This window comes from Podarcis pityusensis (assembly GCF_964106645.2).
Source record: "Podarcis pityusensis genome assembly, chromosome: 10".
Taxonomy (NCBI): domain Eukaryota; kingdom Metazoa; phylum Chordata; class Lepidosauria; order Squamata; family Lacertidae; genus Podarcis; species Podarcis pityusensis.
The window spans coordinates 10,694,492-10,838,670 of NC_138035.1; the positions used below are offsets into that span (position 1 = coordinate 10,694,492).

The 144,179-nt window shown below is 45.5% G+C and overlaps 1 protein-coding gene and 2 long non-coding RNA genes across 13 annotated transcripts; all 3 read left to right on the top strand.

The window, feature by feature from the left end:
- Nucleotides 1–628: 628 nt before the first annotated feature.
- On the top strand, nucleotides 629–76,814 carry GATA3 (GATA binding protein 3). Of its 11 annotated transcripts, none has more exons than XM_081023073.1 (7): nucleotides 629–810; nucleotides 19,673–20,351; nucleotides 29,151–29,690; nucleotides 54,346–54,491; nucleotides 54,583–54,708; nucleotides 68,814–68,935; nucleotides 75,466–76,814. In XM_081023073.1, exons 2-7 carry the CDS (start codon nucleotides 20,111–20,113, stop codon nucleotides 75,740–75,742), a joined length of 1,452 nt encoding a protein of 483 aa, XP_080879199.1. In that variant the 5' UTR covers nucleotides 629–810; nucleotides 19,673–20,110; the 3' UTR covers nucleotides 75,743–76,814. The 11 variants fall into 11 exon arrangements, with proteins under 11 accessions (XP_080879199.1, XP_080879200.1, XP_080879202.1 ...); XM_081023074.1 differs by lacking the exon at nucleotides 629–810 and adding an exon at nucleotides 3,476–3,575; XM_081023076.1 differs by lacking the exon at nucleotides 629–810 and adding an exon at nucleotides 18,594–19,429 and having other exon boundaries at nucleotides 54,349–54,491.
- On the top strand, nucleotides 62,377–68,416 carry LOC308486518. The gene is made up of 2 exons (XR_013991119.1): nucleotides 62,377–64,305; nucleotides 64,497–68,416. It is a non-coding gene; the product is annotated as an uncharacterized lncRNA (long non-coding RNA).
- Nucleotides 76,815–113,118: 36,304 nt separating the features above from the next.
- Nucleotides 113,119–115,935, top strand: LOC308486486. The gene is made up of 3 exons (XR_013991077.1): nucleotides 113,119–113,916; nucleotides 114,293–114,621; nucleotides 115,466–115,935. It is a non-coding gene; the product is annotated as an uncharacterized lncRNA (long non-coding RNA).
- The last annotated feature ends 28,244 nt before the right edge of the window (nucleotides 115,936–144,179 follow it).

The window sequence follows — 144,179 nt, forward strand, 5'->3', positions numbered from 1 at the left end:
CCTTTGGGTGAGGGAACTGTGCTTTTAAAGCAGCGGGGGTGTCTCCGGGTGGATGTTTCCGTGTCAGCTCTCTGCTCCCTAAATGCGCGCATGGTGGCGAGGACTCTCTCTCTCTCCCTCCAGAAAGCGCACCGTGTGCCTTAGATCCAGGTCGACTTTGGTCAATGACAAAAGCTTCCGACGCCAAGCCCCTGTGACGGACCACACGCTTCCCCCTGCTCCTGGCTCTTTTATTTGTTATTCCCCAAAGCCCCCGCGAGCTTTCTTGGCTACTCCTGCCTGTCTTTGTCAATCCTTCAGGCGACAGCGGCAGGCGGGCCCGGGCCGGGTTGATTCCATGACATCACATGCAGCTCCACTCGATTCCCGAAGAAGCCTCCTCCCCTCCCCTCCCCCTCCTCCTCTTCCCACCCCAAACCCCACCTGCGATTCGCGGGGTGGCTGCGTAAAGACCCGCCCGTCCTCTTTTTCTCCCTCCCCTCCCCTCCTGCGTCTCTTTCACTCTTTCTCTGCCCTCTTTCCAACCCGGAAGCGCTCCGCTCTCTCTCTCTCGCACGGTGGTGAGGAAGAGGAGGAGGAGGGAGGAGGGAGGGAGGAGGAGGAGCAGGGAGGTCAGAGAGATTTGGGCTGGGCGCTTGGAGGATGCGGATCACCCAGATCCCTCGATCTCGGCTTGGCAGCAGCTTCGGCGATGCGCGCGGCCCCGACGGCGGCACCGGCAAGAACCGCGGGTGGACTCGGCTGCTTTTCCTGAGCGCACATCTCCAGCAGATCGAGAGAAGATAAATCGCTCTCGGCGCTTGTTCCCAGGTCAGTGCAAAAAAGAGAGAGCCATTCCTTATCTCCCCCTCGGCTTCTCCTCTTTGCGCGGTCTCTGGTTTTCCACGTGGGTCAAGGCGGGGGATCCTGTCGAGAATCTCCTTCACAAGCCTGCACGGAACGGAACGCTCCGTAAATAGTGTTTCTCAGGATGCAGTTGGACGATATATTTCCACCCCTCCAACGTCCTATCTCTCCCCATCCCTCCTTCCCTCTTCGGTGACCTTGGAAGGGGACTTGGGAAGGTGGGTGAGCCGGACTTTCCCCCTGTGAGATCAGATGGCCTCTTGCAGGTTTCTCGACAGCCCTGACTCGGCTTGTGGCTAAGCCTCCGGACTAGGGTGGTGCTGGTCCTAGTGGAGCAGGGAGGGTGCTGGGGGGAGCAAGTCCACGCAAAATATCTGAAATCGCCCCTGGTTCTAAGAGAGAGAGAATGCAAACGGGAGACGGGCCCGCGTTTCGTAGAAAGCCTGCGGAACGCTCAGGAACCCCACATTTCCTTGGGGGTGAAATGATGGCCGGCAGGTATCTGCAAAGGCAGGCGCGATAACTGGGATGCATAATCTTGCGTGACATCCATCGCGCAGCCCAAGGGGATAATTTCGTCCTTGCATCGAAATAAAATCAAATGGATGCCGGGGATTTCTATTTATTTATTAATTTCTATTTGATTTTTTTTTTTAATAGTGTTTATTTAATTGATGCGGGAAAGCTGCTACCCTCCCATGGGCCTTAGGAAGCGGCGAGCAATTTAAAAACACCGATACCTTATTTCAATCAAATAAGGATATACGCTTATTTAACGTCCATAATACCTTCTCTAGCCTATGTCTTCTCATTAGGCTTGGAACATCGAGATAAAGCATCACCCTTCTAATCCGTGAAGATACATATAGAGATTCCATAGAGATGCTTAGGAGATTCCATTGGAGTCTAGCCTAGACCATCGGGGGGAAATGCTCCCTGTCTCTTGTCAATTTCACTTTCAAGGTCCGCCTTTGTCTGCCTCCATCTTTGCAGTCCCGCCAGTTACTTTCCATCTTTCTTTAATCCGCTGTAAAATTTGCAAGCCCCCTTGCTATCCCTTCCACAATTTATTCCTGCGGTGCCCTGCAAATAACGTCTGCGGGTTCGCTCCGATTCAGCTTCCTTCGCTTTGGTTATTCAGTAATTTGGCATCACTAGTTCTCCTTCCTAAAACAATCAGGCAGGCACTCTCAGGATACTGAACACACCTGCATGTATCAACAATTCCGACTGCACCTTCTTCCAGTAGTAAATATGCAATTGGTTGTTTTTGTTTTTTTAATGGGATCGGAGAAATTAAGCGCTGCAACTGTATTAAAATGCTAGCTCGGGGATATAAATATGCGTAGGAATAGAAACATGGAAGCGAGCGAGGGGAACGGATCCACCAAGAAATTACGCCGGAGAAGGAAACTCTCAGTCCCAGCCGCTTTCAAAAGGCGCGTCCTCCTTTGCTTAAGTGCCGTGTGGATCCAGAAACAATCGTCCCTTGGCAGGCGCTGCCCGTATCAAAGGCACCCTTTTCTCCGGAGCCGTTTTAGCCTCTGGATTCTCTTGCGCGAGGTAATAAGGGCAATGTTGCGCTAAGAAAGGAGGGACGGAGCGAGGGACACGAGACCGAGCCACCTTGGGCGTAATGATAACCGCAATTCAATTCGTGGATCTGAAAGGGGAATCTGGAAAGGACCCCTGAAATGTGTCGAGCCGGATTTGCAGAGAGGAGTCTTGTCTGGATACGACAGATCCGAGCTGGGGCGGCGGGAGTGTGGGGCTCGCTGAATTTTTACGAAATTCATTTTGAACAGAGCTCGGATCGTTGGAGAATCTTTGTGTGTGTGTGTTTTGTTCCCTTCGCGAGAAAGGATAAACAAAGAAACCTGCATTTTGTTGGCGTAAAAACGCGCGTGGTGAAGACTTTTATCGTAAGCAAGCGGCAAGCGTATTCTCACACCCGCAATTGACAGATCGCTGTTTGAAAATGGGATGGGTGGGTGGGAGAAGAGAGAGAGAGAGAGAGAGAGAGAGAGAGAGAGGAGATGCCCGTGATGGAGAAACGTTTGCGGGTCCTGGGTGCAACGCATTTGCTAAAGAGCTCCCTTTTCAAAGCGGTAGGTGTGCGCGTGCGAGACAGAACCGGAGTGGTCCTTTCTATATATATTGTTTCTAATTCGAATCCTTCTCGTTGGTTTCGCTGTGGAAATCCACGAGACTAATCTGGAACAAGGGGCTCGCATTGTTGCAGTTCCTCCCCTTAATTCACAGGCTTCCTTAGATCTGTGTGTGAATGGAACAGTTTCTCCTAGCTCTGTCCTGTCCCCTCTCCTTTTTGAAACACCTAGCCTTTTTTATTTTTCTGCTAAGAAAGAAGTGACCCCCACTTCGGCGCGTCCTTGACCGCGGCGCACGCGTGTTTGTTCAACCGAGTACTCACGAGTCTCTTGACCCTCGCGGGTTTTCGGATTGACCCGGATCGTGAGTGTTGCTGACTTCGAAGGAAGTCAATTAAAAAAAATATCAACGGAATTTCCTCCCACGCAAAAGGCAGAGCGGGGAGTGGAGAGGGGGAGGGAGCCATAAGTATTCTGATACTTTCCTTGGAAGTACGCTGACTTCAGCAACCGGCCTTCCAGGTAGGTGTGCTTATGATGCATTTGTGGACTTTTGCGGTCGCTAGATCGGAATTCACCGGCGTACGGCGACAGTTCCAGAGAAAGAGGAGACGGTTCCACGTAGCTGCAGAAGTCCCCCATCTCTGTAGCTTGTTCTCTGGGCATGGATCCGCTTTCCAGGCATCCAGATCACATATTTTTGCCTTTTTTCTCTTTTGGGGGGTGCCTTTTGGCTTAATACACAATGAGCTCCCACCTGGGCATTTGCTTCGCTTCTGAGCGCGCGTCGATCTATGTTGCTTTGGGGCAGAATCTGGCGGTTATGTCTTCCTGCGCAAACCCCACAGAAATGAAGGGGAACGATTTCCCGGAGGGTCGTGCGTTTCTTCGTTGCGATGCACTTCGCTGTGTTGTGGGTGATGTAGAGATTCATGCCAGCTGTGTGTGTGTGTGTGTGTGTGTGTGCGCGCGCGGGGGGGGCACAGAAATTTAAGCTCTCGAGGTTCTATGTAGTGCGAATTACTCTATGTTTCCAACTTAGCCGTTTTCGCTGGGTTATGTGTGGGTGTCTCATTGCTATATTCGTCGATGTTGCTTTGAATCGAGTCAGTTTCTCCTCTGGGCAGCGAGAAGCGGCGCGTCTCCATCGCCCGCGCGCGTGTCACTTTCTCCGGGATTTCTCCAACACTTCGGTGACCCGGTGAGTGTGCGAAAGCACACCTTGCTTAGGCACGCACTTTCGAGAAAAAGATGTGTCTGTGAGCCCGCGTGCTAACCGTTCAGCCACACTTCACGACCCAGTTAAACAGGAGCGAGCGCTCAATGGGGCTTCTAGTTCAGCCGCTGGAATATGTATCCAACGAGTTCTGGAGCAGCAGGGTTACCTGACATTACCCTAGAGAGGCTGTGGATCCGGCGCACAGAGATTTCAATGCAAAGATGACTGTGGCCGCCAATCTACCCCCCCCCCGACCCGTCCTGGGTCACTGGGCCAATTTTTCGCTCTTGAAGGAAAGCCACCACCGTCTGGTTTTTCTTTCCTTTTCACGTAGGCTTTCCAAAGCCGTTGATCCAAATAGCAATCCGAATGATCAGCTCCCTTTTTCCTTCTAGAATTGATGGCGGTAGAAGTGAGCGGGTTCCCCCCCCCCCAAAAAAAAATATTGGCTTCAGATGCCAGAAAAAAATGTGTGTGTGCGTGAATTTGCAGTGGCGCAGTGCCGTGGCTGACTACGGCTGACTTCAAACAAGGGGGCTATTCCAGGACAGTGATCACGGCGGTACCCATCACGCCCCCCACCCCATGCAAGAGGGAAGGTCTTTCCTTTGCTCCTCCTCTCATCGCTCTGTTCAGTTTTCTAAGGAAGCCCCCGAATGAAAAGATAGCGAGAGAGGGAGACCCAGAGGAAAGCAATAGGTCGGCAGTGACCTTTCCAAACAGTACAGTGGACCATCATCCTATAGATGCGAAATTCCTTAAGGTTTTCAAGGAATCATTCTTTAAATTACTGGGCAATCCGCAATTTGGGATTAGTCGATAACAATCAAGCTCAGTACAAACTGGGCTGTTTGGGCAGCAAACAGCAAGTCTATGAAATCACGTTTTGTTTTTAAGTGCTTTGTTAGTTGTAGGTATACTACTGACAAAGGTTTGTTCCCGGCTAATGAACCCAACCAAGAGACTTCATTTAGAGTTTTAAATGGATGCGTGTGCAGACACCTACACCCCTCTGTGTGCATAGGTAGACACACCGAGATATTTCTGAGTTACATTTAGCATGTGTATACTGTAGTGCTTTAGTATTCAAAGTGTTCATCTGCATAAAGAATGAGCAACTTCTGGCCCTGCGGATGTTGTTGGAACGTTTCTAACCAGGTCCAGCTGTCATGGAGCAATGATCAGGGATGATGGTAGTTGTGGTCCAACAAACATCTGGAGGGCCAAAGGTTCTGCAACCCTGAGCTACATCCCCAGAGCAATCTGCACAACAGTCCTCTAGGTGGGCTGGTGCTATCCTGTCCACACTGAGGATAAAAGTGAAGACTGACTTGGTTTACAGGTTTGTTTATTACCTGGGAGATTCATAGCAGGAGCAATATTAGAATCTATGATTTATTGGCTCAGTCTGTCTATCTTCTCTCTTTCTCATCTGTCTGTCTGTCTGTCTCTATCTAAATAGCTTAAACAAGCACACCCACCAGATATTTAGAATAAATTTATTTCAGCCGGCTAACATGGAGACCAGGTATAAGACTAACTTCTCAAGAAGGCCTTGAGCTTCAGCTGAAACCAAGAACCTTGCATCTCATATTGGAGAGAGCTCAGCCTTTCTTCCACATCCATTTCTAGAGAAGAGGCCGATTCAGAAATCAGGAATTCCTTCCTGTCTGTCATCTTTCTGCAGGCCTGGGAAGACCATGTGTCCACTCCACACAAGGTTCATGGGTTCTTATTTACCCTGCACCACCATCAACCCCCACCTCTCCTCTGTTTTTGACATGACAGGTCTGAACAGCAGAGAAACATCAACAAAAAACTTTGAGGGCTTGGTCCTCCCCCTTCCCCCCCAAAACCTCTTAGGCCTGGAAAGGTGCCTAAAAGATTAAGCCAAGATTAATTTCTTTGTTCAGTTACAGAAACTTCTTAGAAACCACAGGCCCTTCATGTACTATTCTAGAGGCCAGAGAATGTCTAGGTGTGTGTGTGGGATGGGGGAATTATTAAAAGGTATCATTTTGATTGACACCATGACACCATTATCTAAGAGCCGACGCATTCATAAACAAATCAATTTCAGGGTTGGGTTCCCGAGCAGGGTCAAAGGGCTGCTCTTAGAGGTACTCAAACCTTGCATTCAAGCAGCCACCGTGTATTCCCCCCCCCCCAATGCATTCCTCTTAGCTCCTTTCAAGCTCATAACAACCAGAAATGCAAGTGCTCCGGATTCACACGTGGCAGCGAGCCCGCGGACACGACTCCCCATCCCACACTCGCGCAGAGCAGGTCTGAAGGAAAGGCGTCAGAATAAAAAAAGAATTCGGGGGTCTTGAGGAGAGTAAAGGTTGAGAGATCTATTGCCTTAAAATCGACGCGGGGAAAGACAGGATCTTTATCTCGCGCCGGTTATATTTCCCAGAACTGCACGTTTCTGAAGACATCTCCGGATTCTTAGACATGTCTGCTCAGAAGCTTGAGCGAATGGGCCCAGGACTGTAGGTTTCAATAGAGAGCCTTTCTGACGAATTTCTTTTTAAACACCTACTGCTAAGTGGGGGGAGCGCGCGAGAGAGGCTGGCAGAGAGAAGCACTATGTGTCGGTGTGTGTGAGAGAGATTTCACCACCTCCTCTCTACGCGCGGTTTGTTCAAGTGCGCGTGCACACCACCGTGTGGACACAAACAAACAAGCAATCAAGCAAGCGCGCAGGGATATTTGTTCTTTTGGGAAGGGGCTCTTATGGAGGGAGGGCAACAAGGTGCCCAAAGTGTGTATCTGTTGACTTGCAAGCTGGTCTGCGTGTTTGCAGGGGGTGGGGAAGGGAAAGGGGCGAGTTGATGTGGTGATGGTTGTCGCTCGCTTAAACCCTCCACCCTCGACGCCGCGCACACTCCATCCACCAGGAAATCTTGTGGGATCTTCCTGGCTCCCAGCGGAGAAAGTGAAACTTAACTAGATCCAAAGCTGAAACTGACTGGATCCTAGGCAGCCTTGCAGTTTGCGCAGGGATGCGCGGGGGCGAAGGGAGATCCCCGTGCAGATTCTAGAAAATTAAAAACCCTTTAAAAAAAAACAACCCCTAAGCGTGGCTTGCGACGAGGTTGTTTTTTACTTTTCGACTCCCCCTATTTCCGCACCGTCTTCTTTCCCTCTCTTGGGAATGTAGAAGGGGGAAGGGTCGCTTCCTGGACTGGTGTAGCCGGTTTGATTCTCCCGTATCTCACTTTTGCTTACTTTTTAAACTGTCCTGAAGGCAGCGGATCTTTTAAGTTCAGAAAAGGATTTTTTTGGGGGGGGGGAATGGTGGGTAGGAAAGAAAAGAAAAGAAAAGAAAAGAAAAGAAAAGAAAAGAAAAGAAAAGAAAAGAAAAGAAAAGAAAAGAAAAGAAAAGAAAAGAAAAGAGAGAATGTATATATTTTCCTTTAGGCCACCTTCCTACTCACCAACCATCTGCCCCCCTTCTCAAATGGGCCTCTCCCCAAATTTTATTCTAGAAGTCAGATTTCTAGAGGTCTGAAAGAGGCCCGGACCCCGCCTCCCCCACGTCTCTCCCGATCTCTCGGGATCTTCAGAGGGAAGCTGGCCACCACGTCGGTGGCGGTGGAGGAAGATCATCCGAATCGACACGATCGGATGCTGAGGCGTTATTTCGCTTCCTCTTCTTCTCCCTGCAATACGCACGAATTTCCAGTTTTTGACCCGTCAGGCTTGGTACTTTCCAGGCTTCCACAGTTGGCAGAGAATGGAGAATCGATGAAGAAAGAAAGAAAGAAAGAACGAAAGAAAGAAAGAAAGAGGGAAAACGTTATAGGAAAAAGCGCCAGAAAACCAATGAGAACGAAGGGCAAGCCAAGTTGAAAGCGATGAAGGGGTTATCCTCTCTCCGCGCTCAGACGGGGGGGGGGGGGCAGCCTTGCAGCCTGAATTAAGCATCTGCAAAGTCCCGTTGAGTTCAGTAGAAGCGCCGTAGCACGTGCTCGAACCGCACTCCTTTGCCATCCCTGAGATACACTGATGCTCTTTTGAAACTTTGCAAAGCTGCTATTTCCTTGATCGCCGGCTCCACCGAGCAGGGCTGGTCTAGGGGTGTCAGCGCCTTCACAGGGCAGACAGGCAGGCAGCAATCCCAGCCAAGCTTACCTGAGAGTAGCCTCCCCTCCCCACTGAATTCAATAGGACTTGCTTCTTTTGCGTTAGGCAGGCACTGTCAGGCTCGCTTGGTGTGACTCCTGCGTTAGGATCGCGCGGCTGAGACGAAGCCCAGGCTTGCAGAGCTCACCAGGGTGCGCGGAAGGGCGACCCCCCTCCCCTTTCGGGTGTTTGGTTTTGATCGACGTTTCGGGCGCTGAACAACCGCTCCCTTTTGTCGCCCCCCCCCGCCCCCCGGACAGGGATTCAGGGCTCGCTTGTTTGGGTTGCTTTTGCAGAGATTGTTGTGTCTCACGTCTGTCTTCGCCAGGGAAGCGTGCGCCGTCCAGCTGCTTTTGGCAAGGAAGAAGCGACGCGCCCTTTTCTCCCGGCCCCCACGCGCAACAAAAGTTGTCCCCGAACCCTCCCACTCCCGGGGAAGCCGAGTTGCTTTGCGATGGGGTGGGGGGTGGGGCCTGGGAGAAGAGAAGCCTTCAGATCTCAGCCCTGGGCCGTGTCCCTTCCATAACCCTCCGATGCCTCGCTCGGGGCTGTTTACACAGCTTTACCTGCGCTGCGCTGCTTTCCCTGTCAAATCCCAGCCCAGTAAACGTAACATAATCCTATTCCAGTCAATTGTATGCGGGCTAAAAGCAGTTCGGCGACGGGATGAAGTGTGTGTGTGTGTGTGTGTGTGTGTGTGTGTGTGTGTGTGTTGCATGTGTGTATGTGTGCTCTCCGAGGGCCCCTCCTTTCTCCCCCAGCAAGGAGACAGGGAAATTCAGACCAGGTGCCAGTAATCTAGAAGGTCACAGAGGAACTCGGAGAGGCCAGGCGGTTTTGCTCTCTGCCAGCTAGTCCCGAGTTCTTTGGGACCCCTTTGCCTATACCTACCCATGCTTGAAGGAAGGACACGTGCTGGGCATGCAGAAGGCCGCAGGTTCAATCCCCGCCCTCTCCACCTACAGGATCCCAAGGGCCAGGGAGGCGACTGCAATATAACATCCCCCTCCCTTTTGAAACCTGTTGTCCGTCAGAATAGATGCTTTACTGTTCCACCTTGGCTCGTGATAAACAGAACCACATTCTTTTGTTAGCTACCTGATCACACTAGATCCGGCCCTTCTTCCCGGGAGTGGGGGGCACGTTTCTTTTTTAACATGCTCAGTGCTAGTTACAGGTCGGTAGCCGTGTTGGTCTGCCGTAGTCGAAACTAAACTAAACTAAACTAAACTAAACTAAACTAAACTAAACTAAACTAAACTAAACTAAACTAAACTAAACTAAGAAACAAATAAAATTCCTTCCAGTAGCACCTTAGAGACCAACTAAGTTATTGGTATGAGCTTTCGTGTGCATGCACACTTCTTCAGATACATGCTCAGTGCTACAGTCCTATACACACTTAACTCGGGAGCAAGTCCCATTGGGCCTGTTGGGACTTTACTTGCGAGGAGACGCGGATAGGATCGCAGTGCGCGCCGCTCGCTTTCTTACTGAGCCATCTTCTTAGCTAATCAGAAGTCAAGCTTATTGAAATCAGTGGGGCTCACCCCTCCCTGGTAAGTGGGGTAGGATTGCAGCGCTACTCACACTGGCTGGTATAAGGATAGACCCCCCCCCATTTAATTCACGAATAAATCACACACACCCCTTAGAGAGTGCTTGCCCCTTAGGAGGTCCACGCACATTGTTTTATCCTGGATTAGTGAATAAGGAATAACCGCTGGTTCCGTATTGATGCATCACTAGTGAGCATGAAGACATTGGATCTGTGTATGAAAGGGAAGGGGCAGAAACTCCGACTTTCCTTAAATTCCTGTATTGCAGGGGGTTGGACTAGATGACCCTTGGGGTCCCAACTCTTACGATCCTATGACTTTTGGCATGGTGGTGAAATGTAAAAGAGAGTTAAGAAAATGTCCCAGGCTAACTGACCTGCATTAAATTAGCCACCCCTGCAGTAGTATTGATTCTGGATCAAGTAATTCGGAGTACACTGGAATGTGTAAACCACCTCCCTCCCTCAGACCTGGAATATCCTCCTCCCACTGAAGTCCGTGTACAACCTATTTATTTGAATGAATCAGCATTACACACCCGGCTCCTGCAGTTGCTGCACCGAGATTCTTAAAAAATAAAATACTGCACATCTTTACCGAAGTTTTCGTGACAAAACTCCCATAAATTTTAATTGTTGAAAACTGCAGAAACGTAGTATGCAGAGCAAGACGGAAATAATTATATATATATTTTTAAACTGACAAGCACGCAACTACCACCCACACAGAACCAAGCAGAGGAAGGCCTTTTATGTTGCTAAACAGTATCTTTAAAATGCCCGGGTATAGTGAAATAAGGGTCTTTTTTCCATTTTTTAAAAGAGGTCTTCGGTTATAGCAAGAACTGGTCGTTTTGCAATCTCAAAAAGTTGATGCAGCTGTTGAGCTAGAAATGTTCATCGATTTTGTTTGATTTTTGTGTAGGTTTTTTTAAATAAAGATTTTAGGGGAAAGATCTCAGGACTATCGAGCGAAATAGGTTCCCCTGTGTGTGTTGTGGTCATCTGTGTAGTTATTGGCTGGGAAAACCGGCTCTCCTCATGGTCTCCAGTGCGGATCTTTTCGGTTTGAAAGCTTTGGCGTGAGAGAACTTTAGGACCTGATCCGCGCAGGACGGAGCAGGAGAGTTCAGTGGAGGTCAGATGTCTGGTAAACGAACGGTACTGTGGCTTGTGGACCTCGTTTTGCTGCAACGACCCGGATGGTTGCTTGTGTTTGAAATTAGAATCAAACTGCATTGAACTCAATGGGACTTGCTTCCAGAAACTGTTTTCTTCAGGATCAGACTATGCGCAAATAAACAGGCACTTCCGTTCGCCTGATTTTGTTGCACTAAAATTTGTTTGCAGTCTCCGAAGCAGATGTGCTTTCTGGGAAGTGAGTTTAATTTGGTTCAGGAGAAAGTTCTTAGGATTAGAGGTTTAGGGAGCGATCCTACGCATCTCTACTCAGAAGAAAGTCCCATTGAGTTAAATTAAGCTTGCTTCCAAGTAATAAGATCGCACCTCCAGAATTTCAGTTTTGATGAACCTACCTTGGCACTATCTGGTGGGTATCTTCCCTACTTGACACGGAATATTTCAGACCAAAACAAACTCTTCCCGCGGAATTAAGGGGATGCGCTAAAATGTTTTTAATTTATTTATTCACGTTCGAATGGCCCCCTCCATTCCTGAACTCTGACCGTGGTCATTACTCCGAAGTAATGAGAATGAGGACTTAAGGTGAGTGAGTTATGGAAGCAAAAGAGATGTCAGAAGCTACCAGCCAAAGCTCACTTTATCTTCACAACCACCATGTGAGGCAGAAGAGCAACTGGCCCAGTTTACCGCAGAGCCTAGGGCGAATCTCAACTCTGCTCGCCTCCTCCAACCACTACACCGCACTGCCCTCTCCACTGAGCAGAATTGCGCTTCGCTTGGGAATGAACAGGACTCTCCATCTGAGAGTCAGTAGGTGAACATGCACCACACGCTTACAGCATTCCCCACCCAAAGAACCCTGGGAACCGTATTTACCCACCACGGAACTACAATTCCCAGCACCCTGAACAAACTACAGTTCCCAGGATGGATTCTTTGGATGGGGGGAAGCCATGTGCTTTAAGTGTTTAGTGCGTCTGTATCCCGAGAGAAGCCGGGAGAGCGTGCGCGACCCTTTTTCACAAACAGTGCCCCATTTATCCTCGCTTTCCCTTCGGGCTCAGCTTCGCCTGGCTTCCCCCGGCTTCTTCTTCTCTGCCAGCTGGAAATTCGGCCTCTCGCTTCTCCTCCCTGCTCCGCCAGCAGGGGCTTTAATTGACAGTTTTGCCCTAATAGGAGCTCATTGTTGGGAGCAATTAGCAAAGCAACCAGTTTGGAGAAGGAGAGGGGGAGACGAGGAGGAGGAGACGGGGATGGGGGAAGAGGGGCGTTTAATTCGATTTGAAGGTGAGGGGCGTGTGCCTGAGATCCCGGCCCGCGCTTGGTCGATCTTTTCCAGCTGAGAACGCGGGGGAAAGCCAAGGCGAGGGGGCTGCTTCGGGGGGGAAAAAGAGGAGTAGAGCGCAGAGAGAGAGGGCCCGTAGCCAAATGTTAATGAAGGATATAGGAACAGCTTTGGCTGGCGACGCAAAGGGAAGGAGAGTGGGAGATTAATTCGCTCCAGAGCGCGCCGTTTAGAATCCGAATTTAGTGAAAGTGCCCAGGATGGACCACTCCGGATCTGCTTTAAGCCGATCTTGGGGGCCCCATCAGAGATCCCAACTTGAATAAAATATTGTGGGGGCCCAGGTAAGCCCTGCCCGCACAACCGATCACATGATACAACGCACAGGCACTATTTGAATCGCAATGCCGATCAACTTGGGGGGAGGGCGGTCCTCTCAAATATTTTATTGTGGGGGCCGAAGCCCCCACGGCCCCTAGGAGTTGGCTCCTATGGGCCCCTTCCCATCTTTCTTTGCGCGTTTGCTCGCAAGTAAGTCCCATTGAGTTGGATAGGACAGGCTCCCACGCCACTCCGCAAAGCGTGTATCCAGATTTGTAGCCTTTCTTGGCGAGGGGGGGGGGACGGACGACCAAACTAAATCCCAACTCATTGGACACTCCTAGGCTTGCTTCGAAGTGCATCCCACGGGCAACGGAATCTCCTCGAAAGCCGAGAGGAGACTGAGATCGTCGCGTTTGCTTTTTAAATCGACCGGTGCAATTTCGGAGGCTCAGGCTACCTAACTCCGTTTGTGTAGGGACCGGCAGGGGAGAGGTTTTGGAGAAGTTGCGGGTGCGTCTTTGTGCAGGAAAAATGCCCCTCGAGAAAAAGGGAATTCCCCTCGGAACTCCGGAAGATTTGGCAAGCTTCGCCTTTCTCTAATGGAAAAAAGGTGCGTCTGTGAGTGATGAATAATCACTCGGAGGCGGCAGTTCTACACGCGCTCCTTTGACAGAAAACCCCACTCCCACCGACCTCGGTGGAACTTACTCCTGAGTAAAAATGCGGATGTCTTTCTGCAAACCGATTTTTGCTCGCATTTGGAGAAGAGCGCGCGACTGCGTCTTCTCCGCGCTTAGGAAAGCGGGATAGGATTCCCAAACAAAACTAAACCTCCATGTGCGCTTATTCCGTAGTAGACTAAGTCAGAAACTTGGTCGGATTGAATCTAGTTTATATATGTTGAGAAGTTTCCCCTGAATAACATTTATGTGGGGAAATTTGGGGCGCCACTTCGCGTTAATTTGGCCTTCTCTACGCTGTATATACCTAGAAAGGTTCGCCTGGGAGTCAGTCTTACTGAATTTAGAGTCTCTCTCTCTCATCTGCAGCGCGCGGGAATTTTCAAACCGTCTTACTCTAGAGGAGTCCCATGGACGTCCGCCCGACTCAAGCCAGATAGAATAAATGCAATTATGCTAATGGCCTGGGAAACGCATTCGGTTTGCCTGGTCAACAGATCTATTCTGCTCCTACCTTTAGCCACCTGGAGGAAAATAAGCCACACTTTTTGCAGCGCACTGCCTTACTCAGAAGTAAACCGTACTGAACTCAACGGGATTTACTTCTACGCAAAGAGTATCTCCTCAATCTGCATCCCTTCGAATGGTGCTCAATGCCCTTGCTCCTGGGCGCCAAAATAAACATCAAATAAATGTATATATGACTGGTGTCGTGCAGGGCTACCGCTTTTAGAGGTCGGAAATGAATACGATGGTCTTGCCAACTTCCCTTCCATTCTCTTGGGTCTCCCAGTGGTCCCCTTCTGAGCACGTGCAGAGTGCCTTATTTATTTATTTCATTTCTCCAAGGAGCTCAAGGTGGCGCAGATACTTCCCCCCGCTGTTATCCCCCCATCAACACTGTGGGGTAGGTTAGGCGGAGAGTGAGCGACTGGTCCAAGGCCACCCAGGGATCTTCGTGGCCGAGTGGGGGATTTGAACCCAGGACCCCCGGGTCCTAGTCCAGCACCCTAATCATTGCACCACCCTGGCTGCCCAGACTGTCACCATTCCGCATGGCACCCCTTACACCGCGGAAGCATAATTGGATTCCTGAACCCCCCTCGATTGAACTCAGTGGGCCTTGTGTGTGTGTAAACACACAAACACTGGGGGGGGGGGGAAGGATTTCCAGGCGGACCTCAGCTACTCTCCAACCTACCCACTTTTCTTTCTAATTGCATCATTTAAAGGACTTCTTCCCAAGCCCATGCCCTTGTAGGATCCAGGATGATCCAAACAGCATTCTGACCCGGTGTGGCGAGGGTAGTGTAACGTCTGTACGAGGAATCCCTCTTACACGTGTATCCAGTGCTGGGAACCATAGCGGGACTGCACTGAGTGGCTCCTTCTATTTCCGCCCTCCCCACCCCGGTCACGCTCCTTTGGCCCCTCCCGGATGGGCACAATGGCCGTGACGTCAGCGCCCAGTGGCGTCGGCCAGGCTGGCCCGGGAAAGGGGCCTTCGGCAGAGCAGCCTCCCAATTACAACCGGTCAATCCAGTTACCAAGAGGGGAGGGAGAAGAGGAGAGATCTGCTCGCAATAAACCCCCCACCTTTACAGCAGCAGGCACGGTCGCTCCAGGTTTCCTCCGTTGCTGCGGTGGCTAAGAGGTTCTGGGTTCGAATCTACACACCCACTGAAGAGCTACTTCCCTTCCGGATAGAGGGCCGAGGGGAAGAGTAGCAATAATAATAATAATAATAATAATGATGATGATGATGATGATGATGTTGTCCCACCTAACAGGGCTGTTAGTTCATTGCTTTTTCCTGCTACGCCTTTTCTGCAGCGCGCGCAGAATGCGCCGCCTCTGATCCTCAAAACAATCTTGCAAGGTAGGCTAGGCTACGCACTATGCATTTAAAACACATAATCTCCCCCCACCAGGAACCCCAGGGGAACTGTAGTTTGCCCTCTCACAGAGCTATAATCCACAGCACCCTTAGCAAACTAGAGTTTCCAGGATTCTTGGAGGGAAGACATATGCTTTAAATGATGCTGAGTACGCGGCCTTGGTCCCAGGCATCCTAAATCTTATTTGGGAGGGAGAAGGCGGCGAATAACAGCACCCCCAAAAAACCCTCCCCTCCCCAGAAGCTGATATTATGCAGAGCTTGGGACCTTCTTCAAACAAAACTATTCTTTACCTGTTTTATCTAATACAAAACCTAGCCTTCTGAATAAGGACACGGGGATGAGCCATTTACATTTTGCCTGGAATACTTTTAAAAGTGACCAAAGCTGAACATTTTTAATCGTCTTACCTTTTTAAAAACGATTACAATTAATATTTTAAGTGTCCCAAGAGAGTGTGCGTTGAAAGATCACTTCGTGCGCCCCTCCAAATACCACGTGGGGATGAACAAAAAACAGGAAAGCAAGCCCTTCGATTAATCAACTTTATATACTTTTCATTTAATCATTTAGTTGGGACAAGATTCCTCTGCGCCTGCAGCTAGGGACTTTTTACTCTTTCTTTCTCTCATTACTCCTGTTTTTAAAAATAATAATAAAAACGCAATCCTAACCATGTCTACGCAGATATGTCCTATTGAATTCAACTGAATTTACTCCCCAGGGGTTAGAATCGCAGCCTAAATCGCGGGAGAGCACTGGGTCAAAATTATTATTTTTTGAAGGAAAGGTGTCTCCCTTCCTCCAGAAAAAAAATAACCCCATCCGCCAACCTTTCTGCGTCAGTTATAGTTAGAGATTCACATGAAATGGTCTGGACAGATTTTTTCCCCACAGTGCAGTTCCGATTCATGCAGGAATCTCGCAACTGTGAATGAGGCAAAAATGTTAAGGCTCTTTTAACTGCCACAAAGAGTTAGCAAAGGAGACACATATATAGAATTGGGCCCTTACTTTCGGAATGGGTAAACAACAACAATAATTCAAGTCGTCTTTAGGCAGGCGGCAAACATGTTTAATGACACTAATCGCAGATTCCTGCTTGCTCTAAAGTTTTTTAAAATTATATTTTAAAGTGGGCATTATTTGTACGTTTCCGGGCTGCGATCTACAAACCATGGGGGGAAATTCTTCTAAGCTTTACTCTGAGTAGACCCATTGAAATTAATCAACACGCCTAAATTCGGTCCATTAATCTCAAACTCTGAGTAAAAGTTAGTTGAATGCCACCCATTGCGATTCTTACTCCGAAGTAAGCCCCACTGTATTCAAGGGGACTCGCTGCTATCAAGGGTGCATAGGATCGTAGCCTCAATCCGGAGTCAATAACTGAGCGTCGGGAAGATTTGGGTCTGCCCTGTCGGCGCCTGAGGATTACTGGTAGCTGCGCTCAAAGAAGGGATCCCCCCCCCTTTTTTTGGTTAGGAAAGTGTTAAATTACGCTCCAAGCAACTCCTAGACATCTCTGATCATCAAAACAGACTGGAGATGCAAATCTGTCAGTGAAGGCAAAAAGAAAAGAAAAGGGAAAATAAATCCTTGAACCCGATCCACAAACCAATTAAGCTGAAACATTAGGACTATCTCCCCGCACACTTAACTTAAAACTGATGTAGTAATAACTTTGGTGGAACTTCCATAGACTTCCAGCGGCGTGGAGGCTACCATCCTCTGCGCATTTACGCACAAGCAAAACACATTAAGTTCAAGTGGGGCTTCCCTCTGTGAGTAAGCACGCTTACTCTCGGCCTACATTAACACTCGTGAAACCAAATGCTTTCGCTTAACTGGGCAGTGGATCCTGCGAAGGGATAGCAGTACAGCATTAGGAGATCTCTCTCTCTCAGTGTGTATCTTATCCACACACACATATTTTTTTACATTAAAAACAACGTCCAGTACAGGGACAATGACCACAATTAACAGAGCTCTCTCTCTCTATATATATTTAAAAATGCAACTATTAGCATTTCAGGAACAAATCCTATACTCGGGTCCCTTGCGCATATTTTAAACACTTGTCTAATTCTTCCCAGCAACAGTTTGACTTCCCCCAATTCAACCCAATTTATTGTATTGCAAGGTATGCGCGAGTGGGAGAAAGGGCGACAAGAGAAGACGGGTGGAGCCGGGGTGGGGGAGCAGCGGAAAGGAAGACGATGCAACTTGTTGCGCTTTCAAAGAGAACAAAAACCCCACCACCACCCTTCAAAATAAATGCTCAGGGCGAAAATAGCTCCTCCGGGTTCTTGAGTTTGAATGAACCACTAGGGGATGCAATGGCTCAATGGAGAGAACGTTGAGAGAGTAGTTAAAAGTTCGAACGCCAGGCGAGCAGCCAATCGCTGACGGCTTTGGCCAGCAGACGGCTCTTGCTGCTTCCTGATTGGCTCTGAGAGTACCCCTTCCTTTCTCCTCCAGCCCCTTTCATTTTCGCAAGCCAAGTGGCCCGTGGAGGAGCTCAGGGGCCGAAGCCTCTCCTACGGCTCAGCCTTCGCCTCTTCGGACCGATGCCGGATTATTATGGGGCAGTTAATGGCTTTGAGAACTGAAGTCCACAAGTCAAATCCACTCCTAACTCCCCCACTTTCAGACTTTCTCCCAGTGGCTCCCTTTCACCTGCAAGCAAGAACCCTAAACTCAGCTCCCTCCGGGGATTACATTGATATTTCCTCAGTTCTGTGCTCCTGAAAGAGGCTCGCCCCTTGCCGTTTCATTCTCGGCAGACCGCGAACGGGGGGAAAAAACACGTGTACTCCTTACTTGCTAAAGTCGAACTCGCCATTCTTTTAAATATTACCCCTCTCCGTTTGCCAAAGCACACCAGGGCTAGCTTGAGCTGATCAACTCTCACACGCACCCGCTTTGTTTTGCGTGTGAACAGCCCACGAAGTACTAAATTCGCCCGTTTTCACTCACTTTCATCTGCTCAGAAATAGAGGCTAACTCGTATCCCAATATAAACAGCCACCCAGTTCAGTGTCCTTACATTATATGGTGCCCAGTCCTTCCTCTGAAAGGATGATCCAATAAAATAAAAATCATTAATAATAATAGAGGGCTGATTCCTCCCCCCCACCCCCCAAATCATCAACTTACAGGAACTCAAACTTGAGATGGTTAAGTCTTTCTCCCTCGCCCTCAAAATGAGTTTATTTCTTTCCGGCTCCGGTACGCGTGGGTGGAGGGGAGGTGTGTTTTCTTTTTGGGGGGGAGGAGGAAGAGGAGGGGAAGGGATCAGCCCTAGTTCGCTTTCTTCCTTCCCCCCCTCCCTGCCCGTCCCCCTGTCCCTCCTCGTTCAGGGACAGACTCCACCCCCTCCCTGCTGATGACACTGGAACCTCCTTAAGTTCTGTCTCGCCGCAGCTGTCTGTGGATACTGAGCCGGCTGGCGCCATCCTGGTTCTTTCAGAAATAATGCCTTCTCTTTAAAAAGAAAAAAAGAAAAAAGAAAAGCAAAAGAGAGAGAGAGAGAGGGAAGGAAGGAAGGAAGGGGGGGAGGGCAGGCGGGCAGGCGAGAGGTGGAGTGAAATGAGGAGGACGATTTGAGCCGATCAAATTTTCCCTGGCTTTTTTCGCACAACTTTTCCGAGGGTGCTTCTGTATTCATTTTTTCTTCCTTTCTTGTTTTCCTTCCTTCCTTCCTTTTCGGGCTCCTCGCACCCCGTAGTTTCTCCTCCCTTTCTCGTTTCTTCAGCATGCTCTTAGAAATAGCATTTTAAAACGTCCGCCAAGTTTTTTCTTTTTTTGGGGGGGGGGCAACGCTTGCTGGTTTTTGAAAGGGGGGAGGAGGAGGAAGAGGAGGAGAGATGCTCCCCGCCGCAAAAAGCAGCCCCCACCGACCAACGCACTCCAAAACAACCTAAAAAAAAAGAGGGGGAAAGGAAGGCGAGAAGAGGGGAAAAGTAATCTCTTCAACAAACCAGAAAATCAATACAAGAATAAAACAAAAGCGAACTTCTCACCGCCGCTTCTGCAGGTGGAATTGGCCAAACAGGAGACTTTGCGGGAATCGGTGTATTTCTTTCTTTCTTTTTAAACCTGAGAGAGAGGCGAGAGGGTAGGACAGCGCGGCAGCGCAGGCTGAGCGCTCAGGGATCCCTGCGGCCAATTTCCCCGCGAGGCTGCGGAGATCGAAAGAGAAAGAAGCGAGATGGTGCCTTCGCTGGGCGGATAGGTGAGTCGCGAAGACTTGTTTGAAAAGGCGGGGGGGGGTGTGAGATAAGAGAGGCACAGGAGGTGGACTTTTGCAGAGATCTCTTTGGCGCTTGGGGAGGGGGGCGCATTTTCTGTGCGTGTAAATGAAAAAATTAATCCAGTGTTTTAAAAGTTTTTTAAACCCAAGTTTTTTCTCTCTCCCCTCTCCTCCTTTCTCTCTTTCTCTCTCTCCTTTTGTCTCCCCCCCCCCCTTCCATTACAGGTGATCGACCCAAGGCAGGCAAGCTCTCTCCGAGAAAAGGAAAACTCCTCTTGCCTCTCGTTGCTTTGCAGGCTCTCCCGGCCCCCCCCTCTCCAGCCACCCCCACCCATTTTGGGGGAGATGGTTATTTAAGCAACACCTTTTCCCTGCACCTAGACACTCTCCAAATCTCTCCCTCTCTCCAGTCCTTCGGGCGACTCACTTTGACGAACTTTTTTGTGTGTGTGTGTTTAATTAATTCAGGTGTTGGCATTTGTAAAAAGTTATTTCCCCAGCTCGTTGTCTCTCCCCCCCCCCGCTCCATTAAAAGAAAAAAGATTATTTTTTTTTGCACTGGTGTGTGTGAGAGAGAGAGAGAGGGGAAGAGAGAGAGGCCAGAAAAAACCTCCTTTGCGACCTACCAACTCAAACCCAGCCGCCACTGATCGTGAGAACAGGATGGAAGTAAGCACGGATCAGCCCCGGTGGGTAAGCCACCACCACCCGGCCGTCCTCAACGGGCAGCACCCGGACTCCCACCACCCCGGACTGGGCCATTCCTACATGGATCCCACGCAGTATCCTCTGGCGGAGGAAGTGGATGTACTTTTTAACATCGACGGGCAAGGCAACCACGTCTCTCCGTATTACAGCAACTCGGTTCGGGCGACGGTGCAGCGCTACCCGCCGGCCCATCACGGTGAGTGCCAGGATCCTAGCAGATCCCGGGGAGGGCGACCGACCCGTTCTCCCCTCCTCTCGCTTGCTTGCTTTCTCTCTCTCTGCCTTCCCTCCAACAACTGCTACATTTTGACAGCCAGCGATGAGCCCCGGAAACTAGACAGAGAAAGCAGGCGCTCTCTCTCTCTTCTCTTTCTGCATGCTTGGTCTTCTAAACTGCTGATTTAATGCAAGCCCCAAAGCCATTAGCAACTGACAAGAGAGAGGATCGTTTCTGGGAAATACCAGGTCTGTGTCTCTCGCTCAGGCTCGGCCTTGTCCTGGTGGAAGAGGATGAGCTCTGGGCCTCTTTGCAAACCAGCCACGCTCACCGCGTGGAAAGTGCTTCTTGCTGCCCCGATCCTGTAGCATGCTTTTAAAAATATTACTCGGGAAGCAAAACTCTCCCCCTTTTTTTTTGGTTCAACGGGATTTTCTTCCCCAATACGCGCGCACTGGGTTACAGGCTGCGGTCGCGCCAGCTTCCCTTGGGATTTCCTTCCTTCCTCCCGTGTAAACGTGTCCTAAGATGTGCCGAATCCCTATTATTTGAGGAGAAACGTCCCAATGGCCTCCGCGGAACCGGCTTGCACACGCAAATCCGATTCGAACTGCAACCCGGTTGCAGCCACTACTAACCTGGGAGCAAGCCCCACTAAAACTCAGCGGCGCTTCCTTCCGAGTAGACATGGCTCGCTTTGCAGCGTCAGGCTGAATGCCGATGCTTGCTTGGGCGGCGGGGACTGAGGCCCACGAAACTGAGCGCGAGGCTTACTTGCGAGTAAATGTTGGCCTAGGGACAGGTTGTAACGTTTGTGGGTTAAAAGCAGCTTGGGAACTGGGTGGTGGATGGGGCCCATTTGGGCAAAAAGCAGGGTCTATCTAGTAGTCACACACTGAAGCACTTTGAAATCCTAATGGATTTCCGCAGGATTCCCACGCTTTTAAGAGGCGCCAGTCCCCTGCTCTTTTACCTAAGAGTAAATCCACTGCACACTTGTTCCCGAGTAAACGTGTCCCTTCTGCTGGGAGGTGGGTGGGTGGCTGGGTGCAGATCTTTGCTCTTTGGAAATATTTGACTAGCTTTTAGATCCTGCCGCTGTTTTAATCCCTCGCCTTCATTATTACATCCGGAACCACGATCCGGAGCAGACGGGCTTCAGTGTAAACAAACAAACAAACAAACAGCCCATCAACTACGTTTACTCGGACGTAAAGTGAGCTGAAGCCGACCTCACTGAGGACTTAAGACCGCATGCAGATAGTTTCAGAAGTTTGTCCTTAACAGAATTTGTGGCTAGTTAGGAACCCACACGGCTCCCCCACTCAGCCGCCCCCCTGCTCACTTTGAAAGCCCCCGCGCGTGTTTTTAAATTTATCCCTTGGCTGTCATTTCTAGTTTTTAATATTACTTGTAATGATGCCGCTGCAAAAGACAACAGGCTCCTTTTGACAGTGATTATGAAAGCACTTGGGAAAGAGAGAGAAGGGGGGAAAAAACTCTTCCCAGTTGGGCGATGAAAAGACAAACTTGAACCGTTCTAAACGAGAACTCTGGGAGGAAAAAAAAAGAGAGAGAGATGTAATGACTTAGCCTCCGGGCTGAGATGTTAGAATTAAAAGCTGTCAGGGAAAATAAGTGATATGATTGTCTCCCTGGGACTTCGTCCCATTAGTATGTATAAATCTGTACTGAATATTCACAGAAGCAATACAATAGCACCTTGTCAGGACCTTGCAAGTCTGACAATGTGGCCTGCCAGTTTTCGGAGTGACACAGAACGCTTCAAACGGGATGGCAACAAAGCACAGGCAGTCAAAAGTTTCTTAAGTTTTTTTTTTAATATACAAATAGAAATATAAATATATTAAAGTAGTGAGAAGCAGTGTAAGAGCCTGTGCCTGTCTACTTAGAAGTAAGGCCTACTGAGTTTGATGGAGCTTACTTCCAAGTCAACACTGCAGTCCGAGCCTCTTACCTATTTCCCCAGGAGCAGGTCCCTTTAATTTCTCAGGGATTGCAGCCTTTAACCGTGTGCTAAACAATCTGCTCCAAGCCAACTAAAAGTATTTAACTTTGGGCTGGGTCGTGCTCATTCCTGTTTGATTTTAGCATTCACCCTGAGGTGCTCCGTGTGGCTCCCAAACTCACCCACTTAGTTTGGTCTTTCTAAAAGGCTTAATTTGCTCTCTCCCTCTCTGTGAAATTTTATTCTAGAATGAATTTTTAAAAGGGTGAAGAAATAATGTAGTAGGCAGGAATGTATCTATGCAGTTAAGGAGAGCACGATAAATTGGTGGGTGAGGAAGAAGAATATTTGTGAATATATATCTCAGAGATATATTCACCCCCCCCAAATAATAAACCCCAAACTTTTCCAGCTGCAGATTTAGCTCTCGCTTTTCAAGCCCTTCTCTGGTTTCCCTCGCCCAAAAATTGGGAAATAAAGTTGGGGGTGGTGGAAGAGAACTAAATTTCCCCAAATGTTTTAAAGAGCAAAAAAGGGCCTCCCCTGCCTCCGGGGAACTGAATGAGCAATATTAATCCCTGATTAGTAATTGCCTTGCCCCGCTGTTAGTCTTTACTAGACATTTCAAAATATCGTTAACCCTTCCCCTCCGAGTTGCAAAACAATCGCTTTGATCTAACGTGAATTTGAGTGACTCTGACGCCGCTTGCCCAAGAGCGTTTTCACACCTGAGGACTAAACTGGGTAAGAAGGAAAATCTCTCTCCATACCCTCAGAAGAGTCTTCATTGTTCCAAAATACCCACGCGATTTAAAAATGGGTCCCTTTTCAAACACACCCTCGCCCCTACCGTCCACAATATGCACGCACGGCAGAATAGCTTACGAGGGCTATTTCGTTTTTCTTGTGAAAGCTGCCTAGTTTATCTCTTCTTGGGCAAACAGATCCAAGCCGCCCACCTCCGCAAACTCAGAGCCAAAGAAATTAGGGGTTTTGCTTGTTGCTGCTTCACCCTTGATTTAATTGGGACTGACTTCCAAAACGAACCTGGGAAGATCGTAGTTCTGGCTGCGTAGCAGGCAGGGGGACGCCAGTGGGTTTAAAAACAAAGATCCTAGCTTAACTTGGGTGGCTGGAGAGTGCTTGCTCCAGAACTTTGATTTCTTCATCCCAAAGTCTGGTTACAAAGCAAGAGTTTAGGTAGTTGTGCTTGCAAAATCTGCAACTATCTATCCGCTCGGAATCGTCTCTGTATATTTGAACTCTCCGAATAATTCACAATATCACTAAACAGCAACAGGAGAAAGCTGGCTTGAAAAGTTGCAGATGCCCCCTCCGTTTACCCATTAGAGTAGACTGCTCAACCCCCCAGTCAATTGCAACTTGGTCAATTAAAATGAAAGGTAAGGTGTTTTTAGATCCTCAACCTGAACTCATTTTTTAAAAGAAGGAATGAATGCCTGTCTGATTTTTCCTCTCTGTGGAAAATGTCCTGGTTACATTTACTTGCAAGGAAGTCCCATGGATTTAAGAGGCACCTTAACATGTGATTAGGATTGGGGAGAGACCCTGTTGAAATCCTAACTTGGGAAACTGTAGAAGTCATTGATTTGAATGGGACCTTCTTGCTTCGGAATACATATAATAAGGATGTCCTCTTTCTCTCTGTGTGAATGCTTTAAGCTTGAGCATGTACATGTTTACTCAGATGTAAGTCCCCTTGAGTTGAAAAGGGCTCCTTTCAAAGGAAGTGTAAAAAGAAGAACCGCCTCAGTTTGGATCATTGGATAGTTTTCTGGTTCAAAAACCAACACAGGCAGACTCAGGAAACTTTTAACCGCTACCATGAGAAATTCTTGTGGAAAAAGTAAAATTTGGAGCTGTCTGACTGACAGAGGTTTCTTTTTTTGGGCCGGGGGGGGGGGGTGAAGAAGAAAGGAAAAGGAAAAACTTGCTCAAATAATTATGCAAAATAATAATATAATTTTTAAAAAAGACATTTTCAGTCAATTTTTGGCATGTGTCGCTGAACGACATACTGGAAAACTGCCTTTCTTGCTTCGATCGCAAACCTATTAAATTGGAATTAATACTTCCAAGTACTTGGATTTAGCATGGTAATTTGTGTGTGGGAGGGAGACTGCCACCCAGTCAGCCACAGGTTGACTTAAAATGTTTCTCATTGGTTTCAACAAGATGCTAGTTGCAATCTGAAAGCTGTAACGTCATATGTGTCTACTTGGGAGTAATCCCCTTTGAGCACAAGGAGGCGACTGTGGAAACACAGGTATTTTGTATTTGCAATCTTACACCAGGCCAGGTTTGCTGGTACCCATGCATGCTTATCTGGGAGTCGGTCTATGTAATTTAGTGGGACTTACTTCTGAGTAAATATGCAGCATTTTGGACTGCATAGGGCTTTCTTGGAAAGGAGGCTGCAAGGTCCGAAACAGGATATTTTAATAATAATCAGGAATTTTAAAAGCCCATTTAAAAATATGTGCAGAGTTTGCTCTCTGAAGATTACTCCACTTTCACTCCCAAGTATGGCACAGGTTTGAAACTTGATTTCTGTGAGGTGCAGGCATGATCCTAAACACATTTCCTCAAATGTAAACCCCCCTGAAGTCCATGGGGCTTGGTCCCAAGTAAAGTGTGATAGGACGGCTGCCTTATCCAGCATTTACTTAGCAGGAACTAAGACTGATTGAGTGGGGGTGTTTTACATCCGAGTAGATCTGCTTAGGATCAGGTTGTTGAAGTCCCAACTCCAGTGCGTTGGGCTAATTTTTCTAGTGAACATGATTTAAGTGCCCTGGGCTCCTTTTGGGGGAGAAGTGCAGGATATAAATTTAATGATTATAATCATATACATAATAAATCTATGGGCAGGCAAAATCAGCGCTTCAAGAGGTAAGGAGCTGAAAGAAGTCTTGCTTAAATCTATCCTTCTGGCCTAACTGGGTGATTATTCCTCCTGCCCGATGCTGTTGCAAAGTTCCCCCTGCTATCTTGCAAAAGGTGGGAGTCCTCGTTATGGGTTTTTGTCAATTTCACGTGGCCTCCTGGTTCAAGAAGCCGTGCAGGATTGATTGGGGAAGGCCCATTAGCAGGGATTGATTTGTCCAAGGGGGGTGAGTGGGGAACATTGCGAAGAGAGAGAAGGAAATCTGAATGGGATCATTCACCAACAAGGAATGATTGTTCTCAGTTACACTTTACCTTAGAGTCCGTGTGAGAGTGTAAACACCGAATTGGGGCCTGTGCGCGTGTTCACAGGCAACTTAGCTCCTGGTACATTTTATCCACGTTCGTGACATTCTTCTAGAGAAGCGTGCGTAAGACCATTGTCTTCTCACCTTCTTAAGAAGCACACAAACACGCAGGTAAACGGAAGGAAGGGCCCTTTCACATGGTACAAACTCTGCCATGTTACCTAGTCCTGTGGTCCTGGGCTTTCTGACCCAGCAGGGCTGCCAACTGATCAGAAAGGAAGTGAGCTGGCTTCCTCTTCTGCCTGGAGCAGAAGGCAGCCCGACATAGTAGGGAGATACGACAGCATTCTCACCTGTTAATGCTTGTGCAACAAAAGCCTGCTGTTAAAGGCACAGCTACAGTGTCCAGTCGAAAAGTTGGCCGCATTACTGAGGAGGGCATCTTTAAGGTCCTTTTCTTACACTGCTACATTTTAGGCATACACTTAAAAAAAGTCAGGTGTGAATAAATCATTAAACACCATTGAAACTTCCACTGAATTAAACCCCAGAATTTTAAGGGGTTGGACTAGATGACCCGAGGGTCCCTTCCAACTCTACAATTTTACGATTCTATTATCAACTTGTATTTAAGATACAGAGGTGAATGTGTTGTGTGTTCATGCCTAGCCTAAGCATTTTTTACTTGGAAGTATTTTAAGCTCCACAGTAATCAGTGTAATGTACTTTCCTGTCGATGTTTAGCCTTAGGATTTAAGTGGGGCTTAGGGTCAGAAACCTACACCCCCCACAAGCCTGAAGATGTAGATGTCAGTCCCATTTATTCCAAAAAGTTGTACTTCCAACTCTTGAATTTGAGATCTGAGTGTTGGAGAGTTTTGTCTTTGGGCCTGACCTAATCCAACACACATTTCCGTGAAAAACAATTACCACTTTGTTGAATTTGATTTCAATTTACACACCATCATAAAATCAGGAATGGATGATAAATCCACCAGTTTGAAATGAAACTGTCTTCTACGTAGATGTCTGTTTCCTTTCCAAATAACAACCTCATCTTGAAACATATTTACTCTAACACACCTGCCTCTATTCTGTTTATTGACTACAACTGAGAATTTGCTTCCAAGTAAGTAGATTAATTTTTAAAACATGGAGAGGGGGAGGAAAACCTCAGACTGCTTTTTAAAAAAATAAAATAAAATCAAGTATTAGGTTTATGTAAATTTCCCACTGTATTTTCAATAATATCAACAAAATATTCTTAAGGCAAAAGATCTGGTATCTGGACCTATTAGATTGTTGTTGGAATATGCTTTGCAACTTGAATGCATCAATTTTATGTAGCAATTCAAACTTTTGCCTCTTGTTTTCTCCCTTCTCTGCTGCTGTCTTTCGCTTCAGTACTGGGGTAACACTCCCTCTGGGATTATGTCGTGTGTGAACCTATTTATGAGAACTAAGGAAGTCCAGGCCTGGGGAGGGAGGGCAAACGCAGCTCTCTAGATCTCTCTAAACCTCTGTTGAGCTCTCCCCAGCCCATATCCCTCACTGGTCCTTACCAGCACCACTTCTGACTCTCCATGAATGCTTTTGACTGCATGGAATGTGGCTCTGAACTCTTGAGAATGCCCTTTTGAGCCTGGATGGAGAGATGTGTCTGTGTCTCAAAACCTCTGGCTTTTGCATGGCCTATTGGACAAAGGCTCTATCCTCTGTAGCCTCGTTCACCAGTGTCATGTGGCCCTCAGAAGTTTGTATTATGAGGGAATGTGGCCCTTCAGTGAAAAAATGTTCCCCTCAACCACTAAACACTGAGAGAGATTATTTAGCGTTCCCCACAGTGATGTGGGGAAAGGTAGAGGAGCGTCTATGGAAATCCACTAGTCCCACCGGCTAATTTTAGCAACATTATCGCCTTCTAAAAATAACAGCCGAAGGGGTTGAGTGCGAACACAGCACAGGACCCAAATGGGTTCTACTCAGAGAAGACCCACTCAGATTAATAGACTTAAGTTAGTCACGTTCATTGATGTTGACGGGCCTATTCTGAGCATGAGTCATGTTGGAGACAAGACACAATCCCCCATCACATTTGCTCCAAAGTAGTCTATCGGAGACCGCCCTGGAGAGAGGCGGCAATTTGATGCACACTTAATTTGTTAAACTTGTTGGAACTTACTTCTGAGTAGCCCTGTCCTGAATTGCAGTGTCAGTTGGGTCGGTACCATCACCATTCCTCTCCACTTTTGATCTCAGACTTCTATCCTGAGCAGGCTATCCCAGCTATAGAGGCAAAAGAGACATTTGCCCAAGGTAGGACAGCAGGATTTCCACGGCTCCTGCTAAGTAAATGCCACCTCCTCTGAACTGGCAGGACGCAGAGGCTTTCAAGAGCTTGGGTGTGATTAGACTTGCGCTCAAAGCATTGGCATTTGGGTTTGAGAAGGTGGGTGGCAACGCTTCTGTTTTGCACATGGTAGCCAATGCTTCCTCCCTGCAAACCTCAAATCTTGAATCGATCGAGGGATTTCCGTTTTGGGTTGCCAGCAGATCTGTACTCAAGGCATTCCTCGACTGGAGCCCTTGGAGAGCACCCCTTTTGCATGCAGAAGGTCCCAGATTCAGTTCCTAGCATTGGCAGCCAGTCCTGGGAATATCCGTGGTCTGAAATCCTGGAGAGCCGCTGCCTATGGAAAATACTGAGCTAACATTAACATCATCATCATCATCATCATCATCAGCAACAACAATTATTTATTATTTGTACCCCGCCCATCTGGCTGGGTTTCCCCAGCCACTCTGGGCGGCTTCCAACAAAGACCAAAAATACACTAAAATGTCACACATTAAAAACTTCCCTGAACAGGGCTGCCTTCAGATGTCTTCTGAATGTCAGGTAGTTGTTTCTCTCTTTGACATCTGATGGGAGGGCGTTCCACAGGGTGGGCGCCACTGCCGAGAAGGCCCACTACCTGGTTCCCTGTAACTTTGCTTCTTGCAATGAGGGAACCACCGGAAGGCCCTCGGCGCTGGACCTCAGCATCCAGGCAGAACGATGGGGTGAACGATGGGGTGGAGACGCTCCTTCAGGTATACTGGGCCGAGGCTTTAAAGGTCAGCACCAACACTTTGAATTGTGCTCGGAAACGTACTGGGAGCCAAACTAGGTCTTTCAAGACAGGTGTTATGTGGTCTTGGCGGCCACCCCCAGTCACCAGTCTAGCTACCGCATTCTGGATTAGTTGTAGTTTCCGGGTCACCTTCAAAGGTAGCCCCACGTAGAGCGTAGTGCAGTAGTCCAAGCGGGAGATAACCAGAGCATGCACCACTCTGGCGAGACAGTCTGCGGGCAGATAGGGTCTCAGCCTGTGTACCAGATGGAGCTGGTAGACAGCCGCCCTGGATACAGAATGGACCTGCGCCTCCATGGACAGCTGTGAGTCCAAAATGACTCCCAGCTAGATGGACTATTGGCCCGACTCTGTTGCAACTGAGCCCATCTGACTCACGGGTCCCTAAGCTGTCCCACCACCCTACCTCCTTTGGGGAGACGTTGGCTAATGGGGATCTGCTTTTGTCTTTCTGTCCTAGCAGGTGGCCAGGTGTGCCGTCCGCCATTGCTGCATGGTTCTCTCCCTTGGCTGGATGGGAGCAAGGCTTTGGGAAGCCACCACAGCACCGCCCCATGGAACCTCAGCCCCTTCTCCAAGACCCCCATCCACCACAGCTCGCCTGGACCTCTCTCCGTCTACCCTCCGGCATCCTCCTCCACTTTGTCTGCGGGCCACTCCAGCCCACACCTCTTCACCTTCCCGCCGACCCCTCCCAAAGATGTCTCCCCGGACCCCTCCATCTCCACCCCAGGCTCCACTGGGTCCAGCCGGCAAGAGGAAAAAGAGTGCATTAAGTACCAGGTGTCTCTGGCTGAAACCATGAAGCTGGAGTCTTCTCATTCCCGAAGCAGCATGGCCTCATTAGGAGGGGCCTCTTCCTCAGCTCATCACCCCATCTCCACTTACCCTTCCTACGTCCCTGAATACGGCTCTGGACTTTTCCCTCCCAGCAGCCTGCTGGGGGGATCGCCGACCGGTTTCGGGTGCAAATCCAGACCAAAAGCACGTTCCAGCACAGGTAGGGTCCTTGACGGATTCTTAAAATGCTTCTGTTTCAGGTTCAGGAAAGACTTTTCTTAATTAAAAAATGAGCACAGGTTAAGGACTGGGAGGAATAATCATATGGGAAGAAGGGGGGTTGTATGGGTTTTCAGCTGCAAATTCAGACCAAAGAGCTTCCAGTACAGGAAAGGTGCTAAATGGATGACCAGTTAGAAGCCAACTCTTGTTTTATTTTTAAAAAGAAGCTGAGGATCGTTATAAGCAGAAAGCAAACTCTGGCACTGCAAAGGTCAACAAAGGGATCAAGCAGATACCACAGAACCTTTCTTCCTAAAACACTGTTGCATTCCGCAACAGTTGCAATATTTTGCTCTTCCTTGAGAAAGATCAGAACAAGCTAAGGTGACTTTCCTTCTGGTCTCCCAGTCAGGGCTTGACCAAAGGTGGGGTGGGTTAGCTTTAACAATGTGACAAGAGCCCCAGGTTCTCCCAGGCTACTCACTATTCACTCTGTCCATTTGCACATGAGAAACTCAATTGATTTTTAATGGGGATCATTTACCAGAAGAGGGAATCTTGAACGTGATTCCAGGAAACTCAGCGGGCCAACTAATTTTTGATATTTGCAGGGCTTATGCACTTTCTCCGTTTTATACACAGAGATATTTGATTTTATATCGGTTCCTCTGGCATTTAGAGAGACAATTCTCTTTGGCTAGGGATCCCAATTTCACCGTTTGCAAAATGGTTAAACCAAACTATGCTGGTTTAACTACATTATGTCAATTTCGACTTCCTTTTCTTCCCCCAGTTGTTATTTTTTCTGAATATAAAGTGGATTGGATTCTCCCCCTCCCACAGCAAAGGGCCGTTAACGCTTACTGAAATGTAGGTCCTATTGATTTCAATAGAACTTACTTCCGAGTAAGTGCACTTGGAATCCTTGCTGAAATTGATTGAAATGCCAGTTTTCTTGGCTTGACATGAGTTGCCCCAGATTTTATAAACCCTATTTTGAGCATGTTTGTTTAGGGAGCTGGTGAAGCAAACTTTGTTGATTTTGACGAAATGTTCGTCTGAGACAAAGTTCTTACAATTGCATTGCTCTGGAGTTGCATGAAATTAATTGGATCCATGTCTGAATAAACATGTTGGATAGGTGATTCAGCTTTCTCCTTATTATCACATGTGCTAAACCTCACTCACTTATACCACCCCACTCCTAGGTTCAGAAAGATTTGTACAAGGTGGTAGTGATTAAAAATGTTTTCCATACTCTACAGGTCAGTCCTTTCCCTTCCTTTTTGATTTTTGCCTCATGGGAGAGAGGAGCAAAGAGTTGAATCAGATCTAAGCTGAAACATCACTTCCAGCCCCACACATTCAACAAGTGGGGCAGTCCTGATGTTCATGGGAGGGGGCTAATCCCAAATTCTCTAGAGCCAAATATAGCATAGGACCAGGGGTCAGCAAACTTTTTCAGCAGGGGGCCCGTCCACTGTCCCTCAGACCTTGTGGGAGGCTGGACTATATTTTGGGGGAAAAATATGAATGAATTCCTATGCCCCACAAATAACCCAGAGATGTGTTTTAAATAAAAGCACACATTCTGCTCATGTAAAAACACCAGGCAGGCCCCACAAATTACCCAGAGATGCGTTTTAAATAAAAGCACACATTCTGCTCATGTAAAAACACCAGGCAGGCCCCACAAATTACCCAGAGATGCGTTTTAAATAAAAGCACACATTCTGCTCATGTAAAAACACCAGGCAGCCCCCACAAATTACCCGGAGATGCATTTAAAATAAAAGGACACATTCTACTCATGTAAAAACACGCTGATTCCTGGACCGTCTGTAGGCCGGATTTAGAAGGCAATTGGACCGGATCCGGCCCCTGGGCCTTTAGTTTGCCTACCCATGGCATAGGACATCACCCCACTCTGATGGGTGATTAAGGATCAATGCACCCATTTAATGCAGAGATTTCACTCCTATCTAATGGACTCCATTTTCACACCTCCACAAATGGCTGTTCAGCCACATATACACACTTTTTGGCTGGGCGTTCCTGCGCTGTGAACATTCAGTGAAACAGATAGGACAGTGAAACTTGAGAGAGAGAATGTGGAATAGATACCGGGGATGGGGAACTTTGAGATGTTGTTAGACTACAACTCCTATTATCCTTGACCATTGGGTATGGTGGCTGGGGCTGACGGGAGCTGGAGTTCAGCAACATCTGGCAAGCCACAAGTTTCCCATCCTTGTTACATTCAATATGCTTGCCAACTTTTTAGCTTGGCTCGGTAGCTGACCCCTTTTAGCTGCAGTAGACATTAGGAGAGGCTCACGTTTATCCACTATTTTGAATGGTGTTAACTGGTTGGCAAAGGCACAAGAGCAAACCAGGCCAGTGTATTTTTCCAGTCAGTTGGCAATCTGTAAGAGTCTGATTATGCATTTGTCCAGCAGCCCTAATCCACTTACGGATTAAAACAGCAATTGCTTTGGCTGTTTTAGCTGAAATTGACATACCAGGTGGAACTTTGACACATGATTCTAAGCCATGGTTTAAGCCATGGATGAACAAACCATAGGTTAACTTGTTTTATTTATTTATTAGATTTATATACCAACCTTTCACCAAAAGATCTCAGGGCGGTTCACACGATAAAAACATGATATAAAAGCACAAATAAACCATGAGTTCTCCCCACAAACAAACCATGGCTTGCTTCTTCAAAGTTTGTTTTGTTTTCCAGCTGCTGCTCCTGCCTCATGCCTTTGCAGTGTGGTGAGAGTGGGGGAGATAAAACAAACCGAAGTTAAGGAAGGCTAGTGGTTTTACATGGAATCCACCATGGTTCAAAAGCCTACAATAAACCATGGCCTCAGATTGTGGTTTCTTACCAGTAAACAAACCATGGTTAAGCTGCTGAGCAGGATTCACGTGTAACACTAAGACATGGTTTAATAAACCGTAAATTAACAAACTCCCATTTAGCATATGTGTAAACCAGGCGGTTTGCTTTTCCTCTGCTGTTTTTTTCCCAAGGACTCTTTTCTTTGTAAGCAGACACGCAAAACCAGAATGCACGATTCATTCATTCCTCTTGCTCCTGTGTAAGCCTCATTCCCAACCTGCTTGCTAAACTTAGAAACTCATTTTAATTCACTTGAAGCTACCTGCTGCTAATTTGAACATTTCTGGAAAGCTGGTTTTTACATGCACAGAGAGAGAATGTGTGTGTGTGTGTGTGTGTGTGTGTGTGTGGTGTTGTTGGGGGACCACAAAAACCTAATGTGTTCCGGAAATGTTATTTATTGGTTCAGTGACTTTCTTATGCAGAGAAAAAAACTGGATAGGACTGTGTTCACTTTCCCCACTCAAAAGTCTCTCTCTGCACTTCCCCCAATTCTTTTCCCAGATCCCAGGAGCGAGTTTATTTTAAGTTGGTTTCTTTTTTTTCTTTCTGTTGGGGGTGGGAGGGGGAGAAGGGGAACTACCTAAGAAAAGAGGGAAGTTTTGTTTAGACTGCCTGATCTGGGTCTGTCTCCAAAATATTTCATAATCCATAGGCTATATAGTGAAAGAAAGCAAATTCGCCCAGGGAGGCAGTAGTGCTCAGCACAATTTATAGAAAGTGTATTTTAGCAGGCCTTTGGGACTTGCTTGCAAGTAAATGGCCATGATCCACAGCAGAATTATATGCAGTTTTTTTTTGGTGCAGTCCTGAGCATCCTTGTTCAGGAGTCAGTTACTCTTTAATAAGTGTGAGTGAGACCTCAGCTTCAAGTCTGTTGATTTTTGTGTGGACATCCTTACGTTGTGCTGTGTTCAGAATCCAGGCCTGCCAACTTTTTAACCACCCTCTGCCATTGTGGTTTCAACAAGAAGCTTGGATCTGCAGCTGCTGGCTGATCACCATGTTTATCTCCCTGCTGTGAAAAGCTAGACCAGTAGATCAAGCTGCTGTTAAGTGCAGAAGAGCAGGACACTTGGCAACACTAACTTCTGTTTTGTGATTCCTCCCCTGCCCTCCATCTTTGTACTAAAATCTTGGAAATATGCACCAAAATCAGTGGGGCTGGTCTCGGAATGAATGCCTTTAGGTTCCAGGCAGTTTGCATATTAAACAAAGATCAAAATAAGTCGCTCCCTCACCTTTCCCCTATTCCTCCCCCCACGTTCTTCCTTTCCTCATTGAGACTCCTGCAAGTAGATGTTGTCCAGTGTGAGTCAGATCAGTTTTCAGGGTTTTTCCAGGGTGACATTTACTCTGACTGTCTGAGCAGGGACTGTCTCTATTTAGCTGATATGTTTTAGCTAATCCAATTATTTTCAGACGGCTGCACGCGACAGTTACATTGTTTATCCAGCGCCAGGAACTTTAATAGAGTCCGGATGCGGTTAACAGTGACAAAAAGAAAGAAAGAAGTAAATGCAGAACTGCCTCTTTCTGTATATGCAAGCAGACTGGGTGTGTGTTTGTATGAGAGAGAGAAAGAAAGAAAGAAAGAAAGAAAGAAAGAAAGAAAGAAAGAAAGAAAGAAAGAAAGCAGAAGAGAATGAAAACTCAGATCTCCTGCCTTTCGGACTTCTAGCAGCAGACCTCTGCACCTTTAACAACTGCCATGTCAGGCAGAAAAGGGAGAGAAGAGGCGTTCTCCACTGCTACTACAATCACAGCCATCATGGGTAATTTCGCAGAACTGTAGCGTTGGAAGGGACCACCATGATCATCTAGTCCAACCCCCTGCAGCGCAGGAGTCTTTTGCCCGACGTGGGGCTCAAACCCACGATGCCAAGATTAAGAGTCGCATGCTCTACCAACTGAGCTATCCATGTCATTGTGGTCCAGGGGAGGGCCATAGAGCACCTGCTTTGCTTGCAGAAGACTCCAGGTTCAATCCCTGGCAGGTAGGGCTGGGAGCATCCTGCCTCCTTGAAATCCCTGGAGAGCTGATCAGTGTAGAAGCCATTGTGCTGGATGAGCTGACGGTCTGATCCAGTATAAGACAGCTGCCTTTCCAGGGTTATTATGGGTAAGGGCCATAGTTCAGGGGTAGAGCATGTTGAAGGTCCCACGTAAGGCTTGAGAGCCACTGCCATTTAGTGCAGATAATACTGAGGCAGCTTCTTATGCTCCTGTGTCCCATGGATGATGTTTCCAGGGCCTACTGAGCTGAGATCCTGGGTGTAATTTCTAACCCACCCTCTTCTAGTCCTTAGGAGACCAGTGAGAAGGTGGGCGAAGGACCACAGGAGTTAGAACGGTCTGGTCTCCCTGTTGTGTTGTACTGAGTGTGCAGGGAATGTGCAGGCTGCACGTGATGGGTTGAGATGGCTCTCTTTTTTATCTTCTCTTTTTTGCCCAGGGACCCACACAGACACGGAGTGGCCTTGGCTGTGAGTCTTCAGTGCTGAACACACTTGGGAAGTAGTGCTATGGGAACCAGTGGGATTTTTTGCCAAGTGGAAGGGTTTAAGATCAGGGTGCTTTGGATGCTACAAATGAGGTGTGTGTGTGTGTGTGTGTGTGTGTGTGTGTGTGTGTGTTGGCTTCCCATTGGCTATTGTTGTAGACTACCCAGGTCTTTTGCTTGCTCCACTGGGTCTTCTTAGGTCCTTGGTGATGGACAAGAAAGATGGTCTTCTTCTTCTTCTTCTTCTTCTTCTTCTTCTTCTTCTTCTTCTTCTTCTTCTTCTTCTTCTTCTTCTTCTCTCTCCTCCTCCTCCTCCTCCTCCTCCTCCTCCTCCTCCTCCTCCTCTCTGCCTAGGGAAGGCCTGTAGCTCCATGGTAGAGCATCCAGGTTGCATGTGAAGGGTTCCAGGTTCGAATTCTTAGCATCATCTCCAGGTAGGGCTAGGAATGTCCCCTATGCAAGACCCCACCAAGCCACTGCCACTCAGTGTGGACCATACTGTGCTAAATGGACTCAAGGCAACTTCCTCTGTTTCCGTGCAGAAGGATGTTAAGATATATGGAACTGCCTTATTATTCTGTATTCTATCACTGGTCCATCTAGCCACCAAACTGCCCACTGAGCAGGCTGAAGGTAGGTTTAGATCTGCAGAGCCAGCTCCAAGTTTGAGTGGGGGCTCATCCTATGTCGGTGGGCTTGCTTCAGTCTGGCGGCGGCGGCGGCAGCAGCAGCTGACAGCTCTGTCTGGGAGCCACGGCGGAAGTTTCCCACAATGCCTCTGATGTAGCAATAGCTTCTTCTTTTTTGATGATGTTAGGAAAGGGTCTTAGCTCAGTAGCAGACCTTGCATGAAGGAGGTTCAGTCCTAGGCATCTCCAGGTAGAGCTTGGAGGGACAATTGTCTGAAATCCTGGAGAGATAGGTCAGTGCTAGTCAGTGCGGAAAATAGAATAATAGAATTGTAGAGTTGGAAGGGTCCATGAGGACCATCTAGTCCAACCCCCTGCAAGGCAGGAATTCTTTTGCCCAATGTGAGACTCGAACCCACAAGCCTGAGATTAAAAATTTCATGCTCTACCGACTGAGCTATCCCAGGAGGAGGGCAAATACTGAGCAAGATGAACCAATGGTCTGACTCTGTGCAGGGCACCTTCCTGTGTCCCTATGTTCTTTCCATCTGTGTCTGAAAAAGCAGGTAGAAATGGCAAGGAGAAACAAAAGTAGGGTGAGGAGGTCAATATTAGCTTCCCCCATCTGTGCAAAGGGCCTTGGCAGATACCTGCATGAAAGGACTGTGAGCTAAGTCTGGGGACTGCAAACAGATTCCCAAGCTGAGAATGAGCTCTGGGGCACCCAATTCCTTAAATTTAAGTGTGTGTCTTTGCACCTGCCTCTGATTCATGGACCTTGGCACTCTAGCGTAAGACACAAAGTAGGTCTTTCAGGTCTTCCCACTCTCAAAATCTCCAGTCCTGCTCCTGGAGATATTTTCACCTTAGAGGGCAGGGCTGAATCTTGTTGAGGTCGCCAACTTTCTCCTTAGTTGGGATTCCTGTGTTTTGAACGCCTAGGCACTTAGCAGCTGAAACTTTTCTGGGCAGTGAGCTAGGGAAGAAGCATCTTCTGTTCAAAAAATTATCTGCCACGACACCCGATTGCTAAAAGCGCAGGAGCTCTGTCAGAAAAGAAGGTGGCAACCCTAGGCATGCAGAGTCTGGACTGCACCTTCTGCAAGACTTTGGAAAAAGCTTGTAGTATGGAATCATACTTATTATTTTTTTAAAGGCCTAGCTCTTTTCCGCCTTCCTTGCAAAAGTTCCCAAACAACCCGAAAGCCAGACATAACATTGTTGTGTTGCAGAGAGCTGGGTTGAGTTTGGATCTCTGGCTGAGTGGAGGTGAAGGTCCAGAGATGGGAAAGGAAGGAGGCCCAGGCGAGATGGTGATGGAGAGGATCAGGAGAGGTGCCCTGCCTTTTTGGTCTCTGCTGTTGTTCTAGCTGTGTTGTGACTTTCTGGTGCTGTGTCTAACACAGACCAGGAAAAGGAACCAAAGAGGAAACTGCAAGCAGGTGACAGACACCTTTCTGGTTGCGGATCAGACAGACTCAGATAGGGCAGCTGGCTTCAAATGATTGCCTTATCATTGCTGTGTCTCTCTAACCGCCATTCCTCCTATCCTCCCGACATCAAAGAGCCCAGGGCTGCTGCTCTTCTGGGGCAATCTGAGAACAAACGCTGACCACATTTTGCATTCTCGAGTGCTTCAGTTATCGTGCGCTTTGTCTGAGTAGTGCTTACAATAACCTTGCAAGGTGGGACCATTGCTTATTGATTTACAGAAAACATTTCTGTGCCGTGGTCTCACTAAATATGAAACATAAAGCACTGTCAAAAATAAAAAACAGGCAAACCCTGCAAATTGTGTTCACCAGAGAAGCCAAAATAAAAATTAAAAAATGGGATGAGTGTAGGCATTAGGCATCAGTTTTAACTTTTATTCAGGAAAAAAAAACAAACCAAAGGAATGACTGCCTGTTTCTTGCTTTAGGGAAGTTCAGGATTAGGGTGAGATTTGAACGGGGGACTTGCTCACAGACCCAGGTCTGCGGCTGTTCCTAAGATAATATACCTGAGACAGCTTGGATGAGCGCTAAGCACCAAATCAGTGCTAAGGCTTTTCATGGTAGTCCGCTGCAATAAGGGGGGAGTGGAGGGGATTCTCATTTAATTACATTTGGACTCTACTTTTCTCTGTGAAGCTCAAGTTCTCAAACCTCCCCAATTATATTCTCACAGCTGCCCTGTGAGGTAGGTTGGGCTGAGCGATAAGTAGTGCTTTGGGGTCACCCAGAGAACTTCATGAGGATTTAAACGTGGTTTCTTCCCCCCAGTCCTAATCTGACTCACACTATAAATCAGGAATTCTGTTGAGGGTCTGTCAGGGGCTACATGGCTGTGGTGGGCTGGGAACCTTCTATCTCTCTCTCCCCCCTGCCACCCCCTTCTCTATTTCTCTCCCGCCCCTTCTGCCACACTCCTTTCTCCTTAATTCGCTCCCACTTAAAACTAGGCCGTGTTTTCTCAGGCTACAGACTGCCCATCCCACGCTAACTACTACACCACACTGTCTCTCAGAGGAAGCATGAGATGAGTTTCCCATATCCGGCAGCTTCCTATATCCAGACCTTTTGAAAGAGACAGGATTGTTTCCCAGAATGCACACGGGGAGCCCTACGGCACCATTCCCGTCCTACTTGTACTCTACCAAATTATTTCCATTTTACAGAGGAAGAACTGAGGCAGAGCAAGCAAGGGAGCCAGGGGTGTGGTGGTGGCGAAGCCATCGTGATTGGAATGTTTGCATTTTGGCCTCATGGCAGTCTGTGTGGACGCGGCGTCTGCTGGCGGTTAGGCGACCTTCTGGCATTTTATTGGGATGTGGAATCTGCCAGAGGTGATGAGTTGTGGTTCAGACTTCTGCTTTTCCCTCTGCCCTGAGTTTCCTGCTTGTGTGTTTAACAGCAGTCTGAAGCGCAGAGGTGCAAAGGAGATGAAGCTTTTGTCGGCCTGGCGAGTGGTAGTGAAAATTGCAAGCTCCATGGGCTAAAACATTTGTGTGTCAGCTTGCACAATGGAGTCTGCTCCATTAGAGCAGACCAGACACTGCTCTCAGTCTGCTTTCACTTTTTTGCCTCCTTCGCTGCAGCCAGTTTGGGGGAGGATGACATTGACCATCAGATTCTTCCTCCTTTGTCTCCATGTTGCCTTTGCAAAACTCAGTGAACAGGAGGATGGGGACAAAAGTACAGTGGTATCTCTGGTTGTGAACGGGATCCGTTCCGGAGGCCCATTCGCAACGTGAAAAGCCCGCAACCTGAAGCGCCATATCTGCACAGGTGCATGGTGCGATTTGGCGCCTGTGCGCATGCGCGAAGCGTGATTTAGCGCTACTGCGCATGCATGAGCGGCGAAACCTGGAAGTAACCCTTTCTGGTACTTCTGGGTCGCCGTGGGATGCAACCTAAAAAAAGTAACGCGAAGCAAATGTAACATGAGGTATGCCTGTAGAATCAGTTGGTTCTGCCACTCATTGGCTCTGGTTTTAACTAGCACAGGGCCTCCTTGTCTTCTGCTTCACGAATCCTGATGGGATTTGGCCTCCACTGGGGCCAAAGAAAGAAGATGTCTAGATGTCTGGGTAGCTATGCACCCTACTTTACAGAGAACAATCCTCCATTAGAAGACAGACCTCGTTTGGATTGAGTCCTCTGTTTTGGAAGGGCTGTCCAGTTGGTTTAAAGAGGGGGCAGCAGGAACTGCCCATCAGCAGTTAGTACTAGGACTAGGCGATATCTGGTTTTCCACATTGTGACATATCTAAACATCGCGATATACCGATGTATCATGATGGCAGAAATAAAGATTGAGCTAAGTAGTGGCATTGGCTGGTTTCACGGTTTTCAGCACATTGTGATTTTTGCATAGTGTGCAGACACACACATCACGATTCGAGATATGTAGCCAGCTCAAAAATTATGAAACTGATATTGCAGCATCCTGGATAGCTCAGTTGGTTAGAACGTGGTGCTGATAATGGGACAGCTGCATATTCTTGCATTTTGGACTAGTTGATCCTCAGGGTCGGCCCCCCCCCCCCAATTCTGTGATTCTGTGATACGGACGTCAAACTGGTTTTGCACAATATATCGATATATCACCCAGCCCTAGTTAGTACCTGGACAGGTGACAGACTACCTGATCTGTGGTTCCATTCTTACCCAACTATCGTGAGACGCATTGTGGTTCGATGATGAGTACACTTGTTGTTTGTTAATGAGCGTCTGCACATATGCAAATCTGTGTCCTGATTTCTCCCGTTTTCAGTGATGCGTTTCCTCTCCCCCCCCCCCGGCAACGTGAGTGACTCCATCTTAGCAGGCTTTTGTTGTCTGGAATGCTGTGGAATGGCGGTATCCTGAAATGAGGAGCACCTATTATATTCAGGGGTTGGGATGGGTTTAATTGTCTGCGGTTGGCAAGCCTTGAAAACGAGAGGTGCCTCTAAAAATATTCTGGTGGTTCCAAGTACAGAAAACTCAGTAGGCCGGTTCTGTTGTTGGTCAGGTTTGAGGGATTATAGAGCTTTGGGTGGAGAGGGTCCCCAGCATTTCCACGTAGGGCTTGGAAGAGTTTGTGCTCTAGAACCCTGGAGAGCCACTGCTGACCTGTGTAGACAATACTGTGCTAGATGAGCCTAATGGTCTTGGTTCCTTGGCCATCCCCCTCTGTTGGAGTTCAGGGCTATATGCAACACCCCATCACCAATGTAGCCTGCTACGATCCTGTTGCCACTGTTTAAATTAGACTATACTGCCTCTCCACTCTGCTTATGTATATTGGGAGGTGGTGGGCAAATTGTTCTCAGCCTCAGGTGGCAAAATGTGTTGGGCTGAACCCAGTTTGTTCTTTGGAACTGCATGGTCTGATTTTTACTCTCAAGGAAACGGGCATCCGTGCATTTGTTTTGACACCTCTGTGTGCGCTAGGAAACCTCAACTCCAGGACAACCCTCCTCTCTTTATGCACCCAGTACTTTTCCATTTCTGAAAAGTAGCTCTGTAGCACTCTGCAAACAGCAGTGGGGAGTTCTGCTGGAGATAGCCAGGGAATCTACACTTCTGTCCCTTAAGTGCAGAACTGTACATTTGTCCCAAACAAATTCCAGGAGGTCCTCTAACCCTCAACATGAGGCCAAAATGCAAACGTTCCAACCACGATGGCTTTGCCACCGCCACACCCGTGGCTCCCTTGCTTGCTGTGCCTCAGTTCTTCCTCTGTAAAATGGGGATAATTTGGTAGAGTACAAGTAGGACGGGAATGATGCAGCAGGGTTGACAGCATGCATTCTGGGAAATCACGCTGTCTCCTTCAAAAGCCCTGGATACAGGGAGCTACTGCAGCTTGGCTCACCTGTCCCCTCCTCTGAGAGACAGTGTGGTGTAATGGCTCGCATGGTGTGGACAGTCTGTAAGCCTGAGGAAACTCAGCCTAGTTTCACGTGTGAGGGAAAGAGGCAGAAAGGAGAGAGATAGAAACTGAGAAGGGGGTGGCAGGAGAAGGGAAGAACGAAGGGGTGGCGGGGGGGGGGAGATGGTGCCACTGCCATTCAGCCCCTGACAGATTCTGATCCAGAGAGTGTGGCCCTCAACAAAAGAACAATTCTGCGCTGCTGATTTAAGAATGTAAGTCAGACTAGGACTGGGGGGACGACTGGGTCTAAGTGACAGCCCTTAAGATATTTGAAGATGGCTCTCAGTCTCCACTTTGCCAGGCTAACCGCACACAGCTCCTTTAAGCGTTCCTCGTAAGGTTTAGTTTCCAGACCCTTGATCAACTTGGTTGCCCTCCTCTGCACACGTTCCAGCTTGTCAACATCCTTCTGTAATTGTGGTGCCCAGAATTGGACACAGTATTCTAAGGCAGAATAGAGTGGGACTATGACTTCCCTTGATCTGGACACTATACTTCTGTTGAGGCAGCCTAGAATAGCTTTAGGTTTTTTTTGCTGCTGCATCACACTGTTGACTCATGTTAAGCTTGTGGTCCACTAAGACCCGTAGATCCTTTTCACATGTACTGCTAGTAAGCCAGGTGTCGCCCACCCTATATTTGTGCATCTGGTCCTTCTTGCCTAAGGGCAGAACTATCCCTCTGTCCCTATTGAAATTCATTTTGTTAGCTTGTGCTTAACCTTGGATTAGAGGGATGGTTTTCTGATTAGAGGATGGTGTCTCCAGCAAATCTGGCTCGAGAAATCAGGTGTGGTTTTATGAATGGTTTCTTGGGCAGAAAGCAAAACAACTGAGGGGCTGGGGATTCCGGGTTCAGTGACCATCTGGCTAAGTAACTGCAGCAGTGATCCTTCAAAACCCAGCTTCCCAAAATTGAACCTGGGCATAGCTGCTGTTTGTGGAAAGACATACCTTCGTTGAACAGGTAGATTAGTCTGTCTGGGAATGATGGTTTACTCAATTGAAAGCACCCACGAATTGACTCATTTGGCTGAATGAGTCCCTTGCCAGCAGGGGCACGTTTGTCATAAGAGGAAACTGAATCACCTGCTAATATTCATAAGTGCTGTTATAACTGGGTGGAGGGCAGGATTGCATCAAAGAAGAGGCAGATCTAGGCTGGATCTAAGGAGGTTGCTTTGCTTCTGTTTATCTAGGTCAAATAAGAGATCAATGTAATAATTAAAACAGGATTGTCGAACATGCAGTTCGATTTCACTTGGAAGCAAGCCTGCCTTACCAGCTTCCTCGCCCAGAATTTATGTCTGCGCCTTTAATTTCTCCAGGATGCTCAGATGGGAAGCATTCATCTACCTTCTTGCCCATGTTTTCCCAGGCTGAGAGAGCACAGTCTTCCTCATCCTTGCAGGGCTTCCCAAACTTGGGCTTCCGCAGCTGTTTTTGGACTACAGTTCCCATCATCCCTGACCACTGGTCCTGCTAGCTAGGGATGATGGGATTTGTAGTCCAAAAACAGCTGGAGACTCAAGTTTGGGAAACACTGGTTAAGAACATAAGATGAGCCTTCTGGATCAGGCCAATGGTTCCTCTAGTTCAGGATCCTGTACTCACAGTGGCCGACCAGATGCCTTTGGGAAACCAGCAAGTTGTACACAATAGCAGGTGTAACTGGAGTTGGTGGTTCTTAGGTAGGGTGCTGTCAACTGAAAAAAGAAAAACTGTCCTTAATCCTGGGTCTTCAAGAGCAACTTCAACTTATTCCTGCATTGCAGGGGGTTGGACTAGATGACCCGTGGGGTCCCTTCCAACTCTACGATTTTATCGTTCTGCAAACTTGCTCTGCCTGCATTCTCAGCATGCTGTAAAAAGCTGGTTTCTCTGGAGATAAAGCTTTAATTAAAAAAAAGGGGATGGCAGGCCAGCCTGTTCTTAGGGGAAGAAGGAAGCAAGGTGGATATCCAGTTTTATTCATTGGGGGATATTAATTAGGAATTTTATTTACTTGATTACATTTATCCCCCTCCCCATTTTTATCCTCACGACAACCCTGTGAGGCAGGTTGGATCGAGAAAAAGGAACTGGCCCCAAGTCACACAGTGAGCTTTGTGGCTGAGTGGGGATTTGACCCGGGTTTCTCCGGGCTGAGCCTGACCCTCTGATCACACCGGGGGTTATTCGCACATTACATTCAACACGTGCGCAATCTGCGATCCCGCTGTCAAGGTGTGTACTCGCGTAGCTGTTCACATGTAACACCCAACACCTGTGCAGTATGTGTGCCTGTTTACACAATATACAAATCAAGGGGTGTACAGCCCTTTGCACAAACACTTGTACCTATGTAAAGATACCTTGTTGTTGTTTAGTCGTTTAGTCGTGTCCAACTCTTCATGAACCCATGGACCAGAGCACACCAGGCATTCCTGTCTTCCACTGCCTCCCTCAGTCTGGTCAAACTCATGCTGGTAGCTTCGAGGACACTGTCCAGCCATCTCGTCCTCTGTTGTCCCCTCCTCCTTGTACCCTCAATCTTTCCCAACATCAGGGTCTTTTCCAGGGAGTCTTCTCTTCTCATGAGGTGGCCAAAGTCTTGGAACCTCAGCTTCAGGATCTGTCCTTCCAGTGAGCACTCAGGGCTGATTTCCTTCAGAATGGATAGGTTTGATCTTCTTGCAGTCCATGGGCCTCCTCAAGCACCATAATTCAAAAGCATCAATTCTTTTACCTGTATTTAATAAGGAGTCTCTTATTTGCAAGAGTAGATGGAAAGGAAAAACAGCAGCTGCATGCTTGGGAAGAGGAGGGATGTGTTTTACCTTATGCTTTGATAAGTTGTCGGTGGGAAGAGAGCTAAGGGGTCTTTCAGGAGAAAGATGAGCAGTGGCTGTGTACGCATGTAACAATGGTGTTATTTCCCCCCGATTTGGATTGAAGTTGGCTTGGAAAAAGGAAAGAAGCTACTTCTGCACGCATCCCATAGTTAAACTATGGAACTCTCTCCCCAAGGGGGAAATGATGGCCACCAACTTGATGGCTTGAAAGGAGGATTAGACAAATTAGGAGAGGGCTCTTCATGGCTACTAGCCAGGATGACTATGTCTCCTTTGTTGGAGGCAGCACTGATTCCAAGTTCCAGTTGCTGAAAACAACAGCAGGAGAGTGGTTGGCCACTGTGAGAACAAGATGCTGGATTAGATGGGCCATTGGCCTGATCCAGCAGCTGGTTCTTCTTATATTCTTAAAATGCAGTATCTCATAAGAAACAACAGGATAGGCACAGAGCAGACCTGGACTGTGGCCGACGTCACGGGTTCACTGCTTCCCAAACCAGTCATGAGAGTGCATTGGATGCGGAGTTAAATAGCCCATGCAAGTCAAGAGCCACATCTGAATCTTACCATGCTGGTCTTATGTACTTGGGCTTTATGCTGGCTTGGATTTTAAAGATTTATTGAGGGTTTTTAACTGTATGATCATTGCTTTTGCTTCCTTTGTATGCTATGCCACTTGGAGGACTTGTTTACGAGCCATTGAAGAAACAGAAATAACTCCCCATTTTGTGGACTGTCCACATCATAGCTGTCAACTTTTCCCTTTTCTTGCGAGGAATCTTATTTGGAATAAGGGGATTTCCCTTAAAGAAAGGGAAAAGTTGACAGCTATGGTCCACATTGCTGCAGGGCAGAGAGACATGGTCAGGAATGAAGGCAGGCACCTCTAATCCTGACCTTCTTTTCCAGTGATTAATGAAATTTAATTTTTACAATCTGACCTTTCCAAGAGCGCTTTGATAGGCTGTGGGTGATGTTTTGGAAGGTAGAGGAAAGAACTGGGTTAATCTGAGTGGATGTTGGATCAGCCCCATAAATCTTTCAGTTTGACAAAGTAACAGTTCGTCCGGCCATCCTCCATAACACGATCGCAAAGGGGGCAGTGGTGTGCAGTGGCTAGTGCATCTGAATGGGATGGAGGTGTCCCGGGTTTAGATCTATGCACTCAGCCATAAAGCACCCTGGGAGACTTTGGGCTTGCCGCTGCCTTGCAACATTACCTGCTTTGCAGGGTTGTTGTGCGAGGGTGGTGAATGCTGCCTCGAAGGAAAGGCAGGTTAGAAATGAAATAACTCCTAGGACCCAGAATAAGTGCACACAGGAGATGTAATAACTTTTGGTGTGGCTACCAAACACATCTGAGCCATACAAGGAGTGCAATAAACAGCTACATTGCTGCATCACTGGTTAGTCCAGGCCTCCCCAGCTGGTGACTTCCAGATGTTTTGGACCATTAATTTAATTTAATTAATTTTTTGGGGGAATATTTATATCCTACCCTTTGCACAAGCCGCAAGACGGTTTAAAACAAAATCAGATGCGATACAGAGAATCCCTAAAACAATGCAGTCCTTTTTAACACCACCATAGCTCATAAGAAATCATTAAATAGCAATTACCATTAGAAGAAGCTGAGCAATCCATTTGCCTAATCATCTCTCTCCTTCCCCAAACATCTGCTGGAAAAGGTGCAGCTGCTGAAAACCATAGAGAGGGGGTCAGAGGTGCCTCAATACAGAGTCCTACATGTTAGGAGCCACCACCGAAAAGGCCCTTCTCATATCAGCCCCAGCTAGTATGGCCCAATGGCCAAGAATGATGGGAATTGTAGTCTAAATCACCTGGAAAGTATCAGGCTGAGGAAGGCTGGGTTTGTCCTTCCACAAGCAAGGCAAAATGGGGGTCTTTGATGATGAGCAGCTGGCTTTGCTTGCTGGCATATTATTTGCGATATTTTGCCGTAGCAAGAGTGCTGCAGACCTGGGCTGCTTTGAAGAGGTCCTGGAAGAGAAGGGGGGGGGGGAAAGAAAAATGAGTTTGGATGAAGGATAGAAAGAGAGTTGGCTGTAGCCGCAATGTTTTTCTTCTGTGGTGGAAGAGACATGTGCTGAACAGAGAATGAGCCTTCCTATTTCAAGGACAAATTGCAAGTCGAATTTGAGCATGCTGTTTATGGATCTGCCCTGCAAATCCTATATATAGGCGAGCGACTTCACAAACTACGTAATTAGCTTTCTGAATTTGCTGGCGCAGGATGTGTCGATGGCTAGAAGCATAAATGGCTTTGAAAAATGAGAGAGAGAGAGAGAGAGAGAGAGAGAGAGAGAGGGAGAGAGAGAGTCACAGAGGAAATGGAACCTCCTTGGATATTGGTTGTAATCTCCGAAGGGGGATCCTCCATAGATTGTGGCAGAATATTTACAAATTGATGCCGGAGATAAACACCAGTGCCTTCATTTCTTGCTGATATGCCTCTGTTTGTTTGGAAATGGTCCAGCTAGATGGAGCACATTCTAACTTTCCATTTCAAGGTATCATTTTCCGCATGTATCTCTCTCAGCTGCAAGTTGTCTTCACAGCATTGCGGAGAACCATTTCTTAACTCTGCACCGGCACAAAGTCCACCATCCAGAATATTTGGGGATTAGCCCTGCATGCTCAGTTGGGTTTTTGCCTTGCCCTTCCCTCGACAGCCGCCCTCTCCACCCAAGGCTGTTGAGAAAACCGCTTTGACATTTGGAGCGGTTTCAGATGGCGGCGTACAGCATGAGAGAAACACACGTAATTACAACATAACAACGTAGTCGTCACCGGTAAATAAAAGATTAAAAGAGATGCAACCAAATGGAACAATTTCCATGTACAGTACATCACAACAAGATCTGAAATGCAGATACAAAACCCCAACATCAACAACACACTGCCCAACAATAAATGAAGATACACACAGGAAGGTGATGGACATTCGATGAAGGGACCTTCATGAGAGGCAGGCTAGAGGAGCTTCCTCAGGGTGTGAGGCTGAGGGAAGACTGGGAAACTCCCAGGTGATTGCTGGGAGGGTTCACTCTTCTGGGTGTGGAATAAGGATTAAGATATAATTGTGATAGAGGGCTTGGTATTATATACACACATACAGTTGTGCCTTGGTTCTCGGATGCCTTGCGACTCAAACGTTTTGGCTCCCAAACACTGCAAACCCGGAAGTAAGTGTTCCAGTTTGTGAATGTTTTTTGGAAGCCGAACGTCCGACACGGCTTCTGATTGAGTGCAGGAAGCTCCTGCAGCCAATTGGAAGCTGCGCCTTGGTTTGCGAATGTTTTCAGAAGTCAAACGGACTTCTGGAACAGATTCCGTTTGAGAACCAAGGTATGGCTCCCCCTTTTTTCTTTTTTCCTTCTTCCTTTCGTTTCCTCTTGGTTTGTTTCTTTTCTCTCTCCTTTAGATTACTTCAGTTTTTATTGTATTTTATGTTGGAAAAAATCTCACCAAACCCCCACCCCCAATGAAGCCCCCAAACAGCACCCCAGTGTCCAATGAGGGGTGGGAGGGGGAGAAGCAGTACATGGCTTGGAGTGGATGGGTTGGTGTCGTCACTGCATCCTCATCCAAGGCAGATGTGAGGTGCTGCTGACAGCAGAGATGGCTCCACCAATGTCCTACTTCAGGTGATTCACCTGAGCAGCAGGGCTTAACAAGGGACCCACGTGAATCCCAGTCTGATGGCTATAACACCCCCCTCATCCCCAGCCAACATGGCCAATGCTCAGAGATGACGTGAGATGTAGTCTTGACAGTTTTGGGGGACCCACGTTCGGGGAGGCGGCTTTCATTTCTCACGGATGAGAGTGGAGTAGCTGGACTTCTTTTCCCATTGGACTTGACACAAGCTCTGCTTTCAAACTTGGGACGTTATAAGCAACGTTGCTTCTTCTTCTTCTTCTTTGGCGATCCCTCGTAGCCGAGTAAGATTGTCTTCCATAATCACGGTTTGAACAGTGAGCCCATAAGTGACTGTGGAGGCCAATTCTGGATCCACACGTCCTTCCACAGTGAAGACATAGGTTTCCAGTTGGGAGTTGATCACGGTGAGGGTTTGCCAAACTTGCCTTCCTCTTAGCTTGTTTCTCCCTTTCGTCTTGAGTTTGAGAGTCTTCAAAGCCCATGATACCTTTAGTAAAGGCTGTTCTCCAACTGGAGCGCTCACAGGCCAATGTTTCCCAGTTGTCAGTGTTTATACTACATTTTTAAAGATTTGCCTTGAGAGTCTTTAAGCCTCTTTTGTCGAACATGAGCATTACACTTTCCTTGCAGGATGGTTTTTCCACATTAGAAGTAAAATATCTGTTGCCTTGGGGACAACAGTAGGAGAGGGCTATTGTCCCCATGCCCTACTTGTGGGCCTCCTGAAAGCATCTAATTGGCTACTGCGGGGAAGAAAATGCTGGATGAGGCAAGCCTTTGGTCTGATCCAGCTCTTCTCATGTTCTGCAGTTCATCAGACGTATGATTGTCAACTGCTGCAGATTCAAAACTGATAGACGGTGTTGACCAGTGTTTATTTCATTTCTTTTAAAAAAAAGTTCTAGGGGCTTAGATCTTTTAATCTCTTTCTTTGTTTGCTATGGACAGTTTATTTCAGGAGTTTGCTTGCAGTTACTGAATATTGCACACACTCAAATAATATTTCACCTATTCTGAAATCTTCGCATTTTGATTTCTCATATTGCAAGACTCAGCAGTGACATTTAAAATTGCTCTAGTGCAAGTCAGACACTGTTATAGATTCTGTCTACCAGCCTAGGAACTTCCATCCCTAGTTGCAATCCTAAGCACCGTTGAATAGTGTGGGATTTACTTCTGAGTAAACATGCATAGCATTGTGCTGCGATTCATAGAATAATAGAATTATAAAGGGATCCCAAGGGTCATCTAGTCCACCCCATGCAATGTAGGAATGTCAGTCAAAGCATCCATGACAGAAGGCCATCCAACCTCCAAGGAAGAAGAGTCTACAACCTTCTGAGGGAGTCTGTTCCACTGTTGAGCAGCTCTTACTGTCGGAAAGTACTTCTAGAGCAGTGGTTCTCAAACTTGGGTCCCCAGATATTTTGGGACTACAACTCCCATAATCCCTAGCTCACAGGACCAGTGGTCAGGGATGATGGGAGTTGTACGCCAAAAACATCTGGGGACCCAAGGTTGAGAAAGGCTGTTCTAGAGGTTTAGCCAGAATCTCCTTTCTTGTAACTTGAATCCATTGGTTCGGGTCCTATCCTTCAGAGCAGCAGAATACAAGCATCCTCCATCCTCCATTTGACAATCCTTTATATATTTGAGGAAGGCTATTATGTCTCCTCTCAGTCTCCACTTTCCCAGGCTGAACATACCCAATTCCCTCAACTGTTCCTCATAAGGCTTGGTTTCCAGACCCTTGAACATCTTGGGTGCCCTCCTCTGCACACGTTCCAGCTTGTCAACATCCTTCTTCAATTGTGGCACCCAAAACTGGACACAGTTTCCCAGGTGTGGTCAGCCCAAGGCAGAATAAAGTGGGACTATTACTTCCCCTGATCTGGACACTATATTTCTGTTGATGCAGCCTAGAATAGCATTAGCATCAGTCCAGGTACTTGCGTCTAGGATAATTTGGTTTAAAAGTCCCTTACTCCTTGGCCCATTCAAAAAGTGACAGCTATTTATGTGCCATTTATTAGAATATTTACACTAACTTCTTCCTAAATGTATGTTAAAACTTCATTAACCACAGGAAGATGTTTAATACTGGCATACGTTAACCTGGGTATTTTCACACTCTCCCATCAGTCTATAATGCAAATGTAAAACCTACCTTATTAGGATGTATACAATCTTCTGTGTTCTGCTGTGCATTAACACCAAGAATGCATGCAAAGTTTTAAAATCTTGCACATGAAAACTGCATAAGCCTTATTTGACCCTAGCTTTGATATCGGCAGCTGAGGGTTGTTGTATTTTTGGGGGGCACATTTTAGTTTATTTACATGCAGGGAAGCAGAGCTCTTGCATGATTCGATCTAGCAACTCAGGGTTTTGTGGGGCAAGGAGGTTAAGCTGCCTGGCTTTTTCCCCAACAAACCGGTGAAATGATGAGATCTTGGTGAAGGCGATGGGGTGGTGATGGGGGACAGATCTGCCTCACTTGACAATATGGAAAGTGAAACAGATCAGAGAAAACAAAAGCTACCAGGAAGCAAATAAGACCCAATTCTTACCATCAGTTGAGAAAATGGTGCCATCTGTGTTGAGCTGGCCGTACCATCATTATGCAACCTTCTTCTTCGGCAGAACCACAGCCTGAACATAAACACTCCAAGTGTCCCTATGTTCCAGGGACAGTCCCAGATTTACAGAAGCTGGTTTCTGATTTGATCCCAGAATGTCCCGCTTTTCCTTAGGATGCCCCAATTTTGGAGAGTATGGACTAAGAGGTCCTTATTTTCATCAGAGAGGTGTTGGAGGAGACATCTCTACAGTGGTACCTTGGCTTTAGAACAGCTTAGTTTATGAACAACTTGGAAATAGAATGCTGCAAACCTGGAAGTAGGTGTTCCGGTTTGTGAACTTTGCCTTGGAAGCGGAACATGTTCTCCTTCCTGTTGAGTTCTGTTTGTGAATTGAGTCCCCCGCTGCTAATCAGAGGCTTCCCATTGAGTCTTTCGGCTGTTGAGTCCCAAGCACCCACGCAACACAGAGGTGATATTTGGAGCTTTTGTTTTTTCTATTTTTTGCATTTTTGTTTGTGTGGCTTTTTTGACTGTAACTTGTTGTTCGTTTTATGGGACTGACTTGTGACTATGGCTTGTGACTTCATTTTTGTGACTTGTTTTTGTGACTGTGTGGAACCCAGTTCAGCTACTGATTGATTGATTGATTGATTGTGTGACTGCGGAAATGGATAAAAGCCCCCTATCCAAACTATGACTATCATCAGTGCATGTAAGAAAAAAAAATAATTTTAATTTTTACCATCTACAATACTGTCTTATTTATTTTATAGTACAGTACATTGATTATTTCTTTCATTTTATGGATCAATGGTCTTCTCGTTAGATAGTAAAATTCATGTTAGATTGCAGTTCTAGGGGTTGTTTTTAAAAGTCTGGAATGGATTAATCCATTTTGCATTACTTTCTATGGGAAAGCACGCCTTGGTTTTGGAACGCTTTGGTTTTGGAACAGACTTCCAAAACGTTTGAGAATTTGGTTCTCATTGAGTTTGAGAGCCAAGGTACCAATGTATTTTCATCAGAGGAATGTTGGAGGGTATGTGAACAAGTTTAAGAAAAGTGACCTGCCTTATCTGGATAGGCTTCTGAGTACCAGAGCTGAGGAAACATTTTTGGGACTTACAGAGTGCACCATCCTTGACCGGTGACCATGCTGGCTGCTGACAGGACAACCTCTGGAGAACCATAGGTTCTCTTTCCCATATCTATCTCCAGATTTTGGATAGAACTGCGATTAAAATATAGAGCGCACTTCGATTTGGAAAAGGAAGTGCAGTTATGCTCAAATGGACTCTGTTTACAGGAGGAGGCTGTTTTCTGGCACCTGCCCTTAGGAAATCATTGTTCTTATTTAGTCACTTCTGCATTTGAGGGGGATACCTTTGCTGGTGTGAGTTGTTACAGTCTGTCAGTCTTCAAGGCTAAACCTTCTCCCCTAGTTACTAGCACACCAGTCTCTGAGCATGCGGTGATGAAGTGCGGTCAGAACATAGGGATGCTGCCTTCTGCGGAGTCAGACCATTGATCCATGTAGCTCAGTGTCGTTGACACTGACTGACAGCAATTCTCACATACCCTCTGACATTTCTGCAATGAAAATGGGGATGTCCTATTCAACAGCAGCAACAACACTCCACCTATCTGACTGGGTTGCCCAAAACACTCTGGGCAGCTTCTTACATAACAAAAACTAAACATTAAAAAACTTCCCTGTACAGGGCTGCCTTGATACGTCTTCTAAAGGTTGTATAGTTACTTATTTCATTGGCTTGGGGGTTGCATAACTCCATACCCTCCAACATTTCTTTGAAGAAAATAGGGACGCGGGTGGCGCTGTGGGTTAAACCACAGAGCCTAGGACTTGCCGATCAGAAGGTCGGCGGTTCGAATCCCTGCAATGGGGTGAGTTCCCATTACTCGGTCCCTGCTCCTGCCAACCTAGCAGTTCGAAAGCACGTCAAAGTGCAAGTAGATAAATAGGTACCACTTCAGCGGGAAGGTATACGGTATTTCCATGTGCTGCTCTGGTTCGCCAGAAGCAGCTTAGTCATGCTGGCCACATGACCCAGAAGCTGTACGCCGGCTCCCTCGGCCAATAAAGCGAGATGAGCACCGCAACCCCAGAGTCGGCCACGACTGGACCTAATGGACAGGGGTCCCTTTACCCTTTACCTTAAGGAAAAGCGGGACATTCTGGGATCAAATCAGAAACCGGCTTCTGTAAATCCAGGACTGTCCCTGAAAACTAATGACACTTGGTGGGGGGGGGGTATGGAATTTCAGGTGCTGTTTTGTCCCAGCCTTACCTGTAGACGCCAGAGATTGAATCCAACACTTTCTGCATGCAAGACTGCTGAGCTACGGGGCCCTTCCCCTAGGGCTGTAATAAGTATTTTGTTGCTCTAGTGACTGCGCATCTAAATCCATGCACCCAAACACTAAAGCAGCATGCATTGCACAGGCTGTCATTTGCTCCCTGCAGCTACTAAGATATGTATATTTTGAACTACTGACAACATCTTGTGGGAGACAATTACCCCATGCATATTAATGGCAACGGCATCTCTGAGCACTGATCGTTATGTAGTCAAATCGCCACCACCTGTGTGCAAGAGGGATGGGTCAGCAGGTTCAAGAGAATCCCAAGGTTTTCAGAAGCACTAAAAAAAAAAACACCTTAAGGAGAAACTTTCCCCCAAACAACTCATTGAAAGCCAAGCATGCTCAGAGGTCACAGATTTGCTGAGTGTCTGTGGGATGAAGTGGGGATATTCCGGAAAAGGGGCTGGCAGGCACATTGAGCAAGAATGCTCCACGACGTAACGTTTTGGGCACATCCAAATCATATCCAAAGAACCCAGGCAACTGGATTCACAAAGCTACAACCCCCAGAACCCTAAATAAGCTACATTTCCCAGGATTCTTTGGGGAGAAAGCCATGTGTTTTAAATCTGCTTTAAATTTACGGTGTGTATGCGAGCTCCGTTGCAGGTCCAGCTTACGTGATTTTCTATTATATTTTGAACCTAAAAGAAAGCCCACCCCCTTAGCTCTTAAATTATAGTGGAGTGAGTGAATATAGCGCTCAGAGGACCAAGTGGAAGGTTTGATAGTAGTCTTGGGTATATTGTTCAGTTATTTCTTCGCATATAAAGTGTTGATAACGTGCACAATGTACTACTGAACCAAAATGGCTCCACCCATAATGTAAATCAGGGTTTTTGAACTTGGGTCTCTAGCTGCTTTTGGACCACAACTCCCATAATCCCTGGACACTGGTCCTGCTAAATTTTTTTTTAATGGGGCAGCAAGCATAATGGTTTAATTGCACCCGGCTTTTCCTGAAGTGCCTGCCTTTTGACCAGGGAGGGTTGAAAGTTGGGACAGGAGAGAAATTTGGTTCAGCCCAGATTTTAATGTGAATCTACCCGATTCACATTTTCCGAAACAGTATGCGAACTGGAAACTCAGCTTCCATTCGAAATTTGCACTTCCCTGAATGTTGCGATGTGGTTCTCCACCCAAACGACTTGTACGAAAACCTGAATAGTAGGGGAAAGTAGGCTCAAAGTGCATGTGTTAGGGAGAATAACAATAGGAAACACATTCTGTTAGGGTGAATCTCTTGCAAAACTGTGTCCGCTTGGCAAAATTTTATACAGAAAGAATATGAAATGTTCCAGGAGAAATTTGCACTGAAATGCTGATAAATTTTCACGGGAGCTTAAAAAAAAAAAGTCACAAACTGCTGCAGGAATGTGAGGAACAAGAATTTATAGTTGATGAAATGAGAGAGTGAAGTTTAGAGATTCACCTAGCTGTAGTTGGAAATGTTACAGGAGAAATTTGCACTGAAATGCTGACGAATTTTCACGGGAAGTTAAAAAAAAATTCACAAACCGCTGCGGGAATGTGGGGAACATGAATTTAAGGTTGGATAAATGAGAGAGTGAAGTTTAGAGATTCACCTAGCCCTAGTTGGAAGGGGAAGCTGAACTAGGTGGAGAAATTGCTAAGACCTCTTTCGATTCTCCCCCCCTCCCGCCTGTTAATTTTCTTGTGTCCTTGCTGTCCATCAATGAACTGTGTCCCCTCTTGTTTCCAGAAGGCAGGGAGTGTGTAAACTGTGGCGCTACCTCGACCCCCCTATGGAGGAGAGATGGTACGGGGCATTATCTGTGTAACGCCTGTGGACTGTATCATAAAATGAATGGGCAGAACCGCCCCCTGATAAAGCCGAAGAGAAGGCTGGTAAGTGACTTGACTCTCAAAAACTGCACTAACTTCTTATTTTTCTTTTTCTTCTCCCTCCCTGTCATGTTGTGTTTTTGAATTTCCTCAGCCCAAGATGGAGAACTTTCTGGAGGGAGTAGATTTGGGCACCCCCGCCCAAAGTCTTATCTGTCTGTACAGAAGAGGGTTTTTGAGAGAGCCCAACCCCCCTTTTTCACTATGCCTGCCAAGTTATGTACCATTTCTATGTCTCTCTATATATCTCTTTTATTTTTTTATTTTAAAAAAGAATCAAGTAAGGGGTGGTGATTTTTTTCCGGCGGTTTCAAGGGGGGGGGGGCTGAAGAAAGTGGGAGCTTGGGGGGCGGGCTGGGAAGCATGCGGTAGGCATGAAAAAAGAATCCATTTCATTGTAAAAAAAAGGGACTGTTTTGAAACTAGTTTTTCTCCAAAGTTGAAAGCGTCCTGGATTTAAAAGCAGTGCATCCGTTTCCCATTCATGACGCAGTTTCTGGAACTCCAAAAGGACTAGTGACTTTGGGACTACATTTTTTGTTTTAAATGCCACAGGATGGTATACAGTGTTCTCCATAGTCAAAGCAGACCCATCAAAATTAATACTGTCTGTCATTTTGCCCAGGCTATCCATAAAATTGGACCCTATTATTTCCAAATTCATGTTTTGACCTTCTCCATTTCAATTGGTCACCTAGTTCATGGTCTGGAGCACATGATGCGCACAATTGTGGGAACACATCTTGGCCACTTGGAATGGCTTCACACTCTAAACCTGCTGTGAGTGGGTTGTGTACAGCTATGACTGATTGTGTTACTCAACTCCCTTTGGAGCGGTGTTCAGTTGTGGTGTTTATGTGTGACCCTAGACACAACCGTGCAGAAATTCAACTTGACATGAGAGAAGAGCCAGTGCCCAGAGGGTTTTCCAGTTGTCCTATGTTATTTGCCCTTTGGAAACAACTGGAAAATTTCCAGACATTTTGGAACTGCGACTGCAGAACAGGCACGGCCAAGCTGTGGCTCTCCAAATGTTGTCAGACTTCAACTCCCATCAGCCTTAGATAGCATGGCCAATGGCCAAGGATGATGGGAGTTGGAGTTCCACATCATCTGGAAGGAGACGGGTTTGCCACCCATGTATAAAAGTACAAATCGCGAGTGCTCTATGTGGGAATAGGCTCTGGGGATTGCACCAGGTCCACCTGATAAGGCAATGTGTTTGCATCCAGATGCCTTTGGGAAGCCTGTTACTAAGTCATGAAGGCTACTAAGTCACTTTGACTCCAGCATCTAGTTTTCAGAGGTATACTATCTCTTGAACATGGAGGTTCCATTTAGTTATAGTTGCTCACAACCATTGGGAAACTTGTCCTTCTGACAGGTGTTGATACCTGCCCTCCTTGACTATTAGGACCTCAAAATTCCTTATAGCCTTATTTCCAATATAAGAGTATAGCAATCGGCGTGGGAATCTTGTAAGAAGACGACAAAGCTGTGGCTCATTGAGAAACATGCATGTCCGAGGTGACCTCTAGTGTGGATGACTCACTCAGTGGTGAAAGTTGTGAATCCTTACTTCCTCGGTTAAATTAGAAGCATATGATCGGAGGCATGAGTTGAACCGGCAGGTTTTGAATCTCCATTGCTTTTGGTAATGGGCAGATTGGTTTGCCTTTGGAAGAGGCCCTGAACTGCAGGAGACTCAGAAGCTGGCTTAGTCAGTTGGCTTAGGGGTAGGGAGGCTGTGCCCCCCCCCCAAGATATTGCTGGACCTCCACTTCCCATCACCAGTTGATCCACATTCTGAGATCTGCTGAGGGTGTTCTTGTCCGCAGTCCCGCTAGCAAGTGTGTTCAGAGACGTGAGACAGGGCCTTCTTGGTGGTGGTGCCCTGACTTTGGAATTCCCTCCTGCTAGGGGTGTGCTGCTGAGATGGCATTCTAGCTTTGAGGAATTGGTTAATCTGTCTTGGAGATCTAGAGCGTCGTGTTATGCTGTTTTTATTTGTATTTTAAGGATTGCATGTTTTAATATAGTTGGAAACTGCTTTGGGCCTTTTCAGCGAAAAGCAGTCTACAGGTTTTAGAAATGAAACAAACATACTTCCCGAGTACCCAGAGGTTTTCTCCATCTTGGATAGATGCTAATGACAGTCCTTGTTTCTTGCTTTGCCGAATTGAAAAGGAATGTGTTTGTGAACAGATTGACACCTTTGACAAGTGGTGTGCACGCATTGGTAGTGATAGTTCTGTCCAGTACTTTTTTTCTGGGAGGACGCATAACCCTAAACATTTTGCGAATCTAAGTTTGGCCTCATTGAGGGGCAGTATTTCAATATGAGTCGGAAAATGAGAGTACCCCTAAACATGTTTTTCAAGAAAAACAGCACTGGTTCTGTCTGTGGTGCTTGGCCTGTGATGACCTATTCACACATGCCTAAATCTTTGATTTATGCTGCTGGTGATCCAGGGTCCAAGTCTACCTGGAGGAGCAACAGCCATTTGGACTCTGCAATAGTCATCTGAGGCCCTTATTCGTGTGCTGCCTCCGTGAGAGGCCCGGAGGGTGGCAACACGCGAACAGGGCCTTCTCTGCAGTGGCGCCCCATTTGTGGAATGCCCTCCCCAGGCAGGCTTACGTGGCACCACCATTACATATCTTTAGGCTCCAGGCAAAAGCATTCCTCTTCTCCCAGGCGTTTGGCTAATTAATCTACAGCCTTCTAAGTTGTGTGGGTGGGTGGGTTATTGTCTTTTGTTCGTTACTGGCTTATATAATTTTGTGTTCTTATATTTTAAACCACCCTGTGATCCTTGGATGCAGGACGGTATAGAAAATTTAATAATAATTAATAATATCTAGATTTGCCCCCCATTCACAGACGGGCTATCAGTAATTAATAGCCATTGACCCCAAAAGGGAATTGCTTCGTGAGGGTTCAGAACTGTGTCAGGATCAGGTAGGGTTGCCATATTTTGAGGAGTAAAAAAAGAGGACATATTTGCCGACTTCTGCTTTTAACCATGGATATCTATGACGACTCTCATTTTACATACCCATGAAAAAGAGGACGTGTCCTGGAAAAAGAGGACATATGGCAACCCCCGTGGGCTTTCCACAGGCATCTGGGTGGCCAACGTGAGAATAGGATGCTGGAGTAGATGGGCTCTTCTTGTGATTTTACGAGAGTGCAGAGCAAAAGAGGGGGCTCAGGTAAGGAGAACAGGGCTCTTCCTATCTCTGATACTTACCTTCTTCCTGCTTCTTCTTCCACCTATGTTTCTGCTTGGAAGTAGAAAGATATTGGGGAGACCTTACCTCCCACCTGGCGGAGCGGGACCAGGAGAAGCAGCTTAGGGGAGGAACGTGAATTCAAAACTAGTCCACGGGGAAAGGGTTAAGCAGCCCCCTCCCTTGCCAGTGCTGCAGTCGCGAATGGAAACCAACCCTCCCTTGGCTGCTTTCGATTAGAAAAGAAAGGGGGAGGGAATGCGAGGAAATTTACCCATGACTGCGTGTACCGTGTCGTTTGGCCCTAAGGAAATAGGACATTTGTTTGTTTCTACATCTGTTTCTCTAAACGCTTTGGATGACTTACAATGCTGTTCCGATAGAAAAAGGGTTTTCGTGCACGCACGGTAAAATATTACGGGGTTGGGGGGCAGAGAGGGGAAACTGAGCGACTCCGGAGTGGGGTGAAACGTGTCTCAGTGCGGTCTGCATGCAATGTCACCCTGTCCTTCCACTTTCCCCAGTGTAGGGTCCTTTTCAGTTGCAGCTGGGCTACCAGGGTGTGTGGGAAGGATCCAGCACCCCCTGCGATGGCACCCCATATTGTAGTCTGTTTGCCACCCAGAATGAGAAAGGGTTCACTGGCTTGAGACTCCTTCTATAGCTATGGGGAGCAAACGGCCATAGCTCAGTGATAGAGCGTCTGCTGTGCACGCAGAAGGCCACAGGCTCGATCCCAGGCAGGGCTGGGAATGTCTCCTGCCTCAAAGCTGCCCGGAGACCTACTGCCAGCCAGTGTTGACAATACAGAGCTAAAGAGTGCACCATGGCTCAGCGGTGGAGCTTTATGCTTTGTGTGCTGAAGGTCCAGGGTTCAAATCCTGACACCCCCGGGGTTAGAATGATGGAGTGGTTGTGGGGAGATTAGGTAAACAGACTGATGCCTGCAGTCCTGAAGGGGCACTGCCGGTTAAAGAAGACCAGGTTTTTGATTCGAGGGCCACATTCTCTGCTTGGTAACCTCTCAAGGGCGATATGCCCATAGTGGGTGGGGCTATGCATGTAAATGTTGCACGTGTACCTCAGGTTTCTTCCCAAAGAATCCTGGGAGTTGTAGTTCATTATGGGTAGCTCCATGAGGGGTAAAACGCAGTTTCCAGTTCCCTGGAAGAAGATACGGGGTTATAAATACTAGGACTAGCTGCCTGAGCAACAGTTTCTATCCAAATGCAATTTTGGTTTTAAACGCAGTGTAGGGAGTCTCTAGGGATGCGGGTGGCACTGTGGGTTAAACCACAGAGCCTAGGGCTTGCTGATCAGAAGGTCGGTGGTTCGAATCCCCGCGACGGGATGAGCTCCCATTGCTTGGTCCCTGCTCCTGCCAACCTAGCAGTTCGAAAGCACGTCAAAGTGCAAGTAGATAAATAGGTACCGCTCCGGGAAGGTAAACTGCGTTTCCGTGCGCTGCTCTGTTTCGCCAGAAGCGGTTTAGTCATGCTGGCCACATGACCCGGAAGCTGTACACGGGCTCCCTCGGCCAATAAAGCGAGATGAGCGCCGCAACCCCAGAGTCGTCTGCGACTGGACCTAACGGTCAGGGGTCCCTTTACCTTTAAGGAGTCTCTATGGGAGTATATTGTATTTTAAAAATGGCGTCTCAGTGTTTTTAGGGTCTAACCAGGTTGGGATAGCTGGGATAGCAGGCTTGTTGGTTTTGAAGGTCTTATGTAGTTTTTTTCTTTCTTCCTTTCAATTTCGTTGTTCTGTATGGGACAATGACAATAAAGATTATTGTATCTATCTTTTGGGGAACTGTGCTTTAAATGCATGGTGTTTGTGGAGCCTGAGAGCAGAAGAATCTGCAGCCAGCATTTTTGACCTGTTCCAAGACCCAGCCCAGGGGCCTTCTTCCCTCGAGTGCCCACACAAATTTCAGATGAACTTTCCGCCTGCGAAAGCCAGACACCTGGGGAAGACCAACTCACCACTGCTGGTGAGAATAAAAGTGGTTTTTCGCTTTTTTCCCCCCTTCAGAGAAAGAGGTTTAAATTTCCTGGCCCTCCCCCGTTTCCTTTTTACATGAATCACGAACAAAACTCGAGGTGCCACCTTGATCTTTTTCTGGCTGTTTCCTCTAATAGTGTCATAGAATTGTCAAGTTGGATGGGAGTCCATAGGGTCATCTAGTCCAAGCCCCCGCAATGTGGGAATCACAGCTAAAGAATTCTTGAAAAGGGAAGCCACTGCCCTCCTTAACCAAGGAGGATAATCTTTTTCTTTCCTTTGCTGGGAAAAGCAAAACACCTACAAAGAACTGTTTTTGAGAGAGGACTTCAATTTGGTCCATCCCCTCCCCCTCAAATACCTCCCTTCCTTTTAACTTTCTAAACATAAATTCAGTGTACAAAAGCTAAACTCTTAAGAAATATCTGTGGATTGGAGATTATACATTATAAATAGTTGTCCTTCTTTCTTCCCCCCCTCCCCAGTCTTAACCACTACAACAAGGATGGGGTTGGCCTACATCTCACTGGTCTCAGCCAGCATGGCCAATGGCGCTGGACGATGGGATTTGTAGTCCAGGAACATTGGGAGAGCCACATCTTCCCAACCCTTACACTCGAGAAAAAATTGGACATATCAGAAGCGGCTGGGATTTATTTCTTTTTGAAAGAAAATGTACCTGCCTAGCCATGAGGGTTTGCATAGGATGGGAACATAGGGAACTGCCTTACGCTGCCTTATGTTTGTTTTCTCCTGCTCCAGAGGGTACTGTTGTTAGCCACTCTGAGCTTGGCTTCGGCTGGGGAGGGCAGGATATACCGGTAAATAAAATTTATTATTATTATTATTACAGTGCCAGATTTACGTATAAGCTAAACAAGCTATAGCTTAGGGCTCCACTCTTAATATACTTCTTCTTAATTGTATTTCAGTTCAACAATTAAATACTTTGATAAAATACATATTTTGTTATGTGCAAATGGCTTTCAATACCACATAACACTGGTCTTGAAAGACCTACATTGGCTCCCAGTACGTTTCCAAGCACAATTCAAAGTGTTGGTGCTGACCTTTAAAGTCCTAAATTGCCTCGGCCCAGTATACCTAAAGGAGCGTCTCCACTCCCATCATCTAGCCTGGACGCTGAGGTCCAGCACTGAGGGCCTTCTGGCGGTTCCCTCACTGCGAGAAGCGAAGTTACAGGGAACCAGGCAGAGGGCCTTCTCGGTAGTGGCCCCCGCCCTGTGGAACATCCTCCGGTCAGATGTGAAAGAGAAAAACAACTACCAAACTTTTAGAAGACATCTGAAGGCAGCCCTGTTTAGGGAAGCTTTTAATGTTTGATGTATTACTGTATTTTAATATTTGGTTGGAAGCCACCCAGTGTGGCTGGGGAAGCCCAGCCAGATGGGCAGGGTATAAATAATAAATTACTATTATTATTAGAACAATAAAAAAGGATGGCAATAAAAAGAAGTTGATGGCATGGATGCCACTAGCGGTACCCCCCAGCCAGACTTTGGTTCCGTACACAACAGGCATTTTGAACACAGTTCCCTCCTTCCAAAGACTCCTGGGAGCTCTAGTTTGCAACTGAAGCTCTGCAAGAGGGAAACTGCAGTTCCCAAGGTTCTCTGTTAGGGGTGCTTATATTGTGTGTGCATCTGAGGATATGGCATACAACCAAAGCCTCATGCCAATCTGCCTTGAGCGCTACCAAGGCTGGAAGGCCTCTGAGATTCAGGAGGAGCTAAGATTGGTGCCTCGTTCGTCTGAGGGCAGCGCCCAGTGAAATATGCCTGAGGGCTCGAGGCAGAGCCTGATGAAGAGGAGGCAGGGCTAATAGCTACCGTTCTCATGCCAAACAGGAAAATCAACCTGTTCCCTTGGTGCTGTCCCACTTCCTTGAGATTTAAGCCTCTCCCCTAGAGCTCCCGAGTCCAAATAACAGCCGCAAACCTCTTCAGGAAAGAACGATAGTCCTGCTTTGCATGCAGAAGGTCCCAGGGCTGAAATCTTGGCCTGCTGCTGCCATTCCATGGGAGCCATCTCGAGCTTGCAGAAGCAATCTGAGCTTGCAGAAGCAATACTGAGCTAAGTAGACCGATGGCATGGGAACATAAGAGGAACCTGCTGGACCAAGCCAGTGGCACATCTAAGTCCGGCTAAGTCCTGCTCTCACAGCAGCCAACCCAATGCCTCTGCAAAACCTACAAGCAGGACCCGAGCCCAAGAACCCTTTCCCCTTCCTTAGGGGAGTTCTTCTTCTTCTTCTTCTTTTTAAATGATATTTATTACAGTTTCAAAAAAGGTTACAAAAATAGGAAAAAGAGAAAAAAAGAAAAGAAAAAATACAAAATACAGAAAAGTAAAAACACACTTAAAAACAAATCAATCTTTCCATGTCTTGTCTTTCATTTACTTGTTTCCCTGACCTCCTCACACCTCCCTTTTTTGTATTCCAGTTCAGTTAGCTAATTCAGCAAATCCTTTCCCTCTTTGTTTTTATCCTAATCCTTTAACTTAATATATTGTAACTTTAGATTCTCACCTGTTAATCCATTTTTACATACTCCTTTGTAACATTGCTGCTAAAACCACTTAACTTTATTCTGACATCATTCTAACATTCATTAATTTTACAGTATTTCTGTAAATAGTCTTTAAATTTCTTCCAATCTTCTTCCACCAACTCTTCTCCCTGGTCCTTAGGGGAGTTCTTGAGCATTGTTGAGCTCCAAGGAAAAAGAGTCCACCCACACCCACCCACGCCCATACCCACACACGAAGGAGACTGTTCCACTGTCAAACAGCTCTTACTGTCAGAAAGTTCCCCCTGATGTTTAGTGGGAATCACTTTCCTTGTTTAGTGATACCTCGGGTTACAGACGCTTCAGGTTACAGACTCCTCTAACCCAGAAATAGTACCTCGGGTTAAGAAATCGTGCGGCGGCAGTGCAGCGGCCACGGGAGGCCCCATTAGCTAAAGTGGTGCTTCAGGTTAAGAACAGTTTCAGGTTAAGAATAGACCTCCAGAATGAATTAAGTTCGTAACCCGAGATACCACTGTAATTTGAAGCCATTGGTTCGAATCTTACCTTCCCAGGGCCAGGAATCCTACCTTCCCTGTAACTTGGCTTCTCGCAGGGAGGGAACCACCAGAAGGCCCTTGGTGCTGGACCTCAGTGTCCGGGTAGAACCATGGGGGGAGGGAGACGCTCCTTCAGATATACTGGACTGAGGCCGTTTAGGACTTTAAAGGTCAGCACCAACACTTTGAATTGTGCTTGGAAATGTACTGTTCATGTCTCAGAGTGCAGCTTAGGTTTTAATGACCAATTCCAGGGCTGAGCCTTGCTGTCACTCTCGATTAAATTCTGCTCTCTGTTGTGTGATCATACGCCCTATCCAGTCCTCTTTATATTAAGTTATCTTCAATATGAATTGGTTTAGGGTCAGGGAACTGAGTGTGCCAAACCGTCTTGTGAATCGCCTAGCGTTCTGTACCAGCTGAGCTGATTGACATCCAACGCCCTTTAAAAATGTGTTGTGGGGCGGGGATTATTGGCTTGTTTTGTTTTTATTACGCATTCTGTATTTTTATATTGTGATTTTATGTTGCAACTGCCCTGGAACCTGCGGGTAGAGGGCGGTGTAGAAATTTAATAAATAATGATAATTATTTTACAAAACGCATTGCACCACAATGCGACAGGTGTCTAAATCAATGTTGCTACATCCCCAAGGCGTGGCAGAGATAACTTACCTCAAATAGGCTTTGCTACAGAACTCTGGTGTGCATCAGTCCTTAAAGCCAACGTCTACAGATGCCAAGGACTCAGTGCAGCTCAAGTTAAATGTATTTTGTTCCCACTGATTTTAGTATCAATTTTAAGCACGGCCTTAAAGCTCAAATTTGACTTGGTTGGCCCTGGGCCAAACTGGAAGTGTGATATGTTTTCAAGGTATCCATGGCTGTGAATTTGGGGTTCTTGTTGTTGGTTTTTTGTCATTTTCTGATATCTTCAGTGGAGCTAGATTGATAGTGCCCTAGGAGTGTGAATTTTTGGTAACTGGAATAGAGTTCAGCATCCTCAAACTCTCATATTGAAAAATAAGCAGATTCCTAGTCTCTCGGGCAACAAATCTAGGATTTATAAGTGTGTGGGCAACAATGATTTGGTGAAAATTCAGCAGACAGAGGTTGGTACACAGAACTGCCATTGGTTGTATATTTGCGTGTGGGTGTAGAAGGCTGTCGGCAGAGAACTCTCTGTATACACATTTCCCCCTACCCTATGCAGTTACTGGGAGTTGCAGGTGGGCAGAGTGTGTTATCTCCTGCTTAGGGGCTTCCCATGGGCATCTAGTTGGCCACTGCAAGAACAAGATGCTGGACTAGGTGGGTCGTCGGCCTGATCCTACAGGCGTTTCCTGTGTTCCTAGTCTGTAACCTCCCAGCACAAGCAAAAGAAATAACTGCAGATGGGCCAAGTTACAGGATGCATTCTGCTTGCAGAATTCAGTTTTCCTTTGTGCATAAATTGCACTAATGTTGCACAGAATTCTGGTGGTGGTGGTTTTTTTTTTGGAGCACAGAACACATCCATTGACAATTCTTGGCAGACATATTTTCTTTTTAGGCCTGGCGAGATATATGCAGTCATTGGACTTAAGTCCATTGATTTCACTGGAGGCTCATCCACTATACTTAACTTTTGCCCCAAGCTATTTAGGGACAGGTTTAGGCTTTAAAATGCTTTGTCAGAGCAGGTTTCTTCCCCCCTTTTTCTTTTACCCCTGGTGCTTTCGATGTGAAAACCTGCTCTTTAATGCAGAATTGGAACAAACGCCAATTCAGGTCTCCTGCCTATTGCCATTTGCTCTGAATCAGCGATAAAAAGCGATTTTTTTTTTTAAAGTACTCTGGCATTGCACTTTAAAGCGCAGACCTGGGTCTCCAGCTGTTGTTGGACTACAACTCCCATGATCCCTAGCTAGCAGGACCAGTGGTCAGGGTTTATGGGAATTGTAGTCCAAAACAACCAGCTGGAGATGGAAGTTTGGGAAATCCTGCATTAATTGGACACCAGTGGCAGAAACAAACTACCCAGCCATTAAACTGTAGTTGAGGACAAAAGACGGGGTCCTATTCTATGGCATACTTAGCATCAGAATGAATGTGACTGTGAAGAATTACCCAGATAATTCTCTTTTACGGGAGTATGGCAGTTCAAAAAGCAGAGCACACGTGATATTTTGCAGATAGATGGGACCAGGTTCAATCCCCTGGCATTGCTAGTTAAGAGTAAGAATAAATGTTGCAGGCGAGGGGAGTTGCGAAAGCTTCTGTAAAATAGCTTACTGGATGGACTGTTGGCCTGATATGGTATAAAGTTTCTCCGTATGGACTGACGGAGTTTGTTAGTCATGGTATAATTGTGGCTGGAGCCAAGGGAACCTTATTTTGGAGGCTGTTTTTCTATCATGTAGAACAACAACCCCAGTCCATGTTTGTGGGTGTTTTTGAGCATTTGTTTATAGCAAACCTGTATGGGTTGCCACTCCCTAGGAAAAAATTGTTTGACAGAGGGGATGGGGGAAAGTCTCTGTTCAAGGGCAATGGGGGAAAGTCTCTGTTCCTAGTATCTTCAGTTAAAAGGATCAGGGTTTGAGAAGAGTTTTTTCTGGAGACCTGCTGCTATGACAGTTAGGGTAGCAGAATCGTGGGTTAGTCTGACCTGGTAAAAGGCAGTCTGTTAGGGGACCATTAACCATGCATAATTGTCTATCCAGGTGCTTAAAATCTCTATCCCCAATCTGCCCCATAGATAGCAAAGCAGAAGAGTTCTTGAGCCCCTGTGGGCTCCTGTTAGGGTCGGGTAAGAAACGTGTTCACGTATTTTGTATGCAAATGTACAAAATGCCTGCACTGAAAACGCAGCCAATCCTCTAAATACACACTTGTCTGAGTTTTGCGGCACAGCTCCTCAGCTCCAAAATGTGCACGTTAAGGAAAAGGGCCCACAAAGACAAAAAGAAATTGCATGCAAAAATGGATAGGACGGACACCTCAAAATACACATATTAGGAAAAAATATGTGCAAAATGAATGTGAATTTCTGTGCAGACTTGAAAACAGTAATTTGCAAACAAATGCAGTTATGAAGTGGTCTGGATTTAAGATTGTGGAGAAACAGATTCTGCTGTGGTCTTCCTGTAGACTTCTGGTTGGTCCTTGTGGAAACAGAACTGCATGAGTCTTTGCCCTGACCCAGTAGGTTCTTCTCTTCTTATTTCTCCATCTCTAGTCTCCTTACATTGTTGATGGTGTTAATTTTGCCTTAGTGGGCCATGCAGAGAGTTCATTTCACCTGATCTATAATGAAAAGCAATTGCACCAACAACACCAATGCAATGTTATAGAATTCTATAACATCTCCACTGAAAGCAGCTACTTTGGCACTGGTGGGGTTCTGCCGTAGCCTTAAACTCACAACACAGGAATGGGTTTTTTAAAAAAAAATTGGTGTGACTTACGGGTTTATGACTGTGGCGTTAAGACGACGCATCCTTTGCACTGCAAGCCTTTTGATATCCTCTTATTGGAACAACCAGCCTTCACCCAGCCAATCACGTACACAAAAGACTTTAAGAATTACTTTTGGCAAAGATGCCTCTATGATTCATTCTTTGGCAAAACTGCCTATTCTTTTCCATTTGTGATGCAGGAATCTCTTGGAGTATGAATATATGCTTTATATTTCCAATCCCCGCATGCGAAAACAACAAGGCTCTTGCACGTTGCGAAAGATTGCTAAGCCGTTACAATAATTTCAGCATGACAGCTTAATGATTTGGTATTCCACACTGTGGAATACTCTGGCTTTTCCTCGTTTTTGCTATTTGATGTGACACAGCGGGGACATGATTTTTGCCTTGCTCTTCTCCTAAGGGACACAGGCTCTCTCCATATGACTTTCTTAAAAAACGAGGCAGTGCCTCTTAAAATCAACAATAGGGATTCTGTTCCCCCAGAATGGGATGGTGGATTCCTTCACAATGGTGGAACAGGCTAACTCCATACCCTCCAACATTTCTCCGATGAAAACAGGGATAATGCATAATAATAATAATAATAATAATAATAATAATAATACTATTTATACCCCACCCATCTGACTGGGTTGCCCCAGCCACTCTGAGCAGCTTCCAATGTATATAAAAACATAAAAAACTTCCCTATACAGGGCTGTCTTCAGATGGCTCAGGAGTCGCATAACCCCATACCCTCCAATATTTCTCCGATGAAAATAGGGACATCCTAAGGAAAAGCGGGACATTCCGAATCAGGAACTAGGATGGCTTCTGTTAATCCAGGACTGCCCCTGGATAGAGGGGCACTTGGGGGGTCTGCCTGGTCTGGGGGCAGAGCAGTTATTAATTAATGCCTCAACACTTACCTCCCTCCATCTCCAGGTTCTGGGGATGGGGAGATGATTCTGTATCCTTGCACATCATCCTATAACTAGGGTGGCCTTTCACAGAGACATAGAATCATAGAATTGGAAGGGACAGGGACCCTAAAGTTCATCTAGTCCAATCCTCATTGACCTCAGGCAGCGTGGCTATTGCTCAGGGATGAGAGGCACTTTAAATACTTCTTTCTTCACAATGCAGACATGGTGTGTGTGTATGTTAAAGGATGTGGCGTGCCTCTGAAAAACAAAAAAAAACCCAGGTCTCTAGAAAACTAGGTGCCAGGAAGAAGGGTTTGACACACTGTGTGTGTGTGTGTGTGTGTGTGTGTGTGTGTGTGTGTGTGTGAAATGATTCACTCCAGTATGTGAGTTCCCCAGCCCTGAAGTCTGAACTGGGACAGTCCAAATGGAAGAAACTAAGCTTTGTGCAAAACCTGGGCTGGAATGACTCCTGTCTCCTGTGGAACGGAACACCTAAAACACAGGCCCAGCTTCCCTAACATTACAGTTTCCTGACTGCTTGTTATGACTGCTTTACTTCAGACATGATTCTGGCCTCTTTGCATTTTCTAAACGCCTGCCAAAAAGATCCGTATACAACCTGGTGCATGTGCTAGTCAGCTAAACTAGAGATCATAATCCAACAAGATTTGGGGATGCAAGACTTGATACTTTAAAGTAGCTTTTAAAACCAAGTCAAGAAGTTGGATAGCAGTCAGTGGACTCTTGTCACTTCCATGTCATTTTCTTTCTGGGATATGATGCAATATTTTTTTGAGAGAGAGTAGATGTAAGGTAAATGGCAGGCTAAGAGCCCAAATTCTCTTTTAAATCCCTGGTCAGCCAGGAGTGTTCTAGCGGGCTTTACACAAGTCCTTTAATTCAGTTGCCTACCTGTAAAATGGGCATAACAAAACTGGCCCTTTGTCTGGTGATATTATTGCCACTTTGTACATATTTCTGAAATCCTTGGCTTTCAAAATCAGTTTCTGGAGAATCAACTTGACTTAAAACTCCAGGCTTAAATTAAGCTTCTGATTTAAGGCAGGGAGATTGGACAAGCTAGATGGTGCTGTGATGTTGTTGTCTTCTGAAAGCGTGTATTAACTAGCAAGTCTGTTCCAAAATCCCCATTACTGGTGCACAAAGGGTTTTCACACATTCATAATTTTTCTAGACTCCTCATATTTAGGAAACCATTTTCTCTAATAAATAAATAAAAAAGTATCAAGAGAATTGTTGAGTATTTTTAGTTGGTGTTGTAGGAGGGAACAGCCCCAGTGAAAAAAGTAAATTTTGCATGGCTCGTGCATAACAGATGATGTGTGCTGTTACTTTGATGCAATTAATCAATGGGAAATCTATGGATACACTGTGGATAGAACACAACTCAAGTCATCGTCAACCTCTTAATACTTTGTTTCAGAGCTGCAAGATGCATAAATATATATACAGAATGTGAGCAAATGCCCACATCCCTGTAATGTCCTACTTATCGTGGCAAATGTCTGTAATTGACTACAATTCACTGCTTTGGATATACATCAATGCTCCATTTTTTACATCTTTGTAACACGCCTGTTTTTTCTTTTTCTACCCCAGTCAGCGGCAAGAAGGGCAGGAACATCGTGCGCAAATTGCCAGACCACCACCACCACCCTGTGGAGGAGGAACGCCAACGGAGACCCCGTGTGCAATGCCTGTGGGCTGTATTACAAGCTCCACAATGTAAGTGAGGCGGTAACTCTCTGAAGAATACCTTTTAGGGTTTAAACTAGGATAGAATATACCGTATTTTTCGCTCTATAGGACGCACTTTTTCCCCTCCAAAAATTAAGGGGAAATATGTGTGCGTCCTATGGAGCGAATGAAGGCTCCTTGGCTTCAGCGATAGCAACGCGAAGCCTCCGAAGCGCAGAGGGAGCGCTCCCTCCGCGCTCCGGAGGCTTTGTGTTGCTTTTGCTGAAGCCTGGAGAGCGAGAAGGGTCGGTGCACACTGACCCCTCTCGCTCTCCAGGCTTCAGGCATAGCCGCCTGAAGCCTTCAAAGCGCAGCGCGAGTTCCCGCTGCACTCCGCAGGCTTTGGGTGCCTTTCGCTGAAGCCAGGAGAGCAAGACTCTCCTGGCTTCAGCAGAGAGGGAGAGCTGCGCAGTGCCCCTTCAGTGAAGTGGGAGGAGAAATGGAAGGGGCTCCGTTTATCCTGCCGCTTCACTGAAGGGGCGCTGAGGGGAGAGGGGGATAATTTTTTTCTTCTTGTTCTCCCCCTCTAAAACAAGGTGCGTCCTATGGTCTGGTGTGTCCTATAGAGCGAAAAATACGGTATTTCCTGGCTTGCGTGTGTACAGGCAAACCACAGAGCTTTATCTCACCAGCTCTTGCTTGGGGCCCCCTTTAGCTGAACACAGTGCACTTCAATGCACACTGAGGCTGTTCAGCGAACTCTAATGCGCTCTGAATGAAGCTGTGCTAGTCAGGTGTAAATGGGCCCCACGGTGACTTCATGGTATTGTAACATATAAAGGGAAGCAAGAGAAGTCAAGCTGAGAGTCCTTTTAATGGGCTGAACATTGTATGGAATGCTGGTTGGAAGACATAATAATAATAATAATAATAATAATAATAATAATAATAATAATAAATTACATTTTAATTCTGCCCTCTAATTTGATCAGGGATATTGAAAATGATTTGCTTCCCAACCATTTATCGTCATAACAACCCTGTAAGGTAGGATAGGCTGAGGAAAGGTGATTGGAAAAAGGTCACCCAGGGAATTTCACACGTGAGTGGGATTTGAACCCAGGTCTTCATAGGTTCTAGTCCAGTAGTCCAACACTGAAGTATTGGCTAGATAATACATTGTTCTAACCAAAATGAAAATTGCCTGATTAGAAAGGTAGCAGATACACAGGGACCCTTTACAGGTTGCGTCTCGATTCTGGCTAGGGTTGCCATCCATTTTTCCCCTCCCAAAACTCCTGAGGCACAAAGAACTGCCAGACCAGCTGAAAATTAGCAGGCGCAGTGTATTCTCATAACCACGCTGTCTCCACAAGATGGGAAAAGGGCCCTCGTTAAATTTCTCTCTGTCGGATGGTAGCCAAAGTATTAAAGGCCCCACAGGGCGGGGAAAAGGTGGCAACCCTAATATTCTCACAAAGCTCTGGAACATTTTTCTTGCGCCTCTGCTTCAAGGGGAAGGGGGAAATAAAGAAAGTGACACAAGCAATTCTCCAAAAGAAGGGAATCTGATTTTGTCCGGTGGGTGAAAAAGTCTGCTTTGGCTGTGTCGGGGTGCTTTTAGTACATCTGATATTCTTTTAAATCAACGTGTTTGTGGGAGCAAGAGAGGCTATTGTTTCATTTCATTTTTTGCCCTTGTTTTTATTATGAATTTTGCGTTTTTATGCTGTGAACCGCACCGATGAAGGGTTTTAAAAATACAAATCAAATCAAATAAATAAGTAAAATAATGCTCATAAAAAGAGATGGGGAAATTTATATGAAAAGGTGCATCCTGTAACAAAATCTCCCAGGGTGGAATGCTGCCAATGAACTGTGCCCTTTACTAGCACACTCCATTCCACCCTCTTTCGTCTCTCACCTCCCCGTAGCAGCCAGTCAGTACTCCATGCCCTTTCAGCATGCTATTTTGGGAAGTTTCTGTCCTGGCCCTGGGGAGGTTTCCTCTTAAGTTTTTGCACGCATCTGCAAACCTTGGGTTTTCCCCAAGCTACTTAAAACCCCCTTCCTTGGATGCAGTTTTACTTATTCAAGGACTGGTGCTGAGAGGTGACATTATAGACATTTACAAAATGGTGCATGGGATAGAGGAAGTGAGCAGAGAAAAGGTTTCCTCCCTCTCTCATAAAACTAGAACTCTGGGACACCCAGTGTTGGAAAATCCACGATGGATAAAAGGAAGCGCTTCATGCAGTGCACAGTTCGGCTGTGGAACTCACTGCCACTGGAAGCAGTAATGGCCATCAGCTTGGATGGCTTTAAAAAAGGATAGAGGCAGCAGTGCTTCTGAATCCCAGTTGCTGGGAACCACTGGTTGGCCACTGCAAGAACAGGATGCTGGACTTGATGGGCCATTGACGTGGTCCAGTAGTCTTTTCCTACATTCACATTCTAGAATAACTTTGCTATTTATATATCTGATAGGGTGCCCTACCTCGAAACAAAATTAAAAAATTCCTTCCAGTAGCACCGCAAAGGTAAAGGGACCCCTGACCATTAGGTCCAGTCGTGACCGACTCTGGGTTGCGACACTCATCTCGCTTTATTGGCCGAGGGAGCCGGCGTACAGCTTCTGGGTCATGTGGCCAGCATGACTAAGCCGCTTCTGGCGAACCAGAGCAGCACACAGAAACGCCGTTTACCTTCCCGCCGGAGTGGTACCTATTTATCTACTTGCACTTTGACGTGCTTTCGAACTGCTAGGTTGGCAGGAGCAGGGACCGAGCAACGGGAGCTCACCCTGTCGCGGGGATTCGAACCGCCGACCTTCTGGTCGGCAAGTCCTAGGCTCTGTGGTTTAACCCACAGCGCCCCCCCATCCCTAAGTAGGTGGTCTCTAAGTAGCACCTTAGAGACCAACTGAGTTTGTTATTGGTATGAGCTTTCCTGTGCATGCACACTTCTTCAGATACTGGAGGGAATTTTTTTATTTTGTTTTGAATTTTTTTGTTTTGTTTTAACTACGGCAGACCAACATGGCTGGTGCCCTACCTTGCATTTGAAGGGCTCTCGGAGGGCATTCCTCTGTTTGAGGGAGTCTTTTATCTGAAGGACTGCCTGAAACCAAGTCTGGTTTAAAAGACCAAGAAGCATTAGGAAGGGAGGTTTTGCCCATCAGCCACTTGGCAGCTGGGCACGCCTGCACAATTTGTGCTTCTGTTTAAGATACAGTCTTTATAATTTGCTGCCCTGGGCTGCTTTGGAAGGAAGGGCGGGATATAAATTTAATGAACAAATAACGAACTTGAAAATGTTATGCAAATTTGAACCTTTTGCTTTGGGGATGCACGCTCTCTCTCCCTTTGACAATGCATAAGTGGCACCCCCAAAATATGCTGCCTGGTAGACTTTGTTCTCATATCTAGGTGTAAAGGCAGCTACAAAAACGCACCACCCTTAAGGAAATGACTGAAAAGAATCGTCTTATAGCGACAGCAGTAATAGCAGAGCTCTAGCACTAGAGTTGACGGTTCGAATCCCCGTGACGGGGTGAGCTCCCATTGTTCGGTCCCTGCTCCTGCCAACCTAGCAGTTCAAAAGCACACCAGCGCAAGTAGATAAATAGGTACCACTCTGGCGGGAAGGTAAATGGCGTTTCCGTGCGCTGCTCTGGTTCGCCAGAAGCGGCTTAGTCATGCTGGCCACATGACCCGGAAATTATACGCCGGCTCCCTTGGCCAGTAAAGCGAGATGAGCGCCGCAAACCCAGAGTCATCTGCGACTGGACCTAATGGTCAGGGGTCCCTTTACCTTTAGCACTAGAGTAATGTGGATGGGGGCAGCGGGGTGAGATTTTTCAATTGCTTTGTACGATGTCCCTTGCACTTTTTAATTTTTTAAAAATCGATTTCTCACTTTTATGTGAGGCTTTAAAAAAAGTATTTTGCCCTCGGCAACTTTCACACAACCCCCCTTCAAAACCAGGGGGTGTTGGTTGTGGGGTGGTGCTTTTAATGCATGTATTCATTTCTGAATTTAAACCAGGTCAGCTTCCACCTTTCCCCCTCTACTTCCACCTCTACTTCCACCTCTCCTGGGCGAGTAAATGCTTTTGCACGAAAGAAAAATAGAGACACGCTCCCCCCCCCGGCATAATTATGTGAATCATACAGTGACTTTATTGATATTAAAATGCTGCTTTTTTCGGATCTGGAATTGAGTGACACTGGCATATTTATGCTGTGAGCTGTCCTGAGATCTATGGGTATAGGGCAGTATACAAATTTAATAATAGTAATAATAATAATAATCTCCCAACATGCCAACCCAGCTCATTTCTTGGCTCTGTTGTTGCAACTTCATCTCTCCCACAAATTTTGTCTGACCTCCCATGGCTGTGTTTCTGTTCTCATGTGAATTGGGTAGTTCTTGTCAGGAGTTCAGCCTACACTCGAGTAGGACCCTGGCAGAGACACATGCCCGACTGACATGTTCCCTCCCTCCTGGTCGATTGTTCGGGAGCTTCAAAAGCTTTCTTCAGCTCAAACGTCACAGCGACTGATGCCAACAGACACCGGCACACTTAGGAATCCGCAGAGTTTGTGCAGTTGTGTAACAGACCTCAGCAACTTAGCATTTTGGCTAATCTACTTTATTTACATATAAACATACACGGAGCACTGCAACATGGCTCCTTCTCCCTCTAGCATCAGACAGCAAAGAGAAAATGAACAAATACTCCCATTTCATAGAACACAGTAACACAATCATCCTGTTTCCGTCACTTCCCACTCTGTGGAGTCAAAACATATACCGTCATGTGATAGACTGCAATCATGGAGCAGGAATTCTAACAGTTCTGCCTATAAATGCAAACTGCACTGAAATCTCCCCCATACCGAAACACAACCCACCAGTTGAGGACTAAAGTTCAGGAAAAGGCCTTAATGCCAGGTCAGACTGTTGGTCTATTTAGCTTAGTATTGTGTAAACTGACTGGCAGAGGCTCTCAAAGGTTTCAAAATGGGTTGAACTTGGGACCTTCTGCATTCAAGGCATATGTCCTCCTGCCAAGCTGCTCCCTTTTAGCGATTAATGAGACATTTGCTACCAGCAGAGCACATCCAGTTAAAACTGCTTTAGTTCGTGTTGAGAAAGGAAGATGTTAGTAAACCACAGGCCTACTTTTTTAAAACAACAACAACAAAGCAAACAAGCCCCAAACCACCTGCAGATCACAAGGTCTTTTGGTTAGAGGTTCAGGTTGATTTGTTGAGGAAGCTGTCCTCCCTTCCCCTGCCTTGGTACCGTAGAAAAGGGTGAGAGATCACCGCAACAAGTTTGGGGAAATATATTTTCAGGGGTTTGTCAGGGAAAGAGGGTCAGCCCAGGTGATGGGAGAAAAAAGGACGAGAGTATACTAAACAGCATATTTGGGGGTTCGGTAACTGGAAAGCTTAAGAGAGAGGTGTTTTCTTTACCTTTTATTTGGTGTTTTAAAGAATGTAAATTGATAATAAAAAGAACATTTTGCATAAAACGGGGGGAAATGGGAAGAAGAAAAGACGAATACAATTCTCGTTGATTCAGCAATACAGTCAAACCTCGGTTGTCGGACGTAATCTGTTCTGGAAGCCCGTTCAGCTTCTGAAACATTCGACAACCGAGGCGTGGCTTCTGATTGGTTGCAGGAATTCCCTGCACTCAAGCGGAAGCCGTGTCAGATGTTTGGCTTCTGGAAAACGCTCGGAAATTGGGGCATTTACTTCTGGGTTTTCGGCGTTCACGAACCAAAATGTTCCAAAATGGAGGCGTTCGGGAGGTGAGGTTTGACGGTAGAAAAGAAAATTACTGGTGATTGATAGATTTCCAAAACGACTTCACCCCCTTTGCAATTAAATACATTCAATCAAACATATGGCATAAGGGGTATATGGATTTAAACTTTTCACATTTGAGTGACTCTCGAGTCAGATTTGCAGCTTTTGGGTCCTTTTGCTTGTGTCACTGTTCGGTTTTAGATGCCAGAAGTCCAGCAAGACTTACTTCCTTTCTCTTTAGATGGCAATATGTATTCCTTCACATGCTTCAAAACATGGGCCTCCAGCCTTGCTCTGTTTGAGGGTCTCTCTGCTGTCTGTGCCCAATTAGACCCAGAACTTATATCCCCCAAATCCCATCCTGACAGATAGGAATTACCGTATTTTTCGCTCCATAAGACTCACCAGACCACAAGATGCACCTAGTTTTGGGAGGAGGAAAACAAGAAAAAAAATATTCTGAATCTCAGAAGCCAGAACAGCAAGAGGGATCGCTGCGCAGTGAAAGCAGCAATCCCTCTTGCTGTTCTGGCTTCTGGGATAGCTGCGCAGCCTGCATTCACTCCATAACACACACACACATTTCCCCTTACTTTTTAGGATGGAAAAAGTGAGTCTTATAGAGCAAAAAATACGGTAGTTTTATTTGAAACATTTCGCCCTATGCAGCTTTTGGAGGAGGAGGAGTTGGGAGGGCAGGTGGGGAGACGAGACGGCCCCACAAAAAGATTAATTGATTTTTGTTTAGATTAACAGACCCCTGACTATGAAGAAGGAAGGCATCCAGACCCGAAACCGAAAAATGTCTAGCAAGTCGAAAAAGTGCAAAAAGGTCCACGACACCTTGGACGATTTCCCTAAGGGCGGCTCCTTCAACCCTGCTGCCCTGTCGAGACACATGTCTTCCATCAGTCACATTTCGCCCTTCAGCCACTCGGGTCACATGCTAACCACACCCACCCCGATGCACCCGCCCTCCAGCTTGTCCTTCGGACCTCACCACCCGTCCAGTATGGTCACCGCCATGGGCTAAGATCGCGCCCGAGAGAGAGACTTAAATCCCCGCTGCGATGCTTCCTTTCCTTTTTTTAAGTTCTCAGAACGAGAGGTACGTTGATAATCCTTGCCTTGTTAAGAGGCGAGAGCGCTTCCCCCTCGGCACACGAATGGACAAGGGCGCAGAAAGAAAAATGAAATCTTTAAAAGTTGGACGGAGGCGTAGAAACGAAACCCCCCCAAGCAAATGTCGTGGGGAGGTGAACTCTTGGGGGCTTTTTCTCCAGTGTCTTTTGCGTCGCCAGCCACCAAATTTGGGGTCCCATTTGTGAATAAACCATTCTGACGCAAGTCCGCTCTAACTGGGTTTCTAGGGTCGTGAAGAAGAGATGGCAGGCTGCCCACCCCCCAAATCCCAAACCTTTCCCCCCACTCGCTCCCCCAAAGACAAGCAGATTGATGCTGAACACTGTATAACTTATATTGTAAGAAATTCTGTACATTTTTGAAGAACACTCTTGACATCTGCTTAGCTGTAAAAAAAAAAAAAAGGAAAGGAAAGGAAAATGGCTTGTTGGTCAAATGAAATAATGAGTTGAATGTTTTCCTGGTACGGACTGAGAAGAACGAGGTTGGACCGGCATATGGACAAACTGCCACTTGCGTTTTTTGCTCTCTCTTTCTCTCTCTCTCTCTCTCTTTCTTCACTCACTGGCTCAAGTTGTTTTGACGCATTAAAAAAACAAATTAATCCAAGTTGTAGGCAAATCATGCATTCCAGGCTACGGGGCCTCTGAACAATAGGGGATGTTTTTGTTTTTGAAGGGTTTCAGGGCAGTTGGTGTGACATTCAGCTTGTAGCTGCGGCAAGTTTGTCCAGGCCTTATACGCATTGTGAACAAGTTCCTGTAATTGTTGTTTGTATGTATAATTCAAAGCACCAAAATAATAATAAAAAAACGAGATGTAGATTTATTTCATCCTATGATACAGACTGAATGGTTGTATAAATTTTACTTACTGCTAGTGTTAAGAACTGCGCTTTTGATTTTGTTTTCATATTTTTTCCCTCTTTTTTTTGGAGAATAAACTAGATTAAATTCTGTTGATTTCTTGTCTGCTTATGCTTTTGGAGTGATGTTCAAAGGTTCTTTCTGTGTGCGTGTGTGTCCGTGCGCCTCTGCTTCCATGGAAAGGCAGAAAAGGATTTGGTCCTGGGCCCTAGGATTCTCGGGATCCAGGATTTTAAGACCAGCAACATCAAAACAAGTTTAAAGGCTTGTAGGAATATAGGAAGCTACTGTAGACCAAGTCAGGACACCAGTCCATCCAGATCAGAATGGTCTACACTGCTGGTCTTCTACTGGTTGGGTGGGAACCCAATAGTGGGTCATGGCCTGATCCAAGGTGGGTCGCAACAGAAGCGTCACCACTATTCAAATATATGGGGAAAGAGTAAGAAACGGGTCTCCAAATTCAGGGTAGGTTAGAATGTTAGAGTTAAAAGCTGGTGGATTAGGGGAATGCTGTGGATGTAGTATATCTTACAATCATAGAGTTGGAAGGGGCAACAAGGATCGTCTAGTCCAACCCCCTGTAATGCAGGAATCTTTTGCCCAATGCAGGGATCGAATTCACGACCCTGAGCCTAGAAGTTTCATGCTCTACTGAATGAGTTTTATTTCAATAAGGCTTGCGGCAAAGTTCCCCAATATATTATTTTGGAGAAGCGTGGGAAATGTGGACTGGACGAAGTAACTGTTAGGCTGATTTGTAGCTGGTTGACTGAACCCAAATAGTACTCACTAATGGTTCCTCACCGTCCTGGAAACAGTGACAAGTGGGGTGCTGCTGGGTTCTGTCCTGGGCCCGTCGTTGTTCAACGTCTTTACAAACAACTTGGAAGAAGGAATTGAGGGATGCTCATCAAATATGCAGATGACGCAAAACTGGGAGGGGTGGCTAATGCTGCAGAAGAGAGAATCGAGATTCAAGATGGCTTTAAGTGGCCACCGAGACCACATAACACCGGTCTTGAAAGACCTGCACTGGCTCCCAGTACGTTTCCGAGCACAGTTCAAAGTGTTGGTGTTGACCTTTAAAGCCCTAAACGGCCTCGGCCCAGTATACCTGAAGGAGCATTTCCACCCCCCATTGTTCAACTCGGACACTGTGATCCAGCTCCGAGGGCCTTCTGGTGGTTCCCTCACTGTGAGAAGTGAGGTTACAGGGAACCAGGCAGAGGGCATTCTCAGTAGTGGTGCCCGCTCTGTGGAACGCTCTCCCACCAGATGTCAAAGAGAAAAACAACTACCAGACTTTTAGAAGACACCTGAAGGCAGCCCTGTTTAGGGAAGCTTTTAATGTTTAATAGACTATTGTATTTTAATAGTTTGTTGGAAGCCGCCCAGAGTGGCTGGGGAAACCCAGCCAGATGGGTGGGATATAAATAAAATAAAATAGTATTAACAGATTGGAGAACTGGGCCCAAATTAACAAAATATGTTTCAATAGGGACAAAGGTAAGGTTCTGCACTTAGGCAGGAAGAACCAGCTGCACAAGTATACCTGGCTTGCCAGTAGTACATGTGGAAAGGATCTAGGGGTCTTGGTGGACTGCAAGCTTAACACGAGTCAACAGTGTGATGCAGCAGCAAAAAATCTAATGCTATTCTAGGCTGCATCCACAGAAGTCTAGTGTCCAGATCAAGGGAAGTAATAGTCCTGCTCTATTCTGCCTTGGACAGGCCACACCTGGAATACTGTGTCTAGTTCTGGGCATCACAATTTAAGGAGGATATTGACAAGCTGGAACAGTGGGTATGGGCGATTACTGCAAAACCACAAACCTATACCTTGCCACAATGTTTGCTCCTATAGCTTGCTAGGATGAGTCTGGCTGAACAGTACAACCCTCTCTTAACATGGTATGGCTTCCTTTAATTTTTGTTTGTTTAAAGAACCAGACCTAGAAAACACAAATAATGATTAGAAAATTATTTCCATCATCCAATGACACACTTCAATACATACCTGTGACTTTGACCATTTGCACCAAGTATCACAGAGTTAAGCATCTTTTGATCTCATTAATTCACCTGTCTGTATTTACCAGGAACACTTCGTATTTTCTGGTTTCTGTCCCTTCTTGATCCCTTCTGTGTCCCAAGAGGAGGCACTTCTGGTCTCTTCCCACCCTTGTTCCCTATGTAGATCTTCACTCTGCCCTCCTTCCCTGGCTGGGGGATGGGTGCCATTTTGTGGTTCGCTTCAGGCGCTAAAATGTCTTGGGCCAAACCTGTACTGCACAAAAGGAGAGCCACCACCAAGAAGGCCCTGTGCAGAATTCATCTTACGAAGAATGGCAGTTTTTATTAATGCCTCCCCCCCAGCCAAAAACTAATCAGGCTTCTGGTCCTTATGGCTGCTAGTATATACACGAGAGAGTATGTGGAAAAAGCTGGCTGAAATCTTTAAAGTCAGAAAGACAGCCGAATAAAATTCCCAGTGGTTGGAGGTGAGACTTTCATTACTAGTAAAACCAGAATCAGTGATGCAAAACTGAGACCACAAAAGTGGCGGTGGGGAAAATGTACAATAAACAATGCAAAATAAGGTAAATTATGCTGACTTTCCTAGTTCGCACAATAGTTTATTTGTTTATCTCAGCAGTTTGTACAGTACTCAGTTGCCATTATCTCTCTGTATAATTTTATTAAATTTTCTGTTTTACAATTTAAAACACTCATTTTACATCCTTAAGATACCAGTGACTTCCCTTCTTCTCTTTCCATGGTTCATTTTACTTGTCATAAAACCCTGCATATTTTACAAAAAATGATACCATTCAGTATTCCATTACTACATCCAGTTGCCATTGTCTCTAAGTAGTGTACAAGTAAAACACAACAGAATAAAGATTAAAGATCAGATTATTGTTATATTTTCATCAGAATATTTTCTATATCTGAACACGCACACAAGCCTTTTTTCTGAATAATTTGGCTTTGCTTGGGCATGGTGCTTTTTTGTTTTAAAGCCCAGATTATGTATAGAATTATAGAACGGTAGAGTTGGAAGGGATGCAAGACTGTCTTGTCCAACTTCCTCCAATGCAGGAATCTTCTTCTTCTTCTTTGGCGATCACTCGTAGCTGAGTAAGATTGTCTTCCATAAACACAGTTTTAACAATGAGTCTGTAAGTGATTGTGGAGGCCAATTCTGGATCCACACGTCCTTTCACAGTGGGGACATTGGTTTCCGGGTGGGAGTTGATCATGGTGTGGATTTGCCAAGCGTGCCTTCCTCTTAGCACGTTTCTCCCTTGTGTCCTGAGTTCGAGTGTCTTCAAAGCCCATGACACCTTTGGTAAAGGCTGTTCTCCAACTGGAGCGCTCGCAGGCCAGTGTTTCCCAGTTGTCAGTGTTTATACTACATTTTTTTAGATTTGCCTTGAGACAGTCTTTAAACCTCTTTTGTTGACCACCAGCATTACGCTTTCCATTTTTAAGTTCGGAATAGAGTAGTTTACAAATGCAGGAATCACAGCTAATGTCCCCCTAAGAGGTACACATAAGACCAGGGTACCAGCCCTCTGCCCCACCTGCAAATGTTGTATTTGCTGGAGCAGGGTGTACAGTTCCCCAACCACTTGGGTTTAACCGTTTCAGTGCTGGCAAATAGTGACTCCCCCTCCCACAATTGCTGGCTTGGCGACATCACCTGGGTTTGATGGTCTGGCGAATGCGCAACATTCCACACACAGCTGCACTGAAGCACGAGAAAGGATTAACCGTGTCACTCTTGCCAGGATCAATGCTCTGCCACCCTCTCTTGTCAGCAGCGAAAAGCATGATGGAATGGGAACGCTCACAAGCCCTTCCACTGAATTGTCCAAAACGTGCTGTCTTTCCTCCTAGTAGGTTGACCGACAAAGAACCTGTCAACCCATTCTGGGTGATCAATAAAAGCTGCTCTGTGCCTCTGTTGCTCTGAAGACAGACTTTCCTAGAAGGAGACAAGATCGTGGAATGCAATCTTCTCTTTCTCCAGAACAAAGCTTTGGGATTTGGGAACAAAGCTTTGGTGAGCTCCAGATGTTCTGGAGGTGGGGCTGATGGGAGCTCAGAACATCTGGAGGGTACCAAATGGCAGAAAATTTGAATTTAAGAAGATGCTTAAAGTAGTTATTCCCAAGACGCCTGCAGCATTTCTTCTGGGAGTTATAAGGGCAGAGGTTCGAAAGGTTGTTTATATATGCCAGTACTGCAGCTAGAATCCTGTATGCACAGAAGTGGAAAGAATAAGAAGTCCCAATTTTAAAGTTAATGGACTATGCAGACATGGCGAAGTTGACAGCAAAACAAGAGATCTAAAGGATGAGAACTTTGTCAACGAGAGGAGGTTCTTTTTGGACTATTGAAGAAAAACCTATAGTCAAATGAAATCGTGAGCAGGAGAATCGCAAGCAAGGGAAGGAGATGAAATAAATGATTGTCATATAGGTGAGAATACAATAGAAAATGCATGGCAGTTGTGGCAGCAGATAAAGGAATACAACAAGAGCATCACAGATGTAAGGATGGGAAGTAAAAATGCTGTTGTTGTTGTTGTTTAGTCATTTAGTCGTGTCCGGCTCTTCGTGACCCCCTGGACCAGAGCACGCCAGGCACTCCTGTCTTCCACTGCCTCCCGCAGTTTGGTCAAACTCATGCTGGTAGCTTTGAGAACACTGTCCAACCATCTCGTCCTCTGTCGTCCCCTTCTCCTTGTGCCCTCCATCTTTCCCAACATCAGGGTCTTTTCCAGGGAGTCTTCTCTTCTCATGAGGTGGCCAAATATTGGAGCCTCAGCTTCAGGATGTGTCCTTCTAGTGAGCACTCAGGGCTGATTTCCTTCAGAATGGATCGGTTTGATCTTCTTGCAGTTCATGGGACTCTCAAGAGTCTCCTCCAGCACCATAATTCAAAAGCGCGCATGCACACACACACACACAAAAATTGCAGAAAGAATGCTAAACAACAGTGACTGGCCAGGTTGCCCCAAATGCACTCAGACATGAGGCTTCCTCCTATTGCAGCAGGAGGGGATCTGTACCCCTCAGATGTTAGACTACAGCTCTCATTAGCACCAGCTGGGCTGGTCAATGGTTAAGGATGATGGTGGCTTTGTGATCCAACAACATCTGGGGGGCTACAGGCTCCCCACTACTGCCCTACTGTTCACCTACAGGCTCAGGCAATTAAAGGGTTGTATGAGGTGTTAGGGGAGGGGGAACCCTGTGGTGGTGGAACACGTTGTGTTCCTTCTGAGGTAGTCGTTCTATCTTTGGTCCCTGCCCTGCACTCAGCTGTTGCTTGTGGTTCCTAGAAGCATTCTTAAGGAAATCAGCCCTGAGTGCTCACTGGAAGGACGGATCCTGAAGCTGAGGCTCCAATACTTTGGTCACCTCACGAGAAGAGAAGGCTCCCTGGAAAAGACCCTGATGTTGGGAAAGATTGAGGGTACAAGGAGATGGGGATGACAGAGGATGAGATGGTTGGACAGTGTTCTTGAAGCTACCAACATGAGTTTGACCAAACTGCGGGAGGCAGTGGAAGACAGGAGGGCCTGGCGTGCTCTGGTCCATGGGGTCATGAAGAGTCAGACACGACTAAACAACTAAACAACAGAAGCTGTCCACATGTGACCCTTGGAATGGTTTTGATTGGCCGGCTAAAGCAGGGAAGGGTAGCTGTTGGGTCTCAAACCCTCAGTGAGTTAGGGACTTCCCCTGCATGCAGTGGGTCCAACGATCATCTGCCCGTGTTGTAGAGGGAAGTGAGGGGCAGATGGAGCTCAACAACTTGGGAAGGTAGCTCATCTAGGAGAAGGAAAACTGACCCTAAACTTCCATTGCCTTGTGGGATATCTTTGGGCCAAACCAGTCGACACTCTAGCAAATGCATCTACTGCATAGACTATTTTTCCATCTACAAACAGCAAGGAGTCTCGTGATACTTCAAAACTACCAAATGTTATTTCGTTGCAATAAATTACGGGCTAAAATTGACTAAGGGGAGCTGGGTTTGAGGGATGGAATTGAGGTTTTCCTTTGGGTCACCTAAGGCCAGGGGTATCTGAATGGCTGGTATTAAAGCTGAACTTTCTTTGGACTCTACAATGAACTGTCATACGCTGGTCTTGCATCCCTGTGTAGCATTAGACAGTCATCTGGCTAAATTCCCATTGGATGTAAAAGCTGCTCAATTTTCATCACTTTTGCATTGGGTTGATAAGAGAATTACCCAACCCAAAATACCCCCTTTTTCGGTTTCATATGTCTTTGTAAAAAACCCCAAACACCACTATTGAAAGGGAAAATGATCTTGCAAAGCTTCCAAATTCTTCTTTCTTTAATGCTCATGGTCCTAAAATTTTAAGACAGTTTTAAGGGGTTCAAGGTTTCTTTTCTTTAAAAATTTAATCCATTTAATGGATAATAGGTTAATCAACTACAGCTTTAGTCAATTAATCAGAAGGCGATTTTTGGGCGGGTTAAAAGAACACTTGTTTGAGGCTATTTTGGTTCTGGTGTGCTGTTGCAACAGGGAATAACAAAGAAACCCTCACCACAATACATTCTGTCCGATCAAATTTTATTTTCCTCCTTCTCGAAACATTTTGTCTATTAGATTTCAATCTAGTCTACTCTTCCGTCAGCATATTAGAAAAGCACATTTTGAGGCCTGGCGACGTGCAAGAGTGTTTAATCAGTCCATCAGTTCTAAAAGTCAGCAATTATTCAGCTAAAAATTCTCCTTGTTATTTCTATGTCATGCAGGGGCACAATTTTTCAGGGGGCACGAACCAGGTGCCCCCCCCAGGTGCCCCTTCTTGTGGTTTCCAGTGACTAGTATTCAGAAACATTGCTGTCTCCAATTGTGGAGGCAGGGCATAGCGCTCATGGCTAGTAGTCATCCATAGTTTTCTCCTTCATGAATTTGTCTCACCATCTTTTGAAGCCATCCAAGTTGATGGCCATTACTGCCTCCTGTAGGATTGGGTTCCACCGTTTGTGCGCTGTGAGGGGAGGAATATTGGGCTGACATTTTTTTTTTTTTAAATAAAATTTCTGTTTTACAATTTAAAATATTCATTTAAACAACCTTAAAATACCAATGACTTCCCTTCTTCTCTTTCCATGGTTCATTTTGCATAACATAAATCCCTGCATATTTTTTATAAACTAAGCCATTCAGTATTCCATTATTACATCCATCAAAATTTATTTTTTGATGGTTGCCATCAATTTGATTTGAATTAATTTTATAATGAAATGATTTTAGAATGTTGTATTATTTTATTGTTGTTAGCCGCCCTGAGCCCAGCTTCGGCTGGGGAGAGCGGGATATAAATAAAATTTTTTATTATTATTATTATTATTATTATTACTACTACTACTATTTACACTGTTGTATTTATCTTAATGCTGCCAACGTTTTCAAGTGTACACAATTTCCCCACACATATTCAATAAACATTTTCCAATCTTCTTTCTTCTTGTTCTCTTATTCTATAAGTTCAGTCTGCAAGCTGCGCATATTCCATCAGTTTAGGTTGCCATTCTTCTTTTGTTGGGACTTCGCTTGTTTCCCATTTTGGGGCTAACCAAACATGGGCCGCAGAAGTGGCATACATAAATAACCTTTCCCCCCCTCACTTGGGAAGTTCCATCTGAATTATACCCAACAGAAAGGACTCTGTGGGTTGTTTTTTTTTTTTTTTTTGGAAAAGTGCTTTTAAACATTTTTTTCAATTCATTATAAATTATTTCCCAATACTCTTTTACCCTTTTCCATGTCCACCACATAAGTTGGGGTAACATTTTGAACTGTGGGTGAGGAGCGGAAGAAACCTTCAAGGTTTGAACTTCGGGTCCAGCTGTTCCTGAAGTAAATAGTCAGGCAGATAAACCATGCTCCCCGAAACCCATTTTGGGCTCTCTTTTTGGCCTTCTCAGTCCCACACCCCTCTTCCTTGCCTCCACTTACCTACTTTTCTATCTCTTAGCTAAATTACAAAAGGCTGAAGATCTGGACCATGGGTAGGCAAACTAAGGCCCGGGGGGCAGATCTGGCCCAATCGCCTTCTCAATCCGGCCCGCGGACGGTCCGGGAATCAGCATGTTTTTACATGAGTAGAATGTGTCCTTTTATTTAAAATGCACCTCTGGGTTATTTGTGGGGCCTGCCTGGTGTTTTTACATGAGTAGAATGTGTGCTTTTATTTAAAATGCATTTCTGGGTTATTTGTGGGGCATAGGAATTTGTTCAATTTTTATTTCAAAATATAGTCCGGCCCCCCAACAAGGTCTGAGGAACAGTGGACCGACCCCCTGCTGAAAAAGTTCGCTGACCCCTGATCTGGACGTTTCCCCCCTTCTCAGAGGCGGCATCATACCTCTGGGTGACCTATCTCTCAACCGTCCTCTCCCAGACGTGGAGAAGCTATTTGGATGACAGCTACAGCTGTTGAAAGACAGGGGTGATAAATAATATTGAAAACCATGCTTCTCCTCTGCTCCAGGCAAGATCTGAAAATCACAGGCAAAGAAAGCTGGGGGGGCGGGGGGAAGATACCCAGGACTTGCCAATATCAGAATATAGCAAAAGCTGCTTTTGGGTTTTTTTTAAAATAAAATAATAAAACAAAATGTGACAACTTCAGCAAAGTCAGCTTCAAAACAAGGCACATTTCAAATGTTTGCTGCACCTTCATGAAGACCACAAGCGGAATTTTTTCCCTGGCTGTATTTTGCACCAGAGTGCGGCCACAAAGTGTATGAGATAACGAAAATGGGGATGTTTCTGACTTCAGCTTCTGAAGTCTGTTTTCAGTGCAGCCAGGCTCAAAACGCATTCCCAGGGTGGACAACAACAATCCCCAGAGTTCTGTGTGAAATAATACTATTAATAATATTATTATTATTTATATACCACCTGTCTGATTGGGTTGCCCCAGCCACTCTGGGAGACTCCCAACAAAAAAATAGTAAAAACACAACATCAAACACTACAATCTTCCCTGAATTTATGTATGGATGTATGTATGTATTTGTCTGTCTGTTTGCTTGTTTGTTTGTACCTAACAAGGAAGAGGGATTGACTGTTAAGTTAGTCTGGGAACTGCTGTTCTGGGAAGGATATGTTGTTGTTGTTGTTTAGTCGTTTAGTCGTGTCCGGCTCTTCGTGACCCCATGGACCAGAGCACGCCAGGCACTCCTGTCTTCCACTGCCTCCTGCAGTTTGGTCAAACTCATTAAGTAGCTTCGAGAACACTGTCCAACCATCTCGTCCTCTGTCGTCCCCTTCTTCTTGTGCCCTCAACCTTTCCCAACATCAGGGTCTTTTCCAGGGAGTCTTCTCTTTTCAGGAGGTGGCCAAAGTATTGGAGCCTCAGCTTCAGGATCTGTCCTTCCAGTGAGCCCTCAGGGCTGATTTCCTTCAGAATGGATCAGTTTGATCTTCTTGCAGTCCATGGGACTCTCTAGAGTCTCCTCCAGCACCAGAATTCAAAAGCATCAATTCTTCGGCGATCAGCCTTCTTTATGGTCCAGCTCTCACTTCCATACTTCCATATGGAAGTGAGAGCTGGGAAGGATATAGGGCTCTCCTATCAACTCTCAGCAGCCTTAACAAGTTACAGCTCCCAGAATTCATTGGAGGAGGGAGACATATTTGTTTCACATAGTATTGCAATGCTTTAAATGTATGGAGTAGATGTCCCCTCCAGAATCCAGGGCGCTGTCATCTCCCCATCCACAGAACTACAATTCCCAGCACCCTTAACAATCTACAGTTTCCAGGATTCTCTGGGATAAGCCAGCTTTCAATGTAAGCTGTGTATGCAGATGGAGTGCAGCCAGAGAGTGGTAGCTATTTTCAATTCGTTAATGTACAGCGGGGCCAGCTCTACCATTGGCAGAGTTGGGCGGCTGCCTCAGGTGGCGCATAACAAGGGGCAGGCAATGGCAGTGAGATGTGGGAACCATAGGCTCTGTCCTGCAACTCCTAATGCAGTTCTGCCCTCCTTTAATCAGTAAGGTTCAGTTGCTGCTCCAATAAGCTTCTTTATATGTTGAAAGGGTCAGAACCACCATGTCCTCTGCCTCAGGTTTGGTCTTCAGGGGAGAAATTGTGTACGCCACCTTCAACTCCTTGGTGAAAAAGGAGTAATAATAATAATAATAATAATAATAATAATAATTTATTATTTATACCTCGCCCATCTGGCTGGGTTTCCTCAGCCACTCTAGGCGGCTTCCAATAAAATATTAAAATACAATGGTCTGTTAAACATTAAAAGCTTCCCTAAACAAGGCTGCCTTCAGATGTCTTCTAAAAGTTTGGTAGTTATTTTTCTCTTTGACATCTGGTGGGAGGGTGTTCCACAGGGTGGGCGCCCCTACCGAGAAGCCCCTCTGCCTGGTTCCCTGTAACTTGGCTTCTTGCAGCAAGGGAACTGCCAGAAGGCCTTCAGCGCTGGACCTCAGTGTCCGGGCAGAATGATGGAGGTGGAGACGCTCCTTCAGGTATACTGGACCAAGGCCGTTTAGGGCTTTAAAGGTCAGCACCAACACTTATCAGACCCAGAAACCTCCCCCCTATATAAATTCACACTTGACTCTAATTTTAGTTTTGGTTTCTGGCAGAATTTAGACCACAACTTTATTGATTACAGAAAGTGACTGGTTGCATAGGCTCTGGTTTGACTAGTTCCCTGCCAGGCAGGTAGCGCTGACCCAGGGTTCCAGCATAGGTCAGCCAAGGGTGAACACCTGGATAAGCGGAAAGCTGGGAACGGGCTAACTCTGCCACCCAAATGTCTCCCCCCTGGACTCAGGCATGGGCACAACCCCCTTCTCAGGAGTTGACCAAACCATCGAGTCCCTGGATTCCTTTAATGGAATATCCTTCACATAGGGATGGCAAGAGTGTTCTCCCATCCCTACCACCTGAACCAGAGCCTATCCGCAACCTTACAAGTTGTGACGATTTGCTACGCGGCAAGCGAAACCCAAATGGCACCAGCCAATCAGCCAAGTGGGGAAAATTCCTGCCGTGCCCCTGTCCCAACGACAGACGACACATGACGGCATAGCAAGGTCAAGTGCAGCAAGCCCTAAAAGTAGGGAGAGATGGGCGTGTGTTCCGAATGCATGCGCCAAGAGAGGAAGCTCTGGGTCATGTGCATGGGTATAAATAGGTCCCTTGATCCCTTTGGACTCTGCCCCATTGGCCTGATTGAACCCAGCATCGAGGGACCTCCAATCAGGTGTTGTGGCTGACCAATTGAACCCACCCACAACACAGGGTGTTGGTTTCCAGGTCTCACCGCAATACGTGCCCTCTTTAAGGGAGGACCCGATTTCTTCAAAACCATTATTTTATTGCTTCTCTAGAAGAGCCAAGGTGTTTGTCAAAACCCAACACAAAACAGCAACAAAAGCACAACATGCTTGTGCATTATCGGGATTACTAGGGATGGGAATGTGGAGAGGTGTTTAAATTTTCTCCACCTTTTCTCTGGAACCGACCTTTGCATAAAGCTGCCTTTGTTGAAGACGAAAATGAGGTCACCCTATGGGATAGGATTTGCAAAACAGGCGCTTGTGCCAGGACTTAATGTGCCACAGAGGCAAAGTAGACTTGCCCAGAATGAAAGACGGCTGCCCTCTGAGAGCCCTACAAGTTCAAACAAATTACCAGAAGGTTAAACTGGGGAGGGTGTCCTTTGATCTAGACAAATAACTGAGAGCTACCTGTGCTCACACTGTTTTATTGGGGGTATTATAAAGTCCTTTCGTAGAAGAACATTTGCCAAATATATATAAGTATCCGATTCCAAATTAAAATGTGCCGACAGAACGATTTCTTGTGCCTTCCACACAGGCAAATTCCCTCTTGAGTCACCTTGTCACAGAAAAAAGACCTTTGGGCAAGTGACCTCAGAGAATTAGAGCTTCAGCGAATATTCTGCCTTTCTGATTTTCTGGGAGAGGTTAACCATTTCAGTGAGCTGCCCCTTCAAAATATTCAGATTGGAGTGGGCAACATAAGACTTGGAAGCCACATTAGCTTTCTTCTTTCTGGCCCTTGAGTCTCTCTCCAAGCCACACCCCTTCTCCTTAGGCCACACCCCTCACCAGTCTTGTGTCATACCCTCTTCGAGTGTTTGTGGCCTGGCTTGAATGCATCATTGAACTCTGATAATGTTTTATCTTGCCTGAATGCAGAATAGAAAGGCATGTGTTTGTAGAAGCTAGCCTCAGGGCCGTCTTAAGCATATTCAGCGCCGAGGTGCAAAGATCCGTCTCCTCCTGCGGAGGGTTGGGAAGGAAGCTGCACGCTCGCCATATATGAATAACATAGCATTTGGAAGAAACTAAACTGCAGTGGAGTGGAAATGGCGGTGCTTGTGGCAAATAAAGGTCAGAATGGAAATCGCTGCCTGTTTATGTCCCTAGCTGAGAGACATGTGGCAAAGGATGAACCCTTTTTGATGGCATCAGATGTGCAGCACTCACAGGACACAGAAGCAGGATGTTTGAACTGGACCTCGGCTACAGAATATGGTCCAGAATGATATACAGTTGCATGCCATCCACCCAACACAATTAAATACCAACAGTAAATGCCTCTGCATGTTAAGTACAGATATAAGGCAGAAAACTGTTCCAAGCCAGTATTGGGAGGCTGGGACTAGGGATGAATTGAAGAGTCAATTTCTGTTCCATGTCAATTTTGCACACGCACACATATTAAACACACACATTGTATCAGTGCTTTTTCTTTTAGGGGGTACTAAAGGGTGCGCAGTACCAACACCACTTTTTGTTGTTGTTAAGAAGTGTGGCACCTACTCTAACAACTTCATGGTGAGTAACATCACCTATTCTTCCAGAAAAAAGCACTGCATTGTATCACAAATTTAAATACTATAGGTATTTTATCAGAACATATGCATTTCTGTGCACTGCTTAGAGATATTTTGAACAGATTAAGCAGCTTAGAAGTAAAATGATCAATTTCTAAATGTATGGCATTCTAAAATATGCATTTCAAAGGCATTTGGGTACATTTCTTAAGCCAAGACCCATATAACGACGCTCAGAGAAGTGCAAAATACAAAGGAATTTTATGCTCTGATCTAGGGGTGCCAACCTGAATATTTATTTTTTTGGGGGGGGAAGATAAGCCCTGCCCTCCATAAACCAGTCACATGATGTGGCCTGCACACATCATCTGAATGGCAACGCCCATCAAATTTGGGGGTTCTGGTCCCCTCAAATATTTAATGGGGGGGGGAGGAAAGCCCCTTGGCCCCTAGGAGTTGGCTCCTGTGTTCTTATCCAAGCATGAGGCCAAACCAAGTTGGCTACTTTAAAAACGCAGGCCAAACTAAATTTAAAACAAAATCATTAAAATGTAAAGCAGATCTTCCATTCCTAGCATGGGAGCCGGGCCCTCTGTAGCCTGCGCTCTGATCCCACGCTGGCTATGCCACATGTCTTTAGGGACTTGGCACTTCTCAAAGATACCTGTAAATGCCTTGATTGAAGTATCTGTGCCGAGATTAATTTGGAGGCAATTTAGGTGAGGTTTGGCTTGGAAACGGGTCACCCGGGATCACGGGCGTGAGAATTTCTCTGTCTCCCCTCCAACATATTTGAAAAGAATCACCCAGCCTGATACCCTCAAACCAATCCAGAGCCCTACCTTCTCCAAAAGCTCAACTACTTCAGGGGACTAGGGCAAGACTCAACAACGCAAGTCCCTTGAGTGGAACTCTTGAGAGCCAAAACTCATATGCATGCTAAGGAGACGATTCCAATGTGATGGAGATCTGCAACTTGTCTCCTAGATCTAATTTAGAGTATAGATTAAAATTGGAAGGCTCTGCATGTCCTAAACGACGGCTCCCTCTGAGCCAATAATAAGAGGGAGTGGCGCATGTATCTGTGGCACAGCACTCCACTTGCCTTAAGACAGGAATATAAGTTGCTTTATTATTAGGTTTTTTTTTTTTTTTTAAAGGCAAGATTTCTCCAGCAAGATATTGTCTCTCTCCCCCCCCCCTTTCCACGGCACAGCTGCAGAAACTGCTGGGAACACACACGGAGCTTCAGCCCTGCCGTTGACTTCGCAGACGACCAGGGTGGCGTAGCTGGGCTGGCGCCACAAAATCACAGTCTTGGAAGAGCTTAAAGAGAGAGCGAAGGACACAGCCAGTGACGCAAATGGGAAATTTTAGGCCCTAGGCTCTATGGTCTCTCCCAGGGCAGTGACTTCTTTAGATGGGAACTTCAGAAGATAAAGAAGAGCCTGGTGGATGAGGCTGATGGCCTGTCTAGTTCAGCATCCCTGTTCTCACAGAGGCCAACCAGATGTCTGAGGCAAGCCTAAAAGCAGGAGCTGAGCGCAGAAACCTCCTGTGGTTTCAAGCAATGGACATCCAAGATGGCAGCCATCATGGTCTCCCGAGGGAGCAAGTCCCATAGTATAACTATTAGTGGTATGAAGATGTGCTTTTTTAAATCTGTCGTGAATCTTCTAATGTTTGGCTTCGTTGGATGCCTGTTCCATCATTTAACTATGTGCCGTGTGAGGGAGTAATAATAATTTAATAATAATTTATTATTTATACCCGGCCCATCTGGCTGAGTTTCCCCAGCCACTCTGGGGAACGTCTTGAGTCGACATCTTTATGTGGGAGCGGTGAAGTAAGAACAGAATTGAAAGCGGGATCATGTATAACCACCCCAATATCACCACAAGCACAAATAATCGTGAATGCATAATAAAAAGACACCCTAGCGGTATGAGGTATTAAAAAGCCAAACAGTTTTGAATTGTGCTTTTTGTGTGCATGGAGGGATGTTGGGTGTGAAATATTTCTTTTAAGAGTAGATTCCAATGGATACATACCTTGTAAAATGATGCTTTTTGTCCCAGAGTATTTCAAGCAAAAATATTAAGCGTCAATTTGTTAAATTCAATATGTTTGTCTTTTATTTTATAGCATCTCAAATACAATCATAGCTGTAACTGAGATTGTTACAAGTAAAAAAAAAATTGATTCAGAATGCATTTTGGGTTTTTTTTGCGAAGTAATGTAAGTCAATGGGTCTACTCCGAATATCTGGATATCATCTACTCTCTTTGGCAACTTCTGTTCATGCGAACAAAGCTCCACAATGTTGGTACGAATATTTTGACTTCGCTAACAGTTCCTACGGCTGTTGGGTTGACACCCAGCGTTCCAATTCTGGTTTGCAAATCTGTAGGAGCAGGACTCAATTCATTATTCATTATTTCTACGTTGCCCCTTTTAAGCTGGCAGGTGAAATTCCAGTTGGCTCGTGACCTCTCCCATCTATCACTGGAGAGGAAATTCCCCGCAGACAAAAGGTAGAAATATATGGCCTTGGGTGGGTGTGAGTTAATTCGCCTCAACCATTTGAAAGGTGGGAGGTCTAATTCCAGAAAACAGAGGCCTGATTTGTAGGCAAAAGATTATCCCACTGGCAAAGCCCCCTACCTTTCTCCACAACCCGCCCTTCTCTCTCTCTCTCTCTCTCTCTCTCTCTCTCCTCTTTGCCTCTTCTTTTTTCTAGCGTGAAACTCGGGAGTACGGATTTCCCCCCCTAAATTATAATGAAAAACGATAGGCACTTGTGTAGGCTTGCAGGAGGATTTGTGTGTGTAACAAAACAATTAGGGGCTGGAGGGAAGAGCAGGTTGCCCAGAGAAGGTGTAATTAGCACCAGGTAAATGTCTAGAGGTTATACCTAGGCTTGATTTGGCTAAGTACATGAAATTGCGGCTCTGATGAGTTGCCTCGCAGCTGAAAGGGCCCATCTGTATCACACCCAGCAAAACTCCAGATGCCACCCACTTGAAAGATATCTATTATGCACTCTCTCCGTGTGCGATCAGGTGCCTTGTCTTTGTTGGTACTCCAGCCCTTCGTTTTCTTAGATACAGGAGCCACCATTAAGAAGGGAGGAAGCTGCTTTGCAGCAGGTCAGAATATTTGCTCATACAGCTCCATGTTCTCTACACTGAGTTCCCCAGGGAAAGGGGTTGTTTAAACCACTCTGGGAACCGTAGCCCTCTAAGGGGAATAGGGGTCTTGTAGCAGGGACGCGGGTGGCGCTGTGGGTTAAACCACAGAGCCTAGGACTTGCCGATCAGAAGGTCGGCAGTTCGAATCCCTGCGACGGAGTGAGCTCCTGTTGCTCGGTCCCAGCTCCTGCTAACCTATCAGTTCGAAAGCACGTCAAAGTGCAAGTAGATAAATAGGTACCACTCTGGTGGGAAGGTGGGCGTTTTCTGGTGGGCGTTTTCTGGTGGGCGTTTTCGTGCGCTGCTCTGTTTCACCAGAAGCGGCTTAGTCATGCTGGCCACATGACCCGGAAGCTATACGCCGGCTCCCTCAGCCAATAAAGCGAGATGAGCGCTGCAACCCCAGAGTCGGTCACGACTGGACCTAATGGTCAGGGGTCCCTTTACCCTTTACCTTTTAATGAGCCTGAGCACCCTCGTAACAAACTACAGTTCCCAGGATTCCCAGGAGTCTTTGAGGGAATGCTGGTTTAAATGCATAGTGCAGATGAGGCCAAATTCTTTGAGCTCTTTGGATCTGAACTGTGCGTTGTTTTTTTACGCACCGACCCCTCTCACTCTCCAGGCTTCAGGAACACATCCGCAGCCTAAGCAGCCCTGCGGGAGTTCCCGCAGGGCTGTCTAGGCTGCGGATAGCAGCCTGCTTCTCGGAGCGTCGGGTGCCCTGAAAGCAGAGCGCCCGGCGCTTCGGGAACACATCCGCAGCCTAGGCAGCCCTGCGGGAGTTCCCACAGGGCTCCCTACGCTGCGGATAGCAGCCTGCCGCCCGGGGCAAGGGGCGCCCTGAAGCAGAGCGCCCCTTGTGCTGGGCAGACATCCGCAGCATGTTGGAGCCCTGCAGGAGTTCCCCACAGGGCTCCCCACGCTGCGGATAGCAGCCTGCCGCCCGGTGCGAGGGACGCCCTGAAGCAGAGCGCCCCGCCTGCCGGACAGACATCGGCCAGCCCCACAAGCTCGGGGGACAGCAAGGAGGCGCAGTGCCGCCACCCCGCTGTTCCTCGACCTGGTTCGGTTTCCCCGACCTGCTTTTGGGGGGGAAATAAAGGAATTCCCCCCCCCTTTATTTCCCCCTAAAAAAACTAGGTGCGTCCTATGGGACGGAGCATCCTATGGGACGAAAAATACGGTAGAAACAAGATTCCACAGAATCTCCTGGACTTCCTCCCTCCCCTTTGTGGGTCCTATTGTTGGTCCTTTCCTCCTGCATCTTTTATAATAATCCGAATCTTTTGCATCTCCACAAAATCCACCATTAAACTACAAGTGTTATTCCAATCCCACTAATGATTTTAGCTGTTTACGATGGTTTTTAAGAGGACTAGCTGGGCTTTTGAGCCAACCCAGCAAGACTCTTCCTTTACCCTAACCAGGAAATGTAGAGGTTTTATTACCTTCTGGTAGAAATGAAACTCAAGATGTATTTTAATAAATACACATGCTGATCTGCCAGCCACACTACAGAGCAGTGTCTCCACCTTTCTGAACTGCGATGGCAGATTGGGCCCCAAGTTTAATGACAAATGTCTTCACGTGAGAGGCAAACAAGGAAGGGTGGGGGAGAGAGAGAGGACAAGATCGTAAAAGGAACATGTGCTAATGATTCTCTTCTCCTGGAATAACTGTGTGAAAAAAGGCCGGTTATACCTGCCTAGCTAGACAGAATCCAAGCTCACCCACAGCTTATGTAAGAACATAAGAGTCTGTTGGATCAGGCCAATGGCCCAACCAGTATCCTGTTCTTGCAGTGGCCAGCTAGATGCCTGAGGGAAACCTGAAGGCAGGATTAGAGCTTTTTTTGCATCTCAGTTTTGTTCAGAGCCATCCTGGACAGAGAGGGGGACACACATTGTACACAAGGCATCCCATTCATATTGAACACAGAGACAAAATCCATTTTTTTCTGATTTCTTTTAGGCTTCTTTTCTCATCGTTCCTAGGCAACAGCCAAGGTGTGTTTTGCTTTTATCAGATTGTGTCGCGATAGAAATCTTTTTGTACATACCTAGAGCAACTTGCCACACGAGCCTGCTGAATATCTATCCGTCGCTATCTTTCTGTCGATCTATTTTTCTAGATCAGTGTTTCTTCCTTTACAATAATCATATACCCCCTTTTGAGAGTTTAGTCTTACCAGCATACCTCCTCTTGGGTGAATATAATTAGGGAGTAGTATTAATAATACTATTTTATCTTTGAATTGTTTAGCTCGGACACTGAGGTCCAGCTCCGAGGACCTTCTGGCAGTTCCCTCATTGTGAAAAGTGAGGCTACAGGGAACCAGGCAGAAGGCCTTCTCAGTAGTGGCGCCCGCCCTGTGGAACGCCCTCCCTTCAGATGTCAAGGAGATAAACCACTATCTGACTTTTAGAAGACATCTGAAAGCAGCCCTGTATAGGGAAGATTTTAATGTTTGATATCTTACTGTGCTTGATGTTTTAATTTGCTGGAAGCCGCCCAGAGTGGCTGGGACAACCCAGTCAGAGGGGCGGGATATAAATAACAAAATTATTATCATTTTTGTGGAATAGGATGTCCCTATTTTCATGGGAGAAATGTTGGAGGGTATGTACTGTTTGTGCTTGCTGGTGTTTTGAGGTGGTCACAGTGCTTCCTTTTCAATCAGTGCATATCCTGAAACTTCCTGCTGAAATCTCATAACTTTTAATGTTCTAATTTACATTTGTTCCACTTTTGTTGTGCTATAACCCCTCTGGACAGAAATAACTTGGCAGTTAGCATTGGGGAAGCATCGTTGCACAGACGAAACCAGGAAAAAACCCCCAAATGCACCATTATTGAACCAAGAAGTTGTTTCAGAATACACTCACAAATATGCAAAATTGTATATATATTTTGGACCAGGGTCTTCAGTATTATCTCCAAAACTGTTAAATAACCTCTCTTGTAAAACATAGCCTTAGCCCTGCTTTCACTAAACCCAGATTCTGACCCTACTACCAGCAGAAAGATTTAATTTTTTTAATATTGGTAGCCGCCTGTCTAGCGATCGCGTATCACCATAAATCCCAGATGCAGTTACCTCTTGAGATGTGGTTCAAGAATATTTGGGATATAGCTAGTTCAGAACGACAACCTGGGCTTAGAAGAGTTGCAAATGGGGTTATAAAGGAAAATATCTTCGAGGAAACCTTCTTTTTGCATGTAAGGGAAGATGAAAGTAAAGCTCTGCCACCAGCCTCACAAACCTGTTTGCGGAGAACCTATATGGAGTGCCAACGTTTTGACCATGTAAAATTACATTTGCCTGGCACCTGATTCATAGAATATAGGCAGGTGGTTAAAAACAACAACAGCTATTTAATTTCTCAGGTTTTAATCAACACATTGTGGCTGGTTTTTTGAGCTGCTATGGAACTGCTATTGTTACACTATGATTTGCCTTTTGATGTATTTTGATGTATGAATTTGTAGGTAGCCATTTTCTGCATTTTCAATAATAGTCATAAAGGTACACTCACAATCAAACACCTGGCTGGATGAACAAATGGCCCGATTCTGCCTCTTAGGCTCTATATCTGAGGAAAGTTTAAGGATCTCTCTTTAACTTAACAGCCAATGTGGTGTAGTGGTTAAGAGCGGTAGTCTCGTAATCTGGTGAACTGGGTTCGCTTCCCTGCTCCTCCACATGCAGCTGCTGGGTGACCTTGGGCCAGTCACACTTCTCTGAAGTCTCTCAGCCCCACTCACCTCACAGAGTGTTTGTTGTGGGGGAGGAAGGGAAAGGAGAATGTTAGCTGCTTTGAGACTCCTTCGGGTAGTGATCAAATCCAAACTCTTCTTCTTTTTCTTCTCTCTAAAGATGTAACCCAGGTCTAACATGTGAGATGGCATTAGCCAGCCAAGAAGATTCAAATTAACTTGAGTGCTTCCTGGAGTAAACAGGTCTCTTTCTCTCTCTGTCTCCCCAGGAGATATGCAAGCCTTCCATCTTTCCGAAGATAAAACACTCTTTTGAGGCCTCCTCCTTGCTCCATGCTGGAATGTTCTCCAGGTTCACATACTTGATGTCTGCAAAGGACTTCTCCCACGGTCGGTCAGAGTTGCTCACGGGCAGGACTATTATTCATTATTAACCCAGCTCTGCAGGGCGTGTCGGGGCTGTTGTGGGCGAATTAAATGTCAGGGCCCCTGCCCCAAGGAGCCTCAATTAGATGATTCCAGCAAGGGGTGGCCAGGAAATAATAGCAGCAGGAGGTTTGTGCTAAAGAAAGAGCATGAGAAAAAGTCTAAGGGGAATCAAGGTTCTTGGGGAGGAAGAGGGGGGAGGGAGGAATGCTGGGAATTCTTGCCCAAAGACCGGCTTTTCGGCTGTTACTCACATTGGAAGCCTGCCCACTAATTTGGCTTGCTCCCCATTGCATGGCAAATATTTTTATTTATTTAGATTTTTTTAACACCTCCAGATCCCAAACCCTCTGGGCTGCATAGTGAGTGGCATAAACATGCACAGAGGTAGAGAGGAAATTAAATACTCGCAGAGACAAAGGTGCAGGTAGGTTGATTTACACTCTGCACTTAATGGGCTTATCCGCCCGCTCCCCCCAAAGTGTGAAATTACATAATTTACTTCAATGATAAGCAAGCCCACATGCATTTGGGGGCCTTTCTATTTGTTCTGCTGAGTGGGGTCTTAGACCTATGCCCTAAAGTCCCATCCATGTGGCACCGCTGACCAGAGATGGGAAGGGTATATCTGACCTACATTAGGAACACAGGATGCCCAATGAACTTCATGGCTGAACGGAGATGGAAACCCAGGTCTCTCCAGCCAAAATCCAAAGAAGCTAACCACCACATCACTCTTTGCCCACCACGCACTTTTCCAGTGGTGTTGGGTGCCCAATGGAATTGGTAAGACAGAGAACAGGGAGGCCAACAGTAGGTGGCGCTAGAGATAATGACAGGTGGAGTCAGAACCCAATGATGGGCAGAGACAGAAAATTTCATTTTTGTCCCTATCCACCTCCCTCTTGAGTTCTACAAGGAGGAGGAAGTACACACCCCAGGCCACCCTTTGAACTGGTTGTAAATAAGAAGGCATGGGGGCTTGGAAGACTCAGGAGTGATGTTTTGGGGCCAGTTGCTCTAATGAACCAGAGTCCTCTGCATTTTTCAATGCTCTTTGGGGCTGGAGCTGGGGCCTTTGTGTGTGCATGTGTGTAGGCTGCCTTGATGAACCACAGCTTCCCTGGGCAGCTTCAAATATAACACATTACAGTCATACCTCATGTTACATCTGCTTCATGTTACGTTTTTTCAGGTTATGTCCCGCGATGACCCGGAAGTACCGGAAAGGGTTGCTTCCGGGTTTTGCTGCTCACACATGCGCAGACGCGCAAAATGATGTCATGTGCATGCGCAGAAGTGGCGAATTGCAACCTGCGCGTTGTGCTCTTTTCATGTTGCGAACAGGCCTCCGGAATGGATCCCGTTTGCAACCAGAGGTACCACTGTAATATCTTACCCTCCAGCATCTTGAGTCCCAAAACCAGGATATGTATCTTCCTGCCTATGGTCCCACATGAGATCACAAAGCCCCAAAGATGTGCTTTTCTCAGGGACAAGATCTCAGCATGAAATTGCACAAGAGAACGGTACCCAAAATGTCTGCCATGCTCTCGCGGGAGAAAATGGGATGTCCCTTTTTTCCGGGAGACTTGCAGGGTATGTAATACAAGTGATCATTTTCCGATAGACCCACAAAAGAACAATCCATAAAGCTGCATGATAAGGTGCTATATTAAAATACAGAACAGATGTAAAAGAGAAAGCAGATAATGCACTCAGAGGCTTCTGTTAATTAAAATCCTGGGTAAATGAAATGAAATAAATAAATCTTGATATGAAGGATGGCTTCAGGTCTGCAGCTTCGGAGTCACGGCACCCTCAGTGAAAAGGTCCTATCTGCGTTGAAACCTGCTTGGTTTCTGATGGCGGAGACATTTGGCACTGGGCCTGTGCTTTTGATGTCAGAGAATGGGCAGGTTTATAGAAGGATGGGCAGTTCTTTGGGTTCTTGAGTTTCAAATAATACTTCTAGACTTTGAATTGTGCCCACAAACAAAGAGCTAGAAGCCAGTGAAGCTGCTCAAAAGCTGTCAAGACGTGTTGCAGCACTTAGATTCAGGTCCCAGTATTGCTGCAGTTTTTCCAACGCTATACCTTCCAACATGTTGAATCCCAAAATTGGGATGCTTGTGTTCCATGAGTCACGTGACAGGCGCGAGATCACAGAGCTGAAAGACTTTTTTCAGGGCCGTGTTCTTGCACGACATAAAAAAAACCCACATGTTTTGGCGCACCGCGTGAGATCACAGCCCCCCCAAGTGCTTTTGGGGAGTGAGATCACAGTGCCTAAAATGGCTGCTGTGCTCTCGCGGGAAAATCCCAACAGGATTTCCCAGTTTTTCCAGGACACTTGCGGGGTATGCAAATGCCCCTTTGTTTTCTAAGGAGATGAAAGCTTTGGAATTAACTGGATGACATGTGGCAATGACAGTTATCCAGAGGTTGTCTGGACCTTCAGGGGAAGTGTGGGAAATCTAAGTAGTGGCTTCAAGGCTTTGCTGCCAGGAGCTAGTCTGGATCAGTTTAAAGGTACCTGCAAACCCCTTTTAGGCCCAGCCAGACCTTTATTGGCTTCACACCTGAGACAGAGCAAGTGGGAATGGCTTGACTAAAGCCACCTGAATGGGCCAAATGAGAAGGGCTGGTGGGCCCAATTAGGCTCATGGATCAAAGGCTCCCCACCCCCAGCAGAGCCCAACCTATAAGGCTGCTTGTGTCTGTGTGTGTGGTGGTAAAAGTCAGGATGAGAGAATTAGTAGGCCTATGGTCCTCATTAAAAGCTTCCCTTTGAAGCAAATGGGAACTTGACTTCATTAAAGACCGACAGACTGACAGATGAACACATTGTGAGTCAACAGTTTAAGGATTAACACCTTGCGAGTCCCCAGACACATGCACAGATTGCAGAAAATAAAATAGTATGCTCATAATAACTATGTTATTAAGAGCCGACTTAATGCTCATTTGAGATAGCTGTAAATGTAAAATGCAAAGAAGAAGAAGGTGAAACTCACATTTTCTTGGAAGAATCCACTTCCAAAGCAGATATTTGGGGATTCCGTGCTGTATTAGGACGTCCTAGAAATTAGTCTCAGCTTCGAGGTTTTCCTGGGAGTTTGGTTTCCTCTGGACAGAAAACCCCCGAAAGAGACTGAGGTGGTATTTTTGTAACCTGGACCAAAACATGTGAGAATTTGACTTTCAAATTCAGAGCGAATGCCTACCATTTCATGAACCTGGTGGTTCTCTAACCTTTGATTAGAAAGGGAATCCTTCTTGGAGCAATGGACAAACAAGGGGTTAAGGGAAAACAAGAACTGCAAAGAATATACAAAATTTGAAAAAAAAAACCCCGAATATAAAGAGGGGAGATAAAGAAGATAATAGAGTTATAAAAGGGGAAACCATTGAAATTTATAAAATATTAGTAGAAATGGAGGATCAAGAAGATCAATTAAAAGAGTTGTGGGAAAAGGAGACAACAGGGCAGATAGATAGTCAAAGCTGGGGAGAAATAAGAGAGAAACATACGTTGTCTATAAGAATAAAAGAAAATTAGTATAAATTATTTTGGAGCCGGTTTTTAACACCAGTCAGATTAAATCAAATAAACAAGGACTATTTGCTGTTATGCTGGAGGGGATGCCAGAAAACAGGGAACTATGTTCACATGTGGTGGAAGTGTAAATATGTACTTTTTTTTTGGCAAAGGGTATTTAAGGAGATAACAGAAACCACTGGGTTAAAGCTGACCAAAAGTCCAGAGGTAGCATTATTATCAATTTACAATGGGGTGGAAGGTTTTCAGCCTATGAAGGACTTTCTCACAAATTTATTGACAGCTGCACGAATTATGATCGCTGGGAAGTGGAAGGGGCAAGCAGAATATAAAATGGAAGAATGGTATAAAGAGGCATGGGATATAGCTGTTAATGATAAGTTAACATGTGCCATTAAGGTAAGACGGGGAATATGCAGGAGAAATCATTTTGAGGAGATAAGGAGGGTGTTTGTAGAATTTGTACTGTTAAAACGGAAAGAGGTCAAACCATCGCAAGAGGTGTTGAAATTTTGTGAGGTTGGATAGTTACAATGGAACGGTCTTGGTGGTGGGGTGCACATTTTTTTCTTATCTATTCATGATTATTACTTTGTCAAAATAAAATAAAATAAAAAATAAATAAAATAAAAGGAAATCCTTAAGTTTTGCTGTGGGTCACTGAGCAGCAGGGAGATGCGGGAGGGCAGCACTGTGTGTGCCACAGACCACTGTGTGTGCCATTTGAACCCTCCTAGCTAGCTTGTTGTTAGGGATGCGGGTGCCACTGTGGGTTAAACCACAGAGCCTAGGACTTGCTGATCAGAAGGTCGGCGGTTCGAATCCCTGCGACGGGGTGAGCCCCTGTTGCTCTGTCCCAGCTCCTGCCCACCTAGCAGTTCGAAAGCACATCAAAGTGCAAGTAGATAAATAGGTACCGCTCCGGTGGGAAGGTAAACGGCGTTTACGTGCGCTGCTCTGGTTTGCCAGAAGCGGCTTAGTCATTACGCAACAACAGCAGCAAGAATACTCATCGCGAAGTATTGGAAGACACAAGATTTGCCCACCCAGGAAGAATGGCAGATGAAGTTGATGGACTACATGGAACTGGCGGAAATGACTGGCAGAATCCGAGACCAGGGAGAGGAGTTGGTGGAAGAAGACTGGAAAAAGTTTAAAGATTATTTACAGAAATATTGTAAAATTAATGAATGTTAGAAAAATGTTGAAATGAAGTTATATGGCTTTAGTAGAAATATTATAAGGAATTAAGTACAGATAGGTTAATAGAATATTAAAGGAAAAAAATAAGGTTAGAATGAGTTAAGATAATTATAGGATAGAAAACAGAGGAGGATGGAAGGGAATTGCTGAAATAATTAACAGAAGTGGAATACAAAAAGGGAGGTGTGAGGAGGTTGTGGAAATAAGTGAATGAAAAGATGGGATAATGAAATTGGATGATTTATCTTATTGTCTTAGTCTTGTTTTGTTAATTTGATGTGTTGTATTGTATTGTTTTTCTTTTTCTTTTTTTCTTTTTTCTTTTAGTGTTTTTGGAAAAATAATAATTTTTTTAAAAACAAAAAACAAAAACAGAAGCGGCTTAGTCATGCTGGCCACATGACCCGAAAGCTGTACGCCAGCTCCCTCGGCCAATAAAGCGAGATGAGCACCGCAACCCCAGAGTCATCCACGCGTGGACCTAATGGTCAGGGATCCCTTTACCTTTAGCTAGCTTGTTGCCTGCCAGGGCAGTGGAGGACATGATCCCATCAGCAATGTCCATAGAATCAAAGAACTGTAGAGATGGAAGGGGTCCTGAGGGTCATCTAGTCCAACCCCCTGAAATGCAGGAATACCATAGCGGTTATTGATCCCTGTTGAAGTTGGAAATGTAAAAGAAGCAATGAATTGTGCAACCGTGGGGCCCTGAGAAGTTGCATTACAGCTTCTCGGACTGGACCAGCTGGACTTGAATGTTCAGAGGTGATGTGGGACTTGTCAGCATCTAAGGGCTGTGATGCCAGGAAGCACTACTAACCTCTGAAGAAAGGAGGAACAGAAAGCTGTTTTCTTCTCTCTGTGACTTCTGGCTACGTTGCTCACTCAATGCATCTTTAAAAAAGAGGTAACGCATGACTGAAAAAAGAGGTCACAGATTCACATTAGTTTGGCATACGCTTATGTATACACATAGATGCAAATTTAGAAATTGTTAATGTAATTTAAATAGAAATACAATTTGTGGTGTTGATGATTCAGCGGCTAGTTGACCTGGCTGTTATACGTGTCATGGGAGCAGAGGGTATCATCTTGTTCTTGGCCTCAAGCAACAAAATGTCTTGGTCTGGTTCTGTACTGTAAGCCAGATGTTTGCGCCCTCCATATGTTGCTGGACTCCAAATCCTGTTAGCGTTAGTCATTCTGGCCAAGGGTGATGGATGATGGGTTTTGTAGTCCAACAACATCTGGTTGGACCCCGTTGGATACCCTAGCCATCCATGGCATCTCTGTTCTTGTCCCTTTTCACCCTTGGGGACCCAAGCGGGGCACTTTCTCTGGGGAGGAAGTCTTCAGTCTCTCTGCTTCCACCTCTGCTCTGCTTTATTTGCAAGTAGATCAAATATTGCAGAAATGACGCTATGATCTTCCAGGGATCACTGCTCTGGAATAAAGCCACATCTGGGTAATGCTGTCCCCTGGAAATTCTCCTGCTAGATAACCACATACGGTGGTACCTCGGGTTACAGATGCTTCAGGTTACAGACGCTTCAGGTTACAGACTCCGCTAACCCAGAAATAGTACCTCGGGTTAAGAACTTTGCTTCAGGATGAGAACAGAAATTGCGCGCTGGTGGCGCAGTGGCAGCGGGAGGTCCCATTAGCTAAAGTGGTACCTCAGGTTAAGAACAGTTTCAGGTTAAGAACGGACCTCCAGAACGAATTAAGTTCTTAACCCGAGGTATCACTGTATAGGGTTCATCCAGACTTCCTTTATTGCTGTGTTTCTAGGTGGAAAGCCCATATTGCTGTTTGTTCTGATTGAGCATTAAAGAGCGGGAAAAACTCTGAGAGGGAAAACATGCTCAGACAGGAACTTTAAGGCACACCAGCATGCCTACTTTAAGGGGCTGAGGTGTCTTCGGCCCCCTCAATATTTGTTGGAAGGGGGCTGGGCTAGTGTGGTGTAGTGGTTTAGAGCGGTGGGCTCATAATCTGGTGAACCGGGTTCGCTTCCCAGCTCCTTCACATGCAGCTGGTGGGTGACCTTGGGCTAGTCACACTTCTCTGAAGTCTCTCAGCCCCACTCACCTCACAGAGTGTTTGTTGTGGGGGAGGAAGGGAAAGGAGAATGTTAGCCGCTTTGAGGCTCCTTAAGGGGAGTGAAAGGCGGGATATCAAATCCAAACTCTTCTTCTGGATGGAGGAGGCCGTGTGCAGAGCTGAGCATGGCACTGCTTCGGTGCTTGGCCTCCTCCAGATGTTGCAACGTTGCATGTGTGTTACCACACAAGCACACCATGGGCCCCCTAAATCTTGGGGCTACTTGGTGCCTCTGATAGCAAGCACCTGTGCCCAGAAAGTGCAGAGCAAAAAGAAAGTGACCTCTTATTGGGTCCTTTAACATTCCAGGTAAATTTAGTCTTAAAGCGAGAAGAACTCCAATGCTGAATTTGCCATGTTTGCCAGACTCCGGGGAATAAGACCAGCTCTTCTGGAACATACAAAAGGCGTATCCTGTTCTCACAGTGGGTCGCCAGTTGCCTCTGAGAAGCCAGCAAGCAGGGCACGAACACTTGTGATTCCCAAGCAACTGGTGTATTCAGAGGCATAATGCCTCGAACAGTGGGGAGAATGTAACCATCATGGCTAGTAGCTACTGATAGGCTTATCCTCCATGAATTTGTCTAATCCTCTTATAAAGCCATCCATGTTGGTGGCTATCACTACATCTTGTGGTTTTACAAGCAGATAATGCCAACATAATGGCAATAATGAAAAAAATCCCTGTGCAGACAAACTGGGTAGAAATTTACCTTCGTGAGTGCGTGATCTGGGTCGCTTATATTTGTCTCCTCCCTAATCGCTATGAGTTCATTATATATATATATATATATAGTACGTAATGTGATAGAAGTAGCTATTGCACTTTACATAGAACCTACACAAAGACAACTGCTGTCAATAGCATTTCCTAAGAAACCAGCTAACAACAAAATGTGACTGTATATATCGCAAACAAAACTGAGCCATGTACAAAATACAGAAATAATAATTCTTCTTCTTCTTCTTCTTCTTCTTCTTCTCCTTCTCCTTCTTCTTCTTCTTCTTCTTCTTCTTCTTCTTCTTCTTCTTCTTCTACATGTGCTTTACTCTAAGGTCCCAGGACAGCATTAAAACACAATATTAAAAACAATTAAAAATGACTTACAACCATAAAATAAGGTGGGTACTACAAACCCAAATGAGGAGTCAGATAAGAGATCATATAAGAGTTTCACTTTTTGAAATATGGCAACTCTAGCTCAGAACCTGTTTGGTAGTTACTTAAACAGATGGAGTGGTTCGGGGGAAATTGACAGGCTGAGACCTATACAAATACAACAAAGAGACTGGGCATGGCGGAGCCATGGCATGCAAATCTGTCGATGTCCTGTTGAATTGAGTTATTGTTCTGAGCAAAACACCAGCAGCAGTTTGTCGACGGAGGAGAAGGAAGTACCAGGTATTATAATGAAAGCCATTACATTTTAGGGACGACAGGACTGGCAGGATGTTCTGTTCTGGAACTGTTTACTCCCTGCCTTCTCCTCTGGACTCTATTTCCTTCATGTAATTCACTGGAAAAGAATGCAATGAGCAAGCCTTTTTCTCAGCTAGCAGGGCACAACGCCGGCCCTCCCATTGGGCAGAAAGAACAACTGTCCTGGCCACCAAGAATCTGAGCAATGATACCCATTCAATGCTTTTGGTGGTGGAAATTTGAAATGCAAATTTGCAATGTGAGATTCTTTACTTTCCCACCAGATGAAACACCTGAGGATTTTGTCTGAGAGTGTTGCCTGCGAAATTCATCGCAAGTTGGTTTGATGGCCCCTTGCCGGTGTTAAGAGGAAACTCTTCCTTCCTGTTTATGATTTTTTTCTCTTTCTTGTCATGACTCCCTTTGGGTAGAAATGATCATTTATTAATTTTACCCCCCTTGAGCGGTAAGCAGAAAACCACCGACATAAAGGTGTGTGGAATTGATTGCGGAAGGAGTGCATCTTGTTGAAACTGCGAGCCAAAATATATTCCAGAAAAGGAGAAATCATTAGCATTTTCATTAAAAGCCAGAGTACGACTTAGCCCTACCTCGGGCATCTTTGGCTTCTAACTTTATTGAGAACTTTTCAACAGGACTTAATTGATTTAGATTTATTAAGTCTCTCTCTCTCTCTCTTCCTTTAGTCAAAACAAAAAAATTCCTTCCAGTAGCACCTTAAAGACCAACTAAGTTAGTTCTTGGTATGAGCTTTTGTGTGCAAGCACACTTCTTCAGATACACTGAAACAGAAGTTGCCAGACCCTTCTATATAGTGAGAAGGTGGGGAGGGGTATTACTCAGAAGGGTGGTGGGAATGGGTGATTGGCAGATAGCTGAGATGAGCCTGTTGACGACTCTTAACGACTGCAATAGGTCTTACAGGAAAAAGCAAGGGGTGAGAAGGTGAGAAATGGCTTTGTCATGTATAATGAGATAAGAATCCAATGTCTTTGTTCAGGCCAGGTATCTCCATGGTTTTAAGTTTGGTAATGAGTTGTAATTCAGCAGCTTCTCTTTCCAGTCTATTTCTGAAATTCCTTTGTAGTATTCTCTTCCTTTAGTACTGGTACACTTCGCTGGGTGGAAGAGAACCACAAATTGCGCTCGGAATACATGCTAAAACCCCACTACCTGAAAATATAAGTTATGATCCTGTACCAAACCTTCATTAAAATCATTAAAATATTCCCCCAAAAGGTACAAAATCAAATAAAAGGAGACGGGTAATTTACTGCTAAGCACAATGCCATCTTGGCCTGGATATGGCGTTCCGCTCCTTCCTTTGCACAGTTGCCCCGCAGCTACCAAATGAAATGTCGGTGCCTTGATTTCAGTGGTTAGCATTTGGGACAGGGTTTAGGCAGAAACCCCATCCCTCTGCTGGAATGCCAGAGGCAGGTGGCTCTCAGAGCCAGACCCAGAGTTTCATAACCAGCTTCAGCGGCAAGTGCAATAAAAGGAAGGGGCCCCATTGCCTTTCTCGCTTTAATTAAATTCAGAAAAATTTGCTAAATGGGTAATTCAGCCCTCTGTGGATTTGGTTGAGTTCAGAGGCATGTGGGGCTGTTTACGTAAGAGTCGCAGGAGGACTGGAGTGCTACGGGCGCTGGGATCTTCTGCTCCAAGGGAGGGAAAATATTCCCAAGCGTTGACAGGCGCCGGGCTATTTGCTGACGCGCCATCTCCCAGTGGCGTTGGGATGGGCCACAGCGAGACTTTTGTCGATACCCTTCTTTGTGGCATGCTGGCGCCATGCCCCGTTTCCTAAATACCTCCAAATATCTCAAGGGCTGTCACGTGGAAGATGGAGCAAGCTTGTTTTCTCCTGCTCCGGAGGGTAGGACTCGAACCAATGGCTTCAAGCGACAAGAAAGGAGATTCCGACTAAACATCAGAAATAACTGTCTGACAGTAAGAGCTCTTCGGCAGTGGAACAGACTCCCACGAGAGGTGATGGACTCTTTCTTCCTTGGGGGTTTTTAGGCAGAGGTTGGGTGGCCGTCTGTCATGGATGCTTTAGCTGAGATTCCTGCACTGCAGGGGGTTGGACCAAAAGACCCTCATAGTCCTTTCCAACTCTGCAGTTCTATGATAGGCTGCATCAGATATGGCTTTTTATGCCACAACAAATTGAAAACGGGCACCAGTGTGCATGGCAGGGAGCCACATCCTCACCACTTAAAAGCTTAGGGTGTGTTTGTGGCCGCTGCAGGATGGAATTGCCATTTTGGCACATAGGAAGCATCTTCCAGATGGAACCAACTATTCAGGCTCCTGGTTCACCCTGATCGCTCACATGACGCTTACGTGGCAGTTAGACTATGGACACCTCCAGACTCAATATTTTTTTGTGGGAGCTACACTCCAGAACGGGACGCAGGTAGTGCTGTAGGTTAAACCACAGAGCCTAGGACTTGCCAATCAGAAGGTTGGCGGTTCGAATCCCCGTGATGGGGTGAGCTCCCGTTGCTCAGTCCCTGCTCCTGCCAACCTAGCAGTTTGAAAGCACATCAAAGTGCAAGTAGATAAATAGGTACCGCTCCAGCGGGAAGGTAAACGGCGTTTCCATGTGCTGCTCTGGTTCACCAGAAGCGGCTTAGTCATGCTGGCCACATGACCCAGAAGCTGTACGCCGGCTCCCTCGGCCAGTAAAGTGAGATGAGTGCCGCAAGCCCAGAGTTGGTCACAACTGGACCTAATGGTCAGGGGTCCCTTTACCTTTCACACTCCAGTACATTAAGTTTGTGCCTAAATGCCCTTCATGAATTTGTCCAGTTCTTTGTAAATAGCCACCTCAGTTGGTGGCCATCACCGCCTCCTGTGGGAGTCAGCGGTGGAGGAAGTCGCTCGGGCGCGTGGGGCAGAGCGCCCAGGGGCGGCCTGCACCGTGGGGCTTCCGGAGTCTGCCTGCCACATCCCACTCAGCCGCCCTACAGAGGGTGGACCATTTGGGCAGTGTCGAGCCTGCACGTGCCCAAGCCACCACGTCTCTCCCAGGAGAAACGCATGGCTCGGGTGCACTGCAGGCCCCTGGTGAGTCACCTTCCTCAGTGGCGACACCCGGGGCGGTCCACACCCACCGCACCCCCTTCCTCAGCCCCTGGTGGGAGTGAATTCCATAGTTTAAAAAAGTGCTTTCTTTTATCTCTCCTGAATCTTATAACATTCAGCTTCATGAAAGGGCTAGCTCATTACGATGACTGCCAGCTGATATGAGGAGGGAGGATGGAAATACAATCTAATCATTTAAGGCTATAATCAGATGTGCTCCTAGGGTGCGGACAGCCCTTCCCTTTTAAGTAAAATTAACTCTTAGCTAAGAGCACATTTCCCTATCCTTGCACCAGGAGAATATGGAAGAGAGAGATACGGTAGATAGAGAACTGCCACATTGTGCATGCAGCTAAGCTGAAAGGGCAGCAGCTGGGACCAACGAAATGCCTATGTGAATCAGGATCTGAAGGCAATAGCTCTATAAATATCGTATAAATTTACTCCAGACCTTTTGGAATACTTGATCTTGCTGGTTTTGGATTTTTCCTGCCAGTTCCGCAAAGTCCATCATCTTCATCTGCCACTACGGTATTTGAAAGATTATTGTAAGCAATTAACATCAGGGTTGCCTGAAGACTTGCAATGAGAAATTGTCCACCTTTCTATATTTTGTTTAAATTTTGAGTCATTTTGTAATGAGTGCAATTAGAATTGGGAAACGTACAAAATGCAATGATATAAAGCAGGAGTCAGCAAACTTTTTCAGCAGGGGGCCAGTCCATTGTCCCTCAGACCTTGTGGGGGGCTGGACTATATTTTGGAAAAAAAAAAAAAGAACGAATTCCTATGTCCCACAAATAACCCAGAGATGCATTTTAAATAAAAGGACACATTCTACTCATGTAAAAACACCAGGCAGGCCCCACAAATAACCCAGAGATGCATTTTAAATAAAAGGACACATTCTACTCATGTAAAAACATGCTGATTCCTGGACCATCTGCGGCCTGGATTTAGAAGGCAATTCGGCCGGATCCAGCCCCCAGGCCTTAGTTTGCCTACCCATGATATAAAGGTTAATTTTGAAAGCCGTGAGGTTGGAGGGAAGGAAGTTGATAGGCTCTAAGGAGCCAGGGTGGTAAAGTGGATAATGATGATGTAAATGTACATAATCAAATGGAAAAGCAATAGCTCTCTCCCTACCTGTGATTCCCAGCAGCTAATATTCAATGGCGTACAGTCATTGACAGTGGAGGTCAAACATAGCCTTCATGGCTACTAGCCATTGAAAGTCTTTTTTTTTTATTATAAGATATTTATTGAGATTTTCAAAATGTTACAAAATAAAAATAAAAAAAGAAGAAAATACAAAATAAAAATGGTTAACAAAGTAGAAAAAGAGAAAAACAAACCACTTCCAACAATACGAATACAAATTCAAAAATAAGAAAAAAAACAGAAAAAAACAAAAATACACCACAAACATTTAAGAACATTTAAAAACAAATTCATTATTCTCAAATCCTCAACTGTCATTACCTTCTTTCTTTGACCTCCTCCTCCTCCCTTTCTTTGTATCCTAGTTATTAATTATCCCAGCAAATCCTTTCCATATTTCATAATATTCTGTCATTACATTACCTTAAACTGTTTTAATCTTATATTTCTATAAAAAATAAACCTTGAAACTTAAAGCTTAAATCTTATCCTTACCAACTTCTCATAACCATAATATTCTTTCATAATTCTTTAAACATCTTTATTAAAGCCGAGTAATTTCATTCCAACATTTTTCTAACATTCATCAATTTTATAAAACAGTCCTAATAGTAAAAAAAAGAAATACAAACAGATCCAATCTTCATCCAGCGTCCCTTCCTCCTGGTCCCGGGTTTTGTCAGTCCTTATTATCCCATCTAGCCCATTAACCTGGCAGCCTTATATCCGAGGCCCTCAAGTCTCTTCCATGTCCCTTCCGCAGCTCTTCTTCATATTTGTAACAGTATTTTCCCTTGTCTCCTGCTCGTGGTAACTCCAGCTTGGCAATATTTTTGACCCTTCTCGACAGATCAGCCCCTTTTCCATATTCAACACTAAATTCCATGTGGTATTTAAAAACATGTTTCAAAAACCCTCCAAAATTAAGAGCCCCCACAATCCCAAACATCTCACGGCCCATTGCCAGATTTGAAAAGTCCAAACATCCCAGCATAGGGGGGTCAATCCAGCCCCCCATTTCCAAGCCAAACCAAACTTTTTCTTTCCAAATCTGGCTTTTTCCAAGTTCATTTGTCAAATCCGAAAGCTCATATTCCTGTTGGGCCTGTTCTGTCAGGACACACTCCTGATTAAATTCCTGGGTGGGCTCCACATATTTTCCCACTGTCTGTTCAAAATTTCCCACTGCCTGTTCAAAATTTCTAGTCGAAGTCGCCATCAAATTCATCTTCTCATGTAACTGTTCCAGTAGGGCATTTGTTTTATAGAAAGCACACCAAAGTGCAAGTAGATAAATAGGTTTTATAGGGCATTTGTTTTATAGTGTGCTAGCCATTGAAAGTCTTACCCTCCATCAATTGTCTGGTTGGTTGGCACCCATCTGTCTCGAGAGACAATGGAGTGCACCTCCAAGGGTGAAGTCATACCGCTGCATTAGCAGCACCAAATTGGCCTCCCTGGGGCACAAGAATGGGCAGTGAATATGGAGGTCTTGGGCTGTCTAGGTGGCAAGACTTGCTGATGTGGCCGAAAGGAAAGCAGAGCAAGATGTTTGGCACCAGCTTGGCCCTGGGAGTTGCCAGAAGGTGGTGTACAAGGCAGCATCCAACTGTCCTAGGGACTCTACTCTGGATTTGTGTGAGTGGTTGGTGCTGACCTTTAAAGCCCTAAATGGTCCACTATATCTGAGCATCTTCACCCCCATCATTCTACCCAGACACTGAGGTCCAGCACTGAGGGCCTTCTGGCGGTTCCCTTGTTGCGAGAAGCCAAGTTACAAGGAACCAGGCAGAGGGCCTTCTTGGTAGTGACACCTGCCCTGTGGAACTCTCTCCCATCAGATGTCAAGAAGACATCTGAAGTTTAGGGAAGCTTTTAATGTTTGATACATTACAGTATTTTAATATTTTGTTGGAAGCTGCCCAGAGTGGCTGGGGAAGCCCAGCCAGATGGGCGGGGTAGAAATAATAAATTATTATTATTATTATTATTATTATTATTATTATTATTAAAGGTTTATTCCTTAGCCTTTTCTTCTCCCAATGATATTGCCCAAGGCATTGGAAGTTTAGGATAAGAGTTTTCCTTCTTCTGGATGGGCTTCCTTCCCAGGTTGATGAGCCTCATTTGCCCCTCACTTCCCTCTGCAACACATGCAGAAAGTGCCTTCTTGACCATTGGACCCACTATCGTCCACTCAACCTGCCTGAGGCCGAATTGTCTAAACCTCTTTTAGAGCTTGCCATGTTGGTAGCAATCGCTGCCTCCTGTGGGAGCAAGTTCCACAGCTGAGCTGTGTGCTACATGAAGTGGTCCTTCTTTTCGTCTGTCCTGAAATCTTCCATATATTTTTTTGTTTTATTGGATAGCCCCAAGTTCTAGTATTATGTGAGAGGGAGAAAAATAATAATAATAATAATAATTTATATGCTGCCCATCTGACTGGGTTGCCCCAGCCTCTCTGGGTAGCTCCCAACAAAAGTAAAAACTCAGAACAATGTCAAACACTAAAAACTTCCCATGCATAATTTTATACACCTTTTTTTGATAGCCATCTTCAAATATCTCTTTTTTTTAAAAAAAAATTAAATTAATTTTTACATGAAATTTCCATATTTTTTTTTTAAAAAAAATACAACTTATTTTCTCATCTTATTCAGTGTTTTGGACTTCCATCAACCACATCTGAAGATTTTTCAATCTTTATCACTTAATTTGCATTTCATTAATTTCACTATTTTAATAGTCCTTCACTAATAGTTTTCTTCATACTTTTCTCTGCAATATTTCACAAAGTCCTCCTTACAAAACTCCTTGCAATCTTACTAGTGTAATCTGTTGATTACAATTGCTTTTGAGATAGTTCACATATTTACTCCAGTCCTCTGAGAATCTCTTATCCCGCAGGTTTCAAATACTTCCTGTCATGTTATCTAATTCTGCATAGTCCATTAATTTCATCTGTAATTTTACACACTTCAAACATGTCCCTTCTTACTTGCTTTCCCCTCTATACTAAGAAACACCAAATACTGTAGCCTTTCCTTGTAAGAGAGTTGTTCCTTTTGGAATCTTTTCCCAGCTCCACAACATACTTTTCCAAGTGAGGCGACCACAACATGTTGCAGGTGCATTTTATTCTTGCTCTTCCTCTATGAAGCTCAGGGTATCTGCACAAGGTAGAAAGGTAAGGTAAAGGACGCCTGGACAGTTAAGTCCAGTCAAAGGCGACTATGGGGTGCGGCGCTCATCTCGCTTTTCAAGCCAAGGGAGCCAGCGTTTCTCCACAGACAGCTTTCTGGGTCATGTGGCCAGCATGACTAAACCGCTTCTGGCGCAACGGAACACCGTGACAGAAACCAGAGTGCACGGAAATGCCGTTTACCTTCCTGCCGGAGCAGTACCTATTTATCTACTTGCACTGGCATGCTTTCGAACTGCTAGGTTGGCAGAATCTGGGACAGAGCAATGGAAGCTCACTCTGTCACAGGGATTCAAACTGCCGACCTTCTGATCTGCAAGCCCAAGAGGCTCAGTGGTTTAGAGCACAGTGCCGCCCATGTCTGCACAACAGCTCTGAAGGTAGGTGGAACTTAATGGCTGAGTGGAAATTTGAACCCCAGACTTTTTTTGAAAGAGGGTATTGGTGGCATGATATAAGAAGTTTGTTTAACTGTTGCCATCAGTTTCTGAGCAGCATAAAACAGTTGAGGCTGATTGTTTTGAAAGCTTGTTATTTTTTTTCTTATCTTGTGAAAAGAAAGGCATAATAGGATAAGGCTCAAACCCTGGGCATTCAGTTTCTCACATTAGTTTATGATTTTAGTATGGATTTCTAATATATTCATGTTTGTAATTTTGTCTATTATACACATTTTTGCAATTTCTCCTATAATAAGGCATATTTGTATAATGTCTTCAGTAATATTCACATTTTTAATGCTCACTTTACTCTACTCCATGCTACTCTATGCATTTTTATATGCAGTACTTGGCTAGCGAACTGTAATGCAAAATTTGGGGATGTGTGAATGTCACAGGATGACTGTGGCTTGCTTTGAAAATTTGTTTGTTGTTGTTGTTTAGTTGTTTAGTTGTGTCTGACTCTTCGTGACCCCCTGGACCAGAGCACGCCAGACACTCCTGTCTTCCACTGCCTCCCGCAGTTTGGTCAAACTCATGCTGGTAGCTTCGAGAACACTGTCCAACCATCTCGTCCTCTGTCGTCCCCTTCTCCTTGTGCCCTCCATCTTTCCCAGCATCAGGGTCTTTTCCAGGGAGTCCAAAGTATTTGGAGCCTCAGCTTCAGGATCTGTTCTTCCAGTTTAGGAATGTGCAAACGACTAATGCAAGAAGTGCCCTGTTGGATCGGAACAACAGACCATCTAGTCCAGGTATCCTGGGCCAACCACAGCAACTTTGTCTTAAATTGCAAACTGAATCAAGTTTCTCTCTCGTCCCTATTTCAGTGTGTGTGTGTGTGTGTGTACGGTATATATATAGGATTGCACTGTAATTAAAAGCAAAAGCAAAATGAAACAGGACAGAGCATCAAGTCTGCAAAAAGTCAGAATTTAAGGGAAGTAAATAACTACATTCTGAAATGAATTCTAACCAGCCTAATTTTTGAATCTCAAATGTTGATTTGTTATGAAACCAGCTGGCAGAACTGCAGATAGAGTACTCCCTCCTCCTTTCCTACCCAGTATAAATCCCTTTCCAACTCATGTATCATCAGACTTCTCATTTTTATTTTTATTTTACTGACAGGGGCTTAGTCCAAAGAAGAACTTTTAATGTGGAAAGAAAAAGTCAACCCAAACTGCTAATCAATGCATACAGACTCGGGAAAATCAGTTCGAATGACCAGAGGGTTCTACTCCCCCCTGGGGAAAAAAAAAAGAGAGTAATTTGCTTTACAAGCACATGCCCAAGTTAATACAAAATCCTTGTTTGGGGTTTGCCAGCTGATTTAATCCTGGATGAGCCAATGAAAGCCAACACACACTTCAGGGGTGCTTAAGTTATTCCTTCAAAGTTTCTTGTGGAGTCTGTTTTGCAGAGACAACGCTGGTTGAGAGGCTTCAGTTGGATTACACGTAAGTTTACAAAAAGTGGTTTTTACATACACTTAAGATTGCAGTCCTAAACATATTCCCTTTTATTTACTTTCCCTTCACTTCTTTCTGTATTTTTTTTAAGTCATAGTAGTTAAAAACAAAGCTTCGCCAGCTTTTCCAACTGAATACTCTCTAATTCTGCTCTTATTTTATTATTTGAAAGTTTTGTGTGTGTGTGTTATGCAAGATCACATCACGATGTGCTGAAAAGTGATATCACATACTATAAACACACGTTGCTGCATGCTGAAAAAGTCATCTGTGCTATAGATTGTAAATGTTTATTGTATTTAGGGCTTTTAGATAACCATTTAGAGGTTTATGGTTTGCAACAAGGCACCCTTCAGAATATGTTAGTTACATTAATGCTATGTGAGGTTTCTCTCTGTCCTGCATTATCTCTTCATCTGATTCTACTGTACGCTGAAATTTTTAGCTGCATACAGTGGTACCTTGGTTTACAAACTTAATCCATTCCGGAAGTCTGTTCTTAAACCAAAACTGTTCTTAAACCGAGGTGCGCTTTCCCTAATGAGGCCTACCGCCGCCGGTGCCCTTCCACCATTCGGATTCCGTTCTTAGACCGAGCTAAAGTTCTCAAACCAAGACACTATATCCGGTTTTGCAGAGTTTGTAAACCAAATCGTTCTTAAACTGGACTGTTCTTAAACCGAGGTACCACTGTACAAGGCATCCGTTGAGGCTGGCCATAGTACAGTGTGAAGACTGTATTGTGCTAAAGTCGGGCTGCTTATCCTATAGTTTCCGTGGTGTTGTGGGTTGGGCATTCCCTTTCTGAAAACCATCTTACATCCATTTGCAGGACTGCTGTTGGCAATGGGCATCATTGGGCAACTGCTGAGGACCTAATGCTCCAGGAAGGGCCCACCACTGACGTCCTTCCTGGTCTCAGGGCCCTGTTGAGCTCTACATCATTGTTCTTCAATCTTGCATTCTCTGACATTGATTGACTTCAACTCCTATCATTCCCAACCAACTTAGTCAATGGTTAGGCATCATGGGCATTGTAGTCTAGAAATATCTGGACATTCAAAGTTTAACAATTCTTCTGTAGGCCAAGGCTTGTAATCATGCTGTAAATGGTGCCCAAAGCTCCAGAATGACACTGTGTCAGGAGTATTTTGGAGCATTGTAGAAAAATTAATTTAGGTCCTGAAGCACTCATGGGTCAAATTCTGCTTTTGCTTGCCACCAGGGTTCAGAGGAGGGGCTCACCTACTAAGGAGGGCACTACTAGCATGGCCCCATAGTATTGTCTCTATATTAATGCATAGAGTACAGTGGTGCCTCGCAAGACGAAATTAATTCGTTCCGCGAGTTTTTTCGTCTAGCGAATTTTTCGTCTTGCGAAGCACGAAATCCCATAGGAATGCATTGAAATTCAATTAATGCGTTCCTATGGTCAAAAAAAGTCCAAACAAAGCCAAATTTGGTACAACAAGAGTTTATTAAGTGCTCTTTAAAGTCACACATACTGTAAAGAGCATTTCAAAAACTGAAGGAACAATAAATTCAAAAATTGAAGGAACAATAAAAATCAGAAAAATTCAGAAAAAAACCACACAAGCTTCCAGATTCTTGCAAACCCCTCCTCAACTGTTCCCCCAGCCACCCACCACACAGAAATTCAAATCCAGATTTTTTTTTAAAAAAACAGCAGAGTGGCCCAATGGTCACAGAAAATCATAAAAATGCAGAAAAAAACACACACAAGCTTCCAGATTCTTGCAAACCCCTCCCCAACACCAAGTCCTTGAATTCCAAACACCCCAACCCAAAATCCAAAACCCCCAAAAAAGTTTTAAAAGTTTAAAAGAAGTTTTGGAAAAGCTTCAAAAATCACCAAAGTCTTCAAAAACCTCAAAAAAGGCTACCACACCGCGTTCTATGAGTTGCTCCTCGAAGTCAAGTCGCAACTGTATTAACGGTGTTAAGAAAAAGGAAACAAACTTGCAAGACATTTTCGTTTTTCGTCTTGCGAAGCAAGCCCATAGGGAAATTCGTCTTGCGAAGCAGCTCAAAAAACGGAAAACCCTTTCGTCTAGCAAGTTTTCCGTCTTGCGTGGCATTCATCTTGCGGGGCACCACTGTATGGGAAACAAGCAAGACGAATTTGAGCTCTTAACCCAGGATTGCAAATATGACCTGATAGGCATTACTGAAACCTGGTGGGATGAGACTCATGACTGGAATGGAGAAATAGAGGGCTTCAACTTATTCAAAAGATACCAAACGGGAAGGGAGGCAGAGTAGCATTATATGTAAAGGATGGGTACACTTGTGAAGAGATCCATGACTTGGAGCATGGAAAGCAGATTGAGAGTGTATGGGCAAAAATTGTAGGGGAGGGAAACAACAGTGACCTTACCGTGGATGTCTGCTATAGACCACCAAGCCAGACTGAAGACTTGCCTAATGCCTTCCTAGAGCAGATTACCAAACATTCAGAAAGGGGAGATATAGTAATCATGGGAGACTTCAACTTCCCCAATACTTGTTGGAACTCAAACTATGCCAAGAATGTGAGGTCTGACAAATTCCTCTGTTGCCTGGCTGACAATTTCATTTCCCAGAAGGTGAAAGAACCAACAAGGGGATCATCTATCTTGGACCTGGTCCTCATCAACAGGGAGGAACTGATTGACCAAGTGGAAGTATTGGAAGTTTGGGAGGAAGTGATGAGGTCCTCTTGGGTTTCATGATACAGTGGCAAGGGAAAGCTTGAGGAGCTAATGGGTGAGATTCCATGGTCAGAAATACTCAAAGAGAAGGAAGTCCAAGATGGCTGACACCAACATTAACATCTTTGTGGTGCTTGGTTAAGACATAAACATTAGGAAGAACTTCCTGACAGTAAGAGCTGTTCGACAGTGGAATTTGCTGCCAAGGAGTGTGGTGGAGTCTCCTTCTTTGGAGGTCTTTAAGCAGAGGCTTGACAACCATATGTCAGGAGTGCTCTGATGGTGTTTCCTGCTTGGCAGGGGGTTGGACTCGATGGCCCTTGTGGTCTCTTCCAACTCTATGATTCTATGATTCTATAACTCTTCCTTTGAGGGACTATAATAATCATGTTTATTGTTTATTGTTCCTGTGGAAGAAGAAGAAGAAGAAGAAGAGTTTGGATTTGATATCCCGCCTTTCACTCCCTTTAAGGAGTCTCAAAGCGGCTAACATTCTCCTTTCCCTTCCTCCCCCACAACAAACACTCTGTGAGGTGAGTGGGGCTGAGAGACTTCAAAGAAGTGTGACTGGCCCAAGGTCACCCAGCAGCTTCATGTGGAGGAGTGGAGACGCGAACCCGGTTCCCCAGATTACGAGACTACCGTTCTTAACCACTACACCACACTGGAGGTTTTCTTTTTTTAGTGGGTTCTTGTAGTTTCATTGTTAAACTGGATGTTTTTTGTTTTGTTTTCTTCCCAATGTGGCCTAGAGATATTTTGTATTAGGTGACAAATGAAATGAATAAATAATAATAATGACTTATTATTAGGTTGGCCCTTATTTATTGGAACACCAACCCCACAATTTCCCTTCATTTGGGGCATTGACTCATGAGAAATGACTTGACTTTATTAGCAGGTTGAATTTCTTGTAATTTGTGGTGTGTCCCCTAACTCCTGGTCATCTGGACCTGGCTGGTAGCTTGGCTGTGACCTTCCTGTGGCATTGTTGAACATGAGACTTCAGCGAGTCTTAACGCTCCTGGATGCATGATGTTACATCACGGCTGACACTGAGATGACAACATGATTGAGGATGGGATAGGGAGAGCATGATGGATAATCATCCACCTGATCCAATACAGCTGTGTGTATCCATTTCGATATAATTGCAACACGAATTCATAATGTAAACTCTGATGTAACATTATGCCTCAACTCAACTTAATTACTGTACAAATGAACAACAGAGTAAATGACAAGCAGAATCCAATTAAAGTAATCAAAACTTGGGTGGAGAGGTGGCAGAAGGCGGTGCTTGAACTCCAAAGGAAAAATACGCTCTCGTTTGGACATAATTACTCTTCTTACTTTTTTTTTTTTTTTTAAACTCAGCCCCCCCGGCGTTTTCTCTTTCTCACTCTCTGTTTCCCTTTTTAATTTCTGCACCTTTCCCTGATAAGAGGAAAAACTAGTCTGGGCCTATCTTTTAAGAGCAAATGTTCCCTGGTTTGTGCTCATCCTTTCTGCGTTTTTGTACGTTAATCATTAAATATAATTAATTACAGCATCTTGTAATTAACTTGGAAGGAATAATTATACAAGGGAATGGGTTTGTAACCACATCACATTTCTTTGATTTGGGAGGGAGTAAAAATAGGATAAACGGCTGGTGGAATTAGATGAATAAAGCTGGCTTCATTCACCTGGAGATGAAATGTTGCGCTCAGACTTGGGAGCCAATTTATTCAGTCAGCTGAAGGAGGCAAATGAAGCTTTTCCTGCACTGTGCCATTTCGGGGCTGCCAATTGGGAATAATTGCATGTCTGAGTGCTCTCCCATGGGAAAAACAAGTCCCCAAAAGTCCCTGAATGTTGAAAACTAGCATTTTAGGTGTTAACAGAAAAATCCGAGGGCTCCCTTGGACAAAAACAAAGACACCAACCAGGATAACTTGGAGCAAAACAGCAGCCTGTAGGCTTGGCCTTTATTGGATACTGTCGCGACAGGACTCCCACCCGCAACAAGATGAAGCAAAATGGAAGTCCAGAACAAAAGAAGACCCCAGCTTTTATTAGTTACTAATCCCCCAAACTACACCCCTAAGACTACATCACAACTACATCACAAAAAGGAGGGGTTGAGGGAGGAGTTGTGGAGGTAACCTGAGTGTCTTGTCACCTGGCTGGTCCCTCCTTTCCCCCTCCCCATGAGTCATTTCCAGAGGACAAAAGGGAGTTTGCAGTTTCCTGCCCCCAGAGGAAAGATCTGATCATTGTCCTTTGTTCTAGTCCATGTTGAATCCACTCCCATATGCAAGTCCTTTGTGACCTGGATGGTCTTCTGTCTGGGACCATCAAGGTTGTCATGCCAACTGGGTAGGGCTCCTGTGTATGTGCTGGTATGGTTAAGGGATTATGGCCATCCTGTATCAAACCATCTCCCTTTGATAGTCCTTCCTTCATGGAGTAAAATAAAAGTGGACCAGTGTAAATCTGATGTATGGTTGATTTACTATGAATTTATAACAGAAACGTCGTGTATGTCGTGTGTGTGTGTGTGTGTGTGTGTGTGTGTGTGTGTGTGGTGTTTGTACAAACTGAATGATTGGGGGGGGGGGTTCCTGCAACATAGGGAAATGGTTTGCCCTAGTCTATTCCCTGCATCAGGAATGGGGAAACTGTGGCCCTCCAGAGGTTGTTGGAATACAACTTGCATGACTTTTGCCAGGCTGACTGGGGCTGATGGGAATTGGAGTCTATCACACACCCTCAGATGAAAATAGGGACATTCTTCACTCTCCCCCCAACTGACCATCCTTGACCTCCCATTATTTTGGTGCCCCCCGCAGAACATTTCCACCACCACTGCTCCAACGGGATACACCACAAACACCCTCCACTGTCCTGAGAACTTGATTTTGAGATGAAGGGCAGGATATTAAATATCATCAATCAGATCTGGTGGTTGAATTAAAAACCAATGGGGTGGAGGTTGCTGGGGAAACTTCCTAAGAACTTAGCTCCATGGAAGAAAGGCAAGATAAGTAAGACAATCTGACATGGATTGATACTGACTGGAAGATCTGATGCAGAGGCATGGACAGTTCAATGGTTCACGGAGCTAAGAATCTTGCAGTTCAGTGTCTGTGAGGGAAGGTAAAGTTGTCAGTTTGGCTGTGGCTAACACCTCGCACAGGGCCAAGCGGAGGACTGAGAAGCACTCCCGCGAACTCAGAAAACTTAGGCACAGGAAATGCAGCAGGCTGAGGTAAACGTCAGAGCAGTCAAAGGTTTGAGAAAGTAAAACTTGAAAGTAGGGTAAGTCGAGAATGAAGTTTGACAATAAAGGGCTGAGGAAACGGGGAATTTGGTTCAGTTGGGCTTTTAATTCACCTCATGTTTTTCTTTTCATTTTTGGCTGCTCATTTTTCCGTAGCCCTCTTTCTTCTCAGGAACTGAACCACCTTGCCGCTTTTTTCCTTTTCCTCCCTACTCCGTTGCTTCCCCTTCTGATCATTCCCTCCCGTTCCAGAGGGTTGGAATACCAGTATGACAGGAGGGAAAATCAGTCAACCATCTGTGATGCCCCATCTGAACTATGCCTTTAAAACAGCACCAAAGAATTCTGGGGACCGTAGTTGGTTACGGGTGCTGAGACAAGTAAAGAGGTTCCTTGCAGAGCTATGATTCCTAGAGTGATTTAAACAATTGATCCCCTTGTGGTGATCACACACGGTCCCCAGACGTTTCACCGTCTATTGATCCCTCTGCCACCACATTATTTCTCGCTGCCACCACCCAGGCCCTACCTGGTACAATACTGAGTCCAGTCAGGTTTAAATTGGAACATAAACTTCTGTTTATTTATTGCAGTTTAACAAGCGTGTGGTTTCAGAAACGGTATTGGTCAATTACAATCATGGGGTGCCTATCCAGACCTATAACTTCCGCTACCTGCTCTCCCTCACTAAACCACCTCTCAGATATTTACTTGTCTTCCGAGCTCCTAACTGTTCCTGACTCAGCTTATTTCACTACACTAAGTCAACCACAGACTCTATCCCAATTCACTACCACTCCAACCAACCACCCAACTCCCAACGAACTCCCCTCTCGCCCCTCCCAGAGCTAGTTTTATAGTTCCTCTGACTCCACCCCCCTGGGTTCTGATTGGGTAACTTGTTTAACTATTTCACCTCCAGCACTCTCATATGTCAACGTCACACCCCTTTCCCAGGGAATTCTGGGAACTGTAGTTCTGTGAGAGGAATAGGAATCTCCTAAACACTCTCAGCATCCTTATCAGGCTACAGTTCCCAGGATTCTTCGGGGGAAGCCATGACTGGTATGATGCTGCTTTAAATGTACAGTGCAGATGAGTGACAGACGTCTCTGCTGGATTGCCAATGAAAGGTTACAAAGTGCGTCCATTCTAAATGCAGGCTCTTCTCTTGGTTTCCTGTCTTCTGTGAAACTGCTGACTGTCCTCCTCTCCTTCCCACAGGAGCTTAAGAAATTGCCTTATTATAGCTGGTCTGACCAATCTTAGCTCCCCATGGTTTCAGACAGGGGTATCTCCAAGCCAAGTTGTTGGGGATTGAGATTCTCCTTAGAGAACATCTCTTAGACCACAACTCTTAGACTGCAATCCTCAGCCCACTTACCTGGGAGTAAGTCCCGTTGAATTCAGTAGGGCTTACTTCTGAGCAGACATGGTTAGGATTGCACTGCTATTCGGTCTCTTGTTTGTTCCTACAACTGAATCATGTAAGAGTGAGTCCTTCTCTCTCTTTCCCTCTTCCTTCCCTCCAGTCTTTAATATTTGTTTTTAATTCTTCTGCTCCCTGATTCTCTCTCTCTCTCACGTTGATCATCTTTGTCCTTCAGGAACAAACATAATTGGCTCCCTCTTTTTCACCAGATTAACTTTAAGCTCCTGTTACTTGCTTTTAAGTGTTGTCATGGTCTTAGTTCTGGCTATCTCTCATCTTGGTTTCTCTCCTCAGCTTTTTTTGCTCTCCAGATATCAATCTTTTATTTTAACCTCACACACGATGTCTTGGCTTTGTTGTTCTTTCTTAATCTCAGCTCTCCATATGCTAAGATGCTATTGATCCAATTGGTGCCTTTGCATCCTTGGTTTTAGAAGTTATTGGCAATTCATTTTTTTTTTGTTCCTGCTGTTTCTTCCCAGCTAGTAGCTTTTCTTCTGACTGACAGTTTGCAAGGTATTCTTCTTTCCTCTTCCCTCCTTTTATGTTTTTTCTTTTTATGTTTATTCCAGGTGCTTATGTTCCACTGAATATTCAGAATTTCTAAGAATTTGGGAAGAAAATGAAAAACCATATGGAGAATGAAAGCAATTAAAATTCATCCTGAAAACAGAAAACTCCCTTACAAATGCCTGTGGAAATAGGAAAGTCTTTTCAAAGTGCATGAAGTTCACCAGGGAGGGGGCCTGCCTGGTCTGCAGTTTTTTCCTTTGCCGAGCTACAATTCCCAGCACCCTTAGAAAACTACGGTTCCCAGGATTCTTGGGGGGAAACAATGTGCTTTAAATGCATGGTGTATACTCAGCCCAAGTCAGCTGGCAAAGTCTTAGGTATGAGGCTAGTATTTTGTTTTTTGTTTTATTCAAACTTTTGAGCGCAGGGGTTGATAATTGTGGCCCTGCAGGCATCTCTAGATGGCCCTTAGGATCTTCTCAAATATCAAATACCTTTCTTCAGTGCTTTTTTTCTGGGGGGACGCAGGGGTATGCATAACCCTAAACATTTTGTGAATGTAGGTGTTATGTACTGAGTTGAATAGGATACAAAAGGCAGCAGTTTGATTGGTCCTAGAACAATAGGATTCAGAATGCAGCAGTATTATTGGTCCTAGAACAATGCAGCAGTAGGATTGGTCTACAGGAGCCACCCAATCCAGCTCCTTGTGGAAGTGAATCCGCAACCTGATTGGCCTACAGGAGAATCCTGGAATTAGCCAATCAGGTGCGGCCCATTGTGTAAATAATGTATATAAAGCAGATGTTTTGGGGGGAACTTTCATTCCTCACTACTATGAGCTGAATAAAGAGCATGAAATCCACACTTGACTCTGAGTATATTTCAGTAAGTTTGGCCTCATTGAGGGGCAGTATCTCAATATGAGTAGGAAAATGAGAGTACCCCTAAACATTTTTTTAAGAAAAAAAAAGCACCGCCTTTATTGGCATCGCAGTATAAAACATTTAAAATCACTGGTGTAATTAAAAGGACAAAGGACCTTCTCCTTAGCCACACCCTCTTTCCTGAGGCCACACCCTCACTGATCTTGCCTTCACCACTTCTGTGAGTGTTTTTGCCTGACGAGAATGTGTCCTTCAGCTCTGTTCATGACTCATGGGTAGGCAAACTAAGGCCCGGGGGCTGGATCCGGCCCAATCGCCTTCTAATTCTGGCCCGCAGATGGTCTGGGAATCATCATGTTTTTACATGATTAGAATGTGCCCTTTTATTTAAAATGCATCTCTGGGTTCTTTCTGGGGCATAAGAATTCGTTCTTTTCCCCCACCCCAAAAAATATAGTCTGGCCCCCCCAAGGTCTGAGGGACAGTGGACTGGCCCCCTGCTGAAAAAGTTTGCTGACCCCTGGCTGGCCTGGATAGATGAAGTATGATGTGTACAAATTCAACTTTTATAGAAAGATAAAAACTCCATTCATTATTTTACCTACATTCATTGATCTTCTTGCTTTTGTTTCTGCTTTTGGTATGTGACCCCTTTGAGGTCAACCAGAAGAAAACGTAACTCTCAGTCTGGGAAAGGTTCCTGACTCCTGTTTTTAGAGCCTGCTTTTTAGCTCTTAAAATTTATTCTAGTGACCAAGGAGGTTTTTTGTTTTTTGTTTTTAAAGCCGCTGAGAACTTTTGCATAGATTCCTTTTTGTTTCTGGATCTGGTGTTTTATGACTTGGGTGGCTGATGCTCCTCATATTCTGCTATGGTAGCTGATATTATTTGCTATTATATTTCAGCTGTCACTTTGGGCATTTTTCCTATGTTACTTACTTACTTAATAAATTAAATTTCTACCCTGCGCTTTATCAATGCATGATCCCAGGGCAGGTTGCGACATAAAACAGGTGTTGCGAATGTGGTACCTTCTAGATGTTGTTAACTGCAGTCCTCACCAGCCCCAGACAGCGGACCCAATGGCCATGGATAATAATAATAATAATAATAATAATAATAATAATAATAATAATATTTTTAATTTATATCCCACCCTCCCCAGCCATAACTGGCCTCAGGGTGGCGAACATCAAAATATAAACGCATTAAAACATAAAATTCAGCAATCAACTGAAATACAGCTTAAAATCGGATTAAAATCAAGGAAGATCAAAAGGCAACCGGCAAATTATGACTATAGGGGTTGGGAGCCTTAGGAGCTATTTATATGAGCTGGTGAAAGGAGTTAGAGAGGCCTCTTATATATAGGGTCTTGTAGGAGAAGAGGGGTCAGACTGGGCCTCGACCAAAGGCCTGGTGGAACAGCTCCGTCTTGCATGCCCTGAGGAAAGATGTCAAGATGATGGGACTTGTAGTCTACCAGCAACATGGGAGGGAGGTTTCCAACCACCTCACTTCTTGCCCTTGGCAGACTTATAAGAAGCTGCTACAAGAGGGGGACTGTGAGTCCCATCACGGTAGGAGTGTTTCTAGGACTGAGGTGAAACCGTAAAGCTCGCTGGTAATTTTCGCTATTGGATGTGGCATGTTCTTCAACTAATCTAGTTATATTTTTAGTATTGAAATGCAGGTTTTTTTATGTTATTATATTTGCTATTGTTTCGCTATTTTACTGTGAAAGTCTTGTGCCGTTACTGTTCTGCTATATTACTAATAACTTTTTTCTCCTTGGAATAATAGAATTGCAGAGTTGGAAGGTTCTGTATGTGTTCTGCATCCGTTGGAAAGCTTCCAGGCTGTTCATGTGTTGGCTCCTCCTCCTAATAATGTCTACTTAACGGGAACTAATAACCTACAAGAGACGCGGGTGGCGTTGTGGTGTAAACCACTGAGCCTAGGGCTTGCCGATCGGAAGGTTGGCGGTTTGACTCCCCACGACAGGGTGAGCTCCTGTTGTTTGGTCCCAGCTCCTGCCAACCTAGCAGTTCTAAAACATGTCAAAGTGCAAGTAGATAAATAACCTTAACCTTGTCACAAAACTCTTTAAACCTTTCTAAGGCTTCTTGTGGTTTCTGCAATATATATACCCACAAATAGGTACCACTCTGGCGGGAAGGTAAACGGTGTTTCCATGCGCTGCTCTGGTTTTGCCAGAAGCGGCTTGGTCCTGCTGGCCACATGACCCGGAAAAACTGTCTGTGGACAAACATCGGCTCCCTCAGCCAGTAAAGCGAGATGAGTGCCGCAACCCCAGAGTCGTTCGCGACTGAACTTAACTGTCAGGGGTCCTTTACCTTTAATAACATCCAGCCCGGACCTTCAGGCGGTTCTCTCGCTGCGAGAAGTGAGGTTACAGGAAACCAGGCAGAGGGCCTTCTCAGTGGTGGCGCCCGCCCCGTGGAACACCCTCCCGACAGATGTCAAGGCAATAAACAACTATTTTACTTTTAAAAGACAACTAAGGGTGGCCCTGTTTAGGGAAGTTTTTAATGTCTGATGCTGTATTGTTTTTAATATATTCGATTGGAAGCCACTCAGAGTGGCTGCGGAAGCCGAGCCAGATGGGCGGGGTATAAATAAATAAATGATGATGATGATGATGATGATGATTTTATTCTGAAAGGGGACACAAGAGCAGATTAGATTTCATCAATAAAAATATTGACATGTAAGGAGAATATTTATTTTATTTGAATCCTTTCTATATATCACAGAGAGAGAGAGAATCACACACAGAGAGAATAATAGAATCGTAGAGTTGGAAGGGACCTGAGGGTCATCTAGTCCAACCCCCTGCAGTGCAGGAATCTCAGCTAAAGCATCCATGACAGATAGCCATCCAATCTCTGCTTAAAAGCCTCCAAAGCAAGAGAGTGCACCACTTTCTGAGGTAGTTCTGCTGCCATACAGCTTTTTTTACTGTCAAAAAGTTCTTCCTGCTGCTTCATTGGGATCTCCTTTCTTTGTAGCGTTTGGGAGTGATTTTGTGGAGCCTTGTATTTTTGCCGCCCTGATTCCAGTCATTCTGCAACTCCCATTCTCACTCAATTTCAAACCAATTTCGAGGGGGAGCTTGAGCTGGTTGCGAGACGGAAAGCAGTTTCATTTTGTGACTCTGCGTCATCAGGGCACACTGGCTTCCTCTCTGGGTTTTTGTGGTCTCCTTCGCAGGCTGATTGGAGTGGCGTTGGGGGGATGGAGAGCGAGGACGGTGCAACAGACGCTGGAGAAATGAAAGATGGGATTGTTTGACAGCCGAGCCACCTGGCTACTGTGATTCCACTGAGTGGCCATAGATAATGGGGCACCACAACGAGATACGTCCCCTTTTCTCCTGGGGGTCATAGGCTGGGAGACAAAAGGACATTGAAACATGACCTTAGAGAAATGCCTCTTTCATCAGGAAATATCAGTGCATTCCCCTTCTTAAGGGCCTCACGGCCAATAATGCTCCTCACTATCAAACACGTCTCTGAGAGAAGACCACAGGAAAACCATCTTCTTTTGAGCATGGGGCTAGAGTGTTAGAGTTAGTCTCGAGACGCCTAAGTTTATCTCGCTCTGGCATTGGGGTGACCCTGGCTCCACCACAAGCCTAACTCCCAGGGTTATGGGGACAACCCAAGGGCATTTTATCGTAGCCTCTTTGGATGGAGGATAAAGAATATAATGATTAAATGCAGTTATTCTTCAGAGTCAATCTATGGATCATTGAAATCGCTTTTTCCAGTTCAGTTGCGGTGGATTCTGTGACCCAAAACCTCAGGAAAGACTGTCTATATTGTTACGTTTCCTTCGCTGGGGTGGCACAGATAGGGTGGCACACATGTATCCTGCAAAGATTGGGGGAAGGAGAAATTGGGTTGTACTGAGGCCAATTCACACAATATATTGAAAGCACTATGATATTGCTTTCAAGAGTCATGGCTTCCCCTCCCCTCCAAAAGGAGCTGTAGTCATTTAAGAAGAAGAAGAGTTTGAATTTGATATCCTGCTTTATCACTACCCTAGGGAGTCTCAAAGCTAACAATCTCCTTTTCCCTTCCTCCCCCACAACAAACACTCTGTGAGGTGAGCGAGGCTGAGAGACTTCAGAGAAGTGTGACTGGCCCAAGGTCACCCAGCAGCTGCATGTGGAGGAGCGGGGAATCGAACCCAGTTCACCAGATTACGAGTCCACCGCTCTTAACCACTACACCACACTGGCTCTCAGAGTGCTGAGAGCTACAATTCCCAGAGTTCCTTGGGAAGAGGGATTGATTGTTCAACTGATCTGGAAATTGTAGTTCTGTGAGGGACATATGGGTCCCCTAGAAACTCACAGTACCCTTCACAAACGACAGCTCCTAAAATTCCTTGGGGGAAGCCATGAAATTTAAAGTGGAATCATAGCCTTCAATGTATGGTGTTAATACGGCCTCAGAGAGAGACAGTGAGAAAGAAAGAAAGAAAGATAGGATACGGATATACCTACACATGTATGTCTGAGGAGGCAGAGAGAAAGAGAGGGATGGGAGCTGTACAATCTGGCACTGTGACAAGCTCCACCCACTTTTGTACTAGCTCCACCCACCACCAGCTGTGCCCCACCCCTGCAAATGGACTTTTCCTGCAGTCCAACATCCTCGCGCAGGAAAAGGACCAGAGAAATTGACGGAGGGCAGCTAAATCAACAGCTAGTTGCCATGAAAGTTAAATGCAACAGCCATAGGCACAATAATTCTAAAAACCAGATGCTGGCTACCAAACATGACTGTCATCAGAGTATAGTCAATAAGTGGCTCCTTCACCTGAATAAAACCAGAGGAAACCAGGGTCTGATGGCTGCTGTCTTCATAAACTGCTTGAAGGTCTGGTACCAGACCTCAGGAGGCCCTCGGCACCATGTGGTCATGGCCCCACCCCAACACACCCACAGACACCCCGCACCCCTGGTAAGGGCTGAGCCAGCCTGGTTTTGTGCTTCCTGGCTGACCACTGTTGAAAACTGGATGCTGGGGCAGGTGAAACATTGGTGTGATCCAACAGGCCTTCCAGTTGTGGCGAATGTATCCTGCAATGCCCTGTCTGTCTCCTTTCTTGTTGTGTCTCTCTTCCTGTCCCACCTCTGCACTAGGTGCTGCTGCCAAGGAAAGGCATGAAGAAATTAGATGGTGACTTTCACTTGGGGAAATCCCACCTTGGTCACATCTTGGTCACTCCTGTCTCACACATCAGAGACCCAGCAGATCAACTCATCCAAAGACACAATTCTTCTGAAGAGCAAGATGTTGACATGAGAGAGGCCATTTCTTCTGAAGGAATGGAAAGCCGCTCGGGTTTGCTGATCCTTGGCTAGTAACAGGACATATATGTGTGTGTAGAAAGAGGTGGCTGAATGCGTGGCAGCTTGGCTGCAGTGGTGGCCCCAGGATGGGGATGGGGACCGTTGCCGAAAGGACAATTTGCTGTCTAAGGTGAGGGACAAGGTGAGCCTCTGAGATTTCATGTAAAGAATCCAACTGGAGGATGAAACGGCGTTTCAAATGAAGGATTGTTTTCTGGAAAGGACACCCTACCCTACACCTGTCACTTTTGAGATTGTTTCAGTTCCAAAATCCGTTTGCAAAAGTGACTGAATGCGCAATTTGCCACCTGTTCTTCTCAGCGCTGTTGTTAACAGTTGCAAACACTGTTTGGATTTTTTTCTTAGGATAATATTGCATGCCACCCCAATCTTTGAGTGGCATGAGATTCCCAGGGTTCCAGGCATTTACCCAGGGTTCGTATCTCCTTTGGAAATTGTGGGATGTGATCCATGAGAGGCAGCCAAGTACAAAATTCCTTGAAATGTTACAGAAGACATGTGAGGGAATGTTTGGTCCAGCCAGTCGAAATTTTCTGTTCCTCCTGGCTGAAGCATCCTTCCTTTTGCATGTGATAGAAGGTGGGCATGATCTAACCTGTCCAGGTAACAAAAGGACGAGTCACGCAGCCACCTTTCTCTTTTTTGACTTCCTTCTTTGTTTGACCAGCTTTCAGCTAGGACTGCTCTGCTAGCTCTCAGCTAGCAGAAGCACTGGGATTATTCCCCCATATAGGGTAGATCCACATGTACATATCTGTAACTAAGTCTGCCTTCAGGAATCCAACTGTGAACTGATGTGAGTAAACTTCTTTCATTGACTTTGAATAAGATTGTGGCATCTTAATTTTTTTTTAAGAAGGATTCAAGGGAACTTACCAGGAATGTACAATTCAATCTGAGACAGACTGAATTGCATAATAGTGAGAAGCTCACACGAGCTTGCAACCAGCTATCTGCTGTGCATGTAAAAAGGGGAATGTAACTCTGCTAAGTAAAGGAACTTGTTAGCGCAAGTTAGGAAGGATATTAATAAACAATATATCCTCTCCTTCCACCCTGAACATTCCCACAGAAATGAGGCACAGCGGAGATTGTGGTGTCTTTAGAATATATGGTTTATTTACACATATATTCAAGCTGAGCCTGCGACTAGGGGTTCACAGTATTAACACTCCAAAAGGGTCCTGTTTCTCCCATAGCCACGGCCTTGGATTCAAACACGGCTCTGATTCTCCTCAGCTTCCAGTTTTAGTTCTAGGTCACATCATTACAGAAGTCTACTCCAAACTCTGGCTTTGCCTGTTGAGCTTGCCATCTTCCACCAAGCCCCTTAATCCCTCTTAATGGCTCATCACTCTGGTTACCACCTCACCAGGAGGCTAGCCTGGCTATTTCAAGAATTACAAGCCTTGATTAAATTCCAACACCTGCTGGATTCAGGGATTAGATGGCTCTGGCACACAGCTTAACACCCCAAACTCGCGACACTAATAATAAAGTGGTATAGAAGTGTTTTTACATAAAGACCTTTAAATAAAAGCAATTCAGTTCAGGAAGACGAATCCTGCTTTGTCCTAAATCTGGTAGCAAAGCAACTCACTTGAGCCTTTAGCTACTCTCAAACAAAAATGGCCACAGAATTAAAGGTATGTTCTGCATCTTCATGTGTTAACTGGCTGTTCTTTCAACAATATGTTGTACAAGACACCACAAAGGGGAACAGCTATTAACTAAGATCAAGGCCTTTAACAGTAAAGGAGAAACTGAAATGACTGATTTACAGAGCCACAAAAATTAAACTGTTGTCTTTCACACTTACAGATTTCTGAACACCACCCTGGCTCAGCTGTGATGAATGCAGTGAGTTGCTTACGTTAATCTGCCCGCTGAAAACACACTGGGCTGCTTACAAAGGGGGTTTGCTGTCATGTACAGCCATTCATAAAATGTAATGAGGACATAAAAATCTATATCGTAAGGTGCTTCTGACCTTGAAGGTTCTAACACGGACCAGTTAAGTTTTTGTGATGTCACAGGCAGTTCGTCAACATTCCCGCACTGGCCAGGGAATAATGCTATCCAAAGGTTTGCAGTCCAGCTTCTCTGAGGGAAAAAAAAACCAGTCAGTCTGGCTGAGATCGAAAGAGGGGTTTTGGTGCAGCAGTCAGAGAAGATTGGAAGGGAGAGGAAGGGAGCCCAGAAGGAAGAGAGAGAGAAGGGAGTTAGCAAAGGGCAAGTGGCAGAAAGCAAGGTTAAATTTCACAGCTTGATTTGAGTAAACGAGCCAGAGAATGAGCATGCGGGAAGTTGAGCCTCTTTGTGGCATTGGCCGGAACCGGTCATGAAAACTGCAGGACATTACTTGCGTTTGCTGCTGGAGTTAATGTTGTTTTAACTGATGCGTTGTCAGAATAATGTGTGTTTTGGCAGGGACCAGATGAGCATTAATACACTGTGTTGGCTGACATCAGGTAAACAGTCACGCTCACCGTGATGGCCCAGTCTTTCTTAAATATTGACATTATGCACATCAGATTTGCATCCGGATTCCAGGAATTCAGAGTTCACAGGCATTTCAAGCTATTGTCTGCTTCCTTTGTTTTGGTCCATCTAATACAGTGGTACCTCGGGTTACATACGCTTCAGGTTACATACACTTCAGGTTACAGACTCTGCTAACCCAGAAATAGTGCTTCAGGTTAAGAACTTTGCTTCAGGATGAGAACAGAAATCGTGCTCCGGCAGCACGGCAGCAGCAGGAGGCTCCATTAGCTAAAGTGGTATCTCAGGTTAAGAACAGTTTCAGGTTAAGTACAGACCTCCGGAACGAATTAAGTATTTAACTTGAGGTACCACTGTAATATAGAATGGCCATTATATAGTTGATCACATTTATTCTCCCCCCCATCCCGGGAGCTCAGAACCACATCAGAATATTACCTATCTAAAGCTGCTCAATAGTGGGATTTGAACCCAGGTCTGAAGCTGAGGCTCTAGCCTGGTTCTTCTCTGAAACATCAGTCTAGATTGCTGGTGCTATCTTTCTGAGATGTCACCCTTTCTTTGGGCAGGTGGGGCTGGGAAACACAAAAGATGCCTCCTTTCAGTTTTTGAATAGTCTCTTGCTCAGCACCACGCTTGTCACGCGAAGGCTCTATGCGTTGCATTTGACTGTTTGAAAAAGCTTTTTGTTTCCACTGAATGTCCCTTGCATGGTCTACTGTGTCACCCCCTCACTCACCAACTTTTTGAGAGAGAGGGGGGGGAGGGAGGAGGGAGGGAGGGAGAGGTGCTCTTTCAAAATCCAGTCACCTGTGTCAGTCAGGCGTTGCGTCAAGAGCAGAACGCGGCTCCGGCGAAGGAGACCACATTGGAGCAGAACTGGAATTACAAGGGAACAAACTCCTTGGCGTGCCCAGGGGGAAAGCTGAACAAACAAGAGCTTCCACGTCCCATTCAAATATGTGTCAAAATGACGTCTGCAGAATGTAATAATGGCTTAATAGAAGCTCAAGAGCGTACACTGTCCAGTAAAACGTGAATTTAAATGTTAGGAAAGTCCTCGTGCTTTTAACCAGATGTTTGGGATCCATTAGCAGACTTGGGTTTTACTTGCCTCAGAACAGATCTGACTTAACTTTCAGAGCTCCGTATCCCTTATGGTATTGACGTACCTCTTGGATTTTCTCAGCAGGCCCATAGCCTCCAACATTTCTCCAATGAAAATAAGGTAAAGGTAAAGGGACCCCTGACCATTAGGTCCAGTCGTGACTGACTCTGGGGTTGTGGCACTCATCTCGCTTTATTGGCCGAGGGATCCGGCGTACAGCTTCCAGGTCATGTGGCCAGCATGACTAAGCCGCTTCTGGCGAACCAGAGCAGCGCACGGAAACGCCGTTTACCTTCCCGCTGGAGTGGTACCTATTTATCTACTTGCACTTTGATGTGCTTTCGAACTGCTAGGTTGGCAGGAGCAGGGACTGAGCAACGGGAGTTCACCCCGTTGCGGGGATTCAAACCGCCGACCTTCTGATCGGCAAGTCCTAGGCTCTGTGGTTTAACCCACAGTGCCACCCGCATCCCTCCCCAATGAAAATAGGGACATCCTATTCTACAACAGGAAGTTTCTCCTGCGTTTGATTTCGCCACACACATGGGCATCATATACACATTGACATCAGTCACCTCGAGCCAAGTGCAACCTCTCCACCAAAAAAATGTGCACGGGAAGGGATCATGTACAATGCCTCCTGTAGATGAATGGCATGAAATAAAGTTGTAGCTGTAGGCTGCCTTGAGTTCCTGTCAGGGAAAAAGGTGGACTGACAACAACGGAAACTGTGAGAATGATCAGGAAAGTTGTTGTTTAGTCGTTTAGTCATGCCCGACTCTTTGTGACCCCATGGACCAGAGCACGTCAGGCACTCCTGTCTTCCACTGCCTCCCGCAGTTTGCTCAGACTCCTGCTGGTAGCTTCGAGAACACTGTCCAACCATCTCGTCCTCTGTCATCCCCTTCTCCTTGTGCCCTCCATGTTTCCCAACATCAGGGTCTTTTCCAGGGAGTCTTCTCTTCTCATGAGGTGGCCAAAGTATTGGAGCCTCAGCTTCAGGATCTGTCCTTCCAGTGAGCACTCAGGGCTGATTTCCTTCAGAATGGATAAGTTTGATCTTCTTGCAGTCCATGGGACTCTCAAGAGTCTCCTCCAGCAGGAACATACCAGAAAGTAAATCCTATTGAACTCAGTGGGACTTAGTTCTGAGTAAAAATGCTTCCCAGCTTGACCCAGTTTCCATTGAATATAGTGGGACTTACTTCTGAGTAGACAGTATAAGGCTCCATTTACAACAGAGGTATAAACATTTCCCATGATTCCTAAAAAATGACTGGCTGCTGAAGCGTTGCAATGAAATAATTAAAAGTGGATTGGTGAGTTTTCCCTTCAAAATCACAGGAAGGGCTTCATAGGCCAGATTCAACTTTTCCTTCATTTGGTGCAGGGATTTTCTTTGCCATGTAAATGGGACTCCCGTTTTTGCACCTACACAGGCACAACACTTTGAATTGTTCTCCGCGACGAGGAGGGGAAGAAAAAGGACAACCAGAACATTGTGGGATCAAATCAGAAACTGGCTTCTGTAATTCTGAGGCTGTCCCTGGAAAATTGGAACACTTGAAGGGTATACTTGTTCCTTCTCTTTTCCAAACCTCGCTGACCAACATGTTCCTTCTCTTTTCCAAACCTCGCTGACCAACATTTCTTCAGTTTTATCAAATCAATATTATAGTATTGACACCAGGTAGGCACCTTTGCACTGATATTAATCACAGATTTTAAGACTGCACTTGGTTTTTTTTTTTAGTTCCTTAGAATTTTTGAGCAATGCTGGATATATATGTGTCTGAATGCTAGTGTCTATTGGGGGATAACCTGACACTTTTGCATTCGAGGAGAAAGTGAATTAACCCCCCCCCCCCCGTGATAAAATATATTATAGATACAGTTTATATTTTTGCAGCTGTATGGCTCTAATGCAACTTTAGGCCCAGTTAGTGGAATTTCTGACGGAACGCTGTGTTTTCATAGGTGTGTGAGTGTGTTATCGAATACATTTTGGCAAGTTATCCCCAAAACTTAAATTTTGTCGACTTAACATTGAAAAAGAAAAAGCAACTTTTTAAAAAGGCCGTCTGTAACTTGACAGGTGTGTGCACTGTCTCTCTCAGGGAGCATTTCGTAAAGCAGATTTACATGAAATTGGGTCTAGAGCAGCCATGTTGAATTCCACCAGACTGCTCTGGCTTAAGAGGGCTGTGATCCAAAAGTAGCACTAGCATCTTAAAAATATAATTAGCCTTTGCTACAATGGTGTAAATACTAAGGGTGCACAATGGCTCTGTCTGGGGAGTGAATAACAATTCAAATTGGGATGATTTGGAGCCCCCGCCAAAAAACCACAATGTCATTACCCCACCCACATGTCAGCTCAGGACCTCAACAATGCCTCCATTTCTGACTTTTGTATTTTGATCAGTTCTATGTTTTCCTATAGCTCTCTATGTTTTCCTAAGTGTATGTGCTTTGCAAGAAGTGAAGCCATCCAATATGCTGTCTGAGGAAAACCGAAGTCCTCTGGATTGTCTTTTTGTTGTTACACTTCAGGAAAGTTGCACAGGCAGTAAAACTAAGGTTAGTTAGGAAGTGGTGAAAGTGTCTAAATTATTGGTATAGGAACTCAAGAGTGGCTTGTGAGAGCCATGCGGTCGGAGCTGGAGCAACCCTTCACATGTAGACTTCTCAGGTAGACTGGGGGGTGAGAAAGGGCTTGATTATCAAGTTCCTCCCAAAGTGGAGGGGAAGTGGACTTAGCTAAGCCTGACAGGACAGCTTACTCTATGGCATTAACTCCTTCATGAATCAATTAGGCTTAAGCATGCTGTTTATATGAGTACCCATTACTTGGCTAGAGAACTACATTTCAAAAATTGGAGAAGTGCGGATTTTGAAGGGTGGTTTGTGTTTCCGTTTGTATAATGCTTTGAAAAGTACAAATTAAGTAAAATGGCCTTTAAATTGTAAACTGAATCAAATTTATTCCCCGGCCCTACCTGGAAGACTGCAAGGTCCTTGCATTCCAACACACTTCTTGCATCTTGGAAAGAGAAAGGGGCTTCTTTAAAAGCAGGCATTTAAAAAAGAAAGACAGAAGAAGATATTTGTTTTGATTCTGTATTTCTAATTGCTGTCTGCCTCGAACAAAAAATAATAATCAACGTTTAACTTTTTTTTAAAACACCCGTTTTGGTCTGGACAGCATCCCCCAGGTGGTCATTTGAAGCATGGACCATGTGTTTGTTCAAAAGGTGTCAGCGGTGTGATTTAAAGGACCCCAGGTGTGCATTATTTCCAAAAGCCTGATTCATTAACACTTTTCTCCATGTTGAAAAACAGAAAGGAAAAATGAGCAGTAATGAGGTCATGGCAGGCAAAACACGCTCGTTAACTGTGCCAGCCATCAAAAGTTCTTGGTTTTTATGTTGTTGGGTTTTTAAACATTTTTCTCCCCCGGTCAGGAGAGTCCTTCAAGCCTCTGATCTCTTTGCACGAGCCTCTTAGCAGACGAGATGAAGGTTTGGTCTCTCCAGAAATAAAAATTAAAATGGTGCATGTGAGGATGGGACAGGCTTCCTCCACCTGCGTCACAAACAAACTCTACAACCACAGGTGTGGTGAATAGCACATCCTGGTCAGATTGCAAGTTAACCTGCTCCTGTTTGTTGTGGTGTGGCCTAGACAATGCTTTCACCATGTTTTTATAAAGACATGGGGTAAAGCATGGGCAATAGGCATTTCTGTGCACTCTGGCTTCCGTCATGGTGTTCCATTGTGCCAGAAGTGGTTTAGTCAGGCTGGCCACATGACCCAGAAAGCTGTCTGTGGACAAACACCGGCTCCCTCAGCCTGAAGCAAGATGTGCACCGCAACCCCATAGTTGCCTTTGACTGGACTTAATCATCCAGGGGTCTTTTACCTTTACCTCACTGTGTCCTTATATTAAAACAAGTCGCCCTAGCACGGTTATTGTATGGGGTTCAGATTTGGACAGGCACTTATTTTGGATCTATGGAAACTGTCCAATCAAAGGTCTTAAGGCAAATTTTCTCTGTACCACCCTGCGTCCCAAACGCATCATTGTGCCTAGAGGCTAATCTTCCCTCGGTAGAATTACAGATCTGGTGAAGGACACTTAACTACTGGCTTCACCTAAACTCAACCCCCCCCCCCCGGTCTAATATCCTTAGTGCTGCAAGATGGTCACAAGAGCGCCTGGACAAAAATCGTCTATAAAAAACTTCACTCTTGTGTTTTATCACCACAGCAGCTACTCACTTTGGGTTTTAGTAAAGCAAACAGTCTAATTTGTCAGTGCCTAAATGATATTGAGCGTCAGAACAACTTGGCTACAATAAGGAAATTTTGCCCATGGTATGACTATTTTCCACCTTCCCATTTTGACTCTCTGGCACCCTATCTGCATAACCTAGCAATTCTAAAGTATAGACACACTTTTACTCTCATAAGATTTGAATGTATTGCCCTCGTCTGTACTCGAGGGACGATTCCAACAGATTCCACATGAAAAACGCTTATGTCCCTGTGGAGACGTCAGTTCTGAATCGGTGGCGCATGCCCTTCTGGCTTGCACTCTTTATAAAGACTTGAGGAATGAGACTATCACCCCTTTTTTATTGTACATTCCGGGTTGCCCAACCACTGCCACAGTGTCCTTTCTCTTGGCAGATCAAGATGAGCAGGTGACAGCAAAGATTGCAGGGTTTCAGCTGGGGCAATCAGAATGAGATCCACTATTTGACTATTGATTCAAAACTCCTAAAATGTATTTTATATAATTGACTTTTTATTTCTATTCTTTGTACATTGTATTTTTTTATTGCTATGGCCGATGGCTGACGCAAATAAAGATTCATTCATTCATTCATTCATTCATTCATTCAAAACAAGTTGCCTTGCTGAATCATGGGGAAGTCCCTTTCCAGACCCTAGAAAGCTGACTTATCCCAAGTCAGGCCACAGGTACATCTAACTCAGTACTGTCAGCGCTGACCGGCACTGTCTCTCCATAGGATTTTCAGATTAGGTCACTTCCTGCCCTACCTGGAGGTGCAAGAGATTGAACCCGGAACCTTCTGCATGCTAAGCAGCTGCACTTCCACTGAGCTTTAGTCCTTCTGCAACGCCCTGACTTCCCCCAGGTCACCCCTGGTCTCGGCCAGCTCCCAATATTTCCGAACGAAAGTTTGATGGAAGATATGCCCCTCAACATCCCGCTGATCAAAATTGGGATGCTCGTCATTTGGTCCGGTGCTCTGGTGCGAGCCGGGAGACTTGTGTGAGGGTGCGAGACAAAAAAAAAGAGAGAAAAAAAAGAGAGATACAGAGCGCTAAAAACGTCTTTTGGTCTGGCACTCTGGTACGAGCTAGTTGACATACGCCAGAGGGCCAGACCAAAAAAAGGTACATTCTGGGATCCAATCAGAAGCCAGGATGGCTTCTGTAGTTCCGTGATATCCCACTTAAATCAGGACAATTGAGCAGTATGGAAAGATACTAGCTCACATTTACCACCATCATGGAGGGTCCCCTGATCTTCTGACCTCCATGATTTCCCCACAGATGAGAATGAGTGATTGATAACATGGTATGCTGGGAAACCCCCTTGGATGCCATGGGTTTCTCTAATGGCTGATTGGCTAGATATCTGTGTCTGGTTTGATTTAAGCTTTATTTTCAATTCTGCGATGAAGTCAGATTTTTGGAGATGAAACCCAGGAAGTCAACGAATTAAAAGCAATCAGAGAGGAGATAGAAACATGTGCTGATTGAATTAGGGCTTTCTTCCCCTCTCATCTTATCCTCATTGCTGATAATATTATTAGATTATGACAACCGTGGAAACATTACAAATCACTCCCCTCTCTCTTTGTGATGTTTGGTTCTACTCATCCTTGCAGCCAGCCTCATTGCTGATTGAAAGGAGATCGTCTGCATGATTTGGGAGTCCCGCGTGCTTGCCTGGGACTTTGGAGATGGAAGATATTCCAGATTCACACTTTGGTAATTGTGACGAGAATTAAGCTTTGTGGAAGGGGAGGAGGAGGAGGAGGAGGGGGAAAAAAAACCTTCCCTTGAGATGAGTGTGGTGATGTAATGGTTTTCCAAAATAATAGCACTGGATTTCCATAAAAATACTCACTCTTATCTGAAGTTGCATGGGTGAATCATCAGTTATCAGGCCAAACAACAGCTATTTAGGCTCCATCCACAAGGGAGTTGCTAATCGTTCTGTTCTCAGACGCTCACACAAAGAGCTGAGCCGAGTCAATAATTCCACCAAGACTTGCCAGGGTCCGCCCAGAGGAGTTAACAGTATCCATTTCTCTAGGCCCTCATGGAGGAAAATGGCAGCCTTGCAACTGTGCTTATTAACTGCTTATTTCATTAAGGGTGTGATATGATTCATATGTCCACTGAGCGCAGGGGGAAGAAACAAGTTCAGTTCATATTTGGGGAAAGGGGCATAGCTCAGTGGCAGAGCAGCTGCCTTGCATGCAGAAGGTTCCTGGTTCGATCCCCAACATCTCAAAGGAGGTCTGCGACTGTCTCGCCAGAGTGGTGCATGCTCTAGTTATCTCCCGCTTGGACTACTGCAATGCGCTCTATGTGGGGCTACCTTTGAAGGTGACCTGGAAACTACAACTAATCCAGAATGCGGCAGCTAGACTGGTGACTGGGGGCGGCGACCGAGACCTTATAACACCAGTCTTGAAAGATCTACATTGGCTCCCAGTACGTTTCCGAGCACAATTCAAAGTTTTGGTGCTGACCTGTAAAGCTCTAAATGGCCTCGGCCCAGTATACCTGAAGGAGCGTTTCCACCCCCATCATTCGGCCCAGACGTTGAGGTCCAGTGCTGAGGGCCTTCTGGCGTTTCCCTCACTGTGAGAAGCAAAGCTACAGGGAACCAGGAAGAGGGCCTTCTCGGTATTGGCGCCCGCCATGTGGAACGCCTTCTCATCAGATGTCAAAGAAATAAACAACTACCTGACATTTAGAAGACATCTGAAGTTGAGGGAAGTTTTTAATGTGTGACATTTTAATGTATTTTTAATCTTTGTTGGAAGCCACCCAGAGTGGCTGGGGAGACCCAGCCAGGTGGGTGGGGTACAAATAATAAATTATTATTATTATCCCTGCCTGAAGCTCTGGAGAGCCACTTTCAGTTAGTTTAATACTGAGTTAAATGGACTGCTGGTTTGAATCAGTATAAGCATCTGTCTTCCTATGATCCTATTTTAATGCAAACCTACCAGATTTGCACTCCATGAAGTGACGTGAGAACCAAAACGGTGTTTTCCAAAATTTGCTTCATTTTGCACTGTATCTCTCCATATGTATTTTTCCTTTTCAATAGTGGAAAGAAGCAGAAGTCCCAGCTAAGGAAGAATGGGTACAAAAACCTATGGAATCTGCAGAAATGGCGAAACTTACTGGAAGAATAAGAAACTAAGATAACAAACTTTTTATAAAAGAGTGGAATTTTTTTTTAATTTAATATTTACAGATAAATTGTAAACAGATAAGAACACTGGCAGGATTATTGTAATAACTTGCAGTTTTGTAAGAGTTTATATTTAAAGTAGATGAATAAATGAGCAAATTAAGTTAATCTGTATATGCAGAAGATATTAAAAAATAAATTCAAGGAACCGCAGACAGAGGGGGAAGGAAGTTGAGTTTTGAAAGGTCAAAATGGTGGTAAAATGAGTGAAATGTATAAACTTGAAAAGGATAAATTAAAAATTAAAAAACAAAACCAAAATGTGCATTTTTTGTTTTCATTTTTCATGTTCATATTGTTTTGTAACATGCTGATAAAAAGAAAATGTGTACATTCATAAAATAATGTACAAAAATCTCATAGGTGAACTTTGCTGCCAGAAGTATATATTAGGCAAAAATTACATCTATTATGAGATATGAGCAATCCAAGTGCTGTAAATTCGCATTAAAACTGCTTGAAATTTGTGTAGTGGCGGCATAAAACATTCTGCCACCAAATTCTACTGCAGCTTCAAAATTTGGAAGAAATAAAAAACTGAGGCAAAATGTTGTCTTCATCATAACTTGCATGTGAACTTCCCATGGCATCTGACTGCTCAGCCTTCCTGCACTCCCCTCCTTTGTTTTCATACTTTGCCTGCACTTCCCTGAAACATCTCTCTGAGGACTAGGAACTTGCCATTTTAAAATCAGTTCCCTTTGGGTGCTACAGATAAATACACTTTTTGAAAGCCCCCTGGTGCATATCTTTGCAGTTTTTAAAGCACCATGTGTAAGTTCCGACTCACAAGGCGAAGTCAGATCAACTTGCTGCGGTTTTTTTATAAAAACGACTTGGTGCCATTATTTTCAAAAGGCATTAAATGAGCTTAAATCTGAGTACTTTTGTCTCAATTTGGAGGTGGATCGAGCTGTAAGAAACACACTCAGTATTCTGCAAGGGTTTCCAGGCTTTGGTGAAGGTATGCCGAACGAAACTGTTTATGTAAATGTTCAAAGCAAAGGAAGTTTGAATCTCCTACAATATAATTAAAATGTGTATTTTAGTGATAACTGAATCAGAAATAAACACAAAGCAAATAAGGGAGGGGGTGGGGAGAAAGGGGGTGAGAAATGTACCCACCAAGGATGTGCTTGGAATTAATTTTGCTAGGTAAGAGGCGCGATGCCAGGGGAGATAGAGAATTTCCTGTGGGCAAAGGCGGGCACCTCTCTCTGCCCGATACTCATGGTGCCATGCAGGACACCAGTCTGAAAGGGCGAACAGGATACACCGGAGGGTATGAGGAAAGCAGCAGAATGTGGTCCAAAGGCAAATAATATATGCACCAGCCTCCCTTTTTTGTTCTAGGTTTTGATTTCTAAACTTAGACGTGCTGCCCACAAAGAGTTACTTTAGGGGGATTAGTGATTGATCTTTCTTTCTCTTGGCATTTTTCGCTTTTTCTTCATCTCTCTTGCTTTCTTTTTTTCTCTTTCTCTCTTTCTCTTCCCCCCTCCCCACAATCCGTCGGGTGAGCGCTCACTGCTCATTCAGTAACCAAATGCTTAAACTTCCAGCAGAAGCTTAGCAAGAAACTTCAGCTGGAAGTAACAGCGGGAAGAGTGGAATGGACTCCCTCAGAAGGTCACAGACTCTTCTTCCTTGGAGGTTTTCAAGCAGAGTTTGGATAGCCATCTGCCATGGATGTTTTAGTTGAGATTCCTGCATTGAAGGGGGTTGGACTAGACTGCAGCGGTTCTCAACCTGTGGGTCCCCAGATGTTGTTGGACTACAACTCCCATCATCCCTGACCACTGGTCATGCTGGCTAGGAAGGATGGGAGTTGTAGTCCAACAACATCTGGGGACCCTCAGGTTGAGAATCACTGGACTAGAGAATCCTTGAGGCCCCTTCCAACTCTATGATACTATGCTTCTATCATGGGGAATGGCCCATGAGTTGTGAGGTTCTTCTACTCTGGACAGGGTCCTGTCAGGTGTGCGTGCAGAAGTCAGGCCCTGTGACCAGGACTGGGGCCTTCCTAAGTTTGTTCTGAAGAGGCAAGGCGCGGCCTCACAGGTGAGGCCAATTGGTAACTCACAGCACCTGGTGGCAAGAGCTGGGAAGGATATAAGGTGAGATTTCTCTTCAGCTCTTTGCCACAGCAACACGTTCCCTGCCTAGCTGTGGTTCCTTTTTTTTCTTTTCATAATATTTATTGAATTTTTTTTTTTAAGATTACAGAAAAAGACAAAGCAGAGAAAGAAAAAAACAAAAAACAAAAAGAAAACAAGCCGCATCCGACAATACAAATTCAAAAAACAAAAATACACCACAAACAGATAAAAATAATCTTCAACTTTCATTACCGTCTTTCTTTGACCTCCTCCTCCTCCCTTTTTTTGTATCCTAGTTAATAATTATCGCAGCAAATCCTTTCCATATTTCATAATATTCTGTCATTACATTACCTTAATCTAGTTTCATCTTATCTTATAAAAAACCTTAAAACTTAAAACTTAAATCTTATTTTTACCCACTTCTCATAACCATAATATTCTTGCCTAATTCTTTAAACATTTTTGCTAGAGCCAGGTAATTTCATTCCAACATTTTTCTAACAGTAATCAATTTTATAAAACAATCCTAGTGATAAGAAAAAGAAATAGAAACAATCCAATCTTCATCCAGCGTCCCTTCCTCCTGGTCCCGGGTTTTGTCAGTCCTTTTTATCTCATCGATCTAGCGCATTAACCTGGTAACCTTATATCCGAGGCCCTTAAGTCTCTTCCATGTCCCTTCCGCAGCTCTTCTTCATATTCACCTTTCAGTCGTGGGAACTCCAGCTTGATAATGTTTTTGACCCTTTTCAACAAATCAGCCCCTTTTCCATAGTCCAGACTAAACTCCATGTGATATTTAAAAACATGTTTCAGAATCCCTCCAAAATTGAGAGCCCCCACAGCTCCAAACATCTCACGGCCCTGGTTCCTTGACTCCTTGATCCTCAGACCCCTGCCTTCATGACTCCTTGCTTCCTGACCCTCGGACCCTTAGCTTCTTGACTCCTGGCTTCTGGACCCCCGTTCCTGCTCCCACCCCGCCATCTTGCCCCCGGTCCCGACATCCCCTGTTGGGACTTCGATCACCTGTGAACCGGACCATGACAGGTCCCAAGTTAACACTCTGGAGCTCTCTACTTCAGGCCAGCTTTAGATACCCCCTCCAACATTTCACCAATGAAAAGGAGGACACACTTGCAATGCTCAGTGGGCCCCGGATGCTCAATACCAGACCACCTGTTTTGTACTCAAGATGTCCCAGGTTCAAACCCCTTCAGGTGAGGGACGATTTGACAGCGTTGGGTATGTTTAGCCTTGAGAGGAGGAGACTGAGAGGTGAGATGATAGCCATTTTCAAATATCTCAAGGACTGTCCCATGGAAGATGGAGTGAGGTTGTTTTCTGCTGCTCCAAATGGTAGGATCCGAACCAATGGATTCAAATTAGAAGAAAGGAGATTCTAGCTAAACATCAGGGAAAACTTTCTGATGGTAAGAGCTGTCCGATAGTGGAACAGACATCCTCGGAAGGTGTTGGGCTCCCCTTCATCGGAGGTTTTTAAGCAGAGGTTGGATGTCTGCCTGTCATGGATGACCTTGTTGAGCTTCCCGCATTGCAGGGGGTTGCAGGCTAAACATACCCAGCTCCTTCAACCATTCCTCATAAGACTTGGTTTCCAGACCCTTGATCATGCACGGTCAGGGAAAAAACAATACTGTCCAGGGTGGTAAAGACTCTGGAGAGAATAACTGGGTGCACTCTTCCAACCTTGGATCAAATCTATGCTTCCAGGTGCCATAAAAAAGCTGTAGAGATAGCGCAGGATAGTGCGCACCCCGGAAATGATCTCTTTCAGCTTCTGCCTTCTGGAAGAAGGTAAAGGTTTATAAAGACTAGGACTAGCCGCCTGAGAAACAGTTTCTATCCAAATGCGATTTTGGTTTTAAACGCAGGGTAAGGAGTATATTGTATTTAAAAATGGGGTATCAGAGTTTTTAGGGGGCTAACCAGGTTGGGATAGCTGGGATAGCAGGCCTGTTGGTTTTTGAATGTCTTATGTAGATTTTTTCAATTTTGTTGTTCTGTATGGGACAATGTCAAAGATTATTGTATTGTATTGTATCATATCATCTTGGTCGT

What these genes read in the sequence shown, in the direction of transcription:
- GATA3 (XM_081023073.1), top strand. Translation starts at nt 20,111, where the DNA reads ATGGAAGTAAGCACGGATCAGCCCCGGTGGGTAAGCCACCACCACCCG. An exon ending in CACTATGCCTGCCAAGTTAT is followed by an intron (nt 54,709 to 68,813) that starts GTACCATTTCTA and finishes TACCCCAGTCAG; the next exon opens with CGGCAAGAAGGGCAGGAACA. An exon ending in TGTATTACAAGCTCCACAAT is followed by an intron (nt 68,936 to 75,465) that starts GTAAGTGAGGCG and finishes TTAGATTAACAG; the next exon opens with ACCCCTGACTATGAAGAAGG.